The 124,246-nt window shown below is 38.4% G+C and overlaps 3 protein-coding genes across 3 annotated transcripts; 1 reads left to right on the top strand and 2 right to left on the bottom strand.

Moving 5' to 3' along the window:
• The first annotated feature begins 6,036 nt into the window (after window positions 1-6,036).
• Window positions 6,037-34,755, top strand: LOC149297840 (HMG domain-containing protein 3-like). The gene is made up of 19 exons (XM_089488058.1): window positions 6,037-6,176; window positions 9,578-9,752; window positions 12,056-12,574; window positions 13,650-13,748; window positions 14,436-14,567; window positions 15,014-15,381; window positions 16,398-16,579; window positions 23,028-23,125; window positions 24,007-24,102; window positions 25,413-25,562; window positions 27,190-27,491; window positions 28,175-28,302; window positions 29,873-30,004; window positions 30,631-30,815; window positions 31,095-31,314; window positions 31,723-31,856; window positions 32,376-32,492; window positions 33,799-34,008; window positions 34,282-34,755. The coding sequence occupies exons 1-19, from the start codon at window positions 6,037-6,039 to the stop codon at window positions 34,753-34,755; spliced, it is 3,861 nt and encodes a 1,286-aa protein (XP_089344184.1).
• A 6,289-nt stretch (window positions 34,756-41,044) lies between these two features.
• On the bottom strand, window positions 41,045-62,620 carry LOC149297839 (macrophage colony-stimulating factor 1 receptor-like). Its single transcript, XM_089488057.1, has 21 exons — window positions 62,482-62,620; window positions 60,248-60,508; window positions 58,891-59,172; window positions 58,149-58,285; window positions 57,518-57,674; window positions 57,214-57,403; window positions 53,174-53,289; window positions 52,350-52,464; window positions 51,549-51,727; window positions 51,003-51,112; window positions 49,567-49,693; window positions 48,474-48,578; window positions 48,000-48,110; window positions 46,398-46,554; window positions 46,189-46,268; window positions 45,460-45,578; window positions 45,232-45,354; window positions 43,635-43,746; window positions 42,804-42,903; window positions 42,322-42,427; window positions 41,045-41,149 (listed from the first exon to the last, which is right to left on the bottom strand). The coding sequence occupies exons 1-21, from the start codon at window positions 62,618-62,620 to the stop codon at window positions 41,045-41,047; spliced, it is 2,931 nt and encodes a 976-aa protein (XP_089344183.1).
• Window positions 62,621-79,836: 17,216 nt separating this feature from the next.
• Window positions 79,837-105,100, bottom strand: LOC149297838 (platelet-derived growth factor receptor beta-like). The gene is made up of 22 exons (XM_089488056.1): window positions 105,058-105,100; window positions 102,025-102,315; window positions 100,684-100,950; window positions 100,137-100,264; window positions 98,321-98,489; window positions 97,676-97,868; window positions 96,840-96,955; window positions 96,467-96,590; window positions 95,492-95,712; window positions 94,928-95,022; window positions 94,479-94,611; window positions 91,290-91,394; window positions 90,819-90,929; window positions 90,195-90,348; window positions 87,748-87,911; window positions 86,344-86,462; window positions 85,598-85,720; window positions 83,388-83,499; window positions 82,864-82,963; window positions 81,877-81,982; window positions 81,501-81,742; window positions 79,837-79,969 (listed from the first exon to the last, which is right to left on the bottom strand). The coding sequence occupies exons 1-22, from the start codon at window positions 105,098-105,100 to the stop codon at window positions 79,837-79,839; spliced, it is 3,249 nt and encodes a 1,082-aa protein (XP_089344182.1).
• Between the last annotated feature and the right edge of the window lie 19,146 nt (window positions 105,101-124,246).

Here is a 124,246-nt window from a genome sequence, read left to right as displayed (position 1 = left end):
TGATAACAAGATTATCAGTGTTATTCGCTTCACCTGTCACTGGTCATATTGTTATGGCTGATCCGTGTATATAAAGAAGGCTAGAACTATTTCTTAGGTTTTTAAAGACAAAAAGAACCTATGGGTAATTTCCATTTTTCTCCAAGTGAATTGGAATTGTCTAGCAAAGCAAATACTGTTCTTTAACCACATTGCTATAGGGAAACATAACCTAACCAACTGTGATCCAGATCTGCGCTATTAAAAATAAACGCCATACATATGTGTTTGGCGTACCCCATCTGTAAGGCAAAATGCATAGCGAGGGGTGGTTGAGGTATTCAGCAGCATCCCTCCATGCATTTTTTTTCCGGTGTTTGACTCGCTGATGACTTTTCTTTCAGTGACATGAGCAGTGTTCGCTCGGAAACACTGCCTGTTCACCGGACCAGATAGTGCTTCTTGCCAGGCAACACCCCCAGATAGCCTTAAGATGTAGATTGTAAGCTTGTTTTAGCAGGGTTCTCCTCACCTGTTCTTTCTGTGAGTCAAGTTATTACATTAGATACTGCTTGTTTTCTCCTATGATGGAGCTATATAAAACAATCCGTAATAATAAGATGTGCGCGCAACACTACACGGGCGTCGAGTTCTTTATACCCTAGTGGCAAGAACCTTCCTGAAAGCTGGGCAGCAAAGGATTGATCAATTTAACATAAAGGAACAATTGTGTTTTTTGTTTTTTGCTAAAACTTTAACAGAATTTAATGATTTATAATGTACCGTTGCCCAAGATACAATGACAAGTACATCTTTTCTTCTTGACCGCTTGGCAAAAGCTCAACGTGATGCCATTTAAAACCACATAATCTGATCTCTAATTAGAAGTGTACCTGAATCTCTAGTTTAAAAAGGTTGAAAATGATAGCATTTTAAAAGGCTACATGATAAAATGTTCTCACTCTGTATATCTTCATGTAATATGTATAAGAGCTGTGTTCTCCTGCTATATAATTATGGGAAATAATTGTACAAGTTATTTCAGCACATTTACGCTTCACAATCATCAGCCTATAATTACACACCAAGATGCGTGTAACTGCATACAAATGATGGCTCCTCAAATTATCACCTGTATTGTCATGCTACTTTACGTAAAAATTTCAAATAAATTCCGGTATAAAAATATTATATTGTTGGAGTTTGATCCTTCCTTCTTCATTGTGTTAAATTGTGAAATCTTTTTTCACATGGCATTATGTCGCATTGCGCTACAATTGTGCTTTTAAATATTGCGTCAAGCACTTGCTGTGCTTGCTTTATATAAACCACCACCATCATTTTTTTAGTTACTTAAAGGGAAAGTTTAATGTCCTATGCAAAGAAGAATGCACATTATTTTTTATATATATTTATTTTTGTTAAAAAAACAACAAAACACCTACCTTAATAAGAAACTGCTGATGTCCACTCCATGGTCGAGAAGTCACGCTCCTGGTTGGCCCCATACATATAGGACATTTGGTTAGACCCTTCTCCCTTTTAAAAACTTTTCCTTTTTACTTCCCATGAATTTGAAAAGGAGACACTGAGTTAATTTAAAGAGACCGCTCATCTATCATTTGCATAAAAGAGCATGTGATGGCTGGAGAAAGTTTTTTGAGATTTTATATAAGGGTTGTGGTCTATGAATCCAAAGCAGGCATGCTTCTATAATAGGCATCTAAAAAATAATCAGAAATATTTTTTTCTTGTGAATAGTTTAAGCTCTTATTTATCCATGTATTCTGTAAGGCTGAATGTACTTTTTTCAAGCTGGGCAACCAAGTAAGCATCATTATATTTGGGCTGCAACTAACGATTATTTTCGTAATCGATTAGTTTGCCGATTATTTTTTCGAATTAAAAAAAATGTACATTTTTCATTTATTTAAAATAGTTTAATAAAGTAACGTAGACTGTTAAAAACAAACGGCAGAATAAAAAAACTTTGATAAAAATGCATTTCTTGTTTTTATTTCCCAGGCTTGCCACACTGCCTCCCAGATATGCCACACTCCCTCCCAGATATGCCTTATACCCCCAGATATGTCACTCCGTTCTCCCCAGGCAGGGCCGGCCCGACAATGGAGCCGAGTGGGGCAACCGCTCCAGGCGGCACTTTGCCGCCCCAAGCCCTTTTTTTTTTTTTCTTTTTAAAAGCGAAAGAGAGAGAAAGGGGCGCCGAGTGGTTTTCGCTTACCAAGCTGTCAGTACCCGCTCGGCGCCCCTCTCTCCCTCCTCTGCGGCGAGTCTCCCTGTTCGGTCTCGGTGCCGGCTTGTAATGCTGAGTGCCGGAAGATTTACAAGCCGCCACCGAGACCAAACAGGGAGACTCGCCGCAGGACTGCTGAAAGGTAAGTACAAGGGGGGCGGCAGGGAGGGAGAGGAAGGGTAGCTAATGGGGGGGGGGTGGCATTTTAAAATTCGCCCCAGGCATTTTGCCTTGGGTCGGCCCTGTCCCCAGGTATGCCATATACCCCCCTGATATGCCATAGTGCCCTCAGAGGTTTACAGAGTTGTTCACAGACACAATACTTTTATAAATAAATATAGAGTTAATCTTCACTGCCCTAAGGATTTAGATTCCCCTCAGTTTGCCCCCCTTTACCTCTAACTGCACCTTAAGCTAACCTTATTAAATTAATTAAATTAACCCTCAGTCCTCAGCATTAAATTAATCCTGAAGAGAAGACCCCATTAACCATAACTGCCCCTAAATTAACCCTAAACACCCCATCAACCACAACTGCCCCTAAATTAGCCCTAAACACCCCATTAACTATAACCACCCCTAAATTAACTCTCACCTCCCTTAACTTTCAGCAGCCCAAATATTAATTTTATACTCACAGTTAGATGAGTTCCTGAGCCGTGTGGACGCTATAGGAAATGGGCGTGGCCCCGCCTCTTTCTTTCTCCCTGTCTCTCCTTGCAGCCAATCCGCAGTGACTGCAGGGAGGGACTGGAAAAAGGAAGTGGGCGGGCCAATCGACAGTGACTGCAGGGAGGAACTGTAAGTAGGAACTGCTGCTGTGAGTCACACTGAAACGGATTATAAAACGAGGGGTATTTTTCAGAGCGTTTGCTCTGAAAAAACCCTCATTTTATAATCGATAAAAATCTATTCAACTAAACAATAATGAAATTCGTTGGCAACGATTTTCATTATCGATTAATATCGATTTTATCGATTAGTTGTTGCAGCCCTACATTATATTTCACATATTTTTCCACATTTCAGACCTCTATACACTAACTAACCCAAGCAGTCATAGTTACATATTAATGTAAGCAATATTTATGTATTAACTTCTTGTGACAGTGGGCTTAATAGCATGTCACATAATTCCGACAGTTGAAGTTGGATGACGTTATATTACGTCTTGTTTCTAAGGATCTGCAAGGCTAAATCCTTGTTTGTGCGCTGGATAACAGGCTTTCAACAGGGCCTGCTGTCCCCTCTGCTGGCTATAGCTAAAATGTATGGCCCCAAGTTGAATGATATAATGTAACAGGGCTCAAGGTGAGTGTTTTCACATTACATGGATTTAAATCCCTGAAGATCCTGAAAGCTTACATATATTTTTCTATAAAGCATCAACTTCAACTAAAAAGAATCTAAGAGAGCAATATCTATTTTTCTGTTCTAAATAGTTTAATTTTATCTACTATATCCCATTTTTCCAAGGCTGGAAACATCACTGAGTGTCTTAAAATTCCAAATCCCCTGATGTTTCACAGCACTTCCGACATATAATGTTTATATGAGGTATGAACTTTCAGTCGCAGATGTAACAATTTATTTGTATTTGAAAGGGGATCCAGCTCCGCGTTGTTGTTCCAAGCAATCATGGGGAACATTTGCTAGTTACAGCCTTTGTAGGAAGACATAATTAATGATGGTTTATCCTTTCTTATGTTAATTGTACAGAATGCTAACGTTGGGGCTCTGCTATGATTTACTCCATGCATTTTACGTAATGCTTTTTTTTTTTTTATAAACCCAGGGCAAATATATTTGTGTCTGTTCCTCTCTCAGATCAGAGCTTTTCAGTTGTCTTTCATGTGTGCGTGTGTAATATACACTGATCAGCCATAACATTACGACCACTGAGTGATGAAGTGAACAACACTAAGAATCGTGCCACCTGCCAGTGAGTGGGATATCTTAGGCAGCAAGTAAACATTTTATCCCCAAAGTTGATGTGTTAGAAGCAGGAAAAATGGATAAGTGTAAGGATCTGAGTGACCTTGACAAGGGCCAAGTTGTGATGGCTAGACGACTGGGTCGGAGCATCTCCAGAACTGCAGCTCTTGTGGGGTGTTCCGGGTCTGCGGTGGTTAGTATCAAAAGTGGTCCAAGGAAGGAAAAAAGATGCACGATGTGGGGGGGGGAGGCTGGACTGTGTGGTCAAATCCAACAGATGAGCTACTGCAGATCAAATAGCTGAAAACGTTAATGCTGGTTCTGATAGAAAGGTGTCAGAAAGCACCGTGCATCTAATTTTGTTGATTATGGGGCTGTGTAGCCATGTCCACTGCAGAAAGCACCTACAATAGGCACGTGAACACAAAAACTGGACCCGATGGAAGAAGGTGGCCTGGTCTGATGATTCACATTTTCTTTTACATCATACCTGCAGAACACATGGCACCAGGATGAATCCGTGGAGGCCCCACTTCGAAACTTACAGGACTTAAAGGATGTGCAGCTAATATCCTGGTGCCAGATACCACAGCACACCATCAGAGGTCTAGTAGAGTCCATGCCTCGATGGGTCAGGGCTGTTCTGGCTGCAAAAGAGGGACCTACACAATATTAGGCAGGTGGTTATAATGTTATGGCTGATCAGTGTATATATATATAATGTATTATAGTTTATTTTCTAAGGAAATTGTGCATGAATAAAAAAAAAAAAAAAAAAGGTTTTGATATGCTTTGACACCTATAAAGCATTCATACCCAGCAACCATTCTGAGCTTTGGTAAAGAGGGATATCCGGAGAGGGAAGAAGGACTGCTCCCTCTAAACAGAGGCTTCTTGGAAGTGTGATACCGAAATATTGCTATCGAATGTAATGTTGGTTATATCCAGATCAACCACCTAGTGTTAAAATATCTTTAAAAGCAGGATTAAATACTGGGGGTTAAGACAGAATTGTGAAGTTAAGTAGGTGGAACTGAGTAGGGACAAGTTAGACTTTTTGGACAGGAAAGTCTTTCCCACTGAAACCTACCAATGAAAGTGAATGCAGTGTTTTAGCTTACTCGACATGACAAGTAGGGAAAATGAAGAGAAAAACAGAGAAGCCAGCTTCACTTTATTAGAAGTTGTTTAGGGATTAAATAGAGATCGTAATTACTATGTAGCAGAAAAAGACAGTATGACAGGTGTGTGTTTGTTTTAAGGGGGATGGTCAGAACAGAATGAAAATAGAGCAATCAAACAAGAAAACTTGTATTTTTTATTAAGATACATATCTCATGCTAGTGAAGCGTTTCGTAAATTAGCTTTCATTATTTTTGTAATCATGCATCTTATTTTAATATTATTTGCATGAAATTAGGAGATAAATGACAGACTTTTTGTATTTATGGTAATTTTGAGGCATTAGCAATAATGACCTGAATCAAAGTCATCTCAGATATGTGCTGAATGATACATTTGTCTCGTCTTATCAAAATTCACTCATTAACCCTCTCAGTGGCAAATAAAATGTTAGGGATGCATTTCTTCTCCCGTTTGGAGATTAATTGTTTTAAGGAACTGAATATCAGATAACTATAAGATTGAGTGCCTTATTTCTGAGAAGACACCTTTTAATGGTCAGAGTCCTCCTCCCTCAAACTTATAGTTTATGCAATTGGATCACTACACTGTTTTATATGGAATACAGGACCACAACGATTTCTAGGATTTCTTATTATTCTTAATATATAAGTTTTGTTTTCTTAGTTTTGTAGCCATGTTTCTGAAAGATAGATATAATAAAGATTTTTTTTTTACATTTAGAAATGGATGCTCCATTTGATGGCACTGAGGTGACTGTGGTCTCCGAGGAGACAGAGGGAAGCTACATGACTTCCAAACCTCCTATAAAGAAAAAGCGATACAAAGGCAGCATTGAACAAGGGGACACAGTAAAGAAACCCAGGTAAACCAAGAGAAATCTTTGAACCGCAGAAATGACCAGGTTTATTTGTATGAGAATCTAGACGTTGCGTCAACTAGTTGCAAGATGGTCAGCAACTGGTGATTGATGATGGACTAGGATAACAAATATAAACAAAGATTTGCTGGACTTTTTAGACATCATTTGAAAGTTGTATTAAGCTATATACACTAAACAATAAAGAATACGCTAATATTTTGAAATACATTTTTTAAGAAAAATATACTTTTTGTTACAATAAAACAAGCCCATCCAACAAAGCTGGATTTTAAGTCATCAAGGACAAGACAACAAATCTTTTAAACCCAAGGCGCTATATCAGGGGTGTCCGACCTGCGGCCCTCCAGCTGCTGCAGGACTACATCTCCCATACTCCTCAGCCAGCCCCTTCGCTGAAAGAGCATTATGGGAGATGTAGTCCTGCAGCAGCTGGAGGGCCGCAGGTTGGACGCCCCTGCGCTATATTCAAGTTAACCCTGAGAGTATCTATTCTGTTGAAGTCATTAACTGTTTGGTCTGGATATCAATAGCAGACATTTAACCCCTTAATGACAATTGCCGGTCCTGGCACGGCACGGAAAAGCATGTGCTTTACGACAATTGACGTGCCAGGACCGGCACGTCTTTAAACGGGTGCAGAAAGCGATCTACTATCGCTTTCTGCACCCAAAAAGCGTTGCTGAATGCCTCGACCTCGAGGCATTCAGCAACGCCGCGATCCGCACGAAGGGGCCATCTCTGGCCCCTCCACGGGGCGTCAACATCCGCCATACTTTGTATGGCGGCGGACGCCCGTTTTAAAAGCGTTTAGGAGGCGATCGACGATCGCCTCCTAAACTTAAATGGTGTCGCTGGAATGCCTCGATCAGGAGGCATCCAGCGACACCAAACACTAACCTTTTGATGGGCTGTGACCGCTCCGGAGAGCGGTCACAGCCGCAGCTGCCGGCAATCTTCGCCATCAAGGAAGATGGCCGCCGTCCTGTAACAGGAACCACAAATTTTAAAAGTTCGCTAGATGGTCCAGACCATCTAGAGAACTTTGGCTCCACTTGCAGGTTGAATACAGGTACTGCATTCACCATGCAAGTCAATGGAGCCCAGCTTTCTAATCACAGTGTGATTAGTAAAAATAAATTAAAAAATAAAATAAAATTAATAATAATTAGAAAAAAATAGTAAAAAACAGTAAAATGTAAAAATCATTTCCCACTGATGTCACTATCAGGGGAACCTCCAAGTTGAAAAAAAATGTTAATTTTTTTTTTAAAAAAAAATAATTAAAAAAAAATATATATATATATAAAATATATATTTTTGTGAGCAAGTCCTAAAATTAGCATATTAGCTTAAAACAATTCTCGCATGGAAAGAGTTAAAATACTGGCATATTAAATGCCCGTGGGGTGTCTACTTTTAAAAAAGGTATGATTTGATGGGGTAAATTGAATGGGCCAGGTTCAACAACGTCCCAATTAACACGGGGGGAAGGATGGCCACACATCTAATTTCCAATTAGAAAAATGCACACGTACCAAATGTGGCCTTTTAGTTCCCCCAAAAAATGACACACCCATGCATGTGGGGTATCACTGCACTCAGGAGATGTTGCTGAACACATTATGGGGTGTCGTGTGACAGCGGCATATACCAGGAGCTGTAAATTCATACATAAAGTAGGTGTGTGTGGGAAAAATACACACACAAAAATATTACTGCAAACTTTGAAAAAATGCTGGTGGTAAAATATGTGCATGCAAAGAGTTAAAATACCAGCATTTAAAATACCCTGTGGTGTCTAGTTTTGAAAAATATATGGTTTTGTTGGGCACACTGAAATGGCCTGGCTCAAAGATGTACCAAATAGGGCATGGGCAGTGGATCCCAAATGCCAAAGTTCAACATTGAAAAAAGCGCATGCCCCAAATGTGGCCCTTTTGCCCCAAAACAGCCAGGCAAAATCATTCATGTGAGGTATCGCTGTACTCAGGAGATGTTGCTGAACACATATTGGGGTGTTTTGTGATAGTGACATATACGAGAACATTTTAATTCATACCTGAATTAAAATGTGTGTGGAAAACCAAATGCAAAAAAATGACTACCACAAAGTTTGACAAAGACTGGTGGTAGATATGGTGCATGGAAAGAGTTAAAATACTAGCATTTGAAATACCCTGGGGTGTCTAGTTTTCAAAAATATATGGGTTTATTGGGCACACTGAAATGGCTCGGCTCAAAGATGTACCAAATAGGGCATGGGCAGTGGATCCCCAAATGCCAAAGTTCAACATTGAAAAATGCGCATGCCCCAAATGTGGCCCTTTTGCCCCCAAACAGCCAGGCAAAATCATTCATGTGGGGTATCGCTGCGCTCAGGAGATGTTGCTGAACACATATTGGGGTGTTTTGTGATAGTGACATAAACTAGAACATTTTAATTCATACCTGAAGTAAAATGTGTATGACAAAACAAATGCAAAAAAATGACTACCATAAAGTTTGACAAAGACTGGTGGTAGATATGGTGCATGGAAAGAGTTAAAATACTAGCATTTGGAATACCCTGGGCTGTCTAGTTTTCAAAAATATATGACTTGATGGGGTAAATTGCATTGGCCGGGTTCAAAGATACCCGAAATGGCACATGGGGGGAAGAATTACCAGATTTGGAAAAAATGGCTTTGAAATAGCAAAACGCTACCTGTACTTATTGCCCCATAATGGGTAGAAAAAAGCAAAAAAACATAAAAACATTGGGTATTTCTAAACTCAGGACAAATAGTAGAATCTATTTAGCAGGTTTTTTCATTACCTTTTATAGATGAGTAAAAGATTTTTCAACTAAAAGTTAGAAACAGTCATTTTTTTCTAAATTTTTCACCATATTTTATAATTTTTTTAATAGTAAATAATATGATACAATCAAAACAATGTCATCTAAAGAAAGCCCTTCTTGTCCTGAAAAAAACAATATCTAATGTGTGTGGGTTCAGTAAACGGGAAAGAAGAAAATTACAGCTAAACACAAGCAGCGCAGAAATGTTAAAAAGGCCATTGTCACAAAGGGTACAAAAAGTAAAATCAGCCTTTGTCTCGAAGGGGTTAAACAACAATTGGATGGATACTTGCAAAAACACTATTCAGGGATATAATTTTTACATTATGGGGAAACAGCTTCTTGATCCAAGGAGAAATCTGACTGCCATTCTGGGGTCGAGAAGGAATTTGTTTTCCCTAGTTTGTGCAAAATTGGAAAGAGCCACAACTGGGTTTTTTTTGCCTTCTTTTGGATCAAAAGCAAGGAATAAACAGATATGGGAAAGGCTGAACTTGAAGGATCTAACTATGTAACTGCTTTACACTAAGTTCTTGTGTTCTAGGTCTGCCTACCTTTTGTATTACTATGATATCTACTTGAAGGTCCAGCAGGAGGTACCGCACCTGCCCCAGTCTGAGATTAACAAGAGGATAAGTGAGAGTTGGAAGCTTCTGAGTGTGGCTGAGAAAAGCTATTATCTGGAACGAGCAAAACTGGAGAAGGAGGGATTAGATTCTGTGAGTAGCCATTTGGATCTTTAAGTACAATTCATGAAAAGAGCGCCCATTTTAGAACCTTACAGTTTCAGTTCCGTTATGTGGCCCCTCCTGGTTTTTCAGGATTCATACAAATTGCAGTAATTGGCAAATTTTGTTAAAATTGCAATTTGTACCAGTCCAGATGCAAAAGTCTTCTGGACATCCTAGACGGACTAGATTACAAAAGTCACCAGTGATGATTTGCGTCTTTACTTAGTTTTTCTCGTTGAAGCACATTATGTGGAACAAAAAACTGAGTTTTCCTGTTAAAATCACTGGTAACACTGGTTAACACTGGTTCAGTTGACATTATAAAGCATTTCCTCACTTAGCTTTGTGTGATGGATGGCTTCCTCTAAGTGAATTTATGTTGATAGACAAGCTGCTTAACCTACAGAAGGCCTTCATATGAATGTCAAGCATTCTTCCTTGTCTTGCTCAAAAATGAATAAAGCCATTGATAAACGTCACACAGTTTGCTTCAGGATCCTCAGGATATTCTGCCATGACGGGTCTGGCAAGTAGTTAAATAGGGAATGTGATAGTGTGGATCACAAATTTAGCATTACATTCTTGTGCTCAACACATCTGCTAGTGAAAAACAGATATTTTAAGAAAATGTTTAAACTTGAATGGAATCTTACACCTCAAGCTTTCCTATTCTATATTGAACTTTTGCTAAAGACAAATGAAAAGATGTAAATCTGACTATCAATGTTTTATTAGCCGTTAAAATATAGGAAGGAAATGGAAGCATCTTGCAACACCACTATGGCAATATATGTTAAATGAAGTAAATGATCAACAAAGTATGGAAGTATTTTTTATAATAAATAAAAAGTTCCATTGCATTGCAAAATATAGGCCGCCTGGGAGATCTGAAGACTAAAGGCAACGTAATACACTTTCTCCCAGATGAGATCTATTCATCTCTTTTCTGTGCTGTGCTTTTTTTGTATTTTTTATTTTTTGTATTATGTTTTGCTTTCATTGAATTTGCTGCGAAGAAAGAGAAGGTAAAAGATATATGATACACCAAAACTAATTTCGAGCTTTTTTTAATCTCTGTTCATTCTTACAGCACAAATGCACCTAAAACCATTGTAAATCCTGCTTAGAAAACATTGTAATTCATAAGTAAATAACAAATGCATTAAGTGATTAAAAAGGTGGAATGTCAGTATCTTTTCTACCTTATCATAATTCACATTCTCCCTTCGGATTGATCTGATTTGTTCTTCCTGTCCTTCTCTCTTTTTTTTTTCTAGATGATCACCTTTCTTTCTTCCATCTCCTTGCTTCAACTCTCTGCTTTTTGTTTTCTAGTTTGTCTTGGATGCAATTTAAAAATAACTGAAGTCTTTAGGTAAAGTCGTTATCTTTTATTTAGGCAAATATATAAAAAATATACAGTAACTTTAAATCTAAACCTCATCTAAACAAGAGACCTTTGAGGTCATAAAAGCTTATGTAATGCCACATTGGCCTATCTTGTTGGCCTAATAAAATATATCAACATTAACTAAAGACTACATTTTCCCTTAGGCTAATATGACTATATTACATTTTTCTTATCCAAAAACCACATCAATACTTCTAGTTTGCTTATGCCCACCTTTGTTTACGTTCATATCCAAAGTCCCGCTATTACCCTTAAAGACTCTTCCATTTCCATCACACTGGCAATGGAGATCATCACAGAGTTTGCCAGCATTGACATCAGACACATTGACCTGCTTCAGACTATGTCGCTAGCATGTATAAACGTTAACCTGACACCTTTCAGTATGTGTATATTTATGTATAGTGTCTTACAAAACATGCCTTTCTTCCTTTAAAACATGGCTGATTCATCAGCTGACACAATGAAATGCTTGCTATGTTCCATCTAAAAATTGCAATCAAAGAAGTTCTGAAATGGTGTAATTGGTCAGCTGTTTGGAATCTGCGTTTTGTGTTTTCTTATCTTCTTAAAAAAATACCAGCTGCGGATCTAATATTCGGCTGAATTCCGTATTTAGCTCTTAAAATTGCCAACTGACTTCTTTTTGACAGTGAAATTGCTTCCTGTATAAAAAAAAAAATCATACATTTTCTATTTTCTGAATATGGTGAATTTTTGGTAGTTTAGTGGAATTTAGTGCAAAGATTACTGCTTGGACTCCTGTAAAGTTCACCTATGACTATATACCCTTATGGGTCCTTGGGCTTCTGTGACCACTGGGAAATGTAAAACCTTTGTATGATATGTCATCCAATACTTTATCTCTTTTTCCGTTTAGAATATTAAGTCTAGCTCACCAACCATGGTTTCAGATGTTCCTGGCTTCAGAAAGATCCTTCCACGTTCAGAGTACATTCTGATACCCAAGAGGTCACAGAGCGAAGATAGAATGGGTCGACAGCAGGTGGAGTTGTGTGTGACTCAACCTCAGCGGGTTTTCGCTTCATCAGTCGGTGTGTCTCAAAATGGGGAACATAAATTCTTGTCTTTGGATGCTGGACAGGTCACCCTATCAGAGCAGTGCATTGACATGGAGGGACTAGCAGAAGATGGAACAAACTTCAGTTCAACAGATGTAGTGCAAGAACTTCTTCCTGGTGGAGTTCTCTCTCACTATACAGGGCCGTTGGGTGATAAGCTAAGCGGTGATATTATACTTGATGATGCAACTCTGGAAATAGGGCCCACAAGTCCTTTTCAGGCAACAAGTATGGTGATTGAAGAGAGCAGTGGAATAGCTGTTACACGTTCTGACATACCAGCAGCCATGTCAGTGCTCACAGTTATGGCAATACAGGTGCGTGTGTAACTTACTCATGTCATAAATAGGATATACACTATATGGACAAAAGTATTGGGTCACCTGACCATTCCACCAACAGTGACTTTTAGGACATTAGCCCAGACCTCTGATGAAGCTCTGAGGAGCGAAACATGTCAGGGGGGCTATTCGTCTGAGTTTTTAATAAGCCTGTGTCACTGGTCATAATTCAATTATTTCTGTTGTTAGGACTACAGTATATATGATCTAATATTATTAGTGTTACACAGCTGTGGGCATATGCCCTTATGTTACAGTCACGTTTACCTTTCATGGTAGGACTGGTGACACTGGTGTTTTTAAAAATCTTTTTTTGGTTATGTATTTGGGTGGGGTTATAATAAGGGTATTTTTGATCCCGGGAACGGGATTGGTTTGTTTTTAGGACATTCCATTCTAAATACAAAGGAACGTTTGAAATGTTTCCGCACTTTTTTAATATAAAATATATATATTAAAGTGCGGAAACTTTTCAAACATCCCTTGTACGTAGACATTCATATGAAGTTGCCCCCCCCCCCCTTGGAGCTATACTGGCTTCCACTCTTCTGGGAAGGCTTTCCGCAAGATTTTCAACTGTTTCTGTGGGAATTTTTGCCCATTCATCGAGTAGAGCATTTGTGAGCTCATGCACTGATGTTGGACAAGAAGACCTGGCTTGCAATTTCCATTCTAGTTCATCCTAAAGGTATTCAGTGGGATTGTGGACCAGGGATCTGTGTGGGCCACTCAAGTTCTTCAACATCAAACTCATCCAACCATGTCATAAACAGGTACTGAATGCCACAGCAGAAATCAATAGTAGATTTACTGCCTTCGGTAGGCGATATATGTCTTAGCATGTGTCCTTAGTGGAATATTGGAACTGATTTAGCGAGTATACCTTGTACTTGACTTGACTTTGACCTTTTTAGAAGAAATCCTTTTAAGGTTCCTACAGCTACTCAGACAACATAATTAGCAAATTAATGTCAAAATGATCAGCTAATTAATATGTTAATTGTACTTTGCTATCACTGTTTATTCTTACAACTTTGTGTTTGTCTCATAGGACTCAGAGGATAGCAGCACTTCATCCTCCACCTCTCAGTATTTTATGGTCCCCATGGCTAGTTGCCCTTCACTGGAGCCATCACGACCTGTTAAACTGGTAAACAAAAAGAGCACCACCTTGATGCCTATATATATTTGCTTTCAACCAACCATTCTAATTGTTTATGGTATATGGGAAATTGATTTGGTAATTTTCTGCTTTAATCATTCATGCTTAATTTTCCATCCTGAAATTATCAAGGTTATGGTGCCATATTTCTGTAGTGGTGATAGATGCATTACTTCATAGCTTTGTCCTTTAGAGAAATGTTGTTAAAAATACTTTTGGGTGAAACATGATAGTGTTCAAAATATACCAAAACAGAAACCTGCCAAATCTGCTTACTAATAAATAATTATATGTTTAGCTGAGTAAATGTTTAGAACGTAAGGGGTTTATTTATGATAAAACAGTTCTGTGGTACAATTTTAAACATGATACCGGTATTATCATCAAAGTAACCAGTATAATGTTCCTGCTGATTGGACAATTACTGTTAAAATCTGGCACCAGAATCATTCTTTGTAAATAATATACATGAAGTCCTCAAATAAACCTGACATATATTAAGGACAACACAATAGAATTAACAATAGCAAAGTCATTCAGTGAGGCTCCAATTCAGTGGCATGGACACAACCAGTTTGTGTACCCTCTCTATTGGTGTTTTTCTATATATTTTTTTTTTTAACTAACATGTTTTTGATTTAAGGAATATAAAAAATATTTTACATTGTCCTACAGGCCAGCACTTACACCAGGAGGGGACGTGGAAGCTGCACCAACCCCGGCTGCACATATACCTACGTTACCAGGCACAAGCCTCCCAAGTGTCCCCTTTGCAACAATTTCCTTGGGGGGAAATGGATTCCAAAGGTGGTGATTCACTTTGCTACTTGGCATTTGCACAGAAAAAACGAATATGGAATGTTATCTGTATCTGCCTTGTATAGTTAAGGGCTAGCAAGTAGATGCAGTACACATATTTCTTGATTATGCATATCAATGGATTATCTTTACAAAATAGCTGTGTGGAAATACAGTCCATACAGGCATACCTGGGAACTCTCCGGGTTTGACCCGGAGATTGCCGGGTGAAGCACCGGTTCTCCAGGTCAAGACCCAAATCCTCGGGGTCGCGGGAGTGGGGTCTTGACATGGGGGTGTTTCCTTGCTTCATAATAGAACTGAACTTGGAAAACCATACAGTAGTAGGTACAAGTCTGTGAAAAAGCAAGGGGAGTTCTTATGACTGTTAACCGCAACATGTGTTTTTGTCTTAAGGTGTGACGTATCATTAACACAAGTTCAATTATGTTTAGGCAAAGCAAGCAAAAGAGAAACATTCTACTATTACCAAAACTGTAACACAGCAGCCTGATCCAAACTCTCAAGATCAAGGTTCCGTTACCTGTGGACCCAAATCAACAGAGAATAATGAGGCGGTTAGCCAGCTGCTCCATGCCTCTTCATCAGTGCATGAGCAGGAGTGGGAAGAGGTCATAATATCAGATATACATGTTACGCATAAAAACGTAGAGGACATCTGTGAAGATACAGTGATTAGCAAGGAACAGTACAAGTCTTTGGATGCTGAGAGCGGAGAAATGGTGGAAAGTGTTGACCCTAACAGTAAAACGCAGTCTGCAGATGAGCCTGTGAACACAGCGCGTCAGATAAGCAGCTCACAGTAAGTTCAGTCTTGTAACATTTTGTTATTGCACTGTTCGACAATGCACTAGATTAGCATTGATAGGCCACATCTGGGTAGTTGGTAGAAAAAGTGTTCTTAATGTCATAAGTAAGCTTGTTATCTCATCTTGTCTATTTAACTTGTTAAACTATGTTGAAGCAGCCTGGCAAAGCACCTAGTAAAATGATTGGAATTCAGTAAGTATGTGTTTTCTTTGTCAGGTTCTGTTTGCCTTGGTGGAAAATGTTGAGCAACTTGCATATGTGACCTTCTATGCAGGAGTCGGCAAGGTGTCCATACAATTTGTGGTGTCGGTCACCCTGACGATTCTCTCTATCACACTAAACTGTTCTCTGCTGGAGGAGCAGGGCCCTCGAACCAGCCCAAAACAAATAGAGCCTGAGCTCTGTTCATACATATCTTTGTTCCAGTACTCCATATGTGCCGGCTATTGGTGCTTAATGCTGGGATATGATGGCGTACAATATCTTGGTGTTCATCACTGAAGCTGGACTGTGAGGGAGCACTGAAACCAAGGTGTGTGTGTATATATATATATATAATATATATATATATATATATATGATACCTCATGCCTCGCCACAGGACCACCAGAGTAGAAAGGGAAGGGTGATTCTCGGTGATGTGTTTAGATATGCTGCTGGCCTAGACTGGACCAAAAGCTTTATAAAAATTCCCATCTTAGATGGTCTAGCGTACCGCAATCAGTGCTCTTAGGTTTACAAACACTCATTAGTTCCTCACCACATGCAATTTGTGGAACACGAACACGTACATGTACAAAATGTAATTGAGAGAAGCCATCGTCTCAAATCCTTAGAGCTTCTGTCTTTTTTAAAAGTAAAATAGCTGCTGAGAAAGCAAACAACAGGCCAATACAATAATAAAATAAATTGTAATAAAATCTATAAACCACCCAAAATTTAATTTGTATTGAAAAGTAGAATTTTTTTAGTAGAAAAATATTCATAAAATATATACTATTTCTCCAGGGTAGACTCGCAAGCTCCATCAACATCCCATAAAGGGCAGGAAGCAAAGCCTACAGCGAAATCTCGGGCTACCTCTCAGGCAGCTGCCAGGCCAATACGGGCAATCCTGCCTGCCCCAGCTAATACAAACAGAAATGCCAGTGTGGAATGCGCTGGCAGCAGACTGGCCATTATAAAAGCTGGTAAGTCCCCATCAAAAAAAATGGAGAGGATTGCCGTTTGCTGCCTCCTATCTGCAGAGATTGGTACTACCGCCTTATTTGTACAGCTAGAATTTTTAGTACCATCAGTGTAAACATTTGCAGTGCATCATGAGAAATTGTTCTGTATACATGTCAATTTACCATTTTCTGAAGATACAGTGGAAGTGTATATGTATGTACTCTTAGGTGCTGAGATGTACAAAAAATGCTATAAAAATAACTTTGCGTCTATACTAACCAGATGAAATGTAGCGGTTCCTTTATAAGAATTGTACTGCCAAATGATTTTGCATTAAATCAGGTAATGTAATGTTTTTAAACTCGCATGTGAATTGTGTTCCTTTAATGTGTTCCATAAATGTAATGTACCAATAAATGTAAGAGTACCTTCTTCCAATATGGAATAGTCAAATATACACAGCAGTTAGTAGGATGAAGTTAATGTCGCTGGTGGATCAACCAAGTCTAGGGCACAGATCTCATGGTGATTCTGCCACTAAGCAGCCCACTTACCTGATGCTATGGCAAGGGAGCCGATAGACGTGTCTTGTCTGAACACGTCTCTTAACCTTTTCATTGACAGTGCATGGCGCATAGCAAATGTTGTGCCAATATTCAAAAAGTGACCCGGGGAATTATAGGCCTGTTAGTTTAACTTCTGTTGTGTGTGTAAACTGTTTGAGGGTTTCCTAAGAGATGCTATTTTGGAGTATCTCAATGAAAATAAATGTATGACTCCATATCAGCATGGGTTTACAAGGGATCGGTCCTGTCAAACTAACCTGATCAGCTTTTATGAGGAGGTGAGCTCAAGACTGGATCGGGGTGAATCGCTGGATGCCGTATATCTTGATTTTTCCAAAGCATTTGATACGGTGCCACATAAAAGGCTGGTATATAAAATGAGAATGCTTGGGCTGGGGGAGAATGTGTGTATGTGGGTAAGTAACTGACTCAGTGATAGGAAACAGAGGGTGGTTATTAATGGTACATACTCTGAGTGGGTATGTTACTAGTGGGGTACCACAGGGGTCAGTTTTGGGTCCTATTCTTTTTAATATATTTATTAATGACCTTGTAGAGGGATTGTATAGTAAAGTATCAATCTTTGCAGACGATACTAAGCTCTGTAACGTGGTTAACACAATAGAGGACAGTGCACGGTTACAAATGGATCTGCATAGGTTGGAGGCTTGGGCTGGGATGTGGCAGATGAGGTTCAACACAGATGAATGTAAGGTTATGCACATGGGGAAGAAAAATCCAGGCTGGGAATATGTATTAAATGGGAAAACACTGGGGACGACTGACATGGAAAAGGACTTAGGAGTTTTAGTTAACAGTAAATTTACCTGTAGCGACCAGTGTCAGGCAGCTGCTGCTAAGGCAAATAAAATCATGGGGTGCATCAAAAGGGGCATAGATGCCCACGACAAGGAAATAATTCTACCACTGTACAAGTCACTAGTCAGACCACACATGGAATACTGTGTACAGTACTGGACACCAGTGTACAAGAAAGATATAGTGGAGCTGGAGAGGGTTCAAAGACGGGCAACCAGAGTAATAAGGGGAATGGGAGGACTACAGTACCCAGAAAGATTATCAGAATTAGGGTTATTTAGTTTGGAAAAAAGACGGCTTAGGGGGGGACTTAATAACTATGTATAAATATATATGGGGGCAGTACAGAGATCACTCCCAGGACCTATTTATACCCAGGACTGTATCTATAACAAGGGGACATCCTCTACGGCTGGAGGAAAGAGGTGAAAGAGGTGAGATTATGGAACTCTCTGCCAGAGGAAGTGGTAATGGTAAACTCAATAAAAGAGTTCAAAAGGAGCCTGGACGTGTTTCTTGAAAGCAATAATTACAAGTTATGGATATTAGATTAATAGGGACAGAATGTTGATCCAGGGATTTATTCTGATTGCCATATTTGGAGTCGTGAAGGAATTTTCCCCCTGGTATGGGGCAATTGGCATCTGCTTCATAAGGGTTTTTTGCCTTCCTCTGGATCAACACAGTAGGGACACAATATGTATATAGGTTGAACTTGATGGACTTTGGTCTTTTTTCAACCTTATGAACTATGTTACTATGTTACTGTGGATCGAGAACCTGGTATCCAATGTCATCATCCAGTGCATTAGTATCGAAGGTGCCTTTTTGGACCACCACAGATTACAGGCTCTGAACAAGCATATCTCATGCAAAGAGAGAGGGGTTATATTTAAAATGTGGGTCCCCCAAAATATGCATTATATGATCAAAAATATGTTGCCACCTGACCATCACACCTATATGAGCTTGTTGGACATCCCATTCAAAAACCATGGGCATTAATATGGAGCCCCCCTCCCCTTTTCAACTATAACAGCCACCACCCTAATGGGGAAGCTTTTTACAAGATTATGGAGTGTGTTTGTGGATATTTGTGACCATTCAGCCAAAAGTGCTTTAATGTCATGGCTCTGTGCGGGCCACTAAAGCTTGTTTATCAACCTTTGCGCACATGGGCACAGCCATGCTGGAACGGAAAAGCTCCTTCTCCAAAATGGCGCCAAAAAGCTAGAAGCATACCTTTGTCTGACATGTCTGTGTATGCTGTAGTATTAACATCTCCCTTCATTGGAACTAAGAGGCTCAAACCTGAAAAACAGCCCCAGACCAAACTATGCTTTCTATAGGTATTGTTCTCCTGGTATCCGCCAAACCCAGATTTGTCCATCGGTTTTCTAGAAAGTGAAGCGTGAGTCATCACTCCAGAGAACATGTTTACACTGCTCCAGTCTAGTGTCGGTGTATGTGGCGGCGTGCTTTAAACCTCTCCAGCCGGTGCTTGGCTATTGTACACAGTGATCTTTGGCTTGTGTACAGCTGCTTGGCCATGGAAATCTATTTAATGAAGATCCAGACGCACAGCGCTTGCGCTGATGTTAGAACTCTGTAGTACCGTATTTGCTCGATTATAAGACGACCCCCCAAATCTGAATATTAATTTAGGGGGAAAAAAAAGAAAAAGCCTCAATATAAGACGACCCTATAGGAAAAAAGTTTTACCAGTAAATGTTAAATAAACTATAAACTATTTTTTTTTAATAAAAGCTTGAGAAAAATATATTTTGGTTTTATTTCCTTCTATTTTCCAACCTGCCCCCCAGTTATGCACATCTGCCCCAGAAATGCCTTATACCCCGTATATGCCACTGTGCCCCATGATATGCCTTTTAACTCTCTAAATGCCACTGTGCCCCATGATATGCCTTTTAACCCTATATGCCACTGTGCCCCATGATATGCCTTTTGACCCCCTATGTGCCACTCTGCCTCCAGAAATGCCTTATACCCCTAAATGCCACTCTGGCATTTGGAGGGTTAAAAGGCATATTATGGGGAAGAGTGGCATATAGGGAGGTTTAAGGCATTCAGGAGGCAGAGTGGCGTATAGAGGGTTAAAAGGGCATTTCTGGAGGCAGAGTGGCATTAAGGGGGTTAAAAGGCATTTCACAGAGCACTCTGCCTCCAGAAATGCCTTATGCCCCCCATTTAACACTCCCCCCCCCAACTTACCGGTGCTTCTGACTTCCCTGTCATGTAGCCGGGGCAGGGTGTAGATCCCACGCACTTACGCTGCAGCAGGAAGGAGGCGTGGCTAGCAGCGGGGGTTGTCTGCGTCCATCGCGCAGACCTTCCCCGACTGTCAGAGATCAGAGTTCCCCGCACCGGTGCGGCACTGGCTCCTTCCTGCTGCAGCGGAAGTTGTCTACGCGAATCGCGTAAACATCTACACGCTGCCCCAGCTACACACCGGGGACTCAGAAGTACCGGTAAGTGGGGCGGGGGGGGGAGACAAGAGGATCCAGGTCCCCTGCAGCTGCGGGGGATCTGGATCTTAGTCGTCTCATAGTCAGACCTATTTGAGGTCTGATTATAAGACGACCCCTCGAGCAAATATGGGAAGTGATGCTACAGAAGACAGGGGATTTTTACATGTGTGGTCTACTGCTTCATGGCTGTGTTGTTACACCTAGATGCTTCTACTCAGAGGCGTATATAGGGTATGGCAGCCATGGCACGTGCCATGGGCGCCATCTCAAGGGGGGCGCTGGGGAGCGGCTTTTAAATGCCGTTTTTTTTTTTGATGCGAGGAGAGAGAGGGGCGCCTAGCAACCGCGTGGCTCCCCTCATTCTCCTCCACGAGCCCTCTACCCCCGTCCCGGTGCCGGCATTTCATGCAGAGCGCTGCAATATGCCGGCATATTGCGGCGCTCAGCATGAAATGCCGGCACCAGCGAGCGGCTTTTAAACACTGATGCGGGGGAGAGAGAGGGGCGCCTAGAAACTGCTCGGCGCCCCTCGTTCTCCCCCGCATCAAAAAAAAGAAGACAGCATTTAAAAGCCGCTCGCTGGTGCCCGCTGCTTCACTGCTGGGCGCAGAAATATGATGTCATATTACGGCACTCAGCAGTGAAGCAGCGGGCACCAGGGAGCGGTGCAGGAAGACAGCAGCATCGTGCTCCTGTCGCTGGACTTCAAGGTGAGAGAGGGGGGTATATAGTGGGTAAGCGGGGGAGAGGGGTTAGAAAGTGATAAGGGAGGGAGAGGGGGTTAGAAAGTGATAAGGGAGGGAGAGGGGGTTAAAAAGTGATAAGGGAGGGAGAGGGGGGTAAAAAGTGATAAGGGAGGGAGAGGGGGGTAAAAAGTGATAAGGGAGGGAGAGAGGGGTAAAAAGTGATAAGGGAGGGAGAGGGGGGTAAAAAGTGATAAGGGAGGGAGAGGGGGTAAAAAGTGATAAGGGAGGGAGAGGGGGGTAAAAAGTGATAAGGGAGGGAGAGGGGGGTAAAAAGTGATAAGGGAGGGAGAGGGGGGTAAAAAGTCATAAGGGAGGGAGAGGGGGGTAAAAAGTGATAAGGGAGGGAGAGGGGGTAGAAAGTGATAAGGGAAGGGAGATGGGGGGTAGAAAGTGATAGGGGAGGGAGAGAGGGTAGATATAAGTAAAGAGTGTGCATTAATGTGTGGATGCATTGAGTGAATGAGAGAGCATGAGTTAATATGTGAATGTATTGTCTGAATGAGGGAGAGCATGAGTTAATGTGTGGATGAATTGTCTGAATGAGGGAGAGCATGAGTTAATGTGTGGATGAATTGTCTGAATGAGGGAGAGCATGAGTTAATGTGTGGATGAATTGTCTGAATGAGGGAGAGCATGAGTTAATGTGTGGATGAGTTGGATGAATTAAAGTGTGAATTAGTGAGTGACTGTAAAAGTGTTTGTGTACCATAGATGTATAATTGTGGAAGGGCAAAGATGGCACTAGCAGGAGGTTTGAGCCTTGGGGACCAAGATGGCACAGGCAGGGTGTATATGGCACAAAGATGGCACTGGCTGGACTGTTTGGGGACAAAGTTGACTTGTGCTGGGCTATTTGGGGACAAAGATTGCAAATCTTATGTGTGTAATCTGGGTGCTGGCCAGGTTCTATGTGGGCAGTGTGGACGCCAGGGCTGGCTTTGGGGTGCAACCTGTGATCTATGCCTGTAATTTAGGGGGTTTAAAATATACCTTTAATGCCGTGTTTTTATGTGAATTCCAATTGATTTTTACCTGCAAAGCTGGGTTTTTGTGTTATTATGTAGATCCATATCTGCTATGCTGTTTCCATACATTATTTATGTGTACCTGCAAATACAGGGTTAATATGTCTTATTCAGTTGATCTACACCTTCGATGCTACGTTTCATAAATTATTATTGTATACCTGCAAATATAGGATTTGTATGTCTGATTCTGTTTATTTGATATATACCTTCAGTGCTGAGATCACAAGTGAATTTCAATTGATCTGGGTTTGTGTGTTGATCTATACCCGCTATCGACAGCAGGGACTAATATTTATATATATAAATGGGCAGCAGGGGCTAGTAAATGGGTTTTAGATATTTGGACAGGGGCGCAATTTCAGTGCTTGCCATAGGCGCTATTTTCAGTAGATACGCCTCTGCTTCTACTTTACAATAATTTTGCAACATTTGACCGGGGCAGGTCTAGCAGAAATTTAATGAACTGACTTGTGGTAAAGGGGTGGCTTCCTGTGAAAGTGCTATATTTAAAGTCACTGATCTCTTTGGGATGACCTATCCTACTGCAAATCTTTGTTTATGAAGATACCTATGTCCTTGATTTTAAAAACGTGTTACCAATGGCTGTGGATGAAGCCCCTAAACTCTATAATTAGGAAGGGCGTCCACATACTTTTGGTCATATAGTGTAGTTACCTTCGTAAACCATAGTAACTATTATACTTATAAAGAACAAAGAAACAATCTTGCAATACTAAAGGTACCGAACACAGAGGACATGTTATATACTGTTCCAAATAATTCTATACCATTTCACTCTCTTTACTCTTGTTTTCTACAGAGACACACAATCCCATCATAGCCTCCTGTCTGAAGCCCAGCACATTGAAACAGCTTGGCCACTCAGTCCTGCCACAGCCAATAACTCAAGAAATAATGGTAATATGGATATGATAGCATTATATAAATATATTCGGGGCCAATACAAACCATTGTGTGGAAATCTGTTCATAAACAGGACTATGCATAGGACACGTGGTCATGCGTTTAGACTGGATGAAAGGAGATTTAGTCTAAAGCAGAGGAAAGGGTTTTTTTTAAAGTAAGTACAATAAGGATGTGGAATTCTCTGCCTGCAGAGGTAGTTTTATCGGAGTCCGTACAGACATTTAAACAGCAACTGGATGGGTAATATTCAGGGATATAATCTTTAATTATGGGGAAACAGCTTATTGATCCAAGGAGAAATCTGACTGCCATTTTAGAGTCAAGAAGGAATTTTTTCCCTGGTTAGTGCAAAATTGGAAAGAGCCAAACTGGCGTTTTTTTGCCTTTTTTGGATCAACAGCAACAAATTAACAGATATAGAAAAGGCTGAACTTGATGGACGCATGTCTTTTTTCAGCCTATATAACTATGTAACTATATTGAAACATCTTCTATGTCTCATTTAGGATTCTCATCGATCTGCTTGAATATAAGCACTGCATGTCCCAAGGGCAAGCTCACACTTAATAGGTTTCAAACGGACTCTATGTCCTATTTTTATTTTTTTATCGCCATTCCTCAAGCAATTTCCGTTACTGGCGCTGTCATATCAGATGTATTCATAGTGCTTCGGTATCTTGGAAGATTTGTAACTCTTCCTAAATCGCACATATAGTGCACATAAACATAATAGTATTTAGAGATTAAAATATGCCCTATAATAGAAGTAGCCACCTCAAGTTCCCCATGAAGTTATCTCTCTCCTTTCTGAGTAGGTGAAACAGTATTTTATTTATCTGACTTTATTCTTTGGGCTTTTTTTGAACATACAGGTAAGAAGTGATCCCCAAGGTCCTGTTTCACAGCCACCACTAAAATTGGTGTCTGAAGCTTTCCCGTCTTTCAAATACAGCAGTCTCATGACCTTGGTACGTATCTCTGATTTAAAGAGAAATGCATACGGAAAATTACATTTTCTGGTAGGGTTGTATGTGACACTATAGGGACCTAGTCGTCGTCTTGTAACTAGTGCCCAGAGCTTATTTCCACAGTAGACGGTTAAAGTTTGGACAAGTTGCACCTAACCAAAATGTTCCCTGCTTATCTCACCGTACAAATAAAACTGGATGGGATTGCTGAAATTGGTATGGATTCCATAATTCGTTTTGTCCATCCTGCAGAGAATGATTAATTCCTTGGTCAAATCTATGATGCCCATGGAGGAAGCACAAAGCATTTGTGTTTGCAAAAAAAAAAGAGACGTGCATCCATTAGATCTTAAAGTGTCCAGTATACACCATGAGCAAGTAGGCTTAGCTTTCATTTTGCTGTGTTTATTGGTATGTTCACCGCATATATTAACATATTTCCAGATAACACAAACCTTTTAATGAAATTGGTGATTCTGGATGTATAATATAAACATAGAAATGTAGAATTTGATGTTTTGGTGTCGTTGTCATACTGTGACCATGTTCTTCCAACCCCAATGTGTGCTTATCATACAAGTATAACAAACCAGTATGCAGTTATAAAGCTTACATAGCTAATGACATGAAAGTGTTACTGAATTAGCTCTACAAATCCATAGGGCTCACTAGAGCAGCTGTACTGTGGATGTTAAACTTTCAGGCCCTGTAAATCTGGGTTTATTGCATTATTTTCCTTCGGAACTCGCCTTTTTTGCAGCGTAGCCCCTGGGACTTGGCTTCTTTACATCTTAGCCCTGATATTCCGTTTTTTGGTCTGCATTCCTTAACATAGTATGTTTCTCTTATTTGCTTCTGCATCAACTTTTCCCTCTATTCTCAAATGATTGCTGGCTACCGTGATCTGGTCACCCTAATTTTTTATTCCATCCCTAGACTTAAGTGCTCAATGCTTGTGGTGCTTGGTCTTTTAATGAGCTTAAACATGTTCTTTTGCCCTTGTAGACATAGAGGTCCAGCGGAGAAAATGTTTTAACTCACCCACAAACACATTGTATTGATGAAATCTTTAATATTAGATTTCTGGCAATAGTAGGTTTACAAAGGAACCAACTCCTATATAAAATTGTGCATGGTTGTCTAAAACTCCCACCATGCACAGTTCTATCATCATCTACTTTTAGGATATTTCCCAAGCTTTACAGTTATCTGACGTCCCTTGCATTTTAATATTAAAATTGTAAAATAAAAAAAGTTCTTCTTTTTGTATCTCTTTTAGAGTGTTTAATTCAACTCTTCTCTTTCCCCAGGACCTAGGCCTGGCTACTCAAAGAGGCAGGGGAAGGTGCAAGAACCCAATGTGCAATTTCATGTATACAAACCGGCATAAGCCAAAAACCTGCCCCACTTGTGGTTCTAGCCTATCAAAAGATAAAGTGGAAAAAGGATCCAGACTCCCAGTAAGTGTGTAGAACGTGATTGATATTATGAAGGTACATATTTAGTCATTATAATGTGCAAAACACATTCAGTGGTCTCCTAGAAGGTGCTCTCCTGCAACTACGGAATGGTTCCAAAGCTGGGGCGGGCTGGGCCGGGGGGCAATTGCCCCCCAGGCCGCCCGAAATCTAATCTAAACGGCCGCTGGGTGCTGATGCCGCCGGCTGGCGGTACTTTAATATTTTGTTTTTTAAATTTAATATGGCAAGTATCAAAGTAGTTCCGGCCGGCGGCATCAGCATGCACCAGCCGTTTAGATTAGATTTCCAGCAGTCTGATGGCCGCATAGTGATGGGAGCAGCGTGAGGGGTGAAAGCTCCGTCCCCTCGCACTCAGACTGCTGGCGCACCGGATGTTTGGTAGCAGAAGACTGTTTTCTACATAAACAGAGGACGGAGGCCTAGACGAAACCCCCCCAAAGTGGAAGAAGTAGAAGGTTAGTAAACCAATTTATTTTTGTACAGACTGTATAATATTTTTTTGTATTCGTTGTATGTAAGTGTGTCCATGGGGGACAAACAACAGAATGCTTTTTTAAATTATTAAACAAAAAAAGAAATCTCTGTGTCTGTATGTGTTCACAAGTTCAGCTCCTGAGTCACCTCTGCCCCCAATCAGCCCCTCCCATTGTCCCCTTTCAGCCCCCCGTGTCATTGCTGTTCCCATTCAGCTCCCCAGTGTCACCTATGTCCCCAATCAGGCCCTCCTAGTGTCACTTCTGTCCCGTTTCAGCCCCCCCATGTCACCTCTGTCCCCAATCAGCCCCCCCATGTCATTGCTGTCCCCATTCACCCCTTCAGTGTCAGCTCTTTCCCCAATCAGCCCACTTTATGGTATGATCCTGGTAGTGTACTCATAATAGCTTTTACAATTTCCCTGCTGCTGTGTGCTATACTTCCCATAATCCTCAGCCAGTATCATGGGGGACATTTAACTGGCTGAGCATCAGGGGGGCATTAGGTTTTGCTTTTTTTCCCACCATTCTTTGTTGCTATCAAATTTACCTTTGTTAAACCACATTTAAATCATATTTGTATTTTTATCATCAATATGCGTTAGAAAATCTGGAAAAGATGGGCATGGATGGTGGGCTGATATAGTGGCGCAATTGTCCACTTGACTTGACTTGCCCCCCAGGCCTTAGGCTGCCAGCCCTCCCCTGTTCTAAAGACCTAATAAGTGGTCGCTGATCAGTTCGGTAGTAGTGCCCTTTCATGTGTCCCCTTTGATCTTTTGGGATTGATTCTGGATTGATCCCAACAGAACCCCATCATACCATCAGCATGGCAGCATTCTAGATAGGGGATGGACCTAGCAGCAGTTTTGTATTCTGGCCTAGGCCAACCAGGTGATCAGGCCAACCAGTTTCCTGCTGCTCAATGGGCCTGTTACAGGGGAGATGTTTGATATCTTCAACGGGTCCATTTACACTATGGAGGCTGTGCCCACTCAACACAGACCCCATAGTCTGCATTAGACTCCGTGCCGTAAAGGCACATTGTGCAGCGAATGGGGCAGAAGATATGGAGAATTATTATAAATGCCATAGCGTTAACTCAGTTTCCTTTTTGTCGACCATTTTTCCAGGAGACCCAGATTTGTTTCCAGAATATTCACAGAATTGGCGACTCCCTTAGTCAATCTCAAAAGGAAACCCAGCGTCAGTCAACACTCTTGCTGCTCCGTAAAACCATGCAGATTCCTGAAAATGAGTGTGACCTCTCAGAAACTTTCACCCTAATACAGGAACTCAACAGCTCTCGACTTGTCCTTTCCAATGTCTGCGATGGCACAGTAACTATTGAGCAAACCTCATGGGCCAGTTTTTATGAGTCACAAGCTACCCGGTGTCTCCTGTGTGGAACAACCTTATTTAAAGGTGACAAGAAGTGAGTAAATATCAGTTCTGCTTTTTTATGTTTTTGCCAGCTACAATTTTCTGTTAATGTTTTTTTTTTGTCAGGAAATATGTCTAAAGTAAATTCAACATTGATGTGGACACTTCCTTTGTCTTTAGAGAACAATGTAATATTGATATGGTGATTTTGTGCTTTTCGATTCTGTCAACCAATTTGACTGGTACTTCATCAGCTTAATTTACTTGCCGTTTTTTTAATTGTTTAAATCACTCTGTTTTGAAATTGAAACCAAGTGTCGTAAATGTGAAACCTGCTGTTGAGCGAGGCATTAACTCAGGGGAGGTGGAGTGTTTAACAGAGGACAGTTTTTACCATAACTCATTTGTTGAAACTGCCTATGGGTTATGCCTTCTTGTAAATCATTTGGTGGAATAAGCCATTCCTCCTTGTAATCATTCTGTTGACCTTATTCTTTCACCTGTCCATAGGTATGTTAAAAATCACTTCTGCAAAGGGCCATTTGCTCTTTGTTTATAAAAGCAAAGGAGATAATGGCTCAGATTAGGTGAAGACTCGTTGGTGTTAGTTTGAATTTATACCAACTAAATTCTGTGGATACACATTTATGAAAATATACACCAAGTAAACTTCACTGCTCTGCATTGTGACTTTTGCCAGAATTGATTTTTACTTAATTCACTTCTGTTTCATAGCTCCTTGGCTGGACCTCAAGATTGCTGGCTATTAACATCTACTCGTCTGCAATTAGTGACTGCCCAGATAAAGATGTGCTTGAACCCCGAGTGTCTGGCCTTGCACAGTTTTAATGATATTTACACTGGTAAGCCACAGAGTTGTTACCAGCTCAGTGTTCACTCTTTCTGCATCTTTTTTAAACACTGTTGATAGAAAAGCACCCATGAAGCTCTTCTTCGTGCCCTGCAGTGGCTTACTCATCTCACAGGGTCTGGATATACATCCGACATGTACGCTGCACATATCACCATGCGACACTCACGCTAACACTTGCTACATGTTTTCAGTAACAGAAATCACTCAACCATCCACTAGATTGTTTACAACGTAATATTCCACATCCTCTTTCCCATTGCCTAATAAATCCATACACACCTGCACTTCCTCAGTATCCCACTACCTTTGGATTTTCCATCATTGTCATATCTCTTGCTGTAGTCACTAACCCCAGCTTAATACCCCATTATTCCTTGTGGCAATCACTCCATGTTTGACCCAGACTCTTCAGTGAAGCATTGCATTCCTGGAACTGTGTCTCAATGTGTTCAATATCTATGGAGGAAGCAATATCAACACCCTCTACCTACTTAATCCCTATCCACGTCATACCCATTCCCTGCCTACTACCACCCTTTTGCCACTCACTCATTGCCTATATAAATCTAGCTAGCGGTGGTCTCACCTCCTGGTTGAAGCCACACACTAAGGTGAGGAGCAGCTCTGAGTAGCTCTTGGGTACGAACACCTGTTTTTCAAAATCAACATGGTGACAAAATTCTGTTTATCACAACTTTTACTTCTATTTTATATGTTCGCTCGTACCCACCTGTCACTAACAATATGTTAAAAATATTTTTAATTTGGGAAGTATGTTAACAAACGTTAAATAATAAAATAAAGTGTTGCTTTCTTTGTGTAAAGTGCTCATAAATTAGCAGAAATGAGCTGTGTTGTTTTGTACACTTTGACTTGTAGTACATGATTTGCAGGTTAATCTTCAGTAACAGATCTCCTGTGGGTAAATTTGGTTTATTATCTGCTCCAGGAATAGACTTTTTAAAGGCTCTAAGGTTTTCCAATTTAATGAAATCCAGATCTGGTTGAAGGGGTACTTCGCAAGTGATTATACACCCCCCCCACACCCTTATCTTAATGAGAATATTGAATGGCAGAATATGGCTTGGTATATTGTTGCTTGATTAATTGCATATACTCCAAACCTTGATGGCAGAATCTCACACTATGTGAAATGAATTGCTTTGGAAATTGCTGGCCCAATGCACAGCTTGTGTTCCATAAGACACAGAGCACTTGGCAAGCTTACCAGCATCGTGGCCAGCATGTGGACAGATCTGTACATTATTCAGTAAAACATTACAAATGTTTGTTATCTTAGTTTTTTAAATGGTTTAACATGTCTTAAATACATGTTTAATAAAGCCTTTGTATATTTCCTAGCTTGCTTTTGAAATTCTTCTTTGATTGTCTACTGTGTAAGTTGGGTTATAAATGGTATGAAAATTGGGACATAGGTGGCCTGTTACATTTATAAAATGCCCAGAGCATGAAGAATATGATTGCTGGTTCAAGGTTATAGCTAACAGAGTCAAACTGATATGCCACAACTGATCAAAATCTGTTTCTGTTTCATAAAGGTCTCTTTAACGTAGGAAACAAACTTCTTGTTAGTCTGGACCTCCTTTTCTCTATCCGGAACCAAATTAGATTAGGAGAAGACCCCAAAGGGTCCATCAGCAGAATCTTGGAGTCTGTTCAGCAGCAAGCAGGTAACGTGATATGGGAGGCTATAGCTCTAGATAATTACCCCCCAAAAAATATTTCTAATTAATAGTACAGGTCATGTTAAAATGATAGAATATTACATTTCAATGAAACTGCATTTCAAACAAAATTGTGTTTTTATTAAAAGAACAGATTTGAGTTCTCTTGCAGTCCTACATTTCCAGTGATCTTTGAGTTTCACACAACAAGGGTTATGTCTTAAATATGAACATATCATTTTTAAGTTCTCTTTATATTAGTCTAAATACATGTTCCATAGCTACAAGCTGCACCCATAAATGTAGCTGTGCCTACAAATAAAGTTCCAATTTTGGTGAAGTTTGGTAACGCTTGGAAAAACATATAGTACTGTATAGCCATCTAACGTAAATGGTCAATTTAAATTTACATGGTATCTCCTTTGCAAATGTTTGCCTTTTTTCCTTGGCTATTTTCTGTGTTTGGTTGAACACATTGTCTCGCCCGTCATATACTTTCTGCCAGTCCGGTCCATTGCTGGCTCGCTGGTTATCTTTAAAGTGACTGTCAAGAACATTCATATTATTATATATCATAATGTAAATTAGGCGGGAAGTTAGTTTTATGTTTATCACCTTTTTTTTTTTCTTAGAGAAAGTTTTGAATCCAGAGGAACTGACATCACTCTATGAGTTTATGAGCTGTGGCTATTGGGCATTTGAATGCCTCACCATCCGAGACTATAACGATATGATCTGTGGAGTGTGTGGGGTTGCACCCAAAGTTGAGATAGCTCAAAGAAATACACAAAATACCCTCACGCTTACAAATGTTGAGGTAAAACGTTATCGCTCTTGTATCTTCCCCATCAGATGTCGTTGATTGGGCTGCTGAATGAACCTGAATAAATGATTGCCTTGACAAATTCTCGATGGAAACTTAATATCATCTGAACAATTTGTTTTTGATGTTCTGTTTGTGGGCTTCCTTACCACACATAATTTACCGTTTGTTAATACCAGGATGAGTAGAGATCTGCATAATTCAGCCATCTTGATGATCGTATACCACAGAAATCTAGAACTTTTATTAACTTCCTTTTTGTCCTCACACCAGTTCACTTGGCCAGAATTCCTAACGTCCAATGAAGTGAGCATGGAGGATTTCTGGACCACCCTAGAGAATGAAGTATTAGAACAAGCTGCCTTCCCTTCCAGTATTCCCATCACCAAGTTTGATGCCTCTATCCTTTCTCCATTTTTCCCGCCGCTTATGCGTGCATCAGTGGTGGTAAACAGTGAGAGCTTCAAGAACCTGGAAGTGCAGAAAGTTCCAGGTGAGCCTTGCTGGATTCTGTCTTGTTTTGCTATTCTGCTTTTGCCAGTTACAAGAAAATCCAATGTATTTGCAAAACCATGTCACATTTTGTATTTCTGGTTTTCTTGTTAACTTACAATTAAATACATCTTTGTGTATTGCTCTTTTCTGCATTTGTTTACTAGTTTAGAAAGATTTCTGGATGTGGAGCTTGGCTTGAGATGGTAATAAGCAGGCTGATGGTTATGAAGGAGGAAAACTTCTCTATCTTGCATGAGCTTGGCTTGACATGGTCTTGAGTAATTATCGTAGATTTGGTTATTGTGTTCAATAACAACTGTCTTTAGCAATGTTGAATTTTCCAACATAGGCTTCCTCTTATGATCCCATAACCGGGTATCACACTTGACGTATTTTGGGATTTCAGGTAATGGCAGTACCCTTGTGAGATTGTTTCAGGAAGGGTCCCTCAAGTTGGATGAGATTAATCTGAAAACCAAACAGGAGTTGCAGAACATCCTGACACTTTGTGGAATTCCATGGGATGATACAGACACAAAAGTAAGCACCTCCATTGCCATTTTCCATTTATATATCATTTCTTGGGATGATACACTTTGGGTATTACCTTGCAACTTATTGTTTCCCAAATACTTCTACTTGGGAATATTCACAGTTAGCTCCAGACAGGTTAATTCTGTAGGGGTACAGTTGGCCATAGTTCTTTAATGTCAGTGACCAATAAATCACTGATGCGCAGCAGCACACGAAAGGTATATCAGAGGCACTGTTAAGAATTGGCCCACAAACATTTGCCTGGTGTGCGCAACAAGTAGTCTAAGGCTTGCCTTCAGATACGACATATGCTAATTGTTAGTAGACAGACTTAACTAATAAAAATAATAATGATAAAGAAACATTTGTTATTAATCAATCTGTATCTTGCTGCAAAACATTGGCATGAATTACATTTTAACAATATTTTCAGGCATATTAATTTTGTAGAAAAGAAGTTTACTATTAATTGAGCTAGCATATTTTTCCAAATATGATTAATTTGTTCTATGTCTCTTTCTTGAGGATCAAATGTGTTATTCCATCTTAGCTCTTTCTGAGTTTGTACAAAATGGAACTCAGGCTAAACAACCCCCACCTAATTTGACAGGTGGCAAGCTCTACAAAGTGTGTCCCCACCAGGTAGGAAAAACATATTTTTGGTCGATTCTTAATTTGTGTTCTCCTCCTATAGGAACTCCTGTTTTTAAAATAGCGTTTTTAAACTGTTTTTAAACGAATGTTTTACGCTAACTAAAGTTAGCTATTGCTTAAATGGACAGTTTACTGTCCCTGATACCCCACTAAAGAGGAAAGCATATTAAATCACTCTGTGAGCACTTTTATATTCATGCTTCAAAAAATGTTAAAAGCCTAGAGCAGAAGCTGCAACCATGCACCAGCAGCTGCCCTCCTCCACCTTGATCTAACAGTTCTTCAAGTAGTCAATTAGTGGAAGGAAAGCAGTTCCATTGAAATGGAATCTTTTGTGGACAAGCACACTAGGGTCTAAATAGTTACAGTCATGTAAGGGACTTAAGGGTTAATGCTTCTTAGTTTTTGTCATTGAATCCATGAAGCTATATCTAGTTACCGTATTTTTCGGTGTATAAGACAACTTTTTAACCCGTGAAAATCACGATTCCCCACGAAGCCACGTATCTCTAGGGGAGGGGCGAGCGGAGAAGCCGCCACCCCTCGGCCGGTCTTCAGGGCCGCGCCGAGGTAGGTGCAAAATCGTGATCTCCCTAACTAGCCCTGATCAGGCGGGCGCCCGATGAGCAGGGCTGGTTGGGGAGATCACGACCTCCCTCTAACTAGCCCAACATTAGGGAGTTCGAGGTGTGGCACTTCAGACCTCGGCTTCCGTGTTCTCTAATCACTACGCGCCGGCTATTGATGCAGAGCGCGGGGATGACGTCATATCCCGGAGTGTGTGTGTAAAGGCAGGGGTGTGTGGTGAGGGCAGTGTATAAATGTGTATGTATGGACAGGCGTATGTTACTATGTGTAGATATATATGTGTGTGTAAGAGCAGTGTATGTATGTATATGTCTGTGTATGGGCAGTGTATGTGTATGGACAGGTGTGTGTAAGGGCAGTGTATGTGTATATGTGTGTTTGTAAGCTGGTGTGTACGTGTATATGTGTGTAAAGGAAGGCTTGTGTGAGGGCAGTGTATGTCTATACATGTGTGTGTGTGTGGACAGGCATATGTTAGGGAGAGCTGACCCACCCAATCCAAGCAGGCTTTGTATACAACAACCAGCCAATCTCCGGTAAGGTACATCGCTCGCCGTGATTGGCTGGTTGTATACTGGGTAGAGCGGTAGTCTTATACGGCGAGTATAGCTCAAACTCTATATTTTAACTGGAAAAGTTGGGGGTCGTCTTATACGCCGGAAAATACGGTAAATGTTTTTTTGCATTTTTTTTTCTTCAAATTTAGGTTGTCTGTGGATCCAAGTACATTGTTCGTGGAGAGAGCCCGCGGGATCATGTGGACCTCTTGGCCTCTTCCCGCCACTGGCCTCCTGTATATGTTGTAGATATGGCAACCCAAGTATCTCTATGTGCTGATCTTTGTTACCCAAACTTAACCCAGCAGATGTGGGGAAAGAATCAGGGCTGTTTCTCTGATCCCTCAGAACCAACAAAGGTTTGTACCAGTATCCATTCGTATTATAGGTCAGCAGTTCATTGAAACTATTCAATTGTTGTCATATCATTTAAAATGGATGCAGTTGAAAATGTTGAAGCTGCTTGTCATAGTTTCTGTAGATTCCATGAAATGCTACTCCCACACAGATGGTATGAATATCAGTGACGAATGGGATATCAAAAAAGGGGGGGGGTAAAAATATTGACTCCAAATTTGATTGCACCTTTTCATATTTCAGACACATTTTTAATGAATAATTCTTTATTTCAGTATGTGTCCTGTCCAGAACTGCTTGACAGACATTACAATGTGGACATAATGGGCAATGAACAGTCTATTCAGCACCCAGTCACCAAATCTGCTTCGAGAAGAGTGGTGCATGCTGTGGCAGAGCAGAATGGGACGTGTGACCCCACATCGAGACACCACTCGTTGACTCTGTGCCGTGAGCTGGAACCATACAGTGCAATCATTACAGCCATCGGAGACAGCAAGACCAGTAACGTCCGAAACTTCCCTATTCATTTTGAGAACCCCACACACTATTTCCTCTACAACAGGCTCATTGACTTCCTAACAAGCCGTGATATTGTCAACAGACAAATCCACGACATTGTGCAAAGCTGTCAGCCAGGAGAGGTGGTCATCAGAGACACTCTGTACCGACTGGGAGTGGCACAGATAAAAACAGAAATCCTCGACAATGAAGCTGAGGAGGAAGTGGCACAGGAGAATCTAGGGTGACCCTGCACTCATTTGACAAAATATTTATTAATTAAAAGATAATACAGACAATCAAAACTTAATGAATCTGCAGTTGAATAAACGTCTCTGTAATGCTGGCTCATCTTCTTTGCTTTATCGACCGCTTATGGAGATAGAAATATTCATGATCACATGCATACTAGCAGGAAGATGTAACAATGAACTTTTATTGTAAAAAAAATAAGGAAGAACTGTACTTTTTCATTTCTATATATCACCATAGTGCAGTTGTTTTGGTTGATGTATTTGTTTCTTGGTGGCATTAGCCGTTTGACTGTCTACATTTACTCATAGGGTCAACGATAGGCTGTTGTGATTGACTATTTTGCACCTACAATAAGGCATAGCTTCATCAAATATCAAAAGTTGCTGTTGTTTCGTAGGAAGCCCCATGGCTTATAATAACAGAAATGTTTATGGATAACTTAAAAATATATCAAACTGTGACCTTACCTTTCTCACGGTTAAGCGTGTGGACAAAGGATTAAAACACACTTCCATGGGGTCTGAAAGTTTTTTCGTACATAGAGTTGGTAAGTTTCTCCAAAACATTTGAATACATTTACTATATGTAGACCCAACAATACTTTGCAGTGTAACACTCCTTCAAGATCTAACAGTCATTGGGTTTCACTATAACCCATTCTGAATGGAACTTTTTAAGACCACAAGATAATGATTACCAAGTTATACTCTCTGACCAAAGCGTTTTACTTACTAATGTTCTGCACATGGATTTCTAAATGATTTCAATACAAGATGATTAGAACCATTGCATTACTCCATTTAATTGTCTAAGAATTTATTTTTTACATAGTAATGTTAAATGACACAGCTGACACATTTGCCATGTTATCTAATAACTGTGTATTATAGTGTGTAGAAAATGCCAGTTTCTAATGGTCTAAAACCGCCCCAAAGTTTATTTTGTGTCTTCCATTTAAGGTTCAATTCCAAACAATATGTGTTGTTTTTTTTAAATTTATTTAAACATTTTTAGAAGCATTATTTATGTTGATTTATTTTATCACCATATGTTAACAAAATAACTATTCAACTTGGAGTGTCGTTGGACTTAGGGCTATGATTTTTTTAAGGCGATGGGTACACCTAAATATAAATTAAAGTTCAGTTATTGATGTCAAAGAAACACAGGTAGCATTAGTTTCGGAGAGAAGGATAGAAGAACTATGAAACCATTGCCTTTTTAGTGTCCTTTTGGTGTTTTCAGCCAATCAGAATATGGCTGATGATGTTCTCTGCGCGGAAAATTCACTAATAATAGTATTAAGGATGGTCACGTTATTATTTTTAAATACATATCTGAAGATAGGCTATTTTATATAGTCTCATCTCAGCCAATGAATTGCTGTCTCTTAAAAAAAGTTTAATAAAATGTTGGTGTATGCGCTGATTTCTATGCGCTATGGTGTGTGTGTGTGTGTGTGTGTGTATATATATATATATATATATATATATATATATATATATATATTAGGAACCAATGCACAAAATTTTATTGTCTTACCTTCTGTGAAGGAATGTTTAATATTTAAGTTATGTTATTGCTCTTTAATGTACTGTACTTCACACTGAATATTTCTGCACATAATCACTATTGTTTGAAACTTTAGATTTATCAGTTACAAAATTTCAGTAATCCTCTAGTTTCCATTTTCATGAATCTAAGCTCCCTTTTTAAAAAAAAGTTTGGCCTTGGGTGTCATGCCAGTCATTGAATATGGAGAGCTTTTGTTACATATCGTATCAAATCTTTGTCAATGTGAGACGCATGCATGGATTTTTTTTGTATAATAAAGTTTCCTCCGATCATAGATTTAGTTAACGGGGAACCATGCCTCTTCCTCATGATCATACCTGAGAAGTCTCTTGGTTCGACCCAGAGTCTCTGGGTGAAGAACTGCTTCCCAGGGTGTCTGGATCATTGTCCTCTTTCTCCATTTCACCACACCCAATCTCTGAATGCATCTCCTATTCATTGCTATCCCCGCTACATGCATGGCTATCCCTGCCTCCATGACTGGCTAGCCTACAAAGCTACTCTGCCAGAAGTGGAAGAGCTCTGGGTAGCCTACTCTAGGAAGTTCCCAGGTATACACACAATGACCTTTACCTCCTCAGGCAACACCTGTACGCAACCTTTAACTGTTTTCCTTCTCCCAGCCGTAGACTTTTTTTTTTTTTTTTTTACCTAAATCACCTCTTTCTGTTGCTAAAGTCACCCCTGCCATGCCATAATCATCCATCCACCTGCAACAATCACTCAACTTTGCCGTGTTGCCCTACCTGTGAAGTGATTATCCACTTCTCATCACTTTTTCCACCCTTATTCTTGGTTTTAAATAATGTTTGGTAATACATTGTTTCTGAGCCCTCTGGAGTGATTAACCCTCAAAGGAAAATGCCCCAAATTGTTGTTACACAGAACTTATATTAATATTGGATTAAAAGGAAGATGTAACAAATCTACTGAATAAAGAAATATATTTCTAAAACTATTGTGTAAACTGCATATTTTTGTCTATGCTGAAAAAAGAACACAATTTAAAGAAATAGTTACACTAATGAAATAATGCACACCTAACATATTATTGTTTTAACATTTCAGTTACATGCTTATTGTTTGTGTGAAGTGGTATGTCTTCCAGAATTAGGATCAATTTATATTTAGTAGCAGATTATTGTCCGTTCTCATCCACTGTCTGATCAACAGAAATCAACATTAACATTAATGGGAGGAATAATCATGCAAATCACAAAAAAGCCATCATATTATACTGCTGGTAAATCTTGGTGAATGCCCCAAATATATTTTATGTATGTTGTACTAAGGTTGGTGTTAAAATAATCCCTACCATATGCAAAACATTGACCAGGCATGGAGTCAATGGCAAGACACCATGGAGGAAGCTGCTGTCTCATTGTATATGGGTGAAAACAGTGTCCCTAGAAAGTGAAAACAAATGCTTTACAGGACCTCCAGAGCAGGTTAACTCAACCTGTTCAGTGAACAAAAGGTGACCTGAAAAACATGCAGGGGAAAAAAACATGATTAGTGTTTCAAGGAGAAGGAACCAACTCACCTACTGCAGGAAGAGTGAATGAGTGTCAGCAAGCAGATTGACCTGATTTAGTGTTCTGTAATAAGGGACACGTTCCAACCATGATTTATATTTATTTCAAAGCAAGCTTCTTTGATTTACAAACAGTAAAAATTAAAATAACATCTTCCTTACAAACTTGGTTAAACATGTATTTTAAAATATATGTTCACTACAGTATATCCATAAACAAAAAGCATTAAAGTCACCTGTCACTTAAATTAATCTGTAGACATATTCTCTGGATACTCTCAGGATTAAGTTGGAGAATTTTGGATATATGTTCTTACCGTAGGGCTTCTTAATAAATTCTTAAAGTGTAAACTTAGCATGAAATTAGTTTATATGTTAACATAATGTTGGTAACACATTTCCAGTTACACTATGTATCTTGCGTGATTTTTTAAATTTTGTAAGACATTTAAAATATAATGCAAAAATCAGGAAGGCTTTCCAAGCTAATGCCATAAGAAATGCCAAATAAAAAATCCCCAAAAAACCAAAGCAAAATTCTGTGATAGATAGGGATAGTTTTATAGTTTATAATAATTTAATATTACGTTCATAAAAAATACTTTTGGATCCTTTCCCAATGCTTTATAGCTGCCAACTAACTAAATGATTACATAATATTCAGAAATAAAAAAGCATAGAGAAAACTGCAAAAATCAATAATAAATCGTGTGGCAATTTGAATAATGTATGTCATTATCATAATCACTGGAATACAATGCATGATTTTAGGAAATTATACAATTTAGTAAAGAATTAAAAAATTAAGAATCACTTTATATAATATAGAGTAATACTTTGCATAAACATTTCAACAAAATTAAAAAGAATGTGCTTTTTGATTAGCACCACCTTGTGATCTTCTATACTTCACAAGAGGAGCCAACATCGGCCTATCCTGCTATAATGGCCAGAAATTGGAACATATATAAAATACACTACATGGACAAAAGCACTGGGACACCTGACCATTACACCAAAATTTACTTTTATGACATCGCATTCTGAATACAGACATTGGTTTGTAAATTGTCCCCGCTTTGCAGCTATAAGAGCTTCCACTGTTAAGGCTTTTCACAAGATTTTGGAGTATCTTGGTAGCCAAAGGGACATACCAGGACATGTTGGGCAATGCTTTGCTTCCAACTTTGTGGGAACAGTTTGGGGAAGGCCCTTTTCTATTCCTGCATGGTTGTGCCCCAGTGCACAAAGCAACATCTATAAAGACATGGTTGGATGAGTTTGGTGTGGAAGAACTTGACTGACCTGCATAGAGCCCAGACCTCAACCCCATCGAACACCTTTGGTATGAACTGGAACGGAGATTGCGAGCTGGGCCTTCTCATCCAACATCAGTGTCTGACCTCACAAATGCTCTACTGGGTGAAGGGGCAAAAATCGGAGTGGAAGTTGCTATGGGGCAAATGGGGGACCAACTGCATATTAATGTTTATGTCATAAAAGTCCCTGTTGGTGTAATGGTCAGGTGTCCCAATACTTTTGTACACACACACATATATATATATATATATATATATATATGTATATATATGTGTGTGTGCGTGCGTACATGGAGCTACTGTTACAATCCTGCTCACTTCCTCACCTTAATGCCCCTACCTCTAGTCTTAGGGAAAATCTGGTCAATACATGGGCTTATTTCATTGTTTTATCTATTTTTTTTAGTTTATGTTCATCTGTGTTAGTGGATATTTAGTTTAGGCCCCCTGTCCCCAATAGTTCTCAGAATTACTTTAATCACTAATGCACTTTAGCCTCAGAACAGCAGACCTATAGAGTTATATTTCAAAATAATACATTTATCTCTCACCTGTTAGCACTGTTTAAATCACAGAGCTATGCACCCAAGTTTACAGAATAAGCTTATACACGCTGGATGTTTTTGGAGCCTTTGCAGATATTAACTGAAATAGAAATTGGAATGTGCCCAAGAGACAAATGATGCTACAGTTTATTAGAAAAGTAAACGGCTTCCATGCATGGATGTTGAACAAAGAAAATACTTAACTTGTTTTATTAAAAGGATAGTAAAAATAAAAAAAATATACTTTGTGGATCCACCTGCCACCACCAAAAATTAATGAAAAGATGGCGGGATGGAGTCATGATATAGTGGAACATCACACGACTTGTTAAGCAACACTTAGCCTATTGTCTAATAAAGTGCCTTATGGCATTGTTGTCCAGGTTTGGGATTGGTTGGTTAAATGCAACCATCAAGGGTTTTTATATGGCCATCATGTGGCCTCAAATATTATGGTTTGATTATATATTTTAATAAACATTACCTGGCCCTCAGCCTAGTCTTAAGATCCCATACATGGCTTTTGGGTATTGTCGTTTGGATATATGTACCTCATACACAAGCAGTTAAATTTTGTGTGGGCTCTAGTGCGTTTTACTGCATGCAAATCAGGACATGGATTCTTTAAGTTACCAGAGTTAGTAAATGGAACTTCTGTAATTTTAGCCTTCTGAACGCAAGATACAAGAACGTTCCCTGCACATGCTCAGTATAACTCCCATTGAAGTCAACTGCAGTATTGGCAGCCAATCACAAGTGCTAGCTGATGTACGAGTAGCATACATAAGGTGGGCTACCACTTTTCCCTTTGACTATTGGGATTTGGGAGTGCTATCGTGCAAGTGCTTACATTGCTTACATTTCAGGGTTTCAGTAAAGGCAAGCAGACGATGAATGAGACAAATATAATTTTCTATCCCAAAAACTAAGGAATGCCTGCATCGATTTTATATGCAGTAAAATACATTATGCACAGTGGGCTTCAGTATGTATTAAAAAGGTTTCGGACTAGACTGGTTCTTTAACAATAAAAAATACAAACAAGTCAGTAGTATAATGGTGGTCAGTGCAAGACTTTAAAGTTTATGTTGAGAAATTAAATAACTATTATTATTAATGCCACTTCATTTTTTACACCTGTCTGGATAACAGGGTATTGTGTAAAACCTAGTTTAGCTTAATATGTAAAATGCCCTGTTCCATCTTTTTTCTTGTAGGATTTTTCTTTCTTCTTGTAGGAACATTAAACTTGCACAGGTGACAAACATCAGGTTTACGTGAGTCCTTGATGCTGTAAAAGTTTCCAAAGCTAACAGAACTGGTAATTGTTTCCTTTAATAAATGGCTCTTCTGTGTCACATTTTGTGTCCAAGCATTCTTCCTCTTGGTGTACTTGGGAGATGTTAGCATAATCCTTAAAAAAAAGGAACAAATGTAAAGGAAAATTTCTTCTCATACATGTACCAAATTACACACTGGATTTGTATTTCAGCTCGTCTTTAATTTTTTTTCTTAAAATTAGTGTGTGAAATCATTTTCCTTTGGATGTTTTTATCTCTCAATGCATGATTTTGAAAATGTTTGCATCCTTTTTGGGGGAATATTGCAGGCATTAGAAAAATAAATCAAAGAGTAATGATTATATTAATGTTGTAGAATTTGACAGCAGATAAGAACAATTCTGTCCATATAGTCTGCCTGTTTTTTTTTATGTAAGGACTCAAACCCCAATCAGTCCTTGGTCTAGTCTCAGGGTAGATTTATGCCTAATCCACGCATGTTTAAATTCCCTCTCTGTTTTAGCCTCCACAACTTCTGCTGGGAGACTGTTCTATTGATCGATCACCCTCTGTAAAGTAGAACATCCCTACATTACATCTAACCCTCTAGTTTTGGACTCTTGTTCTAACATTTTCCTCTTTTCAACCAAGGTTCCCTCTTGGACTAAATCCCTATTAGCATTCAAACGTTTCTTTTACATCTTCCCTCCCCGTTCTATCCTCCAAGCTATACATATAAAGATCCCTTAGTCTTCTCTTCACACAAGAAGTACCTTATCAGTGGTGTTGAAACACAATATAGTAAATATCTTAAAAAGTTCAACAAAAATATTGAGAGCCATTGGGCCCATCAAGTCTGTCCATTGTGGCTAAAAACCTTGGTGCAGAATAGCCATATGCCTATATCATACATACTAATTTACAGAAACCTTCAAAGGCTTGTGTATTCATTACTCTTCAATGCTATTTATTTTGGAGATACGGTATATACGTTTAGATGACTATTTTACTATATAATCAATGTCTTGTCTTGGAGTTATCTGTTTTCTGCTCACTCACCCCTACAGAGGTCTACCTGGGATTTTAGCAAAAGGAGAGTACTATCATAATGGGAGGAATAACTACCAAGTCTGGGGTTTTTTTTATTCACATAAAGTGTTTTTTCTAATACATAAAAATTTATAATATGAATATATAAACTTGTTAACATAGCTACATGTTTATTTGGTGTACTGAAAAGGATTTGAAAAGATATATGTTCACCTTTACTTTCACCCATACAAAAGGATTGGTTTTATTGCCTCACCTGTTCTTGGATATGACTCATCTGCTTGTTGATGAGATCACTGATTTGGTTAAATGTCGGACGCTGAGTTGGCTCCAAGTCCCAACAGGCCTTCATAATGTGATATCTAAAAAAAGGAAAGACATACTTAAATTACAAGTAAATTACCAGATGGCAGAATTATTGCTTCACACAGGTAGATTGTGATTCATGTTATTTTTTAACAACTTCTGCTTCAAATTACATATCCATTTACATAACATTTCTGTGTATTTTCTATAAAGAGATCATTTTGTTACCTAAAGGTCAGCAGCAGCTAGGTCAATAATGGCATAAATATATATCTATATCATTGCATCACTCCATATGTACTCCTAATCACTGTTCTCTATGATATAACATTTGACATAAAGAACGCTTTAAATACCCAAGGAGTATCCTGGGTGAAACATAGGAAAAAGGAAAAACAATGTTATTTTCTCTTAAAATGTTATTACACTTACATTTCCAAAGGCGCATACTCTGGACAATCCATCTTGTATCCGTCCTTTATCATTTTATAAAACTTGCGATTTATAAGAATGCCAGGATAGGGACTTCTGCCTAAAATGAGTCAACAGACTATACGAATTAGTATTATTAGTATTATTACTAATATTGTCGCCAATTTATTAAAGAAAACATTATGCTCAGCTTGACAATGGCTTATATCTTATGTTAATATTGGTTACATGAAGACATATCTCATTTGGAAAGTTTGCTTACCGCTATACATATAAAAGTCTTGTCACTTTGGGATTTTTTAGGCATTTTGGCCAAAGTTGAAATAAAGAGCACTATGGTTGGATCTTTGTTGTACGCCAAGCCCAGTGTGACAGAGAATTTGCACACTGACAGGGGGCTGCAAGATACTGTGGTATGTTGGGAGGATAGGGGCTGCCAGATAGTGTTGGGGAGTATGGGGCTGGATGATAGTCTTTGGGGAGGAATTTAAAAAAGACGAATAAGAAAGAAGAAGAGAGGTCGAGAGAGAACAAAGTTGGAGGTTTGCATGATATTTGAACATTTCCATACCCTGACATCACTACCAAAGGCCATCTCAGCCCTTTTTTGCTAAATATGCTGATCTGTGTTGGTTCATAATCCTCATCTCAGGATCCACTTCAATGTAGTACTTCGATTAGACGTGTGCTCTTTCCACAGCTTTTAGAAAGCCGGATTCTCTTAAATAATTCATTGATTCAGTCTGTTCTTGCCATTTGTTTGAAGGTCCTCGCTAGGACCTTACTTTTGCAATAACACATACAAGGTCACACACCATTTTCCTTGCTTACCAAGGGAGAAGATTTCCCACAGAAGGATTCCATAAGACCAGACGTCACTCTGCACTGTGTAGATACAGTCAAAGATACTCTCTGGAGCCATCCATTTTACCGGCAGACGAGCCTAGAGTCATAAGTATGTAAAGGTTAGAAAATGATCCAGAACATTTTTCCATTAGCCATTTTTTTAAATTAGAGATGTATATAAAAGCCGTTTTATTATAGTGTTTCCTGTAATATAAGTACATTATTTAGCAGAACATTTTTAAAGGACCACATCTGTGATCTTAATTTGACTACATACAGTAGAGGATGGTTAGGACACAACACAACTGATGAGAACGCAAATATTTTTTGTGGGTTAACATATGTTTTTGAAAGTCACTCTATAAATAACTAAAATGTTTACTCTATCAGCACTATGTCAGCTTTTGCAATTGCGCAAAAAAACAGCTTATGCTATGAAATTACCAAGTAATCAAGAAATGTATTTTTCCACCAAAAAAATAAACACTGATTTTAATAGAAATGTATGACAACCAGTAAATATATTATATTTTTTTTGCTTGTATTGGAAAATGATGTATTTCCTGTCAGCTTTCCTGAAATCAAGAAAACAGGGGAGCTTGGAGGCTGCTGTGGCCTTCATGAATGCCTGTTATAGTGAATTGTTTGGAAAAACAGTGTTCACAATGGATTACGCCAAAAAGATAAAATCTAACAAATGGATATTGTAGCCTTCACAGCTTTTCAAAGCAGGGTTGTAACTTCTACGGGGCAGGAGGGGCAGCTGTCTAGGCGTTGGAAGGCGAGGGCAGCGATTGAGCTGCACATGTGCATCATTTCACGATCCGATATAATTACACAAAAACAGGGCGCAACCTCTGATCTTACTCCTGATCCCAAGATCCATAACTAAATTCATTTCATGAACCTTCCTGTAGGCTTTGCTTTTCATCTGCAATTAGTGCAATTACCTCTGGAAAGTAAAGATAATTGCACAACTGGCATTTTCGAATGAATTTCCTGTTCTGATGTTTTTTACCTTCTCGTACCACCCTTAAAAAAGGCTATCTGAATCAAGTAAATGAACAATAAACCAGAAATAAGTTAATTGGGAGGAATAATATACTGCTATTGAAGGGGTCTGTTCCCATGGTATATACATAATGTGAGTTTCTAATATTGCTTTAAACATGGGTTTATTTAATGTATAAAATGTTTAAATATTTGGGATACTAACAATGACTTGATTGACACTGATTGTCTAATTAAGTCTTTTGCACCCTCATCTGGCTTTATTTTCCTAGGACATCTGTTGAATCTGTATCATGGCCAATTAAAGCTCTAGGATCAAGTCAGGGAAGAAGGTTATTGTTAATCACAGCCCATTTATAATCCATAAACCTCAATAACATGAGATGACTTAAAAGTACTATATAAACTCTATTAAACACTAAAAACAAATCACTTCACACGATATAAGATATTGTAGGCTTCCTTTATGATGAAATCTAATATTGACTATAATATTAGATTTTAGATAAAAAATGAATATTTTAGGTTGAAAACTAATACTTTACTGTTTCAAAGAACATTTGATACTTACATTTCCCTTGACAACATAGTTTGCGTCATTCTCGATGTCCCTGGCCAGACCAAAGTCACAAATCTTTGCAACCCGACCCTGTGCAACAAGCACGTTCCTGGCCGCAACGTCACGGTGAATACACTACAAACAAAGGATTATAATGATGACTAATTGGAAATGCCTTAACAGACTTAATTGTGTTTTCTCTATATTAACAGGGAAGAAATGGAGACAATCATAACTCACGCTCTTGGCTGCCAGGAAGTACATTCCCTGGGCAATTTGCAATGAGAAATTCAGAAGGTCATACAGATCCAAGGGCAGATGGTCATCTGTGTCTTCTTCTACTTCAGTGTTAGAATTGCCTTAAAAATAAGTGTTATAGTAATGGTAATATACAAAAGTTAGCCCATATACATTATGTTGTCTTATATAAGCATAGAATTTAGATAAGAACCATAGGGCCAATCTAATCTGCCCTTCTGGGAGCACTCTAACAAAGTCATATACAATCTTCAAGAGGACGAACATCTGAATGCCCCATATAAAAAATAACCTATCCGAGTTAGAATATGTTTAATAAAAAACATAGAAACATAAAATTTTACAGAATCTTTTGTTCATCTAGTTTGCCTGTTTTCCTGGTGTAAAGACTCAAGCGTTGATCAGTCTTTGGTCTCATCTAAGATTTAGTATGGCCATATGCCTATCCCGTGCATGTTGAAAATACTGATTGGCCTCTGCTACGTCTGCTAATCTCGAACTGTCTAAGTAAAGGAAAACTTTATTACACCTAAGCCTCTGGCCCTCTAGTTTTAGATTTAGACCTCTTGTGCCAACATTTCTCCTCCTTCTGTGTTGAGGCTGTTTTTGCATTTGTGGAAATCCATCGAACAATATATCAAGTGAAGGTTACACAACAACCCTACCCTTTCGGTTCCTCTTCTCAATATATATCGTAAATATTCCACATACCTTGCACAGAATTTGTGTTAGATGAGACAGGCTTCATTTTAAGGTAATTGGAAGTTCCTTGGCTTGAAATTCCGGTGTCACTGAAGAGTAGAATGGAAAATATTGAAATTAACACACAGCTCGCTGATTCTGGGGAACAGGGTGCAAACATAGTCCATCACCATCAAGTCATCGCTTACACAGTAGATGAATCAAGTTCTTTTGTTTACCTTGCCGTGTACTTCTGCTCCACAGATACATTTTTGTAGTCACTGTTGCCGTAAGCCAGAGATGCAGTGAACATTTTGTTCATGGCCTCCGCCTTGTTCCTCAAGAAGTTCAACAAGTCTCCGTGCTGACAGTACTCAGTGATTACCAAGATTGGGCCTGTTGGAGAAATACAAACAGCTTTGGGCCAGATAATTGGCATAATTTGGATCAGTTGCAGAAACACACCCAGCAAGGGGCCCGCATATTCTTCCTGCTCCCGACCCTGCCAAACCCTAAGAGCAGCCATATTTATTATAGTAAATACAGGTTGTGTGAATAAATAAGGTGATTTTAACACAATAAAACACACAAACAAAAGGGTTATTGGCAACACCCAATATTCATACAAAACATACAGATTTGCTGGTTACCTCGTGATATTCTAATCAAGGCAGAACACATTTATGATCATTAAGTAAAAGAGGATTACTAAATGAATCGTAGACTTTCTCTAAACCCAAAAGTCTATTTATATTTTGTGTTTTTCTTTTTTCTACATTTTATACTTCAGACCTTTTTCATGATCAGATTAGGAGAGGGCTGGCAAGGTCATGTAGGTGTACAATAGCTGTCCTGATTTTATGGGTTTCCTATCAATTCCATTTTTATAAATGTCAGGATTGGATAATTTCTGTTTGTGCTTCTTTATTACTTTATTATTATTGTTTGCCAGAACTTGCTCCTCTCCAACATGCAAACACCATAGTCAATAATATCATTATGTTTAATTCATGACATATACATTGCACATAATACCCAGAGAGAGCCTTTGCTTGGACCCCAGAGGGTCCATGTGAATCAGACAGCACTTTAAAAGGGGCGGCAATTTGCTGCCCCAAGGCATGTTCTTTTTGGCACCTGTTTGTGTTCAGCAGCATTAATTTTACTGAGGAGGAGGCGAGGTTGAGCAGGGTTTGGGTGTTTGTTAGTGTACGTGTGCGCTTGGGTATGTTAGTGTGGGTGTGTCTGGATGTGTTAGTGTGACTGGGTATGTTAGTTTGTGTGTTTGTTAGCATGTGTTTGTCTGGATAATTTTCTGCTTGTGTGTCTGGGTATGTAAGTGTGCGTGACTGTAAGTGTCCTTGACAAAGGCCCTGTTTGGCCGAAACGTTGCTTTTGTTTGCTCTCGCTAAATAAAGTATCCTAAAGATTGGAAGCTGTTTGGAGTGCTGGGATTCCCTTTCTTTGTTTGTGTGCTTCAAGAGGGTTTATGCTATCCCTTTTTTCCTGCTAGCATCCAGCTTCCTGGGAGTTGAGTGCAGAACCATTTTTTATTTCTTGAGTATGCAAGTGTGTGTGCCTGGGTAAATTACTGTATGTGTGTTTATGCATGTTGGTGTGGCTGTGTGTGTTAATGTGTGTGTGTTAAGTGCTTGGTTGTGTTGGTGTGAGTGTCAGGGTGTGTGTTTTAGTGTGAGTGTCTGTGTGTGTCCTAGTGTGGGTGTCACATAATGGATGTGGGCGTGCTTATGGTGGGTATGGTTGTGCGGGGACCAGCATTTCATTCTTAGATCCAGGCAGCGCAATATCTTTGGCTGGCCCTGATAATACCCCAACCTTACCCCCATGGGTACATGCTCCCAGTAGGTTGACAATATTCTGATGGTGCCCCAAGTGACTAAGAATCTTAAGTTCTGACAATAAAGCTTCCATTTCATCTGTATGGGCACTGGCTAAAAGAAAAGAAAAAAAGAATATGAATGCATACAAATCATAATCTAACCACATATACTGTGGACCTACATTGTATATTTTTCAGCAGTATTAATGATAATTGTTTTTCTGATAACATCAAATGTCTACTAGTAAAAAATCGGGTAAAGCAACAAACACCCACAACAACCAAAATGGATTTCAGACTCATCCAAGTCATACATTATATTATGATAAGCAGCTGACCTGGACAGCCAACTACTTGGCACTCTTTATAGGCCTGTTGCAGGTTGAAGTTGTAATGTGCATAGAAGTGCATGAAATATTGTACTGTATTTATATCCCAAATCCAGTGATAACCGCTAGCCACAAAAACCACCTACGTTTCAGCATCTTTACAGCAACCCTGAGTGCGGTGTCATCTTTCCCCATTCCAAAGGCTTTTGCTTCTATAACCTTCCCAAATGCACCTGCTCCTAGAGTTTTTCCTGCAATAGCAAAAATACATTTGAGTCCTAATTTAGTTCTTTACAATAAATCTCCAATATAATTTGTAGATTAAGGAGGAGTCATTTTGTAGAAGTGTAGGTTTGGAGCACATGCTTAATTCCAATCATATGACCAATGTGAGGTGTCATGCATTTTACATACAGATTACCTACCATTTAAAGTCATGTTCAAAATGGTCTGTGTACTATCTTCATACAAATAAGAAATACATGATCCAGTGATGGTAGAAATTAACTGGGTTGCTTACAGAAAACGTATTCTCAAGGTTGGTATTAAAATTTCTACACCCTAACTCCACCATTGTGTTCAATTCTTTTTTCATACTAGTATAATTAAAAACCTTTAAAAACTAAACTACATCGTGTTGTTTTTTTTTTTTAAAACAGTATTATCTGTATAGGGGTTTTCCGAATGTCTTTGTCTAGTAGATTGGGCCAAGATAAGAATCCCAAAAACTTAACTTAACTTTAGTCATACTGGCTTGTGATAAAAGAATATTTCAATCTTAATCACCCAGAATGACAGTTAAGGTCTACGAGAAAAAAGGACTTTATTAACATAACCAGGACTTCATTAGTGTAGCCATAAAGAATGACCTCGGTGTTTTGGCAATCTACCGATCTTTAGATAAACAAAGCCAAGTTCTACAATACATTTATCTATACAATACTCCAAAAATGATATATGATGTATATTTTTGCCAGCATCCATGGTTAACGGCCCATTGTGTTACCTCTTCTGAAGAATCCATTGCAGCTACATGCTAAATTACAAATAAACTGACAAGACAATAAGATTTGATGATAGTGGCCAAAATTCCTCTATCAACACAAAGAGTTGATTCACACCCAGAGATATGCCCATGATTATTAGACAGTAATCATCCGGGAAACTGAGCAAATTCCATTTTCCCCATAAACAACAATGTAGCTCATTGAAATGGAAGCAGATGGACTTGGCTATTACCAAAATGTAGGTTATTCCTTGGGAATTCCCATTTCTCATTGTATGGCAGCTGAGTCGGATCAATGCAAGTATAGTTATTTCCTTCAGAGACTTTCACAATCTGCCAGCGAACTTCATATCTTGGTTTCTGATGTGCAAATACGAGAGGAAAACAAGTGCGTAGGTTTATTTGTTATTTGGTATCATACCAACATGGAACATTACAGACATGCTTTACAACAATTCTTCAGTAACAGATAGAGATAAATGAGTTAATTATATTGGTCCCGCATACAAGATCACTCTGGTGTCAAAGAGGTATGCAATATGTTCTGTGAGCAAGAGGACGAGTACAATCTCAAAAATAGTGCATCTTCCTACTAGCAGCCCATTATCCATTAATTCAAGAAGATCAAGAAATGTAAAGATATAATCACTGTCTTAAAATTTCTAAAAAAACGTGTCTTTTAAGCGAATTACACATCTTTTCTTTCTGTTCCCATTTTCTTAACCATTTTTGTAATGCCTACTTTTGCATATCCTCAACATCACCACTTTTGCTGAGTTTTCTCAAGAGCTGGGACACTGTTTCCTGGTTTCTCAAGCTGCATCCTCTTTTTGGTAGAATTGTTTCTCTGGAGTCAATTAGCTCAACGGTATCATGTTTTAACTCTTGTAGGCATCTTTGAAACTCATTGATTTGATGGAAATTACCTCTTTCAGATTTTCTCATGAATTTGTCCCATCGTTACGTTTAAGTTTTGCAAAATAGAGCATTCCTAAAATCCATCACACTGTAACATAGCTAAGCGTCCGTGTATTCATTGAAGGTGATGTACAAAGTCCCATGGGGTACAAAGCCTCATATTAATTTAGTATGTTTGCATATATAGTTTTGCACACAGGTCATTTGTTTTGAACTATGGCTACATTTCAAGTCATTGATGCCCCCAGCATACCTACCAACATTCCTACTGCTAAGCTTTTGCAGGCTTTGGAGCCCAAGGGCCGAATAGGACATTGTCTGGTCTACCCTGACCAGTCCAAGCAGCTGGAAAATCAGTAGATGGCCTCTTCATAATGATCTGCAGCTGAGCATTACAGGGTGTCTTTTTGGCCACACTCACATCTATCTCCATCACTTTTCTTTCTAGTCTCCACCTCCCCACCCTCTACACAAGTGTCCTGATTTAAAGAGCTAAAATGTCGACAGGGTATGCCAAGTGAACACAGATATAATGTGTCCCTAGCTTCTTTGGTGTCACCTCCTTATTAAGGCAAATAAAGCCTACTGTCTTTCTTATAAGAGACACTTACTTGGTTTGGATGCCTAAAACTGTTTTTGTAGTTAGCCTTCCCTGGGACGCCATGATGTGGCAGGTTAGCGTATTACCAATGGAATTCATGCTGTGCAACATTACAGAAGCAAGAAACCTAAAAATGTTATTAATACTAACCTGTTTATACTTGTAATACAGGAATATGGTCAGAAGAAAAAAAAATATTCCCATTGCAGTAAGGACCACCAACAATGGGCTGAAGAGCTCATGTTGAACAATCTTCTTCACTGTAAGGAAAGCAAGTAAACACGATGGGATGATGTTTAAGGAAGGGAAGAGCAGTAGATATAATCTATCATGATTTCGGTAAAGCATTTGCCACCGTCCCTTTTAGAAGACCCATGAATAAATTGCAGTATTAAAGTTTGGACGTTAAATAGTTGAGCAGATAACGCAATGGCTGAGTTGCAGAAGACGTTGCTAACATAATTACAAAATGTCTCAATGATCAATTAGCCATTGAACACAGGAGTGATGGGAGTTATAAACAGCCTCTGTACACCTGGTAAAATATTCCATTAAAATGCATCTGTTTCCAGCTACAATAGTCATTTAGAACTTCTACGCTGTAATTCTGATCCATTTTATGATATTTTAATAGACAAAATGTGCTTTTCTTTGAAGTGTCCCCAAATGTTTGAACGCTAGCGTATGTTTGCTCACCTTCCAATGCAGCAGTTGCTAATGGAGTGATTTTCCTATCGATCCCCTCGCTGTTGGAAGCTATACAGACGGTGCTATAGTTAAACTGGTTTTGGTCAACAGCTAAGATACTTTCCACTCTGGTCTCAATGACTCTGGTTTTGCTGTCAGATATGACCTTTTGTCCATTTTCTTCGCAACTAATAGCAGTTAAAAAAAGAGAAAAGTTCATGGTATTTTAGTATTTTGGCAGCACCTCTTACAGGTACACTTCACTAAAATGCCTATTGGAGACCATTTTATAGCCTGCATTTATTTGCTATTAGAGTTCGAAAATGGAACATTTGCTTTAATTTACTTCACCCCTGGCTGAGTCTAGTGAAAGTAAGACTCATACCTATGAATGATCCTGCACATGCGCTGCAGAGCTCCCACTGAAATCAATGGGAGTAGCGGCAGCCAATCACACGAATGCTAGCTGAATGACAATTTTAAGCTTCGTTGAGTAACTATTGCAACATCACTTGTAAAAATAGTTACTATAGTTAAAAGTTAAAAATACTGAAATACTTATGCCAGATTGAATTAAAGGAGCAGTAAAACTGCCCCCCCCCTTCCTGCCCAAATTAAAATCTCTTTAATTGATTCAGTTATCTGAATGTAATTGTTAGTACATATATCATTGTATGAAAGAAATTGGCCCCAATTCAGACCACATGAACATCTTCAATTTACAATGCAATGGATGGATGGCTAGGCCAGCTCCTTAAATCATCTATATTATTTTTTTGTGTGTAAATTATGAATATTTGATTTTCTCACCTGTCGTCCAGGCACTGGAGCCATTTAATGGACGGTAGAGGATTTCCCCACGCTGAGCAATTGAGTATTATGGTGCCATTAAATTTAAAGGTACTTATTTCAACCACAGGGGGCCCTGGAATACAAAGCATACATCGGAAAGATATTAACTAAAGACAGTATACTAACACATCAGAGCAGGGATGGCATTAAGTATTTTGGGGTATGCCATTGGGCTCATAGATGTCATCCCTGATTTAAGCCTAGAAAAAAAAAAAACCTTATGGAGAGGATGTATTCTGGAAGTTTGTCTTTATATGTAGCTGCACTAGATCCCTGTATTTCCAATTTTAATATAGAACACAAGTTGGTAGAACATACATTTTTACTTTTTCATGGCATTACAAAAAACTTTGATTATTAAAAGAAAAATCCCACCATTACTAGGATCAGATTTACTTTTTTTGTGCGGTTTTCTTTTTTTAACAACAGTTATTGTCTATATACTGTATAATATAATATCTTCAGGCAGCTGCATATTAGCCATGTGTGGATAAATTTAGCCCAATCTACTAGACAAACATCCTGACGGCTTATCATACTGCCTTGTGGTATACAATAGAATGACTCAGTCTTTATCACCCAGCCAGGCACTCTGAATAATGATAGTCCACGGGGAGACAGACGTCATAGCATTGCTATAAAGAATCAGATATGTCCAGTAAACTAAAATATTGTAACTGATAACAATGGCAGCCTCCAAGTCTGAGGATCGAGAAAGTTTTTTCCATCAAAAGATTTGTTTTTGCCTGGGACTTCCCCTTAACATTTAAGGCACAACTCACTGAGAAAGATGATTTCAAAGGAAATATTATTAGTGGCTTCTGAGTTTTCTACATAGAGAGAGTAGGTCCCGCTCTCGAGTTCCTTCATACGATTCAACGTCAAGTTGTTAAAGTTCCTAAAAGACAAAGATTTGAACTGAATTAAACATTTTATTATTTTTTAAACAATTAAGATGTTTTGGAGCACTATACTTTAGTGAAAATCTCACCACTCACTCACTCATTCACTCATAAAGCTTGTTAGTCAGGCAGTCTGGTGTATTTATGTTTTATATTGTGTGATCATGCAAATGTAATTTAAAAAATGAAAAAAGGTGAAAGTTTTTTTTTTAAAATAAAATGATTTCAAGGAACATCATAATGGACCAAATGATAGTAGAGGAGAACAATCTTTGGATTCAAATTGGCACAGTGGGGATAGAGTGTCACAAAGCTCACATCATCACAAACTGGTTTCTTGAAGATTACAATGAGTTCACTGTACTCCAATGGCCTCCACAGTCACCAGGTCTCAATCCAATAGAGCACCTTTGGGATGTGGTGGAACGGGAGATCCACATCATGGATGTGCACCCAACAAATCTGCAGCAACTGTGTGGTACCATCATGTCCATTCGGACTAATATAACTGAGGAATGTTTCCGGGGGGTCCAACCCGGCACTAGCAAGGTATACCTAATAAAGTGGCCAGTGAGTGTAAGTTTGAGCTTAACATGTAGCCACGTACATGGGCGTAGGAACCGGGGGGGGCGGGAGGACAGATCCCCCCCAGTAACTCATGCGGGGGGGCACCGATAATTAAGAAATCCCCCCCAGGGCCGTAGGAACCCCCCCAATAGGAACGCCGCAAATGCGGCCCGCGAGACCTCGAGGTGCGGCCCGCGTAAGATCGGCAGCCAGGGCAACCGATCTTACATGGTCCGCACCTCGAGCCCTGCTACTTACCTGTGGGAGGGTCTTCTGTACTGCACAGAGGAACCGGAACCCAGCAGAGTTCATGTGACATTACATCACATCCTGCTTCCTCTGTGCAGTACCAGAGAACGCAGAGGGAGGCCGCGCCCTCTGCTGAAGCCTGTGAGCGGCATCGAGGAGCTGCAGTGCAGGTAAGGGGGTGGGGAGGGTGTTTGAATGAGTATGCGTGATTCAGGGAATGAATCTGTGAATGAATGAGTATATGAATGAATGAGTGTGTTATAGCATGGATGTGTAAGTGCTGGAACCTAGGCATGATGGGACTGTAATTGATGTTAGCAATCACACTCCTATCATGCCAAGTCAGCCAGTACATGCTGAAACATAGCTAGCTGCCCCCCTTGTGTATTGATGCTGCCAGCAGTATGGGGTCTGCACATCACTTACAGCCACCGTGTACCAGCATGTACTGGCTGACTTGGCATGATAGGAGTGTGATTGCTAACAACAATCACCGTCCCATCATGCCTAGGTTACAGCATTTACTGGTTGGATGTGTAAGTGCTGGAACCTAGGCATGATGGGACTGTGATTGCTCCTATCATGCCAAGTCAGCCAGTACATGCTGAAACATAGCTAGCTGCCCCCCTTGTGTATTGATGCTGCCAGCAGTATGGGGTCTGCACATCACTTACAGCCACCCTGTACCAGCATGTACTGGCTGCCTGGGTATGATAGGAGTGTGATTGCTGTTAGCAATCACACTCCTATCATGCCAAGTCATATTGCTAATTTGTTTTGTCCAATTGTGGTGTCATTTACTTTATATTAATCTGCATATTTTATTAAAGGCCATATTTTCTCACAGTGAAAAATGAGTGCGGCCCGCGCACGTATACAATTCTGATGAAGTGGCCCACTGCAGAAAAAACTTGGACACCCCTGGGGTAGACAGTGAGAAGGGGGGGTAGGGAGAGGGTAGCTAGTGAGAAGGGTGCGATAGGGAGAGGGTAGCTAGTGAGAAGGGGGGGTAGAGAGAGGGTAGATAGTGTGAGAAGGGAGGGTAGGGAGGGGGGTAGATAGTAAGAAAGTGTGAGAGGGGGGAGAGGGGGTAGATAGTGTGAGAAAGTGGGGATCTGATGGGGGAAAATGCTGTCCCCCCCAGATTTTTAGGGGATCCTACGCCCATGGCCACGTATATGCAGACAACAGCCAAATCTGAATCATTTAGTCGCTGCTAGCTGTAAAGAAGCATGGCTGCTTTTCTTTCACAGTTGGTGATCCCTTTTTAACTGTAATGTCAAGCTAAGAAGCGGACTTGCAACGATATACTGAAGGAGATTTTACCTTGGTAAAAGCGTTATAAAACCCTTTTGAGATTCTCCTATGTATTGGGAAATGCCTACCACAAAGGCAGTTATTAAGCTTTACCTGTTCTTGATCAGGTTAGTCTCCTACTAATTTGGATTTTTAAGGTATGGAACCTCGAGGTCCATGAAATATGATTGGAAATGTGAATCGCAAGGCTAAAGTGTTTGACAGTGATTATTAAGAGTCCATCACCGGGACAGTGATATGAAATAAACAGAACCTAGTCGCATTGTATATATAAAATCTATTCTGCAAAGCTTTAAAAGTAGTTATTACTAGAGCAACCAATATATTGGAATGTTTATGTTTATGCTTTTGTACAGTCCTTGCCAATGGACTAATACAGTTTTTTTACGATCTGGCATAGTTTTGCAACGTCTGATGTCTCTCATTTACTTTTCACATATGTTTCTAGTGCTGTGGTGATAATACCACTTTTTAGACTTTGCACCAGTATCTGTTTCTACAACTAATCTTGACTGAGTGGATAAATTAGTCTTGATTTAAACAATTCGCCTTGGAGGGGAAAAGAGGTACGTAATTGATATATTTCAGTTCCCAAATCCTTTGGTTATCAAAATGGTCCTTTCTTTGCTATACGATGAAGTGTGCAAAGTTATTCTTTTTTGCACATAACCAGGATGAGTTTATGGAAAACAATGTCATTTTGTAAGCATACCTGGGATCTCTAGGGTTAAACCCGTAGGGTCTGCTTCCCTTGGGTCAGTTCCTTCTTTCTCTGGGTAGGGCAGCAGTGTTTTTTCATGTCCACTCCTCACCTACTTAAGGGTGTATTGGACAAGCCCTTCCCTTACACAAAGCCGCTCACACAAAAAATGAAGAGTTCCAGGTAGTCTACCCCAGGAAGTTCAAAGGTATGGGATCTATTTGATCTATTTGTTATGGGCTGATTTTGTTTCCTGCCCCTTTCTATTAAAAGGGCTTTTCCCATTCTGAAACTTAGTTTTTCAAGACTTCTCTTACTCCACAGATCTGTCTGCATTTTTCTGGCCTGGTATACTTCCAGAACCTATTGAACTACTACAGGGCAAGCAGATTCCAGAGAAGGCAGAATAAAGAAGCTACAAGAGACAGAAACAGAGAACAAGAAGCGGAGCGATGGAGAGTCTGAGAGGGTAGGGAGACACTGACAAAGTGCGTGTGAGTAAGACTTACGGGTAGACTGCCTCCACAAGGGGGCGGTCTTGAGGCCAGCCACTTAACGATTAAATGTGTGACTGTGGTTGTCACTGCCACTGAAGACATGTGAGACATGTTCCTGGTGAAGTCAGGGTGCCCAGGGCAATTTTCGAACCGGGGCCCTGTGGTTTCTAGCTATGCCGTGTTAAATTGTATGAATTAATGAAAATTATTGTTGAATATTGCATGTTAAGGCAAGGGTATTAAGATGATGGGGAAACAATGATGGGTATAGAGATGATAAGAAGTTATATTAGGGAGCATAAAGATGGAGGGGTTGATTGTGTTGCAATATGGGGTGGTAATGGTAGGGGGTGGAAATGATGGTGGCGAGGAATATGATGATGTAGGGATGAATATGGTCATTGGGGGGTAATGACTGTGGTTGGATATTGAAATTACTTAGGATGTTGTATGATGATTACACATGTCCCCCTCCCTCTTACATGTTTAGCTAATTTGCCATGTTTATTACCAGCTGTATTTAATTCTATTAAAATAAATATCCAAATCCAAAAGCACTTATAACACCATATTAAACAAATTTTAAAAACCTGTAACGTCCGTTGGAGTGCATTTTTCCTAGGGATGACACATCTTTTGTCATGTTATTATGGACATGGATCCACTTCCATGATAGGTTAGTCGGATAGGCATCAATTTGTACAGCCAAATCTATGCAGTCGCCCAGACTCAACGTAATGCTGCTGTTCCGTGTAGTTGACAGATCAACAAAGCCCTTTTCTGAAAATAATATAAACAATGTATAAGAAGAACTATAAGATAAACATAAAAGATAAAATGGATATCTGTGATAGATTATTATCAGTAAATAATATTTTATTAATTTCTTCTTACCTACAACCTGTAGAAATGTAACACTTCTATTGGAACCCACTCTGTTTTTCCCAATGCACGTATAATTTCCACTGTCTTTTATTTTAACAGCTGGGACATTCAAAATAGAGACTTCGGTCCATTTCTCATCATATTTCAGCTGAGATGTTAGTGAGACCTATTTCATAAAAATATCCAAAACTGAAATTATAAAAAAAAAAAAAAAAGATACAAGCCTCCTGTGTGGGACTGAAATGTCCATCTGTGAAAATCTTTAATTTTTAGCATTTTTTTACAAGTCACTCGAGTGCACCTTTTCTTCATTTCTGTTAGTCTGCCGGGTCTGCACCAGACCATTGAACTCCTTCAGTTCGGAGTGCAAGGTTCATGGGTCTTTTATGGTATAAAATTCAAAGCATTTTATTTAAGGGTTACAACAATATTTCAACATTCCGGGTTGTCAACTACTTTGATAATACCAAGTTTAATGGACGCTATGTGTTGGTTGACAATAATAATCCCAACAGTTGTGGTCCCCTTTAATGGTGGACCCTGGCAAATTCCAAAAGATTGCACACTGGAATATCAGAATATCCCTCATTATATCAAAGTTGTATATATATGAATCTCAGTACAAAGTTCAAATATTTACATTTTTTGCTGGATACTCCCAATCTGTATTAAAAGAACTGGTGGAACTAGTTGCACGGCATGTGATCTTGAATTCTTCTCCTTCTGTTCGGATATAATGTTCATGATCCAGGACGACTGAAGGTGGACTTTTTTCCACTATTTCCCAAAATCAAATAAAAATAATGTAAAAATAAACAGTTCATAATACTTATAATATTGTAATAAAAAGTTATACTGTGGGGTTCATTGAACTCATTATTAAATAAGTCGCACCTACTATTTTCAGATCCTGACCTACGTTGTATTGAAATCAGTGGGGAAGGCTTCTTGAGATTGGTGCTTTCCTACTTATTCTGTGATTTAGAGTCCTTGTGCTACAAAAGCAAGTGGGTCAGCTCCACACTAACCTCTTTGTAGATTTTTATTTCCCCAAATTTGTTTTCTCATTTCTTGTAAGTTTCAAACTCTCAGTTGGAGAAGTGTTCATAAACCCCACCTAGGCCCTAGCTACTTTTCACTCTTCCCAACCCTTTAAATAATTTGTCCTAACCCAATTGAGCAAAAATCCACCAAGCTACCTTGTTTGCCTGGTGAATTGTATACACCGAAAATATAATATTTTTTTTCAGTACCTATGTGCATGATAGCTAAATATATTTATATATTATATATATATATATATATATATATATATATATATTTATATAAGTGGATTAATTATATAAGAGAGCTTTCTATAGTGGCAAACATGGTGAACCTACCTTTTCTTACAGATAAAGTAATTTCGTCAGATTTATGGATTACCCCATACACATTTGCTTGGCAGGTATAAATAGTATCATATGCCGTTTGCACATTATGAATAATAAATCCTTTTTGGGCATTAAACGTTGCAGATATTGGTTGGTTGTCTCTGGTCTTTGAGGGTTGCAGAGAGATCTGAGATGTTGGAATTGAGGGATCCGTTATGAGACATGGCAAAACCGCATCGGCGCCTTCATCAGCTGGTACTCTTTCTTCTTGGGTATGCCAGTATTGACTGCCTAAACATATAAACAGTCAATATGTAGAAAACATGATGGTGGTTTTCACAGTTATGGTTAGTATCTTGTTGTTTCTGTTTTTCTGGTACATTATGGAAATTCCTAACTGCACTTATAAACACCCTAATTGTTTTTATAATTATTATGCTGGGTTACATTGGGACTTTCATCCGATGTGAGAACATCGCTCTCCTGTTGAGTTTGGCCAAACAAAACAACATATTGTGTTTCATCATGGCTAATTAAAAAAAATCCAAAAACTGATTGTATGTAATATTAAAAAGACATAGTAGAACTATTGCAAATCAACTGATTTGTAGGTCAATCATCCACAGTTGATTTGCTTTCTAGTATATTGCAATTAATATCCGCGTATGTTACTTTTTGGGAGTGCAGGCAATTGGTAACATTTTGTAGCATGGTATTACAAACAAAAATGAGCAAACTTTAAACAAAATTTGGAATTTTAAATATATATTTGTTTTACCATTTTTAGAAAATGAACCATCTCTAAATACTGTAATTAGTAGGATGGATGTGCGTTCAGCAGCAAATACAGCATATTGCAATTTTAATACCCGCTTACCTTCTATAAAGGTATTCATCAAGTGAACTATTATCATAGAAATATTTTATTTAAAACATGTAGTAATTATTATGAAAATATGAGTCATTTTGATTAAATCTAAAAAAAATAATAATAATCTGAGAACATATTTATGTATTAGTACCAATATATCATTATTATAATAATAATAGTAATCTATATATAGCATCCTCTTGTTCTGCAGTTATTGATAATCACAAAACAAAGTGTCCATAATGATCTCTGGCAGGAGATTGGTTACATGACCAAACGTTACCTTTGTATAACAATATTTTAATGACAGCCACTAGTGATGTAATCTTGCAACTTGAACTAATTAATTGATTATTTATTAAAATTAAGAATAAGTGTAGGTTGCTGGGAATTTCAAAGCGGTTGAAAATCATAACCAAATTAGATATTGTTTTTCTAAGGAGTTCTTGATACCATTTCAATTGAAATTGCCAATATTGATTTTTTACACTTTACCTTTCACATATAAGTGCACCGATGCATTATCAGACGAGTTTGCTTTGCTGTAGAGGCATTTGTAGGTTTTCGTATCTGTATGTTTTGCTTTGGTAATAGTCAACACAGCTTTGACGCCTCCTTGGATAACAGTTGACCGGTTTGGTAAATTCTGAATGTCCCATTTCACGGTGTCATTCCCAGAACAGGTTAAAATTATAGACTGTCCTGCTTTAATAACAATTTCATTTCCTGCAGGTTCAATAACTGGAGTACTCTGGCCTAGGGGGAAAAAAACATATGTAAATATTTTAAGATTGAGACACAGCATGTATAAAAAAAACAAAGTTTTAAAATGCAAAAGACTATTTTATCATAGTATTTATTATCTTATATATATTTCTTTACTGCTTTATATATATATATATATATAGTGGGTGCACTAAAACCTCAGTCGTTTTATGATGGTAAATCCCTACCAAAATGATATGATTAGCTAACTTCAGTATTCCAGGTACGTAGTATAGGTTAACTTATAGGTGGGAAAGCCAATGTGTGCTGGAGCCCAATGTCTGATTCAGCCTGACCAGTAAAGTCTCAATGAGTGTGAGGAAGGTGCTCAGATCCTAGTAAGTCGGGGGAGGGTAAGAGTGGCATATGGGGGGGTTAATGGAAGAGTGGCATATAGGGGGTTAACAAAATATCAGGGAGGCAAAGTGGCATATAGGGGGTTAAAAGGAAAATCAGTGAGGCAGAGTCGCATATAGGGGGTTAAAAGTAATACCAGGGAGGCAGAGTGGCATATAGGGGTTTAAAGGGAATATCTGGGAGGCAGAGTGGCATATAGGGGGTATAAGGCATATCTGGGGGGCAGAGTGGCATATAGGGGGTCAAGAAGCATATCTGGGAGGCAGAGTGGCATATAGGGGTATAAGGAATATCTGGGGGGCAGGTTGGCAAATAAAAGGAAATAAAAACAAAAAATGCATTTTTCTCAATCATATATATATATAAAATAACGTTACGTATCTAATAATTATATTTTTTACAAAATATGAAAAATAGACCCTTAAAACCCAATAGGCATTTTGCTAAATGTTGGAGGGATATTGCATGTTCAATAATTCTACATGCAGAACCTATATCACATTTTAAGCACAGTCTATTATATAATCAATAATAAGAATAATAAGAATAGCAAATATTAATAACAAGTGTTCAATCATTTCCTGTATTAACTAAAGCAAAATCTGTTAACATATAATTTGAGCAGGTTTGCTAAAATAGAGGAATTATATGAAATTGTAAACCTGAGAGTACATATATTAAACACTGTTATGTACATAATTATTGCCTAATCTTTGACTCATATTAACAATTAACGTGCATGCAGAACTGTATTTTGCAATAATAGCAAGAATACAAAACCACAGTTTCTACAGCACTACTTTTTTATATTTTGATAATTCAGCAAAAATCAATTTTTTGTGAGACAGAGAACTGAGACTTTAAGAACCATATGAGAATTGAGGGGAAGTTACCTACTAATGACATATAGACTTCGTAAGGCTCAGGAAACATATTGCTTAAGGACATTTGTTCTCGTTCTCCCTAACAATAATACACGCAGCTCTCCTCTTGACTTCTGCTTTCACACCTCCCTGTTATTGTCCCCATAACCAATGGATATAGTGATGGATGAGTTGGCCAGACTCTTATTGTGGCCATACTTCACGAGCATTCTTCTGGATGTACGTGGAAATTGATTGGGTGGAGGTGTTTTAGTGGACTTGGCTTCACATTGCACAAACTGAGAATAGCCAGACATTGGCCTCAAAGTTACACTGGCTTATGCAGCTCTGTATTCAAAGGTTGACTAAAAACATGAAAAATGTGATAATCAAGAGTCCTCACTATAAAACTATATAAACACTTATAAACCAGAAAATATGGTTAATACACATGCATAGTGATAAAAATGTCTATATTAAAATGAATACTTAACTTTGTAGATAGCACTGCTGCATGTAGTCCAGCAGTTACAATTTTAGCTTCATTTCCACATTTAATAGAATTCTGGATGCTCTAACCACAGTTAACCAAACTGCCCCCTCAAGTACACTGGGGTATAATTCTGCAATATGCAATAGGCCATCTAACTTACATAAAACCAGTCCTCCATGACTTCACTGATGGCTCAGTTTAGGGGTTGAATGGAAAATGAAACCAGGCCAGCGAAGGACATCACCCAATACCAGACTGGAACATATAATGGGCCCTGGCCACCAGCCCATAGATCACAGGTGTGTTGCTGTCTGCTGGGTACATACAGAAGCACACTACACATTTATCATCACATTTATTTAGATGTAGAAGTGTAGTGTGCAGTAACATGTTGTCGGCAGATGGCTGCATGCATGAACAGCATCTCCCCATAGTAGCTATGCATTATGAAGTTTGTTCTGCAAGAATGTTTTGTTTAGTGATCATTTGTTGTGTCCTAAAGGAAATCCAATTGACACACAGGTCCCATGCACTAATTGTAAAACCAGCTTTTATCAATGTTTGTGATGGTAATTTGTTGTGTAGTTTTTTCACACATATCAGGTGTGAATTTTATGACTAAATGGAGGATTTACAGCTAAAGAGAAAATGGGGAAATAAAAGGGGATAAGGAGAATATGGGGAAATTGGCTGAATGGGAGAGATAATGATATAGGGGAGAAACTATGAAAAAGGGGAGTGAGGGTGTGTGTTTTGAAAGCGTTTGTATGCTACAACAAACAAGTGTGTGCATGTAAGGTCAATTATAAGTCATGATATTTATTTGTAGGGATAAGCATAAAAGGGCTTCTATGTATGTGTTTATGGGCAGGTGTGTGTGTGGCAGACACACATACTAACATACCCCAACACATGTACATACCCAGAGACAGGGCCGGCCTTTGGGGTGTGCGACCTGTGCGACCGCACAGGGCGCCACACTCCAGGGGGCGCCGCCGCCACCGTAGCGTACCGCTGCCGCCAGCAGCGTACCTAGCGGCGGGGGGGGGGGCGAGCGGCACCCGGTGCCGCTCATCAGGGGGGCACCCGGCACCCCTCCAGAGACGGACAGTAATGTCCGCCGCTGGAGGAGCAGGCTCGCAAGGGAGCGGATCTCCCTTGAACCCGGCTTAACATCACTCAAGGGAGCCGGAGGTCCGCTGTCCGTGCCCTCTGACCCAGAAGACAGAAGAACTGAAGAAGAAGAACGAAGAAGAGGAAAAGGAGCTGTAAGGAGAAAAGAGGAAAGGTAGGAAAGCATTCAGTGAGAGTGGATTGGTATGTGTGTGGATTGGTATGTGTGTGGATTAGTGTATATATGTGTGGATTGGTATATATGTGTGGATTGGTATATATGTGTGGATTGGTGTATATGTGTGGATTAGTGTATATGTGTGGATTGGTATACGTGTGGATTGGTATACGTGTGGATTGGTATACGTGTGGATTGGTATATATGTGTGGATTAGTATGTGTGGATTGGTAAATGTGGATTGGTATATATGTGTGGATTAGTATATACGTGTGGATTGGTATGCGTGTGGATTGGTATGCGTGGGGATTGGTATGCGTGTGGATTGGTATGCGTGTGGATTGGTATGCGTGTGGATTGGTATGCGTGTGGATTGGTATGCGTGTGGATTGGTATGCGTGTGGATTGGTATATGTGTGGATTGGTAAGTGTGTGAGAGTGATGGGTGTTATGCTGTACCATTTCCAATGTCTTTTTCATGATCTAATTATGCTCTAAAAGTACATCATAACTCCCATCATTCTATACTGTTCCATACAGTGGCAGAGCTGGGAGGCAGAGGCCTTGCACCCCCACCACAGGACTCCTGAAAGGTAAGTGAACTTCAAAGAGGGAAAGGGTAGATAGTTAGGAGGGCGTATATAGGGAGAAGGGAGTGAGACAGGGGAAAGGGGGTAGATAGGGAGAAGGGAGTGAGAAGGGGTAGATACGGCAGAAGAGAGTGAGAAGGGGTAGATAGGGCAATCATACTCCTATCATGCCAAGTCTGCGAGTAAATCCTGGAATCTGGGTATGCCTGGGCATGATAGGAATGTGATTGCTGTTAATCATATATATATATATGATATATATAGACTTGAAAACCGAAGTTGTTTGTGTGGTTATTTGGAAAGTCCCTGGAGTGCCGGTAACTATTTTTGGACATATATATATATATATATATAAATATTATTTAATTGTTTTCTCCTATTTTGGTGTGTTACTTACTTTAAATAAAAGTGTTAGATTTTTTATGGTGTTGGGGGGGTCATATTCGGTTTTGGCCAGGTAAATGCTGCACTTTCGGTTTCAGTCCAGAATTCGTTTCGGTGCATCCCTACTACTAAGCCAGACAATTAAGTGGTAGGCCTTGACCACATCAATGTTTGGCGTAGTATATAGTGATTGGGGTTTTGTTACAAGTTTTGTTACAAGTTTTTATTCCTTTCTTTTTTTGGGATGGGGGGCGCCAGAGGAGTAGTCCGCACAGGGCGCCAGAACACCTAAGGCCGGCTCTGCCCAGAGAGACACACACATACATGTCAGGCTTACACACAATAACATAACTAGATGCACATACATACTCAGGCCGACACACACTAACATACATACCCAAACAGTCACTAACATACATGCAGCTCACCCCACAAAGCGTCAGCCTGTGTTTGATCCAGCTCACCCTGCAAGCTGCCAGGTTTCCCCTGTGTGGTCACTCAAAGCGATGTTGCATTACCCCACCTACTCCAGAAAGTTAGGAGTACAAAGAGGAAAGGCCAGGTGTCGCGAATTGCCTCTTTATCCCTACTCCCAGAGAATGCCTCGTACTGGGTAAGTCCTATGTGTGCAATCTGGGTGCCAGGACTGGCCTTTGGGGTGTGTGACCCATGAACTATGCCTTCAATTCTGTTTCCATGGATTATTTATTTGATCTATACCTTCAGTGCTGAGTTTTCTTGTGGTGTTTCAGTTGATCTATACCTGCCATTCTGCATTTACATGTGTTGATCTATACCTGAATGTGTAGCACAGTGAAGGAAAGGACAAAGGGAGCCTTGGGGGAGGTCATGTGTATGATGTGCTCACATGACTCTGTCCCCAAGGCCATGGCAGATAGTGGGTGGGATGCAAGAGGTAGAATCAAGGGGGCAGCAAAAACAGGTTTTGCCTATATAGGCAGTCAAAAGCACAATATACTATGGGCATAAATATGCTGACATGTCAGGGTTTCATTCAGTATTTGTCCAACTATTAACTATTTTAGTATAGCGTGGTTGCCTCAACAATAGTGTATTAGCAATGTGATATAATAAAGCGTTTGAGATTTTAGGGCAGAATTGGGGCTATATAATACATTGTGCTGATGTGCAGCTAGCTACACATCAAAGGTTTAAATCTTCCCTTTGTCACCAGGACATACTGACCGTTTACAAAGGGAATTTTAGTAAATCATGAGTTTCCCGAGTGTACTTAAAATACCAAGATAATAGCATCTGGGACAATAATGTACATTTTCTTAGTCTCTGCTCGGTGGAACTGATGTATCTCTTTATAGCAGTGTAAAATTCCATAATAAAAAACTTGGAGCCAGTGTAAGATTAAGACCATTCTTTCCACCATGATGACTGAATAGATTGCTCTTTAATCTGTTCCATTAACCACAACGGCCAGTCAGTTTAATCTATTCCTTAAGAAGCTAAGACAATTTTCCAGGTGAAATGTTTCATAAAAAGGAAGTGGTAAGGTTGTTTATTTGGAAGCACATAAAATAACCTTTTGAGTGCCTGGGGTTCGGACACATTTTCATCCCAGGAAAAAAGGCAATTTTTTTTGTTTTGTTCTAGTTATGCTACTCATATTATTATACATAATATAATGCTAAACGTGCAAGAAAATACCATATTTTAAAATTACCGGTATTATTGTTATTATTATATTATAAAATATAAGTAATAAAACTGGGATACATGGTTACTTGGGATACTTGGCCAACAGCTCATTCAGAGTGGGTTAAACAAATCATTAACCCCCTTTGTGTGGCCAATGGGGTACCAGGCATGTCATGATAGGATTCCCATAGAGGAGTTGTGACATACGTTAAAAAATTAGAAAATTTAAAAAATTAATGAAATTATAAAGGAACATAGGGTGGTTTTCAAATCAGGGTAACTTAATGAATATACTTTTAATATTTTTATAACATTTTTACTAGCTGTGTATAATTTTATACCTGCAAAGCTGCGCCAAGATATTATAATTTGATGTAATGTGTGTGGGTAACCTAAATGAGAAAGAGGGAAATAATAGTTGAAGAAAGACATATCAAAAAAAACAAATATTGCTGTGATCCTGTGAAGTAAAAAAATCCTGGTCCTTAAGTGGTCCAAAGAGCAAAACATGTGTTTTTGTTTGTATTATTGCTATTATACTGGAGTATCATGGAGAATAGTAAAACATTTAGTTTTTTGGGTATGTTATTAAATACCAAAATGTTATTTTGTAACTATGAAGGTCATTTTCCTTAGATTTTTAATTTGTTTATTTTTGGGTTGCTTGATTATATTTGAGTCGTCAAATACAATTGAGCAGTAAGTAATGATGACACAGTGACACTATGCATCATTTTACATCTTAAACTGGCAGCCAATAGAGAAAGACGAATGGGAGTGTGGGATGTTAAGTGTTTGGGTATTTCTATGAGGCTTATTTGTGTCTCTTACCCAGATACTAAATTGATAAAGGCTTTTCAGCGAAATGTTGATATATGTCGGGTCTCCACTTTTACTGGTGTGTTTACTTGGCAGATTCATGGTACATGAGCTGTATTTTTGTTTCTGAAATCATTATGATGCTATTTGTGCGAGATTAACTTTATAAACATGGTACGCTGTTCTAGAATATTAGACCTAATCATTTTGTGTAATAAACTATTTCTAGTATCATAAAAGAATGTGTTCTCTGGATATTATTTTGCTTGATTTTTTAGCATACCCTACAATTATTATTGTTGTAGTAATTCAATATATCAAGCATTAATGCACAGCCACATAAAGTAGCCTGTCAAATCGCTTTTAATGTAAAGACACTACTGTACAAGACGTAATCCAGACCTCAGTGTATGTAATGCTTCCACAGTTTATGATTTCTATAATCAACAAGTAATAGAGTGGCAACCATCCATAGCAAAGAGTGGGCCTATGTGTTCAACATCATACGGTATGTCTAGCTGTAGGGATAAGCGATTGCCAAAAGGGATTCCATTTACTATATATATATCATATATGATATATACCATATATACATTTCCCCATTTGCCCTGAGACCTTCAGACTGGTGTTACACAAAGGCAATCCCAGAGTTACCATGGACGAATGCTTTCTATTAAATAAATAAAACAATAAGACCACGTGGTATGTCTTTATCAAACAGAATCTCTCCTGGAAACACAATATACAAGTACATTTAGTTTGTGATTAAACAGCAGCTGCTGACAGTATTTGTCATTAAATTTCTGGTTTTCTCAAGAGCTACTAGAATGGCCCAGGTTATTAATCCTTTTTACAAATGTCGCTCACAGCCGTGACATGCGGTTGCATCATGGAAAGAATTGTGTTTTGGGGGGAAAATGGAGAAGCCACGCTTCCTCTATTTATGGTAATATTTGGTCATTTTGACAATATCTTTGTTGTGCAACTTTGCTCCATGGAGATTATTTGTGTTGTCAGACATTTACGCAGCCCTTATTTTCCACGTTTCTCCTGCTTCGATATTGTGACATATGAACAATAATTAATGTTGCCCCCAAAATTAAAAGTTATTTTAAGGGCTCCAGTGCTTAATATAACTATGCATTATATGTGGTGCTGTACAACCAGAATACACTAACAATTTTGATTGTTAATAATCTTTACAATTTCCTGTATGCAATGTCTGAAGAAGAGACCTATTTACTCTCGGAAGCTTATCTTTACCCAATTTGCTCTCTCTTTCTGCGGCTAACACGGTATGTACCTGTATACTACACTTCTTTAAACCTTATAGGTGAAGGTAGTATCTGAGTATCTGGTAAGGGTTTGGGAAGGGAAGTTGGTAACCACAAGCATGTGGCCCAGTAATAGGGTTTCTCTGTACATTATCCAGTCCATCACGTCCTGCCTGAACGGCTTCATTGAAAATGAATAAAAGTAACCGAGAAAGGATACATGCCCCACTGAACACTTGCATGCCCTGGCAGTGTCTCCATGGCTGGATCCCCTGCTAGGCAAACTAGGCATGAACTTCTGGTGGCAGAAGGACAAAGAGGGCTTAAATGTAGTCCATTCCAGCCTGTACCCCATCTCCTCCTGTGATTGTACCTTTTAGTAGGCTTACATGTTTATATAACAAGATGTAGCATTACCTGAACCGTCTAGACACATTTAGGGGTTAGTCACTGAGCTGGGACTTTTCAACTCTAACTTTATTATGTGTTATGAAGGGGCCAACTCCAGTAAGCTTTTCATATAATGAGGACTGAGGTGGCCCTGCATAATAAATGGTTAAATCTGTACGATAATATTTAAAACATTCTCCCACTCCAGTTTAACTAGGTATGATACAGGGACAAACAAGCTTTTAATTCAGAGATGCTTACTGTCCCTCATAATGCATACTGAAGTCAGGAAACTTGAACTTCTATCTACCTTCAATCTCCCTCTTTACTAAATAATTTATCTTTTACTTATACCAACAATTTACGCTGCGCTTCTTAAGAGTACATACATTCAAAGGGTATATGACAAAAATAGAACTGATACATTGGGTAAAGCTTACAGTCTCAAGGAATCACAAACTACTGTAAGACGTGATTTTAGTATATTTGTTTTAACATACAGCACTTATTTCATAATTGCTTAGAAACAAACTTAGTTCACCTGGTGAACCAAAACGCTTCCAGAAAACCCACTGGATTTGATAGAGAAGAAAACTTTGCAGAAGCATGTAAAACTCCTGGAAGTGTCCATCAGGGGCACCAATGTCCTCAGAGAAAGATCTCGAGTAGACTAAGCTTCCTCACACCTCACTCCACCAAAAAAAGGCTTTGAAAGTTTGTGATTTTACATCTTACTTTATGAGCCCTCTTTCTAGACCTCCCCACAGATGTCATTAAAAAAATATTTTGGGGTATAATAATTATAGTAAACATTTAAGAATCCCTATAGTATGCGTAAACCTGCATGCCTTACATAAATAAGTATATGAGTCAAAGAAAACAAAAGCACGGGTGGCACAAATGCTTCTTTTTTATATTGCAATGTAGATTTAGTAAATAACTCCTTAAAGAAGTTAAATTGTAAATATTGTCCGTGATTTTTTTTTCTAGGTTTTCAAATAATTATTTAATAATTATTTTGTTTTTAACTACGTAACAAACTCAAACTTGAGTCATTTAATAAAATATTAACAATTTCCACACAATTCTTTCAATAACGTGACAAAAAGCGTTATGTTGCTTCATGATTTCTCCAAACAGTAACAATAAAGGCAAGATGATACTAGTTGTACGACTGTACAGAAAAGTTACTATAGAGTAAACCAGATTGTGCTGAATAAATCCATGCCCTGCCAAAACGCTTTGTTGCGGGATCAGTCCGTCTCATTACATAACAGTACAGGAACCAGCTGTTATCTACATTAAGGCACATGATTCGACCTGTTACCGACATTTAAAAAAACAAAAAAAAAACAAAGACAAGTTTCACTTGTACCAAATCATAATTAAAGCAGGATACATTGATAAAAAATAAGCTGAATTTTTATTTTTATTCTCCTAAACGCCTTCTGTGATAACACACGTCTCTACTAAGCACAGCTTGTAAAGTTATGTAGCTTGTTCTAAAAAATATATTTTTATGGGAAACTTGTACTGTTTTTTCTTTTTTACTAGCATCCGATTAAAAATATAAAATATTGTGCTCTTTTACTTGTAATTTTTTGTATAATATAGTTTTTTTTAGACAGCTGCATATTAGCCATTGGTTTTCTAGCTCTCTATTCTCAGCTCAATCTAAGAGGTAAACACCCTGACTAATTATAATACTTCATATGGTAGACAATACAACGGCTCATTATTAATTACCCAGCATGACGCTCTTACTAAAGAAAGTCTACGAAGGAATGGACTCATTAGAATAGCCATAAGAATCCCCTCCGTGTGGTGTTTTGGAGCAGGGTGTCATCCAAAGAATAACATGACGGCCAACAATGGCTGCCTTCAGGTCCGCAGATAAAGGACGCTTATGTGAATATAAGCAGCTAAAACTAGTTTTTTTGTCAGAGCTAACCTAAAACAAAATTATCCCCCTTTAATGATGAGATGCAGAAAAAAAACCCAAGATCATTACCTTTGGAAAGCAAAGCAGATGTAATATCACTTGCGATGTACTAATTGTTATTCGGTTAATATACACGAGTCACTAATGCATGACCACCCTTTCAATAACTTGGCAAGAGTAATGTTTCTGAATTACTGCTTTGATCTAATCAGGTGCCTTATATTAGAAGGATCAAGATTTAACTTCATTTCTCCACTGAAAACCCTCTCTCTTCTTCAGAGACAACTAATTCAATTAGAGGTAAATTTCATCTATTTAGGTTTAAAAAATGATTTGTACGAGCACACAGAACTATTATGTATCTTGTATCAGTTGCAGGTCATAATTCTCTTGCATAGCATGCCTTGCTTTTGTTGTAAATCAGATTATAATTGTTCTTTTTAAATGTCAAACCGGTAATATAATAATAATAATAATAATGATAATAATAAATCTGCATTTATGACAGATCAAAACCAGCAATTATTATTAGACAGAATATCCTGATATAATATATATTATATATATTATACTATACTATAATATATATATTATATATATATATTATAGTTTAATTAATATAGATTAACATTCTTGTAAAAGACAGAAGTTTGCTGTTACATCTACATCGTATTACATAATAATAGAAAAATATAAATTTTGGAACCTACCATATCCAATGTTTATTGTGAGCAGCAGGGCCAGCGCTGCTATTCCCATTTTTAGCCCTTTCTGAATTGCGCACCCTCCTGTCTTCTTCTCTTGGACTTCTGCAGATAGCTCCTGTTTGCTAGAGAGATTAGGAAGTTCTGAGAGTAACTTTGCAGATGCAACAGTCCTGATTAGGAACTTCTGTTTTCTAAAGATTTCACCCCACAAATGTGGAAATTGTGCAAATGAACCTTCCATCTGAAGAAGAGGCCTCTGAGGCTCTGAAAGCTAACATACTTTAACTCAACACCTTTTTTTTTGTTGGCCCAATAAAAGTTATCAATGTGTGTAAAGACTCTACTTTATCTTGGGCACAATGGAAACATCAATTTATCTTATCCAAATGAGCCAAAAAGAAAGCAGCACTTTAGCATTCTGTAGTAGACAGGATTATTACTATTATTATTAATATTATTATCATATTTTATTTATCTAGCGCCAACAATTTACGCAGCGATTAATACAATACATATATTCAAGCGGTATGACAAGACGACAATTGACAGACTAACCGATACATTAGGTGAAGATAGAAATAAATCTTATGAAATGTGTTTAAGTGCCTCTTAATAAAGCAAAACTGCTTAATGCAAAACTTAATGCAAAAACTAGCATTATTTACTCATGCAAAATATCTGTAAATGTTGACAATATTAGAAAAAGAAAAGGGACTCTATGTTAAATATAATGGGATTGAATGGAATGATGGCAGGAGTGAATGAGACTACGACTGCAGTATCTAAATATATAATTATATACTATTAGCCTGTCTGTAGTATATGCTCTGCCATAGATATCTGTAGAAATAAGGTTATCCACACACATCCATTAATCAAAAGAAATAACATGTCAGCCAGTAATCTGGAATATTAAGAGTTTAGTGATTTTCCAAAGGCACATAACATCATTGGTAGCGGTTAATACGCTGAGTGAACATGCATGGGGCAGGCGTATGACTTAAATCTAAAAGTAGACTGATTAAGGACTGATTAAGAGTTAAGTCTTTGGTTCAGGAAAAACAGGCAGACTGGATGGACCAAATGGGTTAGATCCGCCATTAAATTCTGTATCCAATTCTATGTTTTTGTCTGTCAATGTGTCAGGAAACTGGGTCCATACAGACGACCGTAATGACCCAGAGCGCCCAAAGATGGAGTTCAGGAGTTCAGTATGCAGTAGCGGAGTCTCTGGACAGGGCCTGGTGCGGAACGACTGCACTCACACGGGTGATGAGCATCTAGGGTTGTGCAGCCACACACCAGCGCCCAGATATAGCAGCGGATGAAGTCCAGAACGAAGTTAAATCCTGCAGGCTCCCTGGAACAGGCATGAGACATAGCACTAGACTCATGTGCAGGATGCTGCAGGCTGGGAGTGAGGAAGCTAAGCAGAGGTTATAGAAGAAACATAACAAGCAAGGCATAGGGAGACCAGGCAAGAAACATAATAGGCAAGATATACATGATACAGGGCACTACATGGAACAAGACATGAACAGGACAGGACACCCCTCTACCGGGGATACAGGACAGACTGATACACAAAAATTCAGAAACTAGCCTAGGACTGGTTGATAACTATTGGAGATTCCGTCACATCTTATGGCCATAGTATGCTTAGCCCACCACTACGCCAAAGTACGCCAATGACGGTGGGTCCTAACGCTAATCCCTGCTGACAGAGGTACGAAACAAACCAAACATGTAATCCAAACACATAGCACTGAGACATACCTTAGACTGCAGACTGAGACAAACAGAACACACAGGAGGGGCACATCTTATAAAGGATACAAAGCAAAAGCAAAGAGCTGAAGCAGAAGCAAGGAATGGGCGATCAGAACAGTGCAAAAGGAAATCCAGGAATGGATTCAAGCAAAACAGGGAAACTGAAACAAGAGTGAGATATGCAGCTCCGCAGCCTGGGTAGGATCATGACACAATGTGTAATATGTTCTGAATCTATGCATAAAGTATATCACAATAAATAAACCTCTTCCAATGTGCCACAAACCAGTTGATATCTCTGTGATGATGAGCTTCAGATAGCGCTGTTCCAGAAAGAAAAAAACAGTCCGTACACAAGGAAAAGACAAGGAAAACAGTCAACATGTGGGCTTACAGTCTAACCTTGTCCTGCAAGTGGTAGAACACTTGTTGTAGACATCCTTTGATGAAGTGCATCTGTTCTTGAATCATCCACTCCCTGATGATGCTGTATATGCCAGTTTTATTTATTGAAATATCAATATTGAGAGATGATAAATGAGCTAAGCAAGCAAATTAGTACACACAAGCATTTCAAAACATTTTTAGAAAGTTTCATTTGGGTTTGTCTTACACATTACCCAACGTATTGTAGTTAGCTTAATAAAACTACATTTAACAAAGAACTGGTACATTTTTTGTTACAACCCTAGCACGTTAAAAAAATGCCAAGGTCCTTATTTATAACATTGTTGATCTAAGAGTTTTCAGAATCCTGCTTGTTTTTGTGATTTCGTAACTTAACAATAAGGTCTTTATAAGAAAAGCGGATCAACCCAAGTATTATCAGTTTGGTGCAGATAACATAGTTGTGTGTGTACCATGATTGAGGTCATCCACCATGACAGCTTGTGATTGCAGTAAACCCCTGTGCTATGCTTATTGAAAGTCAAAATAATTACAGGAATCTCAATGTTCTTAGTACATTGTAGAATTATTCTAGGTAAAAAAGAAAACCATATTTCATACATCTCGTTTTGAAATAGTGACATTTCCAGGAACAGGCATGGAAATGTGAAAAACTATACAAGTATGAGGCATGTAAGATGTGTGAAGAAGTCTCACCATTACAAATATTGTACGCTTTCTTCTGTTCCGGCTAAGTATTAACATGATATAAAATTAGTTTTCCACCTTTTAGCAGTGGGCTTATCTTTCCAAACTAACCCTTAAGACTGACACAAACACTTGAGAAAGACTAAGCCTTTTAAATCTGTTTAGTTACCTTCACAGTTAAGAGGTAAATAGTAATGGAGATTGTATAGGTGAACTAGTTTAGACCTCACAAGCATTCTAAAATAAGTACAAGAGGCTTTTACACATATCCTAGAGAATAAAGTCTTGTCCAACCAGCCCGAAGGACTCTTTATATGAAATATTTAACCTGCGTTTAGTCAGAACCAGAAACTGTAATAAACGGTATAAAATATTTTATTAAAACCTTTCATTTATAAAAAGTATGCAGTATTAAAAAAGACATATATCCATCATAAATAAAATCATGATGCAACAAAAATTGGCTTCAGTCTTTGGTATCATTTTTTGTTATCGGGACCATTACATGTATTAACCAGAATTGAAAACAATAGATCTTCTTTGTGGTCCCTCAATCAATTCACTAGTCCACATTTCAATGTTACCCACTTATGACTCAACGCTCGACCAGTAGCTTGGCCGTGAGTTGTATGTGACATATCACCCTTCAGACAGGCTTGGGTCGCCGCCTCATCTGGACAAAATTAGAGCCATGCTAATGATTCAAAACAATTATTGCTGGCCCCAAGTTATGCGTTCACCGGCCAGCCGGTGAAATATGATTTAACTAAGAGCCTTACTTCATCTTAACTTCAAATTTATTAAAACAAAAGCAAAATATATATCAGAAAAACTTACTATTATGTATTTTATTATTTTCAGAAATGTTGCATTTGTTACTTAAAGTGCAGGCATGGTCAATATCCATGAAAGGTAACAATTACGTAACATTGTCACAGTCAAAGGATATATTTGACACTTGGTTTAATTACTTTATGGATATATTTAATTCCATTAATTCAAACTAAATGGTATTTAACGCATTTTCAGATGATAGTAAATCATGGTGATCCATCCATAGTGAATTCTTATTTAAAATGCGTTTAAAAAATATATTTTACACAAAATTCTGGAATGTTCCATTCATTATAGCGCAAGGCCATCATAATGAAACATTCTTTGTAATCCTCAGCAAACTAAATGGATAATTCACAGAGCCAAAAAAATGTTTGCTAGCGTCCATAGACTCCCCATTCTAGAAGCTTAGAAGAATGAAAGACTGGAATCATTATACGGCACTTTCACCTTAGTGAACAGCCAGAGATGCCCCCCTTGCAAAGGTTTTAACTTCAAAATTCAAATATCTTAAGTTGTTATTACTGGTTCCATTGCCAACTAGGACTTGCTTATCCGCAAGGTGTTCTGCTTCAAGCATTTTAGATGCAGTCCATTTCAGACTTCCTCTGACCTAAATAGCCATGAACTTGTTGAGGTCGATAAACTCAGGTCAATTTGATGATGTCAACTTATCTTAGTACTCGTCAAAACTTTAGCAATGGTAAATGCCTTACTGTCATTCTTACGCATTTAATTTTTAATACCTTAAATCATACATATATTGTAGTTTATGGGGGGTTTTTTTGTAAATATTGGAACAAAAACCTTGCTACACACAGGTACAGCAAAAAGTATGGATATTATTTCTGTCTATCAATCTTTACAATTTGGGCATAAACCATAGCATTTCTGGAGAAACTGGTTTTACAATACAAATTTTAAAACGTTCACTATATCCAGACTAGAGCTTAGAATTTTATTTTGTAAATTTCTATACTGCTCCTTAAATACAATACATTTTCCAACTTGTTTTAGGAGTACTTCTGATTATCTATTGCAAAATCCAGCTGTTGTGATTAGTATGTATATATACAAATTACATTAATATTGTATTACATTACATCTATAGAGCGCTAGCAGGTCCCATAACTCATGCGTGGTTAGTGTGTAAAAAGGGGTTAGTGTGTGATTAGGGTGTAAATTCAAATCTACTTCCTCTTATCTTATATTTCGGAGATCAGTCACAGATAGCATCATATATAGAAATTACATTATACATAAACATAGCAATTATCTAGGTGAGAACTTTCTAATTGCATTAGAGATCCCAAACTGAAATAGTAAATAGGTGGAACTAAGCATTGTATTAAAAAAAAGCTTTCTTTTCAATACTCAAGTGTGGCAGTAACCAAACATAATTTTAGACTTAGTGAAGGTATAGACAATAATTCCGACAATCAGATATGGTCTATTAGAACATTAAACAAGTCCTCGATAATAACCACAATATTTTGAAACAATAAATGTACCGCTTTAGTATAATTATGGCAGTGAAATGCTGCAAATATATATATATATAAAACATACAAATAGTGCCCACATATACAAAGTTCCTTTGTGCAGTTTATATAAGAACATGTTGACATCACAGGAGAAAGTAGATCATTAAAAGAAGAATGTCGCTTTGTAAAAGAATAATCTGTGGCCTCTATCCTCTGGCACCCTGTGGCACAGAAAGGGCTATAAAGCCCACGTTATAAAAATGAAATTGTATTCACAATAAATGTATCCAATTTTTTTTTTTAGCACAGTTTGATCATTCCAAGGTCGACTAGACAGTAACATGGTTGCAAGGAGTGAGCTGGGCTTGTGGTAATTTAGAATTGCACAATATTTTGGTCGTTGTAAGAATTGTGCAACCAGCTGTTTTTTAAAAAAAAAATCCAGTTACCGCAGGCTCTGATTTTTTTTTTAAGTTCCCATTTTCATATCAATATATCATTGCTGTTTACAAAATACTTTCACAGTTGTATTCAACTAAGTGCTGTCCTCTTCTATTGGAAAGCTATCCATATACCACGTGTCTTAAGACATGTAGTATTTTTCTTCAGTCCCTACTAATACTTCACAAAACGCCCACCTCTTGCCGTTATATGCTTACTCTACCTTAGTGAGGTCCATGTAGACTTAGGACTTTGTGATGAACATGGACACTATTGTCCAGGAGAAGATGCTTGAGTAAGGTGGCCATTTTGTGACTGAGAATCACACATGCATGGTACTTTAAGAAGCCAGCTGTGGTAAAATGTAGAAACATATGTATTGTCGCCTCGGGTCATAGTACTTGTGAAATATATATATTATTGCCACAAGCACGCATATCTTAGTGAACATAGATTGCGGTAAAATAATTTTCAGCCAGATTCAGCAATGCCATCATGATTCCATGCAACTTTTTGTACAAGTATATCACTTTATGCAAACATGAATCCCGTAACATACAAAATACTACATAATGTAATAATGTAAGACGATGATTATTAGAAAAATATAGATATAGTATAAAATGTATTCATGCATTTGATTCAGTCAAATATATACAATTTCAAATTCTGTACCACAGCACATACTTATATATGGCGGGAAAACAAGATTTAGGCTTTTTTCATTACAAAAATGTTTTTAAAGGTTTTTAAGGTTTATGATACCATACAGATAGTGCACCTTCTCTTCTGTATCGTCGGTAGCAGAAATATTATATTACATTCTATCTTCAACAAGGCTGCCTGTACCAATCTACACCAGGGAAGAGATAACCTAACAGAGAGGAATTTTTCCACAAAGAATGCACATAACATTATTTTCATATACATAATACTTATTTTTATCTGTAAACTTCATTAAATAGGTTTATTTATTGTGTGGAACTGTAAAATGTGGGACTTAGGATTTGCATTAAGCTTCTGAAAATGCCAAAATGTGAACAATTCAAATGAAAATATGTTTTCTGCTTGTATGCTGGAGTTAAATGCGTAATAGTACAATTAAATGTGTTAGCTGTCTTTACTGTTAACTGGTTATCTGTTGCAAAAATTATTATACATTTTACTTTATAATTTGATAATGCAATATGGTGCAAAGGCAGATGTGATCTACATAAACTAAGTATTAAAGCGGGAAAATAGTTTCTCCACATCATACAAACATTACAGCTCTTATCACCTTCAGCGGCAGCAGCTAAATAACGAGAGTATGAAAAAATATTAAACCAGATACCTAATTGTGTATTTAAGTAAAAATTCTAAATGCTACTATATTACTAATTATTATACTTATTTTGTAAGCAATTATTATACTTGTTTCTGCATAGCATATGTACAGTATACATCAATGCCGCGGTGCTTGTTATCCATAAACCTAGATAAAAAGGAAATAAGGTCCTTTTTAAATATTCTTAAATAAATTGCTATCTGCGGTACCTGGAGTTTCTACTCTGTAAATACAAAACGGGAGACCAAATCACATATTACTTCTTTTGTTTTTGAAATAATGTATTCCTTAGTAAGATTAGAAACGGATGTGGAAAAAGATAATATGCAGGAAAGTGGTAGTGCATCTCTTAATACTTTGTGCATAACATATTTTTCTCTAAATCTACATAATAAGCATTCATTCCTATATATATTGCACATAGGTTCATCTTAAATGAACAAAATCATAAGTAGCTCTAAAAATAGAACAAGCTCAAAAATAAAATACGTTTAAAATGAATATTTGATTGCAAAATAATTTGGTTGTATTCAGTAGGTTAGGCGCTAAGAACCTGCTAACCTTAAGGCAGATTTATGGTTAAAAAAATATTTAAAAAAAATGGAAAAAGAAGATTTGTCACATAAAGTAATTAGTTATTCAGTAATTGCCACCATTTTAAATGAATTCAGCTTTGCTGTGTTAAACTAGCCTAATACTATAAAATATCTCCAAAATGTAATAAATGACTTTAGATTTACTGAGTACTTAATGTGACAGATTACCTGTTCCATTTTTAATACCATGTCAAATAACTTTTCTTTCATTCTAAAGTTAGCTCTTTATCCTCTCAATACTACATACTGTACCCAACAAATCCATGAATGGCCATTTCAGACCAACTTGATTTTGTGCATTACTGAACAAAATGTGAACAAAAAACGTATATTCAACAAAAGTACCACTTTGTAAAACAGAATTCTAACAGATCAATGACATCTTTTGCTTTGGATCTACAGCTTTGTACAGGCCCAAAATTCCCTTCATGCTCAATAGGCTGTGGACCACAGTGATATCCTTCAGGTCTGAAAAATATGACCATGTCTTCTGGAACAAGGATGGATATTTTACCCATACAAAAAACCTTGGAAATAATGTCAATCGGGTTCTGCATCAAAGGATAGGGGCATTTTTAAGACAATGAACTTGATGTATATGTTGGACCTGAACTTGATTTGTCCATTCTGACCCAGTCCAAGAATCAGCCAAACTTTTGTACCACATCTGCCCCAACTCCAAAAACGTCTTCATCGTATTTGTTTGCCTTTTTTGTGCATAGGGTCATTCAAATCGGGCATCCTACAATATATTTTTCATATAGAAAATGCATCTCTCTTTAATAATAAAGAACTATAGTTATCAACCATTGCCTATAGAATAGTATGTATTCAGCTGGTATTTCCTTTGGTCTGTCTTCAATATTCAGTTACTTCTTTGCATACTAATTCATCATTTAGCTCTATATTCTCAGCATCTTTTTCTCTGGAATGAAACATATCGCTTGCTGTAAAGCTGAGCTGTCGTTGAAAGTCTTTATGATGATGGAGGTTACAAAAAGCTCTCCTCTGTATCTTGCTGCTGATCTTCTTGGCAGACTTCACTTTCTATGTCTTGGCCATGCTGTTCCAGAGGGCTGTCGCACGATATTGTTGAAGATGTATTACCTTCATGTAACACAGAGCTGGAAAACAAAAACAAATATGTAATGAAAATGTTATCAACTTTTGTTGAAACAAACTTACAAAGAAGTAAAAAACAAGCAATAATAATTGTATACTACAAAGAAGTATGTGTGTAAAAAGTCAAGAACTGTATAGTTTTTAACCTTTTTTTTTTCCATATTTCACGCTCATAAACAGAAATTGGAGCCACTTGTATCCAAATACGTTTGATACAGTTGTAAGATACTGAACAAAATGAGTATAACTAGAGTGAAATTAAGGTGAAAAAATGTTGCCCTAATTAGAAAAGGTTTTATTTTCCCAGTTTATGGACCTGTATTTCCAAATTCATGTTGCAATGTTTACAAAATCAAAACTTAATATAAGGCATACTTTTTTTTTTGAGCCATTTAAGTGTTCTTTCATTATTTATTTCATTATTGTGGGCAAAACATCAAGTTCCGGAAAATGAAACCACACTTCCACTTCTATTTTTTAGTAATATGAAATGCTTTTTTCTTTCTTCCTACAAAAATAAAGTTGCAACAGTAGACGTAAAAAAACATAGCCATGGGTAATGAAGTGTTAATGTCGGAGCTTTGAGTGAGCGTCTACAGGTCATTAGGCCGGTCTGTGGAATGTGGGGCGCAGGAATAATGGGTCAGCTCTCCAGGATCGGGACAAAATCAGGGGTAGCCAGAAGCGTAGCTCTAGAGATGGTTTAGTGGCTGCAACAGTCATGAGGATTTACTTTTTAATATTACTTCTACTTTATAGTAAATATTTAAGTTCTGCAAGGTGTTTCTTTGTGAAATACTCCGCAGAACCATGAAGCCTTGCCCCTTTTTTGTTTTACAGCACACAGCAAACACATAACAATACACATCTAGATGAAACAAAGTGTGTAATCTGACTTGACTTGGTGTTCAGTGATCTGATTAGGGATTTATTAAACTGAAATCATTGTTTAGTGAGGTGAGTGAGGTTGCAAATATCCTAAACAATGTTTACTTCGCTGATTCATAAAAATGTATCATTGTTCCAGGAAACCCTGTGTTTAGCTTTCGGGGGAACCTATTACAGACATTTTAGTGACCTCCTCATGATTCTTTTTTACACAACTTTCATTATTTCACCTAAATGTATAGATCCATAGCTTGCTACATTCTAGATTCTGCAGACCTGTAAATTATTATAATTTTTTATTTATATAGCACCAACAATCTACGCAGCCTTTCTTACAATACATATACCAGTCCAGGACAAACCGGTACATTAGCTAAAAAGGGCCCTGCTTCCAACCTTACAGTCTACAGAGAGTTGGGGAGTCCTGTCATCCAAGGCTGATGCTTAACTTCACTGAAAATCATGGAGACTCAAGTACTGTGCATGTATAGGAGTTTTAAACACCATTAATGTGGTGCGATAAGGGCGCTTTACATATAATGGACAGCTGAATCAAATCAGATCACTGCACATACCCCTCAAATAACCTAAACAAATCAAACAAATCATTGAAAAGGACCTATGATTTAAAAAATATGCTTTTACCTTGGTCGACTTTCTGAAGTCTCATTCAGAACATTATCTGAATCCTCAGGTTTGGGATCCGGCAGAGGAATAATATAGTCATTGCTGTCAATTGGCTCCACTACTGAATACAGAATATTATTTGCTATAATTTCAGAGCCTCTCCCATGTACAAAGCTGTTGGTTTTAGTTATTCTGGGCATCACACGAACTACAGCAGGGTGATCGCTCTGTAAAAATTCTTCATTCACTTTTTTGTATCTCTGAAAAATATAGTTAAAGAGAAACTAGGATTAAAACAGATGCAGATATGATTTTCTATCACTTCCATCAAATCTCTTTATAGCTTATAAAGAATAATGCTAAATAATGTAAAGACGTAGAAAGTTTACCATACCTGCTTGTAAGTGTCACTTAGTAGGTTTCCAGTGAGAGCCACTAATTGAGTAAAAGAAGGCCTCTTTTCATACTTTTCATCCCAACATTTTTGCATAATTTCATAACTAAAGGGAACATAAAACATACACAAATGTATACCTGCAGTAGAATTCATTCTATTATGGAGTGATGAATGCATTAACAGAAGTATCACAAGTAGCCACTAGACACGAATAATAATAATACTACAATTAATAATAACAATAATAGTATTGGTCTATGGTAAGCAATTACTACTGCTCTTTCTGCAACATTTTTACTTTGGCAGAGTGAGGTTTTATGGGATTTCAAAATCAAAAGCTTGGATACTGTAACAATCATTAACTTGAGAGCCTCCAGTTTTAAACTTCTAAACCTTGGTGCTTTTTTTTTTTAGCACTATTCACAAAAGACAGAGGTGCTTTAGGCTTTGAGGACCACACATCAGACATAATTATTGGCTATCCAAGCTTCATAACAGAAAAACTGCTTGTTTTCAGGCTAAGATATTCCTATTTATGGCCCTCGAGACTGGGGTTGTTCACCACTGAACTCTGTACTGCAGTCAGTGATCTCAATAAATAAAATACATTTCACAGAAGGCATTTGGGAGACTCTTGTCACCGGAGAAAAGTCCTCCACCTCGGTGCAAATCAGTACTGATTGTCTAGCAGGGTCACTCTAGGTTGACAACGTTGTTTCTCTTAGGAAGAACATGGCGAGCATTGCGTTTGAAGGATCTTAGTTTCTTTCTCAGTATTTCTGCTAGAGATTCACATACGCTCTTTGTCATCTATCAGACCTTAGCACTGATCAGATACAAGTGAGCAAACAAAAAACCTAAGCCTCTGCAATGCTAAGTGATGCCCAAAACTGGGTGACCCCGTACCTATTTACTAGTATATGGGTCGGATGGTCAGTTACAGGTCCAAATTTATAATTTTTCCTTCAAGTAGCTCAAACTTACATTTCATCAGACGCATAAGAAGGCTTTGACATTCTATAACCGCGTTTTATGGCATTGTAGAACTGCTCATTCATCGGTAGCTCAGGATACGGAGTCCCACCTATGATTTTAAAAATTAAAAAAAATAAAAACACAAACATATTTCTATCCCATATGGAACTGATCTGCACATACCTACGTGAACGAGAGTTTAAAGGTTTTCTGTTATACACTGACAAAACGTTAATGAACAATGGAAAAAAAAATAAAGATATAGTGAAATCCCTTAAATCCATTTTATCTGCAAGCCTCAAGCCTTGAGTATAATACAATGCTAGTACGCACACATGGGGCTTTCCTGGGGTAGGCTACCTTCATGTAGGGACAGTTCTAGTCGCAGACAGCCTTTAGTGGGCAGAAACTGGACTGGTGGCAGGAAATTTTTGGAGGTAGTGAGCATGTCCACACACACAATAAAAGAACCCACCGTGAGAACAGATGAGTGTTCCCGAAGTACACACCTCTTTAACTTTGTTTAAACGTACCTAAAGTAAATATTTCCCAGAGTAGGATTCCAAATGACCAGACATCACTCAGTGTTGTGTACAAATTGTTGAAAATGCTCTCTGGCGCCATCCACTTAAGAGGCAGGAAAGTCTACAATGGAAACATCACACAAGTTACATTTTTTCATATAAATTACAATTCAGATTAATTTGAAACTGTATATAATGGGTATAGTTACAAAAAAAAAATCTAAGTGGTCATAAATTAATGGTGGCAGTTCAAACACACGTAGCAGATACCAGTATAAGAATGTTCCATATGGTCCATTCACTGATACCTGCCCCTTTGAGGCTTTGTCTGGCAGACAGCGAGGGTCATGTGATTCATGGTAAAAATATCTTCTTACCCCATTAGCTGTACATTATGAAGGTCCAAACCATGTGAATTTTTTCTCTATACCATTTAAACTTTCTGTATGTTCCTGTATGATCTATAATTCGTTTTAATTTAACATAATCCAAATGTTGTGATTATTAACAAAGCAGAATACTTATGTCTACAAGTCTTGGCGTCTGTAAGAATATCTCATTTCATATCTCCAACTATTTCACTGTAGATTTGGCCCTTTTAATACTCAGCTCTAGTTGCAGATGTCTCAAGGACAATTGTTTAAAATCTGTTAGGTACATGGGTATGCTGATTGTGCAATTCTACTTCTGCTTTAATTCTGATGTTAAATATGGATACTTCCTGGTTTGCATGTTGTAATTTGGCTTTCAGACATGTATCAGTGGGGCTTTCCAGATGCTGAGGACAAAAAGAGCCCAAAATGGAATTATGATGATAGAATTCATACAAGTTAACTCAATATTCCATCTTTTAATTGTATCATGGAAACAGGCTCTCATTTAGAGATATTAAAGTCACACCAACACCTTATTGTAGGTGTAAATATTTATACAGTTTGTTCCCAACAAGTTTTCTGTTGTTGGGAGAGTCATTTTACAACATTCTTGTCCAACTGTATAGAATACTTTATATCACAGCCGTTATTGTAAATGTTTTTTTCCTAGACCTGCCAAGATTCTCAAAGGGACAGGATACAGTCCCTGACAGCACCATCGAAAAAAAGAGTATACTATGAGTTAATATGCATTCTTTACAGAGAGGAAAAGGGGTACTTAGGGTGAAGCTGCAGCTCCCCATCCACCTGCATATTCTGATGATTCTTGCCACTGATTGGCCGCTTGAGACAACCACTCAGTGACAGGAAAGTGCTTCTACTGTAATCAATAAGAGTACGTTCCACATATGTACTGACTGTCAGTAAGGATATCACATGTCAGGATATCTGTTTGGTAGAAAATGCCTTCTGCACAGAAAATAGCATGTGTGTGTATGTGTGTATGTGTGTGTGTGTGTATATTTGTGTGTGTGTGTATGTGTGTGTGTGTATATGTGTGTATATATGTGTGTGTATGTGTGTGTATGTGTGTGTGGATTGGTGTCAAATGCATATGGTGAGGATTTAGCAGAATCCCGTCATGCATTTGCAAGAGAGACACTGTCTACACATCATGTTCAAGAGAGCCTGCTGCTGTGCTAGATAAAGATTTTGACTTTGGGTTGGGGACAATTGGCAAAGTAGAAGAAATAGAAAAGGTGCAGTAAATAGTATGATTTTTAGCATGATTTAGTTTATTTGCTAATTCCTAGTTTCATGTTAATTAAAACTTAGCAATAATGTGTGGGGGAATTAACAGCTGTTACTGTTCTGTGAATTAACTTTGTGCTGGACCCACATTCTGTGAGCTGTCTCAAGTTGACATTAGTTGGGCATCGTTAAAACACTTCAGACGGTTTCCCCGCAGCTTGTCTGGTTCTGAGGTTGGAAGGAACCTCGATGAGTTTTCTCCATGGAAAAGGCTGTGAAAGTCATTAGGCACTGTAAGGAGTACCGCTGGCACATTTCATGGAAAAATGCAAACCTCAGATACTTAGCCCCCTAATGTAATTTTTTTTACTGACATATTCACTTAATTGTATGTATCAGCAACTTCACCCGTGCTTTCCAGTTGAGACATGACATGTGCTTTAAAATCCCCAAATTTTCTAACAGCAACACAATTGGTAACACTTGTAAAAAAATGGGTACCACCACATGGTCAAATGACACATCACCCACTTCCACAAGCGTAACCCCTAATTCAAGACAGGCATGGACCTTGTATTTAGAAAAAGGACTTACATTGCCTTTGGAAATGTAGTTGGAGTCTCTCATGATGTCTCTGGCTAATCCAAAGTCACAAATTTTCACTAGTTTCCCATCACAGATCAGCACATTTCTTGCAGCCAAATCACGATGAACACACTGTGAATTAAAACAGGTTAACCATGCATCTCTCTATAGCCAGCTACTTCGGTACTGTAACATAGAAACCAAGTGACGATATATAACATAGGAGGAAACGTTTTTGTGTTTCTGTTACTAACATTGTGTGGACTAGTAATGTTTTTCCTACTTGTTAATAAAAATGTTCCCTAAGATGCAGGTATATTTTTCCAGTATTGCTAAAACAGCTACACCTCTCTCAATAGCCACATCACTCAATAATAAGGTCATTAAAAAAACGAATGGAAAACATGTTTAAAAATAATTTGTGAAACGTTTTAAGCAAATGTCAGAGAAATGTGGCAAATAGGAAATATATTTGATTTAAAAAATTATATTTTTTCTAATAAAAAAGGGAATATTCAGATAGATAGATAGATAGATAGATAGATAGATAGATAGATAGATAGATAGACAGATAGATGATCGATTATTTGGTAATAACTTTACAGAGAAAATGCATGGCTGATTACAGCCAGTGGCCCCGAAGGCTACTAAAACAACCAGGTGTAGTCTAGGATGCAGGTTTCCACTTCCTACAAGAAAGGACTACAGGAATCTAATGTCCTTCTACCAGAGGAATCATGGAAAAATCTACTTACATTCTTAGACGCCAGAAATTCCATCCCGGTCGCCACTTGGTAGCTAAAGCCGATTAAATCAGTAAAGCTTAGGACTGGGGATTCGTTTATAAGCGTGGAATTATTTGTCCTCTCTGGAGCTTAAGTAAAAAAAAATATATATTATTATGCAATAAAATCTCATTAATGTAGAAATATAAAAGGTTGAAGTCGTCAATAACTACTACAAAATGAAGGACCAAAAAAAAAGGTATAGTGTCACAGCTGTCATTCCCATAACTCTCAGCCATCCCAATAACTAGAGCCAGGATTCTGTTAGTTGTGCAAATATGCAAAAAGAAACAAATCGAGACGTGGTCCATTTTGTATAAGGGACATCAGGCAATGGGAAAGGTGGAGATGGCATATTGAATAACTAAATGACTGATTGATACAGGGGATAACACATTGCGAGGGATCTATAATCAAACTTGGGCAGCTCGGCATACTGAAAATGGGTACTCATTTCTTATTCCCGGAAAAAGTCATCTCTTAAAGGAACACGGCCATTAATCTGGCTTGATCCCTGATAAAAATCAGCCTCAGTCATACGACGGCTCTCTTACCGATGGCTACTGTGATATTACAGAGTGATTACCGGACAATTAAAACTACGCTCATCTGGCAGGTTCCAGAGGAGAAGCGTGAGAAGCTTGTAGCCGCTCCTCACATTAAGCTTTCCCAGTCTTTCAAATAACTACTTTTATGTACTTTAAACAAATTCAAAACTGTTGTATAGCCAAATCCTACATCACTCACAGTCTAGTGACAAAGTACAAATAAATCCTTCCCTGTGTTTACTTACGGACGAATGGCCAAATTAAACATAGGCCTGGTTTCAGAGACAATTTATTTTGATACAATACGAATGGACATAGTTGGCCAAAAATGCACATAATTTCAATACCTCCAGTAAATAAACCAATGGCAAAACTGTAAACAGTCAAAAGTACATAAACCGACAATATATAAACCACAGAATCCTTTGTTAATGAGCTTTGTAAAACCAGCATGGTTATAAATAAGTAAATTGTGATGGTAATAATGTGTGACAGTTTATGGGGTCCCACAGGGAGCCAAACGACGGTCCATTTCATACAAAAAGGTATGTGAACAACCCAACCCAAGATCAGGCAGCATTAATAATAACTAATATTAGGTTAAATCAATGAATAGTAGGCCTTACACTTTTTTTTTTATTTTGTGACGTCAATTATTTTAAAGAAAATGAGCCCTCCTTTTGTTCGTCTTATCGGTCTTGAATAATTATCATTCTTTTTGTAAAAACGCAGAATTCTTGCAATAGTGAACAGAAAAGGCAGATTCCCCATCACTTAACATCTTCCAATACTGAATGTCTTGTTAATCTTATAAAAGGATACTCACTTGATGGGGAATAATTCTCCAATTCATATGTAGTGCCATAGTTAGAAGGTTCAATGTCAGCATATTTGATTTCATCTTGTAGGTTTAACATTGGCACGTAATAGAGGTCGTCCTTACTCATATCCATGTATCCTCCATCGCTCTCTATGGAGAAGGAGTTTAGACTGGGGAAAAAATGGAAACATATTGAGGCAACTAGTGGCTTTAATAACTCCTCTCAGATATGCTTATTGTTTACTTGAGGCTGAAAATGATCATCAAAATTGAGTTTAGCACATTTGGCCTAATCTGAAATAAAAGTGTACTTTGAAATCTTGAGTCAAGTTGATATAAGATGTAGCCATGGGTAGGTGACAGCCAGAGAGGGGACTAAGGGGGTGGTGGTATGCCACAGAAAAAGAGCCACTCCAAAAAGACGGCACTGACCAGGAGGTCTGTCAATCAACTATTAATCCTAGTGGACTCTGGGTCAATCATGCTTGCAAGGAACCCAATCCACATCATTAAAATCTGTCCCATTTTGGATAGGAAATATATACCCTACAGCTAATCTTATTCTTTGCTAAGGACCGTATAGAACTGTTCCTAGCCATGGCATTTGGGGATGACCAGCCCATTTAAATCCCTAATCAGTAGAACCCTCAGTAACCCATACCGTCTTTTGCTATCAGTAGAACTAAAACTTTCTGAAAGCCATGGTTATGTTACCTCTTTTGAGGACGAGGAAAAACAAAGTACTTGATGATTGTTAGAGATCTTTTTTTCTCCCAGATAGAAGCTATTATGCTGTAAGGCAGATGCCCAGAATACATCCCATCCTGAGAATGCCTTAGGGGGGTGAATTTACTTCACAATACATTGCATTTCGTAAATAAAATTTAGCTGAAATAATCTAGTTGAAAATACCCTATTGCACAGTACTCCAAGGATTCAATTTATGTTCCTTGGTCGGAGTGGTGTAAATTAAAGCTTATGAAAGAAAAAGAAAACAGATTGCAAAAGTTATAGAAGAGAAAAAAATAGCAGATTTTCCAAAGAAGTTTAGGAATATCATGAGAAATAAACAAATTATATTCCTGGTTTTTTTTCAGCCACAAAAGAACACGTTTAACATTAACACAATGTGTGAACAATTTGGAGATCTAATTTACTTACTGTTTCCATCTAGAAATATATCTCTATGTTTTTAAAGAATAGAGATTTCAGCTAAATAGCAATTATTTTGTTGAAAAAAGGTAAATTTAGCTAATTAAATAAGACGAAAGTTCCGATTTCCCCATACAATGCGTGTATGCAGGGTGGGGAGAAAGATGGAGGTTTGCTAGGGGAGTTGGGATAAAGAGGTTAGTCCTGAGTCCCAGACTTATCTCTGTATTGCCTTAATTTTACAGAGGAGACCGGGCTCAGCATGTTCACGTAATGATGCTTGACCCCACAGCACATACAAGATGAAGCTTTGCATGGTATGTAAGTAGCATGTGTGTCTGGGTATGTTAGCTTGTGCGTGTGTCTGTGTATGTTAGCATGTGTATCTGTGTGTATGTGTATGTTAGCATGTGTGTCTGTGTGTCTGGTATGTTAGTATGTGTGTCTGTGTGTCTGGTATGTTAGTATGTATGCGTGTGTCTGGGTATGCTGGTATGTGTGTCTGTGTACGTAATGTGTGTGTGTGTGTCTGGATACGTTAGTATGTGTGTGCGTCTGGTTATGTTAGTCTATATGTCTGGGTACGTTTGTGTGTGCATGTGTTTGTCAGGGTATGTTATTGTGTGAATGTTTGTGTGCATGTGTGTTAATCAGAGTTTTAATGTCATCATGGTTGCCAGTACAGACCCATAAGGTCAACAAGAACTAGATAGATGTATCAGCAGAAAGATGGGAAGGAAGCAGAATTAACCACAAGTCATTCATGGGCAAGATCATAATAAAATTGGTTATTCTGGGGACCTTACAATATACTTGCAATCAAAATTAGTAAGGTCCCTGGCGCTGAGGGACACAGCAGTGTCAATTCGACAAGGTATACAGAGTTACAGCTGTCAAGGGAGAGTTACCCCAAGATCTGAGCCAACCTAACCCTTACCAACTAACCTCAATGATGTAATTATATGAGTTCCCTTCCACATCTAATTACCGCTAGCTCTGATGAAGACAGGTATCACCGTGCTGAGTATTACCGGTACTTTAGATAAATTTAATTCTGGTAATTAAGGATAAGTAGCAATATTCTATACACTATTAATGAAAAGTGCCACTAAAAACAGTGATACATTTTATTTCATCAAACGGAATCTCCCTATAATGTCTTACCTCTTATGCCACTATGAGAATGACTATGAGCGGGAGTAGGTAAAGGACACATGTGACATTCTGAGACATAGCTCTCCGTGCTCCTATCCATGTGATCATCAAGGAGTAGAACAGAAGTAAAATAAAAGAACAGGTACCTCTGCATCCTTTCGCCAGTAGATGTATTATTATACAACTCTGCGTCTTTTCTCCCTTTATCCGCATAATATTGAAGAAATGTATGCTTATTACGATGCAGGTAATCCACAAGGTCTCCAAAGCGACAGTATTCAGTTATGATGTACACCGGGCCTGAAAAAATTTACATATATGTATTATATATGTATCTACCAATCAAAATGTAACAGTAACAGTCAGTTCAGCTTTTAAGTAAAGTGTAATATTTTATTATTATTTTTACATTTTCTTACATGACTGATTACTATCCGATCCCTGATTAGTGACATTTTAGCCCATTGATTATTGACCAGATTCCCTGATCAACATCTGCGGCCTAAACTTGTACCGCTAAACGCCAGTTTACAGAATTTTTATTTTACAATATTTATAATATTTTTAATCTAGTAAATTGTTATCTGATTAATAATTAATGACACTATAGGTCATAAGTACTTTGTTGTTTTCCTATGTATAAAGTCATAGTTTTGCTATTACACATATTTATGATGCAAGAAGATCATAAGATTCTAGGCGCTGTATATTTCTTGCACTTGAGACAACTTTGTACGTAGTTCTCAAATGTATCGCGTTAAAACGATTACCTCCTTTCGTACAGGCTGCGAGCAAGTTGACAATGTTTATATGAGGACCCAGGTGGCTCATTATCTTCAGTTCCGACATGAGAGCCTGCTTTTCACTACTCCGTGCCGTAGCTACATTGAAAACAATGGAAATGTTAACAAAAGAAGCGGAATCAGACAAGTAACTTTGAACGTTTAGCAAATCTGGCTTTTCCAAAGACCCCCGACGCAATGCGTCAAAATAAATTGTTTGGTTTGGGATTTATTTTATGAATTTCATGCTAAAGATCAGCACCATCTTGGCTGAATATACTAAAGATAATGAATGTTCTGTTATGGTTAGCTTTTGTTCAGTTTTGATATTCTGTTTAAGGTTAATTATTAGGGATTTATTCATGACTGTATCTAATAAACAGGCGGTGCCCAGGACAACATCATATCTAACGAAACTAGATACAGCAAGTATGTAAAATCATTTAAGGAGCCACTTACACTTAAGCATCTTCACAGCTACTTTTGTGGTTGACTGGGCATGGCCTAATCCGTGGGCTGTAGCTTCAACCACCCTACCAAATGCTCCTGATCCAAGGGTACGACCTAAAGGACAAAAACAACAACAAATTACAAGAAGGAAATACTGAAAAGAGCTTTGATGGTCAATTATAAGGATCTCCAATATACGGAGCTCGTCTTTGGGTCTGTGAAGGTTCATATTTGATATGCTAATTTTTAAGAAATCGCCCTAGCTATAGCCCTAGCTATGAAATGCTAGGGTCTATACAGTTTTGTCTTTTCCATGGAGTAAAGGAGGCATTGGTTCCTTCCATCCTTCTTCACTATAAAATGGATATAGTCTGGCTAAGTCAACATCAGAGACTAACTGCACTCTAAGCATCATGCAAGGACGATTCCCTACCAAGAGAGCTATGGCTGTAGAGTGCATGTAGGACATGTAGAGTGAATTCCCTCACTGGGAAGTATGAAGGGCCATCCCCATTGACCTTTGTCTGATACAAGGACTGTGCTGGTCCTATGTAATGCATAGATACATCTCTCACAAGATTTGTATGTACATATGTTCACATCTTGCTGATAAGCACAAGTAAAGTAAAATCTTTAATAGCAAGAGAAATGAATAGGCTAAATGGAATGAATGGTTCTATGTTTCATTGGTAACTGACCAACTTCTGTGAGTTCAAGCATGCCTTATATTTCAGGGTAACTGGCCAGAAACATGTAAAATGTATACGTGTCTTGGAGAAATTGCAAATATATAATCTGTTCATAAGGGGTCATATATTTGTATATAGCTTATCTGCTCGTGTTTGAGGATTTTTCAGTATGTTTATATATGCAAGCCAACATCAGGGTCCCTACATTTTCTCAGCCATAAGATGTAGCAAAGATTGACTGATATGGAAAGTTAAGAGTAATTTAGTATATTAGTGTTGTTCTACATACAGACCACTAGGTGGCACTATTTACCTGTTCCTGTTTCTACAAGCCTAAAATCAGTTACTTCTGTGAAGCCTACTCGTCCCCTTTCTCTGTGCAATGAAAGACTGGTTAAAAAGAATCTCCTAATTTATGTTTGGAAGTAGGTGTCATAATGTATAACGAGCAAACTTTAATGCTCGTTAAAATGTGCCTTTAAACTAATGGCTTTCAAAGAAAAAGTAATTGTCAATTATAATTATCTGTAAGCGCATCGCTGTAGTTAGGCAATAGGCTGTATTTTCAAATGGCTTGTCGGAATTTTAAGTGCCTGCAAGCCTACGTGCGTTTTTCCTTACACCAAGCACAGGGAAATGTAATGTATGTGAATATCCGGGATTCTTCTAAAGAAAATGGCTTATGATTCTTTTAAATATTAACCCTTTAACAGCCCATCACAAGGAGTTGTAGCATCCTGATTGTACCAATACACTATGAAACAGTACCATGTTGGATTTTTAGGTCTCTTGCAAGTACAAAAATGCAACGAGAGGAAGCTTGGTAGCATCAAATCAGTGTAGAATGTTAAGGTGAGCCTACATGTCTATAATTTGTGGCAAATGTTCTGGAACTTTCCTTTCTGGCATCATGATCATTATCAAAAGCTTTATAGTGCCACCATCTGGCCAAATGGCATCATAATCATTACTAGAAACTTGTTATCCCTACCATCCGTTCAGGTTTTAAACACTTTTTGAATTGTATAAAACTATTTAATAGTAAATACAATAATCGTTATTATTAGAGTATAGTAAATGTATAGTGAATAAACCCTACAATGTTATTTTTTATACCCATGGGCATCAACTGCTTCCCAACAGGGCAAATAAGCAGATGCCCAGGGTTCAATTGCTTCACAGGGCCAATGGCTGCTAGCCCTAGTAGATGGGGAGAAGGCATGCATCTAAGGTAGATGGAGGGGAAGGCAAATGGGTTAAAATGGAGCAAGGAAAATGATGTAAACGGAGGCTATTGATATTCATCAATTATATGATCGACATAGGATACCTCGTTTAAAAGTTAGATAGTATGTCAATCCTGCCAGTAGGATACAGTCATTCCAGGGTGTTGATTTGTATCAATATGATTGAGGTCACATGATTTTTTAATATTCATAACAAATGTTAACAAGCGTTGCTTTTAGGGGGCGATTTAATCTTCCCAGTACTGTATATCTATATGCACATGAATATATATAAACAATATACAGTATGTATATGTATATATAGATTATGATTTATCTGATCATGGGCGGCCCTGCCACTATACTAATGTGAAACGTAACTAAAAATCTGTGAGCATTTGCCAGGCATATGTTAAGTAAATTAACATTTGGAACATTATTAGGTGGGTGACTTTTGAAAAGTATAGAATTTGAACGCCATATGCTCTTTTTACAGATTGTTTAAAAGGTGCAGAGCGTTTTACATGAATATGAAAGCATGGAAATCAAAAGGTTCCATAAACAACTGAAGGCCATGAAACATTTAGCAATATTTTATGCAAGCTGTAATTATTGCGTACATAGCAAAAATACACACTCTAACCCTAGGAAAAAGTGAGCGATATTGCATGTTTGATATATATATATATATCTTTTAAACTTTTTTTAAACTTATAATAAAGGTGCAGGCTTTCGTTGGTTAATGACGTTAGAAGACTACCATCTCACTACCATCGCACAGGCTTGTTACGGGTCCAAATTCAGTCCTTGGAAATAATTTTTCCTTTGAAATCAATAAAAGAAGAAGCAGCCAATGACATATTTGCTATCTGAACGCAGGTGTTTTGCGAACAAACATGTGATTGTCTGCTGCTTCTGGGACTTCAATAGGAGAGCTACCGAGCCTGAGCATGATGTTTATGTGCCAATGCTTCCTGGTTTCAGTAGACACAGCCTAGGGAGGACATTAACTAGACATCTCCTTTTCTAACCCCAATAACGAAATCATGCCTGCTCTAATTTACATGAAGTAAAATGCATTTCAGTCCATGCAAAATGGACTATGGACAACTTAGCCACCCTAGTTCTTTAAGTGACTATGTGATGATGACTAAGTGACTTTAAGTGACTATGTGATGATGACTATGTGACTAAATGTGATGTTGCAGCTATGTCATTCTTGTTTTAATGGAGATATGGCTTCTGACAAGGACACCCAAAGAGCCTATTTCTTTTTATTTTACCTAAAACTAGTTTGTCTCTGGAAAACTCCCATGTAGAATCATACGGAAGCTGGAGCGGGTCAACATAAATATATTCATGACCGTCCGAGCTGACTGATTCAATAACCTTCCAACGAATCTCATAACGAGGTTTCTGTAGATAATAAGAAAAGACAATAGTAAGCAAGAATTAATGTGTAAACCTGGATTGTTCACAAATATTATAGTTACTAATAGTCTTAAGTTTAAACATATACAATGAGCAGAAGTACTTTCAGTTACTTTATGGCATTATAAATTAGACATGCTGGAGAAAAATGTTAGATGGGCCACGCTTGCGTGCAAATGTAGATAGTCTAGACGTAGCCTAATTTAGAATATTGTCATTAAAAGATAATTATATACTTAAAATACATTTTTTTTTAACTTATCTTCCAAATATTGGTTGTGTTACAAAAAAAATTGCTTACCTTTTGCCACAAAACAATTAGTATTATGAGGGAGATTACAACTAACACCCCTAAGGCAAGTATGGTCGATATAAGGACAATTTTGAAGGGCAAATCTGCAATAAGAAGAAAGATATATATCAGAGTATTCATACATAAGCAGAAACAAGGTTATTCCATTTTCCTATGTGTGTCTCCCTGTAATATGAATTTAAGTCCGTAAATCATGACATTTTTACTTTGCAATCTTTGAGTTCCTTCAACAGGTTTAATGTGTAAAGCCTCTTATGAAAAAATGTCTATGGGTGTTGGTTATTATTGCAGTATGCGGACCTCTTTTTAAGTATATTTTGCAAGATATGCTGGGAATTGCTGTGTAATTTATTTTATTGGGACAAATCAGCAATAAATATGAATCCTCAGGAGGTCGGTACAGATTCTCTTGTATCATCTTTTTAATAATTGCAACACATTCTCCTTGAAAATACACAGATATTCTGACGTGCCGTATATATATATATCTACCGGTTTAATGAACCTTTACTATCGCTTTAAGCAATTTCTCATCAAATCAAGTCTACTTACGATTTGGCACAAGTGTGACATCTCGATTGTAAGAACCAAATGCATTCTGGCCCAAACAGCGAACCGCAATTGAGTCTTCCACACTTCGGAAATGAAGCACACCCTTCACGATGTAAGTGCCGTGATCCTTAATCTGGGTGGAAGTCAAATTCGTGTCGAAATCCAGCTGTGAGGTACCATTGTCTAGACGCATCCATGGCTCCCAACCTTTACTGTTACATCTGAGTTAAAGACAGGTGAATTAAACTTAGATTTTTTATTTCTATGGCAACAACATATCAGTGCCTGATTTTTCTCTCCCCAAAAAATAGGAATGAGGTAAAGTTCTTAACCGATTAAATCATTATTTCTGGGAATAGGATAGATTCAACAGTACTAGGCGACAATGTTTCAAATGCAGAATTCAGCTATAACATTGTTCAACTAAGCAGAGTGATTGTCTGTAAAAGAATTAAAACATGCAGATAACTTATCCTTATGGGATATAAATATGTGCTTCCATTTACTAATAGGTAATGAGGAACAAATAATATGCTTTGCCTATTAATAAATGGCTAATGAGTATTACTGTTTCACAAGGCTGAGATATACTTTTATGTGATAAATAGTAACCTTATCATGTATTTCCATGTTTCACCCAAGGACTTAACCACCCATGATCCTCTTCCATTTAGAAAGCTAGTTCTTACAATTTGGAAGCCTTTTGGAGATTGGAACATGACACCGATTGTGCAGCCTAATTTTGTAAGTATTTATGTCACAAATGGCATCAAATGCCCTTATGTGAGCCACGTATTGTCACAAAGGTAACAAAATCGGTCTCTCAATTTTCTAGCACTTGTGAAGAACTGCTGCAACACCTTAATGCGAGATGCAATATGAAGGCAAAAGGCCCCGGAGGTTTATGGCTGAGAATGGAATTTATAAATGAATTATGGATACTCAACATAAAAGTAAATTACCACGCACAATTACCTTTTAAGTTCACTGCAAGTGTACCATGTTATTGCAGGCACTGGAAATCCTTTGGCAAAGCAGGTCACTATCTGCCCACCGCTCGTTGGGTGACTGTCAACCACCTCTAGTATTTCTGCTGGCACTGTACCAATGGGAAAGAGCACGTCAGTTATGCTGTAACAACACAAATTTACTGAATATCATGCAGCTGATCCTGCCCTTTATCTTGAGGTCCATCGCCCCACACTGCAAAAGTATGTAATGTAGCATGAGGCTATGTGTACCCAAACGGTAGATATTTCCAGCAGACATATTACTTCTGAACTAGACGTACGCAGCGCAGGGAGGGATCCGCTTGAATTCGCTAGTCACTGTGCTTTCTAATACCCACCATTGACCTGAAGGTAAAAAGATATCTCCTGAAAATCATCTTCGTGAAAAACTCTGATTGTGTAAAGCCCATAATCTTGTTCTTTTACTCGTACAATAGAAAGATCACTGATGTATCTGTAAGATAAATCGTAAAGAGTAGTCATCAGCTTGTGCTATCATTTGATGGTCTTGAAGCACTACCAAAGATAGTTAAAGTATTCATACATTTACAGATTATATTGAAGAGCACGTGTGTATGAGCAGTGCTGCCCTACAGGCATAGTTTCCTACAGAACACACGTGTATGTGAGAAGGTTGGTAGAATCCTGCTTGTCTGTGTGGTATTTAGAGTTATGGGATGTCCTAAAAGGATCTTGCTACCTACCCCTGAACCCCAAAGCCATACAGGCCACAGATGAGTAAACATACTGTCACCCTTTGCACATTTGGTAGTAAGGTTGCCATGTAAGCCATTTTTTGAGGGGCACATACACATTTCGCACGTTGCTGACCACAATTTCAGAGACCAATGGTGCTCCTACCTTAAAGTAGAAGGCTCTGTAGAGGGCCATGTAAGCCTGTGTGCTATCATCTATCGCTAAAAATGGGATTCTATGCAGGTGGCTTGTCTTTTCACAGACCTCTCAATCTGTTTATCATCACAATTTTAATTTCTTTCTTTAATTTTCTCAAAGGGTGATCTTCTTTCCCCAAACCTTTTTGACATATATGGCCCAATCGTTTCAAGAGTTTCCGTATAAATACATTAGGGTCATTTACTGATTGCATTATCTTAATAACCACATGGGGGCAGTGTTCATATATATAAAAAAAATAATATACTGAAATAATCACCTGGTTTCACTTATATTTCTGTTCACAATTGTTAATTGGTTGGTATTGTCCTCTGCCAACGTAAGATTGTCTTTTAGCCATACGACAGTGGGTTTTGGATAAGCTTCAATGATCACTTTAATGGATTTACTTGTGTGCAGGTCAGCAAACTGAGTGGTAGTTTCTTCTGTAATGAGCGTCACAAAGCCTCGTTCTATAAACAATACAACTTGATTAAAAAAAAAGGTTAAGCAGAGCGTTTAGCAAGATAACTTTAGCTGTCATATCAGAAAAGTAAGCTAAGCAGGCCTGCCATTTTATTCTTCTCACAATACCTTTAGATACATGGTACAGTGCTATGGAATTTGATGGCGCTATATAAAACAATAAATAATAATAATAATACATGAACATAGCCTTTCAATTTTGTCTTCTACTATGGCAACAAACCATTTCAACCTATCAGTGTGCTTTTGTCACATGGTCGTTAGCAAGAAGAAATCTTACCCTAGAAATTTTTGGTATGGTTAAATAGTTATTTTGGTCAGATTTCTGGCCACTTCAAATTAATTGCAAAACTTTTGCTGTTCACTAATAGGTGAGCAGCCGTCAGGTTAAATAAACAAGACATATTAAATGCTGTAAGATACCAGAAAAATTGAATACCTAGAACAGTGATATTGACGTGTTTTACCACAGAATCCCCAATAAACATTTCTTTTGCATCGCATGTATAAGTTCCCGAGTCTTCCGTCTCTGCATTTTCAATTGTCAAAATTGAACGCAGGACATTGTTTGGTAAAAATAACAGATCAGGGTCCCTCGATGACCTAGCCTATAAAACAAAAAATGATAAAAACAGATATTAATTTCAGAGGCTGGGGAAAAAAAGAGTACGTTATAGGTAGATCTGAATTGCTCTAAACAAGAAAACGTATACTGTTCTTACTTTATGTTGCTAGGTCAGATCCCTGTTAATAAACATGTCCACAGAGAATATTTGTTGTTCAAGGGGAGGAAATCATTGATAATGTCTAGGAATAGCCTCAAGAGAGCAATGTATTGTGTTCCAGGGGAAAAAAATGATCCAATCTTATGGGTTATTTTTTATAATAAGCCGAAAACTGAGGTTTTAAACCTAAATTTTACTCCAGATCTTTTAGCGCTATAATTGAATACTGTCTAGGAAGGCTTTTTGTTTTTTAAGGCAGTTTCCTTAATGTGGTGCGTAGACTTTTTTTTCCTATACAAGCCTTAAAATGACAGGGTACCGATCACCCAAGATATATATTTTATATGGGACAAGACAGAGATGCCCCTTTCTCCACTACTATACTGCATTAACAAATTACGCTCTATTAGCATGAACAAAAACTTTAGGGGAACTGGATTAGATTTTTCGTGTCTTTATATAATGCGGTTGCTCTTATGTACCCCATGTTTTGTTTAGTATTTATTTTTTGGAAGAGATAAACAGTTTTGCAAATATATGTTTTTATCAGTGCATTAGTGCTATCAATTGCATTGATGATCTTAACCAAGGTCTACCTAGGACAGTAGATGGAGGTCCACCTGGCCACTTATGTAAGAGACTGGACATGTCTTTGAGACAGTCAATAATAAATACAAATAGCTGGTTAATTGTGTTAATGCCTTAATACCCCACCAAGCTAATTCAGTTAGGGGGGCAGCACAGTATGTGGAAACGGAACACTCCGGATTGAAGTCTATTCTTTTCATGGGTAATGGGAAATCATTTGTTTTGCTGTGAAACTGCTCTGTATACAGAGCAAAGAAAAGTTAAAACCTTTAAAAACGGATAACAGCAAAGCATAAATTTGTGCAGACGGTCTAGTCCTTTCATGGTAACAGATAAACTGTTCCAGAAGTCAGGAAACCATCAAAAGTACTAACAGCTTCTGTTATTCTGGAGGATTAAAAAAAGAGATGTCTGGCGCAAAACTATTTTTACAGTCAAAATTTCACCATTCCAGTTCTTCCATTTTACAACATAACAAATCTGCAGTATGTTTGATCACTGACACCCAAAAGTAATCTCTATTTATCATACCCCCATATAAGTATGTGAATCAGAGCAGCCTTCTTAAAAATCAAGTGATTTCCTCCCTGGTTGGTTCTGGCAGCATGGAATAATTAGTTTAGCAAGGTTTGCCCTAAAGGCCACTGAAATTCCCCCCGTATGAAAATACTTTAATGCCGCATAACGGGGGCCAAAAGAAGAGGAAATAGCATAGATTGCAAGCATTGGCCACCAAAGTTGTAAAGAAGTTTACTTTTATAGTAGTATAGATGCCTCAAGTTCTAGGCATACAATTACCCTGATATGGACAGAACAGTGCAAAATAAAGGCAAATTATTGAGGAATCTCCACCATTCAGCTTTTGTGGAGTAATGAAAATTATCTTTGGCATCTCAAGGTTACTGAGTATTTAGAAATTTCAAAGCTGGAATTGTTACTTACCTCCCTATTAGGATATTCCCAAGTAAAGGTTAAAACATCATTTCCGTAAGTAGTGCACATCACTTTGATAGTTTCACCCTTTTTCACTAGAGTCTGTGATGCTTCGAGGGTCATATTAAGGATTGAAACTGAGAAAAAAAAGCTTGTTAGTGAATTGATAACTATATATATATATTGTTATTTGGTACTCTGCTGTAACAATTTCCTAGGATTGCATTTGTAAAGACGGCTGCTGTTCTTATCGTTGTGCCTTGTACCTATTTCCATTGTGCCTTACATTACTGTGATATTGTGTCATGAGAATTGAAAAAAAAAACTATATATATATATATATATATATATATATATATATATATATATATATATATATACACATTGTATATTACTGCGGGATAGGATGACTACATTAATCACTAGGAAATGCACCATTTTTGAACTTTCATCACTAATCACTGTTAACTTTGTAGGTTGCAATACTTATTTATTGCATTCACTTTCTTTGCAATAAAAATTGTGATAAATAAAAATAGCAATGATTCCATGTTACCATGTAGCGTGTATACGTGATATGTATCGGAGACCTCCTCAGTTCCATTAAAAGAAGCTTTGCAATAATATGAGTTGTCTTCGAACTGTCCAGTGAAACCTTTTTTGCTGTCATAGTGAGCAGAAGCAATTTCTGTGTCCATTTTCCTTATATGCAAAGTGACGTTGGCATCGGGGTTGGTGACACGGCATGGAATGGTAGGTACGCGGTCGGAAGTTTTGAAAACAAACTCCTCATCGTGTTTGATTGGGATGAACAACATGGAATCTTTTTCATGGGCAGGAGGAAAAAAAAAAAAAGAAATATCAGACACTAATCTTTTTGCTTTTATCTGTAATGTACCAAATTAAATTCACAGTAAAAACTATTTTATTTGAACGTCTAGGATGATTACATGATTTACTCTACAAGTCCCCTACCTAAAATATCCATTTTAAGTACAGCTCAAAGTCACTAGAGATAGGCGAGTTTTAGCCAAGCTCTGTTGTGGCCACATCCCATTTAGTTATTCATATTCCTGGTCCAATTTCATGTCATTTAGTATCCTGTCTCATCTATTACCAGGGGACAGCTAGGACCTTCTAGCCCGAGGGACAGCAAAAGCCAAGTCTATGATGGGAGTCTAGATTGTTATTAGTTAGACTTTTATGCCACACAAACCTAAAATCTCCAGCCTAGATATACTGTTGTGAAGGAATTATTATTATCATACAGGTTCTTAGCTTGGAGTCGCTAATTGTAAGATATTACCCAGGCTGGAATTCCCTACCTCATTATGTCCGACTCTTCCCCGTCAATTCTAACTTTAAACTCTCTCTACAACCCACATATTCAGAGAAGCATACAATATGCCTTCTTCATACTTTTAACCATCATTCTGAAGTAAACCATCTGTTTCACCCATCTGTTCCCCCATTCAGTCTTAATTCATATATATTTGCAAAAAATCGTGTCACCACTCTACTCTACATTTGTTTTACCTATCTTGATAGCAGACTACATATTTCTGTGTGTTTTTTTGAGGTGCAAAATTTGATAAAGAAATTCCTAGACATGCCTGGAAGCTCTCTAAGTTTGCCCTTTAGGTTCTAGGTATTAGAGAAGATCTTTAGGCCTCCTTGGCAGCTCTTTATTCTCAAGGTGGGTTGAGTGATATTGGCTTAGTCCACAAGCCATTTTAATATATGGTGGACTGGCTCTGCCCCCTAGCCCTGATTGCCTTGACCCAGCTCTGCTCTCCCCAGCCTCCATACGTAGCCAGAGGCTCAAAGTTCAAAAACATTATTCCATATAATTATTAAAGATCCTGCTACAATGTACTTTATGCCAAAGCAATCTAACCTGGTACAAAGATGTAGACGGATTTCCTTTCTGTTTCTCCATTGGTTTGATTGTATAAGCATGAATATAGTCCTGTGTCATGGCCAGTCACGTCAGAAAGGGTGAGCTTATTAATGAAAAGCCCATCTTCACTCTCCAGTGTTGAGTCAATGAAATGTTCTTCATGCTCCCACACGGTCTTTACGGAGGCAGTACAGGTTAGCAAGAAATTGCTGCCAATATTAAGGATAATCTCTGAGTCTTGTGGTGTGATCTTCAAACAGAAGCTTTTGGAGAGGATCATTAAGAGACCTTGGGAAAGCAAAATAGTTGTTTTAGAAACAACACAATAAGTGTTCATCCATTCACTAAAACAACATTGTTTTGGAGTCTGTTTTAGAGATTAACAGCCCCTGGCTAGTGTCAGAACGGTAGGTCCTTTTTGGCCTCAGTACAAATAATGTAGCAAAATGTGGTCCCTGCCTTCCAATAAGACATCAGTCTCAGTCTATGCTTATAAATAATTGATGATATAATTGCTCTACTAATTGTGCTATGTATGAAAAGAGATTCCCGGGTTTCAAAATATGATTGAACCATTGAATTGATACTATTTATTAGACCATTCTGTTGGTTGCTATGGTATGAACCCTTTTAAATGATGATGATGATTTAGATATGTTTTATACAGAGTCATCCAAGCTATGGTTGAAGTTGAAGAACACTGGGGTTGGTCCTTCTTCCTTGTAACCTCCACTTCAGTAAATAAATCCAGCGTTTTTTAAATAAGTTAGCTTTTTAACACCTCACAATGGGAAAGTCTCTAATCTTCATATCATTGTTTTTTCAAACATTATTAAATGTGAAATGTCATTAGTAGGAAGTTCATAAGCAGCAACTGCAGCATTACTCATAGCTTCTGAGTAAGTAAGTGACTCAGAGCCCCTTGCAGATGCTTACGCTGAAATGAGTTATATGAGCAAGACACGGTGTCTTATGGGGCCAGAATAGTTTGCCTTGGAGTTTGGTAAATGGGGGTTTGTAGGTGTAACTATATACATGCCGAAGGGGTGCGTACGGCATTGCTTTGCAATGAGCTGCACTCTACTTTAGCACTCAAGTGGTTAAACTGTGATGGGTGGAGGTGGAATGCTGGCTGACTAAGGCATAATCGAGCTACGTAGATTGGAAGCATTAAAGTCAGATTCCTTTTCTCTTAGTGGAGCAAATCCATTCCCCAGATCCTTTATTAATATATTAAACAGAGAATTTCTGGGGCAACCGGTCAAGCCTCAGTCTCCCCATTGAGTGCTTGTCACTTTCAGCCCTGGCTCTTTATCTTTAGATAAAATGAGTAGAATTCAGATTAATTAATACAAATCTTTAACTTTTTTTTTAGATCTCAAATTGTACAGTCATGTGAAATAAATACTGGTGTTTACAGAATAACATAAAAATATATATCTATTGAATATCCACTTTATTTTTAATAATAATGTCAAGAAAGCTTTGCATAAATAGAATAACAAGAAATTTGACCCTAATATACAAAAGGAAAGATCATGTTGGATTTTAGTTTCTCCTACAAGTCGCCCTTCATACATATTGAAAAAAATACTGAAAATTTGTAGATATCTCCCCGACAATTACACTAATTGAGTGTTTCAAGACAACCTATATCTAAACCTTATATGAAAGGCTCTAAGAAGTAGAAAGTAAACATTTACCTGTTAGGAGTCGCAAATACATTTTCAATGATTCTTCTGAAAATCCAAGTAGGTAAGTTGGATTCTGTTAAGAGAAATTCAAGGTAAAATGTGTTTAGTTTTTGATAATTGTGATAGATAAAACTCCACATCTCTGTAGTAACATATTTACTGCTGAATACCAATTTGAAATATTGTAGTATAAGAATAGTAATACCCAAAACCGTGTTCGGTAGCATTAGAGTAAAAAAAAAGGAAACATCAAAGACAAAAAAAATACTTTTGGGGAGAATACGAGAGATATCAAAGACAAATAAATACTTTTCTGCTGTTTTCTTTGAATCACAGATGTTACATTTTTGGTTGCATTGTCAGTTTTTGCTTTAATGTGAACTTGGACATTTATAAATTATATATATATATATATATGTATATATATATATATATATACATATATATATATTTATTTATACACACATAATGCAGAATCGTCAGCAAGAATTCCGATGCTGATATTATCTAGGATTGGTGTGAAACATCCCAAAGGGCTGCTTTTAATAAATTGCTTGCTATTTCTTGCATGTAGCCCAAGACAATTAAAATAGAAACCTGGGACGGGGGAGCCTCTGGGAAATTGTACAGCTACCATTATTGAATAGGAAATTGTTAAGAATTAATTGTTTCCCTTACTAAAAGAATACATATGCCATTTAAAAAAAAAAGACGTATATGTTCAATATTATGCGTTATAAACATGTTAAAAATAGCTGTACATATTATGTCATATGTTGGTATCCCTGGAAAGAATTTTGAGTGGGGACAAAAGACAAGCAAGACTACTGGGAATTCTGACGTTTAGGGTCTTGGGTTAATGGGGAGAATGAGTCACACATTCTAGAGCTGACTCTTTATTGTAATGGTATCTGCTTGGCTGCTTGAGCGCAGGTGACCTCGTTCAGAAAATGTAGTCTCCTGGCAAGTAATGGTTTTCATAAAGGCTGTAATTAAGATCATTTTGTTATCATCAGCGAGCCACTACAATAGAGCTTTTGTGATGGCTTGTTAAGGGAGTAATATTTGAACTGCTTCAGGGCCAGCACAGTTCTCAGCATTTTCCTCTATCCAATACTTTCCATTTGCACTTCTGTGATTGGCCAGTTTTCCTGCTTTAGAGAAGCATGTGGAAAGTTTCAAGCAGGTCCGTCCTTAACATAGGGGCAAACGGAGCACCTGCCCTAGGCCCAGGCTTACATTAGGGAGCCCATGGCAGCTCTTCCTTGACAGCCATCATAGCCTGGAGGTCTGTGCATCCTCCGGCATAGACCTCTCCACAAACGATTCCACCTACGGGACCTCATCAACTTCTGGTGCAGTGTGCTAGAGTACGACATCGCCACGCAAACTGCTAACAACGACAATGGTACAAATAAAACTCAATAAAAATAAACAGGAATTAGGAACCGACATCTAAAAAATGTCAGTACACCACATTAATGATCTCTTCACTTCATCTGAGATCTATCTACTTCCTTTGTGACGTTATAGTCAGGTCAAGGAAATCTGACTTTGGTAGTTAAACATTGGTGGACAAAATGACACTTTTCTCAGAGACTGTATGCATGTGAAGTACTTTCGCATAAAAATGTATCTAAATGGGTTTTCTACTTCAGGTCTAAAGGGTTTGCAGACAAGATAAGTGTCAGGAACCAATTTTTCACTGCCTGAACCGTGGCTTTTTTATACCTGTGGCGTTTACATCTGCGACCACTAGTGGCCACCCTCCGCCCTCTGGAGCACTCAGAACTCAGGTGTGCCTTGTTACCTGGGTTGAGCCCTAGTCTACATCCAGCTGGGCCTTGTTACCTGGATTACCCTGCCTTTATGAACCTGCCCTGCCCTTCAGTCAGGGCCTTTGTATTGAAGTCTATGGACCTTCCTGCTGTGGCTCTGCACCTGTACTGTTCCTGGTTCCCTGCTTTGTGTCCTTCCAAGTGGACTCCCTGCTTTGTGTCCTTCCAAGTGGACTCCCTGCTTTGTGTCCTTCCAAGTGGACTCCCTGCTTTGTGTCCTTCCAAGTGGGCTGTGTGCCTTTCGTACCCTTCCAAGCGGGCTGTGTGCCTTTCGTACCCTTCCAAGCGGGCTGTGTGCCTTTCGTACCCTTCCAAGCGGGCTGTGTGCCTTTCGTACCCTTCCAAGCGGGCTGTGTGCCTTTCGTACCCTTCCAAGCGGGCTGTGTGCCTTTCGTGCCCTTCCAAGCGGGCTCTCTGTCTGTCGTGCCCTTCCAAGCGGGCTCTCTGTCTGTCGCGCCCTTCCAAGCGGGCTCCCTGCCAAAAGACTTATTACCTGTATTTTATTTTGCCATACGTCCGGTTACTTGCTTAGACTATATTACCCTTATTTGCTGGTCCTGTTATATACATGAAATACACTGCATTACCTGGATTTCTGTTTGTGGTGTCTTTGTTTGCATAATCATGCACCGTGGGTTACATACTGAACCCCAAGTATTCCCTGCGCATGGGCTCCTACCTGACCTGATCACCCGAGTCCTGACAATAAGTGGTATCAGTGAATGAGTAACGGTGGGTCAGACAGTGGTTGTTTAACATAACACAATTATTTTGCAATGGTTTATGTCACTGCCAGGGTGCCAAAATTCCATTCGCTAGATTGGTTTCCTGTACCAGAATCCCACTGTGTTAAATGTGTTGCACCCCTACAAAAAAAGATTGAAACTATTCTACTTAAGAACAGTACTGGACTCGCACAGTTCCTTGAGTCCAAAGCTTCCATCGAACTTTAAAACTCTCAAATTATACAATATCCTCACAGACTCTATATGAACTAATGTCCGATTAAAGATTCTATAAACATTGTTTTTGTATATCTATGGAAAACGTAATTTCTAATACCATTCTAAGTAGTAAGATTGCTCCACGTGCACATACTTGTGGAAAACGTGTGGAATACTGTCTTTGTAATCTGCACAAGACCATTTTGGATGTCATACATAAAAACTATCCCAGTTACGAGTTTGAAAAGTGGTAATGCCTACTGACTGGAACACAACATGAATTGTTATAGTGTTAAGACCACTGTAAACACATTGTACCCCAATCACTTTAATATTTGTTTTAGTTGGTTTAGCTGACGAGGTCACTGGTAGGAGATTTAGTGTAATTTTTTGAGGTGTCTTCTCGAATTACTGAGTTACTTCTAGAAAGTATAAGCAGGACAATACATTTCCCGTTGTTTCTATACACATTATTTTGACTTTAAGGGCTGTAGAACACTGCGATTCACTCATACCCAGCAGGTATTCGGAGCTACTAGAAGGGGAAACAAGGACACAAGGCCTAGAGAGGAACACTTAGGAGGTACTGGGGAGCCCGGTGCCTGAAAAAGTCTTCAATTTCAATATTTCTCAAAATGTCACAGTGAAAATATTAGTTTTTTTCATTTAAAACTTTGTTCACACAGTCCTTAAAATTCATTAGTTTAGTGGTTACATATTAAAGTAGCTATGATAATACATAACGGCATTTTAAAGTTGATATGATTTACAGGTAGAGTAAGGACCTCTTTTTTTTACAACTGGTTGTATTTTTATATGTAATCAGTAGCTTTTAGCTCCCGTTTCCTGTCCATGTTCCCCTTTGTCTACATATTTACAACATCTTCAAATATCTTTATTGTCCTCAATATCATTTTCAATAAATCTCGACTCTACTTCTTTTTTTAAGTTTCACTGCCTTCCTCTATCCATAGAATTACTGTATGTACAGAATACATTCCTCTTGTAATGTGTTTTTCACGTAGGAAACACAATGATGTACTTAAGGAATGTTCCCACACATTTTCTTTCTAAGGAGTTTTTTCCCTCTTTACATAATATTCCCTCTGATGAATGCACAAATATTTAACAAAGAGTGATATGCAGCCTAAACAAGTAGTTAAAGAAAGGGAATTTAAAAAGATCATGGTCTGTTTTGTAGAGGAACACAGGACGCTTCAGTAGGACAACTGGGGGGAAGCTTCAAAACAATTGGTTTGTTTTTCCTACACAGTGGGGGATAAGACTCTACAAACAATGTTTACAACTTCTCTGACGTTACCACATACGTCTCAGTGTCGGTATACATATTATAGATCTAGGATATGGCCACCAGCAAAGCTGCTAGGAAGGTGATGAGGGCTGCAGCTTGAAGAACACCAGAACGTACTGTACTAGCCTTTTGTATGGGATAAGTCACTTACCTTAATTAATGTTAGATTATTGACTCATTTTTAATGTCTAATACGTTAAAGGAATTAAATGTTTTATTCTCCAAAGAAACAAAGGTCAACCAAGCAGTGAGGACAACAAAAATGAACTTTATGTGGCAGATGTTCCTGTGTTTTAAATATAGATCTGTGAATTAGTGCTTACCAAAGGTAAGCAACCTTGTTCCAAAGCATGGTATGACTGATAAGTTACAGACATGGTGACATACAGTCAAACATAATTTGAGAGAGGAGCAGGTGTACCTCTGGATGGAAGCTGGGGAAAGGCATTTAACGCATTATAAATTTATATGTACACAAAATATACCATACTATATACTACATAAACCTATGTTATGGTGTTTGTATAGTAAAATTATAATATACAGTTTTTGCTTTGTTCTTTCTTTAATTGTTATTAGACTATAGCCAATACATATCCCCACCAGCCAATTTATTGTATTGAATACTACACTGGTCTCAGAGCTGTAGAGGTCCAGGCATTGAGCTGTTTGCTCACTGTGCTAAAAGGGCATACCGGAGAACTCTCCACATCCTGCACAATTCCTCTCCTAGTCCCATAAAATTCTATGCCATGTGGGTCTAGTCTTCTCCTTCACGCATACTTAAGCAATGTGCGTGGTGAGCCTCGAACCCCCTCACTAGGTCACTACCTCTAAAAAGGGGGCTCCAGGTGACCTAGTCTGACCAGAGAAGTTCCTAAATTTGCTAAAGGGATACTGTCCATACATCACTTATGAGGCCTATGAAGGCTGAAACGTATGTCTGAGGTTGTTGGTTTCCTCGTGCAGAAGACATTTGGCTTGCATTTCAGTTCTAGACTGATGTTGCGGACAAGATTAGCCAAATATGCAGATGGCAATTTTTCTGCTGTAATGGCACAAATAATCTAAAAATTAAGATTCTCCCTAGCAGAAATTCACTACAGCATAGGACAGGCTGTTTAAGTGTTGTCTGTTCTTGACTGAGCTAGTCTCACCCTATTTGGTCTTTAACCCCTTCGAGACAAAGGCTGATTTTACTTTTTGTACCCTTTGTGACAATGGCCTTTTTAACATTTCTGCGCTGCTTGTGTTTAGCTGTAATTTTCTTCTTTCCCGTTTACTGAACCCACACACATTAGATATTGTTTTTTTCAGGACAAGAAGGGCTTTCTTTAGATGACATTGTTTTGATTGTATCATATTATTTACTATTAAAAAAATTATAAAATATGGTGAAAAATTTAGAAAAAAATGACTGTTTCTAACTTTTAGTTGAAAAATCTTTTACTCATCTATAAAAGGTAATGAAAAAACCTGCTAAATAGATTCTACTATTTGTCCTGAGTTTAGAAATACCCAATGTTTTTATGTTTTTTTGCTTTTTTCTACCCATTATGGGGCAATAAGTACAGGTAGCGTTTTGCTATTTCAAAGCCATTTTTTCCAAATCTGGTAATTCTTCCCCCCATGTGCCATTTCGGGTATCTTTGAACCCGGCCAATGCAATTTACCCCATCAAGTCATATATTTTTGAAAACTAGACAGCCCAGGGTATTCCAAATGCTAGTATTTTAACTCTTTCCATGCACCATATCTACCACCAGTCTTTGTCAAACTTTATGGTAGTCATTTTTTTGCATTTGTTTTGTCATACACATTTTACTTCAGGTATGAATTAAAATGTTCTAGTTTATGTCACTATCACAAAACACCCCAATATGTGTTCAGCAACATCTCCTGAGCGCAGCGATACCCCACATGAATGATTTTGCCTGGCTGTTTGGGGGCAAAAGGGCCACATTTGGGGCATGCGCATTTTTCAATGTTGAACTTTGGCATTTGGGGATCCACTGCCCATGCCCTATTTGGTACATCTTTGAGCCGAGCCATTTCAGTGTGCCCAATAAACCCATATATTTTTGAAAACTAGACACCCCAGGGTATTTCAAATGCTAGTATTTTAACTCTTTCCATGCACCATATCTACCACCAGTCTTTGTCAAACTTTGTGGTAGTCATTTTTTTGCATTTGGTTTTCCACACACATTTTAATTCAGGTATGAATTAAAATGTTCTCGTATATGTCACTATCACAAAACACCCCAATATGTGTTCAGCAACATCTCCTGAGTACAGCGATACCTCACATGAATGATTTTGCCTGGCTGTTTTGGGGCAAAAGGGCCACATTTGGGGCATGCGCTTTTTTCAATGTTGAACTTTGGCATTTGGGATCCACTGCCCATGCCCTATTTGGTACATCTTTGAGCCAGGCCATTTCAGTGTGCCCAACAAAACCATATATTTTTCAAAACTAGACACCACAGGGTATTTTAAATGCTGGTATTTTAACTCTTTGCATGCACATATTTTACCACCAGCATTTTTTCAAAGTTTGCAGTAATATTTTTGTGTGTGTATTTTTCCCACACACACCTACTTTATGTATGAATTTACAGCTCCTGGTATATGCCGCTGTCACACGACACCCCATAATGTGTTCAGCAACATCTCCTGAGTGCAGTGATACCCCACATGCATGGGTGTGACATTTTTTGGGGGAACTAAAAGGCCACATTTGGTACGTGTGCATTTTTCTAATTGGAAATTAGATGTGTGGCCATCCTTCCCCCCGTGTTAATTGGGACGTTGTTGAACCTGGCCCATTCAATTTACCCCATCAAATCATACATTTTTTAAAAGTAGACACCCCACGGGCATTTAATATGCCAGTATTTTAACTCTTTCCATGCGAGAATTGTTTTAAGCTAATATGCTAATTTTAGGACTTGCTCACAAAAATATATTTTTTATATATATATATATTTTTTTTTTTTAAAAATTTAACATTTTTTTTCAACTTGGAGGTTCCCCTGATAGTGACATCAGTGGGAAATGGTTTTTACATTTTACTGTTTTTTACTATTTTTTTCTAATTATTATTAATTTTATTTTATTTTTTAATTTATTTTTACTAATCACACTGTGATTAGAAAGCTGGGCTCCATTGACTTGCATGGTGAATGCAGTACCTGTATTCAACCTGCAAGTGGAGCCAAAGTTCTCTAGATGGTCTGGACCATCTAGCGAACTTTTAAAATTTGTGGTTCCTGTTACAGGACGGCGGCCATCTTCCTTGATGGCGAAGATTGCCGGCAGCTGCGGCTGTGACCACTCTCCGGAGCGGTCACAGCCCATCAAAAGGTTAGTGTTTGGTGTCGCTGGATGCCTCCTGATCGAGGCATTCCAGCGACACCATTTAAGTTTAGGAGGCGATCATCGATCGCCTCCTAAACGCTTTTAAAACGGGCGTCCGCCGCCATACAAAGTATGGCGGATGTTGACGCCCCGTGGAGGGGCCAGAGATGGCCCCTTCGTGCTGATCGCGGCGTTGCTGAATGCCTCGAGGTCGAGGCATTCAGCAACGCCTTTTGGGTGCAGAAAGCGATAGTAGATCGCTTTCTGCACCCGTTTAAAGACGTGCCGGTCCTGGCACGTCAATTGTCGTAAAGCACATGCTTTTCCGTGCCGTGCCAGGACCGGCAATTGTCATTAAGGGGTTAAATTAAAAATAACATCAGCAATATTGAGTATTATAAAAAGTATTCATGTTATGTTTATATATCAGATAAATTTGTTTTTATTTATACTTTCTTTATTACGAACACATTTACATTTCATTCATCCAATTCGTTTTTATACGTCCTACTTCTTTGCCTATTCTTCACTGGAATCATATAAATCAAATATTAAACATTTTCACAGATTTTTTTGTTTTTAAAAACAAAGTATAAACAAATAATCAACCGAGACACCTACATATTTGCGTTCTTTTATTTCCAAATAGAAGGGTCTAGGACAGGGGCTCCAACATGCGGCCCGCGGGCCAAATGCGGCCCGCGTGACCTCGAGGTGCGGCCCGCGTGAGATTGGCAGCCAGGATCACAAGCCCTGCCGTTTACTTGTGGGAGGGTCTTTTCTCTGCTCCAGTCCTGCCTCCTCTGTGGGGAGAACGAGGGAGGCCACGCCCCCTGCTGAAGTCTGTGAGCGGCATCGAGAGCTTTAGTAGGTAAGGGGGTGGGGGAGGTTGTTTGAATGAGTATGCCTGTGAGGGAATGAATGTGTGAATGAATGAGTATATGAATGAATGAGTGTGTAAGTGCTGGAACCTAGGCATGATGGGACTGTGATTGCTGTTAGCAATCACACTCCTAGCATGCTAAGTCAGCCAGTACATGCTGAAACCTGGCTAGCTGCCCCCCTCTTGTATTGATGCTGCCAGCAGTATGGGGTCTGCACTTACAGCCACCCTGTACCAGCATGTACTTGCTGACTTGGCATGATAGGAGTGTGATTGCTAACAGCAATCTGCTAACAGCAATCACAGTCCCATCATCAGGTTCCAGCATTTACTGGTTGCCTGGGTATAAAAAGAGTGTGTTTACTGTTAGCAATCACACTCCTATCATGCCAAGTCAGCCAGTACATGCTGAAACCTGGCTAGCTGCCCCCCTTGTGTATTGATGCTGCCAGCAGTATGGGGTCTGCACTTACAGCCACCCTGTACCAGCATGTACTGGCTGACTTGGCATGATAGGAGTGTGATTGCTAACAGCAATCTGCTAACAGCAATCACACTCCCATCATGCCTAGGTTCCAGCATTTACTGGTTGCCTGGGTATGAAAAGAGTGTGTTTGCTGTTAGCAATCACACTCTTATCATGACAAGTCATATTGTTGATTTATTTTTTTGTCCAATTGTGGTGTGTTACTTTTAATAAAAGTGTGGTTAAACACTAAAATTGGACAAAAATTACTGGCACAATGCCCAGCCAACCAGTACATGCTGGAATCTGGGTATGCCAGAGATTGCTGTTAACAATCATAATATATAATTTTTTTTGTACAATTTTGGTGTGCAACTTACTTTTATTAAAAGTATGTGGGGGGGGGTCATTTTCAGTTTTGGCTAAGTGAACCCTGAATTTTCGGTTTTGGTCCAAAATTTTCATTTCGGTGTATCCCTAAAATAAATAGAACTATTTCATTTTAACTTATCCAGAATCCTGAATTTATAGGAATTTCTAGGCCCAGAAATCAGTGAGAGGAAAAGTAAAGGTTTTGTGTCATTTACTTTATTTTAATCTGCATATCTTATTAAAGGCCATATTTTCACGCAGTGAAAAATGAGTGCGGCCCTCGCACGTATACAATTCTGATGAAGTGGCCCACTGCAGAAAAAACTTGGACACCCCTGGTCTAGGACATGTTAACAATATACCGTATACTGTTATATGAATATGCTACGTGGTGCTACAGAGGACACATTATTGACCCATGAACCAGATTGTATTTCATAGAAAATAGTTTTTGCTCCTAAAATAACAGTAAATATTATCATAATCTTTCATACAGCAACAAAATATTCTGTAATGCCATACAAGGGTAAAACCACACAGAGAGAGATTTACAACAAAATAAAAGCAAATCTTATAGAGAAGATATGGGGTGAGATACAAAAGGCCAAGTGCTCCAGGCAAACATACACATTCCAGGGAAATATAGGCACTCATGCTATGGAATACTTCCCACAGCCACATAGATTATATCTTTATGACCACAACATGCTGTTATAAGCTTAGATAACAGCCCACCTATGCATTTACTGGCCAATTTCCTACCACATCATGTTTTTTTGGGACAGATTTCCATCACATCTCAAGTAGACTTGGGTACCAGCCAACTCTTCGTGTTCGTCTTCATGGGGGGAAAATATTCTGCGAATATTCGCCTGTTCCTGTGTTCGGTTTGGGTGAATATTCGTGTACATTCTTCGTGTAGTTTTTTTGTTGTTTTTTTTTTAGAAGGGGTCAATATGGGGTAAACGAGGTAACGCTATGCAGCAGCTTTGGTGCCAGGATTTTAAAGGTCCGTACAAGCAACTTTATTGGTCGTCGGCATGGGCCTCTGCCCTTTGCCCTTCATCAGCAGCTGCCCTTAATTGGTTGATGCCAGAGGAGGCCCCTGCCAGCGACCAATAGAGTCCCTTGCAAGGACCTTTAACTCCTTGCGCGATCCTACGGATTCCCGTTAACCCCTGTGATGCTGTGTAGAAAAGTTAGGCTAGAGGGGGAAGGGACCAAGGAGATTAGATAGGAGATAATTACGAAGACGAACACAAAGATTCTTTGTGTTGTGCGCCTTCATTTTTGGGTAGGTTTTGCCACCGCATGTTCGTTTCTTCGATATTCGGGCTGAACAACGAAAACACACCCTTCGAGTTCGTTTTCATGTTCATCCGAATACGAATGCACAAGTCTCATCTCAAGTAAGACATTGATTTTAACCTCATCCACTGTATCCACTCTTGGTGTGACCCTGTTTAGCCTCAAAGGATGTAGTACTTTGTTAAAGAAAGTTGAAAAAAGTGTTTTTTTTTAATCCACATATAGCTGCAGAAGATTGGCCTTGGCCCTTGAACAAAGAACAGGGACACATTTGAAGTCATAATTCACGACGATTACCGCCTTTTGGTATATCTGTCATTTATCTCTTAAATACATTGCCCAGTTTGTAAACATGCCATTGATTCTGGTGGGTTGAGACACTTGAAGACATTAAATGATGTGAGAAGCCTGTCTTAAGTGGCATTCTAATTGTAAAAAAGAAATCATGTTTCCTCTTTCTCAAATAACACATGCGGCTTTTAGACATGAGTGTCAGCTTCCAGTAGAGTCTCAGCCTCCCTTGACTGAAATGTGCTGTCATTGATTTGGAAGAAGAGATAATTATAAGCATGTGGGGGACGGCGAAGAATATGCAGAGGAGTGTTGAAAAATTGACTAGCTTACTTTAAGAACATTGGAGTTTAAAGCAACAGTAAGTTATAGAAAATAATTATCTGCCCATCGAGGGAGTTTTTAGGCTAAACTGTTTATTGTTGTAGCTGAAAGAATTTGACTTCACAAAAGACAAATTCTTCATGTAGAGATCATTGATGTATAGCATAGGTGTTCATATACAGGAGTTTTTAAATGAGATAATCCTGAGATAACACAAAGGAGGGAAAAAAGTTTGAAAGTGGAAGAGAACCTATACCTACAGCATGAGTCCCAGCTCCTATCACGAAGCGCTACAGTTTTTAAGGATCTTACATAGTACAATGGCAAGTGATTTAAAATGTGGATTCTTTTAGTACATGTCCGTGTAAATACATATATGTGCGTGTGAGGATGTATGGTGCAGCTTGATTATCCGTGAACTGAATCATTCAGTGAGTGGAGTCATACAGATGAAAAGTTCAACCTATACCATCAGCATTCCTGTAAATGACAGGAGATTAGTGGGGAAAGTGCGATGATATGGATTCTAATGTAAGCCTTTGAGTATAAGTGGGTCTGCCCCTTTCACATATTGAATTGACAGGCGTTTCAAGTGCACTGCAGGGACCTTGAGGATCATAAGTGAGACGGACTAGTGCTTGAAATGTGATCAGGCAGCAAAAGTCTCAATGAATATGCTAAAATAAGTAGTTACCGTTTAAATCAGCTACTGCTGGAAAGAGTTCTTTGTAGATAAGTAAAGCCTTGCATATACCGTATTGGCCCGAATATAGGCCACACTTTTTCCCCCCACTTTAAATCTTTAAAGTGGGGGTGCGGCCTATATTCGGGGTCTAGTGCAGGAATGCGCAATTCGTATTGCCCAACAGGCAGGGCAGGCAGCAGGGTTAGGATACAGATCCCCCGCAGCGGTCCAGGGGACCTGCATCCTACTCTCCTATATGCTTAGACAGCCCCCCCTGCCGGCACTTCCCACGGGGGGGAGATTGTTAAAGCACATCGTGCAGACATGCCAGCAGCAGAGGTCGTTTACGCGCATCGCCGCAGCCGGTGAACGTCTACACGATGCGCTTAGACAACCTCCCATGCCGGCGGAAGTGCCGGCACTGGAAGTTGTCTATGCCCCGCAAGACACACGGGAGTCTTCTTTGGTAGGTCGTGGGGGGGGGGCACATCTTGGGAGCAGAGTGGCAGCGTATCTCGGGGAGGGCAGAGTGGCAGCAGATCTCGGGGAAGGGCAGAGTGGCAGCAGATCTATTCTACATTTTCCTTAGAAAAGCACCTAACTTTTAGGGTGCGGCCTATATTCGGGTGCGGCCTATATCCGAGCCAATACAGTATGCATTCAAGCGACAGTATAATTTAACCCTCTGGAATGGAAAGGCTGCTTATGAGATGGCTGGGAGTGCTTCCTTTGACCAAGCCTAGAGCAGGACCGAAGATAAATATGGTGGATAAGATTTCTTGTACTGGATGATCCCACAGAATAAATGTCCCACAAAATAAATGTTCGGTGCTCATGCCATATGAGCACATGCAATGCATTCTGGCATACGTTAAATGTAACTCAAATCCAAAATGCGACAAGTAAACTGAAATTGCTGTATGTTATTGATTAAATATAAAATAGTATATGAAAGTTGAATAAGAAGACATTACGTGTCATGCTGTCTGAAGAGCCTTCCTGTAAATATGACTTATTTACAAGGTCTTCTAGTTAGTTATCATATGGCTTTTTTCCCAGCAATTAATTCCCATTACACATATCTCGATGTCTGCCCTGTGCCGTTTCCTCCCCACTACACTACCATATGTTTCCAAAACACTTTTATCTCCTTAAATCCAAACAGTTTCTTTGCCTGGATCTTCCTGAAATTGCAACATCCAGTCCTCGGGGTCTTCAGAGTCTCATGACATGGAGTTTATTCACAGGGCTGATTACCATCACAAATATTTCATGTTTTTCTTTCCCATCCTGGCTGACTGGCGCATATGTACAGACATAGGTGGACCTTTAAAGCCTACGGACCCTCGTAAACAGCTAATGACAAAAAACAGAGTCATGGAAAATGAAACCAGAAGGGAGTTTAATCCCAGGAGAGACACAGAAGTCAAACAAGAATGCAAAAAACCAGAATGTTGCAGAATCTTGTAATACCTTTTTTATTGGACTAACAGTATTTAAAATAATAGACGAGCTTTCGGGAGTCCTCCCTTTATCAAGTCAAAAGCATTTCTGACCAAGCAAGTGAAAAACACAGTTTAAAACTGACCAGTACATGTTCTGATACAGGGTTAAAACAGGGGTTAAAACAACATGGTAGAGAATTTGCAGACAAAAAACTAAGAGGGTCGTAAATAGTAAATAGTGGCATATACTGCACAGATAAGGCTAGAGGGGGAGCAGGGGTGAGCATGTAGGAGAGAGAGAAGAAGAGAGAAAAAAAAAAAAAAAAAAAAAAAAAAGAAAAGAAAAAAAAAGCACAGGTTATAGGAAGTTTTGATAGTGTGTTAAGAAGCTCAAATCCACATTAAGTCCTCTGTTTTTACAATCATAAAAATGTATCATTTTGGCTTCAAATGTCTTTCTTTCTTGGGTGTTTTAGGAAAACCTTTGCACTCCAGTTGGGCACCACTTCACCCAAACAGGTCACTCCATACATGACCTTAAAATCAAAACACTGAGAGGTCATTTCAAAAACACCCAAGAAAGAAAGACATTTGAAGCCAAAATGATACATTTTTATGATTGTAAAAACAGAGGACTTAATGTGGATTTGAGCTTCTTAACACACTATCAAAACTTCCTATAACCTGTGTTTTTTTTTTTTTTTTTTTTTTTTTTTTCTCTCTTCTTCTCTCTCTCCTACATGCTCACCCCTGCTCCCCCTCTAGCCTTATCTGTGCAGTATATGCCACTATTTACTATTTACGACCCTCTTAGTTTTTTGTCTGCAAATTCTCTACCATGTTGTTTTAACCCCTGTTTTAACCCTGTATCAGAACATGTACTGGTCAGTTTTAAACTGTGTTTTTCACTTGCTTGGTCAGAAATGCTTTTGACTTGATAAAGGGAGGACTCCCGAAAGCTCGTCTATTATTTTAAATACTGTTAGTCCAATAAAAAAGGTATTACAAGATTCTGCAACATTCTGGTTTTTTGCATTCTTATACACTGGACTAATACGGCTACCCCAAACTACAGAAGTCAAACAGAAATACAAATGAAAAACGACATATAAATTCCAGCCTGTTAAGGCAACATTAAATCTAGATTGGGCCCCCATCCTCTTTTGTTTCTACCATTTTGTGATGCATTGCTTGTTATGGCTTGTTTACTCATTGTACATCGACGTGGAATAGGATGGCACTATATAAAGCAACAAATAATGGCAACATACATGGATATATTTATTTATGGCCCTTTTGCTTCTAAATGCTGATCCCTAACTTATAAATTATTTTGGTAACAAAACATTTTCATGTGTGTTTTTCATTTGTGTTTTTGTTTTTAGCACAGCATTATTAAGCCACATAATTGTGGAATGCTACTTAACTGAGAGGGTGTTAGATAAGTGGAACAGCCTACCAGTGGAAGTGGTGGAGCATGGGATAGGATATATAAACTATATACAACTAGATGAGGTTTTTACATTAGATGGGTCAATGGTTCTTATCTGCTGTCATATTCTATTTTCTTATGTTAAAAAAACAGGATAACTGCAAGAATTGTGCTTGAAAGAGATATTATATACAAACATGAAGAGTACTTCTACCTTAGTTTGATCATTAGGGGATATTTCTTAAAAAAGTATTGTGAAAGTTCCATCAAACGGCTCAGAAAGGATTGACATATTTCCAGGAACTTGGCAGAAACTCATCCACGTAATGAGGCGCAACAGGGGTATGTTCTGCAGAGTAATTATTGAGATGGAACAGAACAGCCTGATAAAAAAAACTGATGCTAAAGAAAACATTACCATTAACATTTGTTAATGAGCTCTGATGAAAAAGCCTTTTGGAACTAGGCAATAAAAAGGCAAAATAAAAGTCTAAAGTTCCAAAGTGCAAAGGTGGAAAGCTGAAGTGGAGGTTGAGGCTGTTAACAATATATAAAATCGTATAGAAGTAAAATTGTGTATATGTTATATGAAACATTTTCTTTAAAATATTTGAAATTTGCATATTAAAAGAAAAAATCATAGGGTGCACAATATAATTATATTACTATTTCATTTTCCCTTCCATGACTATACAATAACATGTGTATTTCTGTTAGTTTCAAAATGTATTATGCGAACTGATGATTTTTTTTTTCTTATGAATGGAACCCCTAAATTTTCATGTTATTTGAGATACCTTCTTAAAGCAAGTCCAGTATTCAGCATAGTAACTCAATTCCTACTGCCAGGTGTTATATTTCCAATTTTAAAGTGCTTGTGTGGACATTGAGGACCAACCCTACCATGTATGAGGCTGCAAGGTGCTCTCCTGTCTTAGAGGAGTAGGTGTACGTACGTATGTTGTTGTATCATACTCCATCTATCTATCTGGTTAAACCTCACTCAAACAGTAATGCTGTGTGTGGGCTTCTTGAAAATGTCACCACCACCAAATAAACTTGAATGGGGATGTAACTTAATAGCAGAATACCAAATGAGGGGGAACTCTTGGAATGGCTGTGAAGAGGAGAAGAAAGTGTAGTCTTCCTAGCCCATTAGAATCCCAAGGGGCAGGCCCTGATTATACCTCTGTACCAAGAATGATGCTATAAGACTTTGATTTCTAATTCAGTGACCGATACAATAAAGATAACAGACGCTTTGAAGGTTGGGTTATCATGATACTTGGTGGTGGAAACTGCAGCCAACAATTTGATTTCTTTCATGTTTAAATCGCATACACTATGTAAGATACTGATAATAATCTATTACTCATATCCTCTGCACTTAAAGAGTTAAGTCTAGAAGTAACTGGGTTTGATATAAGAATATATAATGGCATGGGAAAGAGATCCTGTTGTTATGTATCTCTGATACATGATCTTAATCATACCCCCAACTGTCCCATTTGAAAACTGATTATCCTACTTTTCCTAATTGGCAAAACTAAATTTAGAGGATTTTATGGGGATTTGGAATTAAAAGTCAACATAGACTTTAAACAAAATTTGCTTCTATTGCAACAGCAACCAATGGAATAATCAAAACAGGAGGCCCTATTATGGGCACAATATATCTTGGAAGAAAGTTCATCAATACCTTGGAATAAAATATTAGGTGAAGAATACACTGATACAGTCCCTGCCTATAAGGTTACTTTTCTTGGGTCACATCTTGTTGTGCATATGTATATCCTTCACTAAATTCACAAAAACTTTGAGTGAATTACAGACAATTCTGCATTAACTCTGTACTTGTTGTATGTAATAATGTTGTATCTCATCGAGAAACTAAAAGGGTAAGTATTTCCTATGTGTATTCACAAAAAGTTTTGTAGAAAAGGGGAATTTTGGCAAAGCTGTTCAATATGCTAATTACCTAAGTTTAATTAGTTTAAGTTTATACTAGCTGAATAACCCAGAAATATCATCACTGGGTGAGCCGGTGTGGACTGGTTAAGCTAGCATGGCCCAGACTAATGCCACACTCTTGCTAGGCATGGTTCAAACAATTTCCCTCTCCAATTTCAAATGCTCACAGTAGTACTTGTTTTAATACTTGTTTTATTTTTCATGGGACTGTGGAAAGAAGTTATCCCCTGTTATTTCCTACAAGCATCCTTCAACCTACACCGATCAGCCATAACATTATGACCACCTGCCTAAGATTGTGTATTTGCCACATCAGCCCTGACCCATCGGGGCATGGACCTCACTAGACCTCTGAAGGTGTGCTGTGGTATCTGGCAGCAGATACTTTAAGTCCTATAAGGTACAATGTGGGGCCTTCATGGACGCAGTCAGATACGCACCAAACTGTGATGCGCTGTATGTTCTGACACCTTTCTATCAGAACCATTATTAACCTTTTCAGCAATTTGAGCTACAGTAGCTCGTCTGTTGGATTTGACCACACGGGCCAACCTTCGCCCCCCACGCCCATCAGTGAGCCTTGGCTGCCCCCATGATCCTGTTGCCGGTTCACCGTTTTTCCTTCCTTGGACCCCTTTTAATAGGTACTGACTACTGCAGACCAGGGACACCACACAAGAGCTGCCGTTTTGGAGATGCTCTGACCCAGTCATCTAGCCATTACAATTTGGTCCTTGTCAAAGTCACTATGATCCTTAAGCTTGTTCCTGCTTCTAACACATCAATTTTGAGGACAAAATGTTCACTTGCTTCCTAATATATCCCACCCACTGACAGAAGCCATGATAACCAGATTATCAGTGTTATTCACTTCACCTGTCAGTGGTCATAACGGCTGATCGGTGTAGAAGGTCTCAAGTGTTGAACCAAGCTTTTAAATTTAGGAAACCATGCTATCTAGAATTTCCTCTCTTGCATCTGTTTTAACCTCTATTAATTAAATAAGTAAGTATTAACAACGCAACATTTTATTAGAACCACAAATTCCCTACTACAGGGGGATGATCCCCAAAATAATGTGCAAAAAGTAAATAAAATGAGATTCTTATGATTAAAGTCTGCACAAATGCATGCTTGGAATGTTTTCACAATGCTCTTTTAAGGAATGAGGATCTGGAGAAAAGTTTTAAGATGACTTCAAATGGCGCAACATATTCCAAGATGTAGCTATATGTCACTTAGACCTAAAATGTAGAGGAAACACTGAAAGATAGCTTGCCGAGTTCACAAGGTTTAAAGAAGTGGGCCATGTCTTTCTGCTGAAACCCCTGGGGAAATGTCCTCCTAATGTAGCTGTAAAATAAAACACATGTTTGGCATGAAGCCAGGTAAATAAATAACTCTGATTTTAAGAGAGCCCCTAATTTTTCAGACTGTCAAATCAACATGCCTAAAAACCTGCAAAATAAGAATTAGATTACTAAATCTATTGAATGTTTCTGTGGGAAAATAGTATTCCTTTGGGTTTGGGGGCTGATTCTTTTAATAGAAAGGAAACTGAAAAAACGCAATATGCTGTTCTGATGAAAGCCATTTCCATATGGCCTATTCAACCCCCAAATGAGATTTCTGGGAAATATACTGTGTGAAAATTGGAGTATAAATAGATTCTATCTTATGCATAACATGTTCTGTTTAGCAGAGCAACCATTTTGCTTGGCTGTATGTGAGCAGTAATGGTGAGATGCAGCTGAGTTGGCAAGGGAGAGCCTTGTTGACAAGCCAGGCGTAGTGACCAAGAAATGTAGAGCTAGTCCAAACAATACTTGCCCTTTACATATCAATCATACTATCTCTGTGTGCTGTCCATTTACTGCCTTTTCTGTGATTCATTTCTAAATATATATATATATATATACATACTTTAAAGCTAGCTAAATAGCATAATAAAGATTTCCTATGCCCAATTTGCCTAGCTGTTTTTCAATTTACTTGTTTCACTCCTCCTATCAAAGAGGTGCTCATGCATCCCTGTCTCTGCAATGTCCTAGCTAGCTGGAAGGGGGCAGTGAAATACTTCCCCCACAGATTAGTCACCTTAGTTACTCTAAAGCCATACACTAGCATCAAAAACTTGCTCTGACTCTCCTCTCCTTGGCTTTACCCGCACACACAATCACTCTAACACCATATGCTAACACACACACTCAAACACCATTCAGATCCATACACACTATCCAATGCCATACAACAACACACACAAATTCACTTTCCTTCTGTCCCTGTCTCACAGCTCTCCATCTCTTTTGCTTCTATAGTTCTTTTCTCACAGATCTCCATCTCTCGATCTCTCAACACCCTCCTTCCCAACTGCCTCTAATCTTGTGTGGTACCTTTATCCTCAGTGCAGCTTGCACTACCTGTGCAAGCTGTTGTATTTGACCTGTGGGCACCTCAGTTACTAGGGCTTGTGGGAGAGCCAGGCCCATGTGAGTGTGGGACCATTTGCCCTTTACAAAGGATGGCCCTGCTTAGTAGTTATTATGATTGATTTTAATGATGAAGAAGGCGAGTAGTCAGTGTAGTGAAGCATCAGAAAAAGCCAAGTATGTTGCTAGGTTGAGGAAGTGGTATCAATAGCAGGAAAAAAAATTTCTGGTGCCACTTTATAGATCATTGATTTAGATTGCTGTCTTGAATATTGCTCTATTCTGTGCCTACAAAACATTAACTTTTTTTTTGGACCATGAGTGAGCTCACTTAGAAATCCAGCCCCACCAACAAAACAAAAGTTTAGATCTATTTTTCACCAAAAAGATTCTTTATTTTCAAATACCGTATATATGTCAAATTTGCTATCAACAGCTTTGCAAATCTTTGAAAAGGAGAATTCTTCACTGCATCAATTAAGAAAACGTGTTGTAGCATAGGATAGATTATCTTCCTTCAGTCCTCCTCCACACACTTGGATAGAATTTCTGCCTTAACTCAACGTTTTACAAAGGAATAAGAGCACTAGCAAATGAAAATGAGACATAGTTATCCTACAGGGAACACTTCATGGTATTCTGGACTAAAACCTTCATTTAATTTTAAAAGTAAACACCCCAAATCACATACAGTCAGAAGTGTGCCTTAAATCTCAGGCAGGCCTAATGCAAGAGAAGAAAATAAAATGCGCGTGTAAGAGATTTGGGATTTTATTGGCCCAGTCTCTGAAACCATTTGCCAAGTTATTTGCTTTCCTTGGCCACATTAAAACCTCAGTAGAAGAAGACAAAAATGGACATTTAAAGCAATGTTAAAAATTACAGTTAACATTGGGCTATAAGTGAAACTCTGCGGTTGCCAGAAAAGTGATATAACATCTGTTTGCAAGCACTCACGAAATAAGCTATTTAGAGGTCTCTGCCTCCATCCTCTGATAGTGTCCCAATTTAATTCCTAATTTTCGACCACTATACTGCTGCCCTTCAAAACTGCCCCATCGTCAGGGGCGGGCTGGGCCGGGGGGCAATTGCCCCCCAGGCCGCCCGAATTCTAATCTAAACGGCCGCTGGGTGCTGATGCCGCCGGCCGGCGCTACTGTAATACTTTTTTTTAAAATGTCGGATCGGCTATTAAATGAAAAAAAAATAGTATTAAAGCAGCGCCGGCCGGCGGCATCATCACCCAGTGGCCGTATGCGATGGCCGCCAAGTGATGGGAGCAGCGTGAGGGGTGAAAGCTCCGCCCCCTCAAACTCACCTTTCACCCCTCACGCTGCTCCCATCACTATGCGGCCATCAGATTGTTGGAAATCAAATCTAAACGGCCGCTGGGTGCTGATGCTGCCGGCCGGCGCTACTTTAATACTTTATTTTTAATATGGCAAGCAGATCCGGCATATTAAAT

This window comes from Sceloporus occidentalis, unplaced genomic scaffold (assembly GCF_023333645.1).
Source record: "Sceloporus occidentalis isolate IW3139 unplaced genomic scaffold, rSceOcc1.0.p SCAF_36, whole genome shotgun sequence".
Lineage (NCBI taxonomy): Eukaryota > Metazoa > Chordata > Lepidosauria > Squamata > Phrynosomatidae > Sceloporus > Sceloporus occidentalis.
Note: the sequence above shows the minus strand (reverse complement) of the source record. Positions and strands in the feature narration are given on the sequence as shown.

What these genes read in the sequence shown, in the direction of transcription:
- LOC149297840 (XM_089488058.1), top strand. Translation starts at nt 6,037, where the DNA reads ATGGATGCTCCATTTGATGGCACTGAGGTGACTGTGGTCTCCGAGGAG. An exon ending in ACAGCAGTCTCATGACCTTG is followed by an intron (nt 24,103 to 25,412) that starts GTACGTATCTCT and finishes CTCTTTCCCCAG; the next exon opens with GACCTAGGCCTGGCTACTCA. An exon ending in ATCCCTCAGAACCAACAAAG is followed by an intron (nt 34,009 to 34,281) that starts GTTTGTACCAGT and finishes TCTTTATTTCAG; the next exon opens with TATGTGTCCTGTCCAGAACT.
- LOC149297838 (XM_089488056.1), bottom strand. Translation starts at nt 105,100, where the DNA reads ATGTCGTACTCTAGCACACTGCACCAGAAGTTGATGAGGTCCC. An exon ending in ACTTGCAGTGAACTTAAAAG is followed by an intron (nt 95,713 to 96,466) that starts GTAATTGTGCGT and finishes TCTTTAACTCAG; the next exon opens with ATGTAACAGTAAAGGTTGGG. An exon ending in TAATTGTTTTGTGGCAAAAG is followed by an intron (nt 94,612 to 94,927) that starts GTAAGCAATTTT and finishes TATTATCTACAG; the next exon opens with AAACCTCGTTATGAGATTCG.
- LOC149297839 (XM_089488057.1), bottom strand. Translation starts at nt 62,620, where the DNA reads ATGTTACTGCACACTACACTTCTACATCTAAATAAATGTGATGATAAA. An exon ending in GGGAGTATCCAGCAAAAAAT is followed by an intron (nt 57,675 to 58,148) that starts GTAAATATTTGA and finishes TTTATGAAATAG; the next exon opens with GTCTCACTAACATCTCAGCT. An exon ending in GAGTATGCGCCTTTGGAAAT is followed by an intron (nt 42,428 to 42,803) that starts GTAAGTGTAATA and finishes TCCTTTTTTTAG; the next exon opens with ATATCACATTATGAAGGCCT.